Source organism: Triturus cristatus, chromosome 3_2 (assembly GCF_964204655.1).
Source record: "Triturus cristatus chromosome 3_2, aTriCri1.1, whole genome shotgun sequence".
NCBI classification, from domain to species: domain Eukaryota; kingdom Metazoa; phylum Chordata; class Amphibia; order Caudata; family Salamandridae; genus Triturus; species Triturus cristatus.
The window spans coordinates 9,939,607-10,083,785 of NC_140584.1; the positions used below are offsets into that span (position 1 = coordinate 9,939,607).

A 144,179-nucleotide genomic window follows, 5' to 3' on the forward strand; every position below is an offset into this window, starting at 1 on the left:
CAGAGGCTTGGAAAATAGCCTCAGTTCGGCCTTTACTGAAAAAAACAAGCTCGACCCCACTGAACCGGGTAGTTACCGGCCGATTTCAGGGATCCCCTTTTATTCCAAGGTGTTGGAGAAATTACTTAATAGGCAGATTACAACCTTTATTTCGGATGAAGATCTTTTAGACCATTTGCAATATGGGTTTAGAGAAGGCCATGGAAAAGAGACAGCTCTGGTGATGGCAGTAGAGGAACTTAGAAGAACATTGAACGAGGGAAGGAAGGCCGCCTTGATTTTGTTAGATCTGTCGGCGGCCTTCCATACGGTTAACCATGGAATCCTAATTGGAAGACTAGAAGAGTTGGGATTCCAAGATACCGCCATCACTCTACTATCATCATACCGAACCAACAGAACGTTTGTTGTAGAAATGGATGGACTAGCTTCCGAATCCTTTAAACTGCCATGTGGCGTGCCTCAGGGTTCTTTCCTCAGCCCCACCCTTTTTTAATATTTATGTGGCTCCTTTAGCAGCAATTATCAGGCAATGTGGCTTCTCGGTTGTTTCCTACGCCGATGACACGCAGGTGGTGGTATCAGTGTCAAATAATATTGAGGAGACAGCAGACTGTTTTAATACCTGCATGGCTCTGATCAACATTTGGATGCAAAAAAACTGCCTTAAATTAAATGGCGAAAAAACAGAGGTGTTGATACTAGGGTCAAAGACCTCCTTTTGGTCCTCAAGATGGTGGCCGGCTGATCTAGGTGACTGCCCAGTTCCTGTCACGAAGGTGAGGAACCTAGGTGTAATATTTGACGAAAGATTGACGCTTGAATGTCAAATTAAAAAGCTGGCCTCCACTTTTTGGGGTATTTTAAAAATGATTAGGAAGATCCGTCCTTTCATCCCATTGGACGCATTAAAAACAGTGGTCACAGCCCTAGCTTTATCACGATTGGACTGTGGCAAATCTTTATATGTGGGACTTCAAACACAGCTTTTACTTAGACTTCAACGAATGCAGAATGCAGCGGCAAGAATGATTTTGGATCCCCAAACACAAATCTGTTTCCCATCGACTGAAAGACCTCCACTGGCTTCCAGTGGGTAAAATAATTATATTCAAGTCTCAATGCCTGGCATATAAGGCGCTACAGAGGAAAGGGCCACTGTACTTGAGAATACATCTTAAGAAATACATGCCAGTTAGAAATTTAAGGTCAGCACAGGCACAACTGTCAATCCCCAGATATAGGCAAGCTCGCTGGGGGGGGGGGGGGGGGGGGCAGGAGTTTTTTGTTGTGAATAGCAAAGACTTGGAATTGCCTACCTATGTCAATAAAAAACAGCAAGTTACTAATGTCATTCAGAGGGCTGCTGAAAACATGGTTATTTAAGAAATGAAGGTCAGAAGCATAGTTAATTTGCAAAGGCAGCATATACGTTGGTTATAGCGCCAAGACCCCCTTGGGCATACGTGCGCTCTATCAGTCTGTAAATCAAATCAAATCAAATCAAATCTGCCTCCCAGCAGAGGCAGAATAATGGTGCCAAATTTTTTGGGGGGATGGGGGCATTGGCATGCTCATTCTGGGCAGCCCCCACCCCTTTTTATGATAAAAAACATAATCCTTGGGGGCAGATTTACAAGCCCCTTGCGTCATTTTTGCGCCGCTGTTGCGTCACTTTTCGTGACGCAGCAGCAGCGTATAAATGCGGCCCATTTACAACGTGATGCATCTAGGGAGATGCGTCACGTTGTAAAGCCCTGCGTCACATTATACCTGCGTCAGGTATAATGTATGCAGGGTGGGCGTTCCAACGCAAAAAAGCCTCGTAGAAATGACGCAGTGAAATCTACAAGATTTCACTGCGCCACTTCTAGGACGCCACTGCGTCAAATTCTTACACCTGCTTGAAGCAGGCGTAAGGAGTGACGCAGCACAGTGATGATAGGCCTCCCCCTGCATCGCTGGAGCTGCGTCGTGCTTGCGACACCACTCCAGCAATGCGTGACTTTTGCGTCAACAGATGCGTCAGAAATTCTGACGCATCTGTCAATCCTTGCGCCATGGTGCGCCGTATTGTAAATACGGCGCATCCATAGTGGCGCAAGGGTTTCTAATGGTGGGGCAGGGAAAGTGACGCATCTTTATAGATGCGTCACTTTCTTGTAAATCTGCCCCTTGGTGCCTAGTGGGCTTTCTGCTACCCCAAGGCGGCAGAAAAGGGACTATTGCCCCCATCTGCCTCTGATGGGGGGGTTGTAAGACTTTGGAATTTATTTTGGGGGGTGAGGGCATTGGCATGCCCATTTTGGGCAGCCCCCACACCTAAATATGCTATAAAATAAATCCCTGTTCCCTAGTGTGCTTTCTGACCCCCCCCCCCCCCCGGGGGCAGATTGGGGGCTTTTGCCCCTATCGGGCAGAAACACTGAATATGCCCCAAATGGATTGGGGAAGCAAAGGCCCTTGCCCAAGGGGCCTCTCCCACCTCCCTGGTGTTCAGTGGGTGGATCTCTGCTTGGGGATCATCCTCCTGCGGCGATCCCCAAGCAGGTATCCACTAGGGAGATTCTCCCCTTTCCAACAATACCTCTCCCATTTGCTTGCATGCTCGGGGACTAAGATAGCCCCCTGAGCATGTAGGCAGTGAAACTTAAATGAGTCTATTGACTCATTTCAGTATCGGTTTCAGTGAAATGGTGTCAGTGCGATGTGCACAACAGCCCTTCCCCAGCTCCCGAGGCTGTTTTGGACTGAATGAAATCCCTCTGGTGCCTGCACCAAAGGGATTTCAAGTGCCATGTGTGCGAACAGCTGGGAGCCGTCCGATGAATATGAATCGTTACAATGCGAGTCATCACAATGCGTGCCATTACAACGCGGTTGTTACACCGATGGCATTGTTACCACGCAAAGCCATTACTACTCAAGTCATTACATCAACTTGCAGTAGATGGCGTGCTTACAATAGAAATGTATAATTTACTATTCCAACTCCAGCCTACGCAACAGTAGGGAAAGTGTTGGAATAATAATCTATACTATTTCTAATGTTAGCACGCCATCTACTGCAAGTCGTTGTAACGACCGAGTTGTAATGGCATCACAATGTGATGCCTGCGTTGTAGTAGCTGTTTCCTAGCGTCCGACGCATACGAGCACTGTGGCGTCAGACGGCTCCCGGCCGTCCAACGCATGAAAGGGTTTAAGACTCAAATTAATTGAAACAAGGGCGTTTATTTAGAAGTCCCTTGCTCCGCCGGTACACCACTTTTTCCTATATTAAAAGTGACGCACCAGTGGCACAAGGGGCTTGTAAATAAGCCCCAACATGTGTGCCCCTGTAGAGGCAGGAAGACTGCAAAGTAATTGAGATTGTAAATGCAGCTGAATTCACGTTTTTAGAGGGTAGCACACTAAAAAATATTTTATCGGACACGAGAGCCCAGTCTGTAAAGACCAGGATACTAAAGAGGCCTGTACACACAATTATAGGTATTTATTTGTAACATGCATTTTCTGTCTTTTTGTACTTGAGGTATTAGTGATGAGTCATAACACAGCTCTAGAATTCATTAAACGTGTTTTCCATTTGCAGTAGCCTTTTCGTGTAAACCACAAATAAAGCTACTTCTTCAATCTTTTCTGATCATTATGGTCGGTGAAAGCCATCCTAAGTTTCTTGCAAATTACTGTGTCTGGGTCCTCCAGCTGCCACACCTCAGGGACATTTAAAGGATGTCCAAGGTTAACTGTGGTGCTTATGAATGTTTTTGTGATCACCTGTATGCCCCATGAAGCTGATTTTGGGTCTTTTTGGGGGTGCAAGTTCTTTTGGTTATACAAGGCCCGCATTACCGCCACAGGACCACAGTCTCTTCAAGTTTCTCAGCAGTAATGGTCAACAGCTATTCCATCAGTCATCATTAGAAGTTCTGCACCATTCTACTTCAGAGTAGCTGTCATCTTACAGTACTAATTTAACATATCAGTGTGGGATTTGTTGTAATTAGAGACATTCCAGGGGACTCCAACTTCAGGTTCTCATAATGAAAAATAAATAATTAATCAAGCATAATTTAAAGTGTTGGAATAACAAGCTTGGTCTCCTGTCCCAGGCAGTTTACTGTTGCACTGAGAGTTTGAAACCACATTAAGTAGGCAACTTCCTTGCAGCACCCCTGGAATTTACAACCCTTCCATTTAGGTCTCACAGACTCAGTTCTGCCAGATTCTGCCTTTTCTCACCTGAGTGGAACTTTTGTCATGGGGCAGATGCATTCGAGATAGTAGGACGCATTCACTTGGGTACTAGCTATTCACTCCCCCATCCCCCTCAGTCTAGACGATGAGAGTCATATTGGGATTATCAAGGTCTTGGAGTGCTGACGTTTCACAGAGAACATACCTAACCTTTGTTGTGGGGTTGGCCCGCCAGGTTGGTATGTACCAGCTGAAAAATATACAGTTCTTGCCATCAGTTTTATCATGGTTGGGCTATAGGCTACATTAAATAAAGTCATGTATTTACAAACTAACTCACATGAAAACATTTAAAGGAGGTCATATGAAAATTAATTGACAAAGGGCACTCACTTTTCTTCACTCCACATGGTAGGTATACAAAGCAAGCAACTACAAAGACAGGAGGAAGGGAAATCACCTCTTGTATTGTAACTCTACATAGGCAGATGGGATAAGACCAGTGCCTAACCATCACAGTCCTACAAATGGAACAACTCAAACTTGTTCAGGTCCCCAGAGCTATAACAATGGCCTGGTGGTAGGTATTAGACATTTTACATATATTAAATTAATAAAGAACTGATGCTGTCCCTAGTTAAATGAAACACAAGGTACTACCATGTGGCAGGCTGTCATAAGCGCCAGTTGTGACAATCAAGTGCCAGTGATGAGCACTGGAAAACCATGGGCTCAAAGTAAGCACTGGTTAAGGTCAAACCAGTTCTCGTCTTTACCAGGGTTAGGATGCACAAGATTACACCTTGACAGCCACAATGGCAGAGAAACATAAGGATAGCAATAGACAATACCAAACATGAAATTAAGTACTGGGGAAAGGAATATACAACCTTGCAGTACAGTTAAGCCCACGTTACAGGCCCAGACTTACTGATGCACATCACTTTTTGTAGGCACTGATGCTTCCATTCTCATTTACGGAAAATCAGCATGTTGGCAATTTTACTTATGAAATAAACCTGCAGCAAACTATTTTCCGCCAAACAATGTGTTGTCTGATTTATTTCATTTCTAGTGTGTGAAGCAGCTATTTACCATATTTGCGGGGTAGGGTTGCCTATATCAGCCCTATGTGGTTGCACACATTGCTTCCTCCTAAAAGGGCAGCCCCTTAGAGCAGCATTCCAGCAATTCACTCGTGCTTCGGTCATTGGGACCCCCGTGGGAGTTCCCCCTCTTCTGGCATTCTCCAACATTATTCCCATGCCTGGAGGGCTGGGGCCAGGTACATAAGCCTGCCTAATCCAAGTGCTGGCCTTTTTGTTCCTCACTGGACACACTGTCACCCACCCTATCCCGTACCCAGTGTGCTGGCAGGGTCGTTTTTGCTTCTTGTGCTGAACTTGTTAATAGTTTTTTTGTGTTGCAAGTGGAGTTGCAGGGTGATGTGGAGGCAGTTTGGTACCATTGGAGGGAGCAGAGCAGGGGTGCTCGATGCAAACCCCAGGAGTCTTTACAACAGGACCCTGGGATGTAAGCGCCTGTGCCCTGTTAGTCCTTTGGGCGGTTTGCAAGCCGGAGCACCTGGTTGCATGCCTTTGTCCACGCCACCCCTAAATGGTGTGAGTAAAAATTAGGGACTGGTGGTCATGGATTTAAGGGAGAAAATTCCACAAATACAAAATGGTAGCACCAAATCGGCTGGCCCACGATGCTGTTTGGTTCATCAGGCAGGTGGGCAGCTTAGGTCACTGACCACTTCCTTCTCTTGGATCCCCTGTAAATGAACCCACCGTCTTGGCATATTTCACTTATGAGATAACCCTTCAGCAAACATTTTTCCACCAAACCATGTGTTGTCCTTTTTATTTCATTTCTTGTGTGTGAAGCAGCTATTTGCCATGTTTGTGGGGTAGAGTTGCCGATATTGGCACTATGGCCTAAAAGGGCAGCCCCTTAGTGATGCATTCCGGCTCTTTACCTGCACTCCAGTCATTGGGACCCAGGTGGGAGCCCCCCCCATTTCTGGAGCTCTCCCTCATCATTTCCAGTGCCTGTGGGGCTGGGGCCAGGTACATAAACCTGCCCAACCAAGGTGCCGACCTCTTTGTTCCTCCACTGGACATGCTGTCACCCACTCTATCCCATACCCAGTGTGCAGACTGTGGCGATTTTGCTTCTGGTGCTGAACTTACTTTTTTATTTGTGTTGCGGGCGGAGTTATAGGGTGATCCGGGGGCAGTTTGGTACATAGGGGTACCATCTAAGGGAGCACAGCAGGCATGCTTGATGCCATACCCCAGGAGTCTTTACGGCAGGACCCTAGGATGTAAGCAACGCGTCCCGTTAGCCTTTTGGGTGGTTGCAAACCTGAGCAACCGGGGGCTTGCTTTTCTCTGCTCCATCCCTAAAAAGGTGTGAGTAATAATCCGGGACTGGTGGTCTTGGATTTAAGGGAGAAAACTTCCCAAATAAAAATGGTAGCACTGAATGAGTTACTGCACAGTGCTGTTTGGCTCATCAGGCATGTGGGCAGCTTGGGTCACTCACCGCTGCCTGTACTTGGATCACCCGTAAGTTAATCCACCACGTTGGCATATGTCACTCATGGAACAAACCTGCAGCAAACTGATCTGAAAGAAACACGTTAGTTATATTCCTCACCTTAGAATATCCCCAGGCGTCAGGCTGGATCCGGAAAGATTTTTTGTCAGCAATACCCTTGCGCATCACTAGGCGTCGTCTGTGGCTCCGCGTCCATCGTCGGCGTCGTAATCGCCGGGATGACATCGTCGGAGTACTTAGACGCCGCCCACGCGCGCTGACGTCAGTTCTTTTTTCCGCGCCAGTAAGCGTCGATCCGGGAAGAGCATACCCTTTTAGTCACTTTTTGACTAAACGTTTTTGAACTTTTTGGTTCCATTTTCAGTCGACCTCGACTCTGGTGCTGGTAGGGATACCTGGCTTCAAACCTTGTGACGCCTGTCACCGACTAATGTCGGTCACGGATCACCTCCACCTGTGTCTCTATTGCCTTGGGGCCGACCACGATGCCGAGTCGTGCCTCGACTGCCAGGCCTTGACCACGAAGGCTAGGTGGGAGTGGTCCCGCAAGCTGCTCGAGATCCGGCAGTCGGCTTCGCGCTGCTCAAGGTCCCGGTCGATGAGGAGGTTGAGGCACCGGTCGCGGAGCCGCAGTCATCACCGCTCATCGGGGTCAAAGTCTTCGCACTCCGGTAAGTCGAAGCACAGCAAGAAGTCGAAGAGGCGACATCGCTCTTCTGGCTCCCCTCGCCGGTCGAGCGACTCGGCTGAGGGTTCGGGTGGCACCACCCGCGCGGCTCTGTCGGAGCCGCAGGGGTCCCATCCGACCTCATACCCTCCGGTCCCTGGGTCTGACACGACTCCGGCGGAGATCAGGGACTTCCTCCCTTTCGTGGCCAAGGAAGGGGCACCCCCTCACGTCCGTCTAGCCATAGGCCGCAGAACCAGCTTCAACGTCGTCGCGGACGTGGATTCCGCTGAGGCGGAGCAGGGGGACAACGAGCCGGTCCGTCCACATCTACCCCAGCAGCATCCGCCTCAAAGCCCTCCTATTCCGTGCTTTCAGGCCCATTCCACACCAGTGGGAGGCAGAGTTCGCCATCACCTGCTCCACTGGCGTACCATCACATCAGACAGGTGGGTGCTGCAAATCGTCCGAAGGGGCTACTCCCTCCCCTTCGAGGCGACCCCTCCAGCCATGCCACCGCAGGCTCGACTGGGAGGCCTAGCGAGCTGGCGGCTCCGGCCCCGGCGCCGTCATCGACTCCGGTCCCGACGCCACAGGCCCCCGTGGAATCCAGGCCTGGATCCCGGTCGGCGCCAGTCGACCTTACGACCCCTCCGCCAGCGCCGACCCCTCCGGTGCCGCCCCCCGGCACCGCCTTCGGACAACGCCATTCCCGGGTTTAGTCCCGGGCCGGGCCCAGCATCAGAGCGGCGCCGCCCGACGCCGTATCCGATGCCGATGGGTGACAGGCTCATCTTCCACCCGGCTCCAATCCTTCCCCTTGTGTACCAGGATTCGAATGACGGAGATGACTGGGAGGGGTCTGAGGGTCTCCCCTCTGTCCGTGGCTTCGGAGGAAGGTGCTACATTTTCTGTGGTGCTGCGCAAGGCGGCCAAAGCCCTTGGGCTGGAGCTGCCTGCTTTGGCCGTGAGGACTATGCTCCTCACTGAAGTGCATCAACCGCCAGCAAGCTCCTCTGAGCCTCTGCTGCAGTTCAATGAGGCACTGACTGATGTTCTGAAGGGCACCTGGTCCAAGCCCTCCACAGTTCCTCCTGTGGACCGGAACGTGGCCCGGCGCCACCGCCCTGCACCGGGCGACCCCAGTTTTCTGTCGATGCACCCCACGCCCGAGAGCCTGGTTATCCAGGCCTCTACCTCCCAGACCTCCTTCCCATCCGCTCCCCCGGATCGGGAATCCAAAAGGTTGGAACAGTTTGGGAAGAAACTGTTCTCCCTTAGTTTGGGGTTGCGGTCTATCAACTCTGCGTGCCTTTTGGACCGTTACTCCCACTCCCTGTGGGATACGGTGGAGGACGTGCTGCCCCAGTGTCCGGAGGAGGCCCAGACATGGCTCGCGCAGGCTCTTGCCGAGGGGCGGGATGCGGCACAGCATGCAATCCGATGTGGACTGCACACAACGGACTCGCTAGGCAGGGCAATGGCGACCACGGTGGTGATTCGTCACCACGCCTGGCTGAGGTCCACAAGTTTCTCCAGGGATGTCCAGAGCACCCTCATGGACATGCCCTTCGATGGCCCCGCGCCCACAATCTTCCGCTTTTTGTCCCTTTCGTGGCCAAGGAAGGGGCACCCCCTCGCGTCCGTCTAGCCACAGGCCGCAGAACCAGCTTCAACGTCGTCGCGGACGTGGATTCCGCTGAGGCGGAGCAGGGGGACAATGAGCCGGTCCGTCCACATCTACCCCAGCAGTATCCGCCTCAAAGCCCTCCTAGTCCGTGCTTTCAGGCCCATTCCACACCAGTGGGAGGCAGAGTTCGCCATCACCTGCTCCACTGGCGTACCATCACATCAGACAGGTGGGTGCTGCAAATCGTCCGAAGGGGCTACTCCCTCCCCTTCGAGGTGACCCCTCCAGCCATGCCACCGCAGTACCACCGCATGTCGGGGAATCACTTGCAACTTCTGCAGGAGGAAGTTACGGCCCTCTTGGCCAAGGGGGCCATCGAGCGCGTTCCTGGCACAGAAGTAGGTCGGAGTTGTTACTCCCACTACTATCTGGTCCCCAGGAAGGGCAAACGGGGCCTACGCCCTATCTTGGACCTCAGGAGCTTCAACGCCTTCCTCCGGAAGGACAAGTTCAAGATGCTCACCTTAGCTCAGGTTCTGGCTGCCCTAGACCCTGGAGACTGGATGGTAGCGTTGGACTTGCAGGACGCTTTTTTCCACATCCCTGTCCTGCCGGCCCACCGGCGTTACCTGCGGTTCACGGTAGGCCACGATCATTTTCAGTTTACCGTGCTCCCCTTCGGCCTCACCAGTGCCCCTCGGGTGTTCACGAAAGTGATGGCGGTGGTCGCATCTCACCTGCGCAGATTAGGGATTCCAACCTGTCTGACCATGTCTTGATCTCGGAGGGCACTGAAAGACAGTTGCAGTGGTGGCTCACGAACCACGATTGGGTCAGTGGCAGATCCCTCTCCCTACCCCAACCGGAGCACATAGTAGTGACGGATGCGTCCCTCCTAGATGGGGGGGCCACTTGGGAGAGGCGGAGATCAGAGGCCTCTGGTCTCCGGCGCAGTCCCGGCTCCATATCAACCTTCTGAAGCTGAGGGCGATCCGGCTTGCACTGAAGGAATTCCGGGGAAGTGAAGTGCAGGTGTTCACGGACAACACCACCGTCATGTGGTATTGCAACAAACAGGGCGGGATGGGGTTGTGGACCCTTTGTCAGGAGGCTCTGCGCCTCTGGACATGGCTGGAACTTCAGGGCATCACCCTGGTGGTTCAACATCTGGCGGGCTCTCTGAACGCCAGAGCAGACGAACTCAGCCGCCGGTGCATGATAGATCACGAATGGCGTCTAAACTCGGACGTGGCGCAAGACCTCTTTCGGCAGTGGGGAGAGCCTTGGTTAGATCTATTCGCCACCGAAGAGAACGCGCAATGTCAGCAGTTCTGCATGTTGGAGTTTCCAAGGTGGCACTCGCTCGGAGACGCTTTTCGTCGCGAGTGGAGTTGCGGTCTGTTGTACGCCTTTCCGCCTATACCCCTTTTGCCCAGAGTGCTGAAGAAGATCAGGCGCGACCGGGCCCAAGTCATCCTGGTGGCTCCGGATTGGGCACGAAGATACTGGTATCCTGAGCTACTCAGTGTATCGCTCGATCCCCCGATCCGACTGCCTCTTCAGGAGGACCTTCTGTCGCAGCAGCAGGGGACGGTCCTCCACCCGAACCTGTCCAGCCTCCACCTCCATGCGTGAAGATTTAGCGGCGGCAGTTGATGCCATTTGACTTGCCTCCTGCAGTCTGTAATGTTATTCTGGCAGCCAGGCGTCCCCCCACAAAATCGGTATACGCCTGCAGGTGGAACACATTTGTGGCATGGTGCACAGCAAAGGCTGTGGATCCCCTTTCCGCCCCTCTTTCTGAGGTGCTCCTCTTTCTTCTTTCCCTGGCCCAGCAGGGCTCTGCTCTGGGCACCCTCAAGGGATATCTTTCAGCTATTTCTGCTTTCTTACGGCTTCCTCATCAGCCTTCTCTTTGCAAATCCCCTGTTGTTTCTCGATTCTTTAAGGGCATTACTCACATGTTTCCTCCTGTCCCTTTCGTAATGCCTCAGTGGGATTTGAATCTAGTATTGACCTATCTGATGTGCGCTCCCTTTGAGCCACTTCATAATTGTCCCCTTCGTCTTCTGACTCTTAAGACTGCTTTCCTGGTTGCCATCACCTCTGCTAGAAGGGTGAGTGAGCTCCAGGCTCTCTCTTCTAAGCCTCCTTTCCTTTCTGTCCATCCGGACAAAGTTGTTCTCAGGACTCGTCCTTCCTTTCTCCCTAAGGTGGTAACTGCCTTTCACATCGGACAGTCTGTTACACTGCCCACCTTCTTTCTGCCTCCGCATCCCTCGAAAGAGGAAGAGAGGCTCCACCGTCTGGACCCAAAACTGGCGCTGTCCTTTTATCTGGACCGCACTAAACAGTTCCGGGTGGCTGACCAACTCTTTGTTGGCTACGTGGGCGCTAAGAAGGGGCGGGCGGTGCACAAGCGAACCATCTCTCGGTGGGTCGTTTTGTGTATCAAGGCCTGTTATTCCTTAGCTAAAAAGGAACCTCCTGTAGGGCTGAGGGCCCATTCCACTCGGGCCACAGCGGCGACCACTGCCCTGGGCCGGGGAGTCCCCTTGCAGGACATTTGTCAGGCAGCAACGTGGTCCTCGCTGTACACGTTTGCCAAACATTATTGCCTGGACAGCCAAGTCCAGAGAGACGGCTTCTTTGGCCGGTCTGTTCTCCAGGACTTTCTGGTGTGATCTTGGTTCGCAGACCCACCACCGGGGTTGGTATTGCTGGGGTGTCTATTCTAAGGTGAGGAATTTAACTGACGTGTTTCTTTCAGATGAACAAGTTACTTACCTTCGGTAACGATATATCTGTAAGAAACATTAGTTAGTTAGATTCCTCACCGCCCCACCCATCCTCCCCGTTCTGCGAACCGATATCTAGGGTTGAGGTCATCCCTTTAAGGGCCCTATAATTTTATGGCACCAGTGTCGGTCTCTTGCATGGCTCTGTGTTCCTGGCACGGAAAGCTATGTACAAGAACTGACATCAGCGCGCGAGGGCGGAGTCTAAGTACTCAGACGACATCATCCCGGCGATCACAACACCGACGACAGACTCTGGGCCGCAGACGACGCCTGGCGACGTGCAAGGGTATTGCTGATGAAAAATCTTTCCGGATCCAGCCTGATGCCTGGGGATATTCTAAGGTGAGGAATCTAACTAACTAATGTTTCTTACAGATATATCGTTACCGAAGGTAAGTAACTTGTTCTTTACCACCAAACCATGTGCTGTATGATTTATTTCATTTCTTGTGTGTGAAGCAGCTATTTGCCATGTTTGTGGGGAGGGCTGCCAAAATCCCACTATGCATTACTCTCTGTGTAGAGGGTATTCCATGCGTGGTACATGGGTGTTCCTGTGTACCCACCCATGTGTTTTGACACAAACCCCTATTTATTAACAATGGCTAACAGGGTTTTGCACCAAAAAATAACGACACTTGAAAGCAGGCATTAAAAAGGAGAAGTGCTTTTATTTCGCCTAACCTTTCCCACTTCGCTTGTGTGCTGCACTGTTGAGCACACATACAAAGTAGATACAGTTTAATGATAGTCTATCATAGTATTTTGTACTGGAAGAATACCCTTCCAGTACAAAAACTATGCTAGACTCATGCAGACACCATTGATGGTGTAAAGGTGTGTTAATGAAACTCAGATGCCTGATTGTGCACCAGGGCTAGGGAGAAGCAAGGAGACTGCCATATCTTGGTAGATATGGCTTTTTTCTGCTCTCTCCTTGGCATGCAACCCAGAACAGCAACTATTGGTGCTGCTCTGCGTTGTGTGAACAGGGTTGTAAATCTGGTCTCTGGTATCTGCATTCAGTATTATTTCAACAATCATCAACCGTACTGATCTGGTAAGGTGGCTATTTCACTTTTGTTCAAATTGTACTGCTTTTTACTGTAAATAATTGTTTTCCCACCGCGTACCTAATTTTGCATCTATTCTTGTAAATGGTGACAGAGAAAACCTAACCCATTTGTAATCATCCACCAGTGGACCTTCTCCCCCGTATTCAGGTAGGGTAACAGGAGAGTTCTATTGGTTATAATAATCTCTTATGCCCAGCGTTTGTATGTAGTCTTAGATAAGCGGCTTCAAGACAAGTGATCGTGATGTTGGACAAAAGGAGATGGTATATCCTTCCTGTGTCAGCATCATGGTTATTCTTCCTGCACTGGGGAGTGGGCATAATCTGTCCATGTCAAGGTGATACCTATTCCTCCTGCACTGGGGTATGGCTGTAGCTAATATTTTGTCCGACTGTGAGGAGGCAACATCTACCTGACATTTATTGGAAATGGGCGGAGATTCAGAGGGCATGATCCATCTTGTTCCAAGTGAAAGGTTGGGTGGTGAGCTGATTGTAGATCATACATCAGGAATGACGCCCTATCACAGTGGTATGTATGTCAGAATATCCTTTACTGAAATACAATCTGACACAAGCCAGGTACCCTAAACAGTATGTATTAAAACATTGTCCCATTGGAAGTAGATTTATTATTATTAATTCTAATGAGGCGATATTTTTATAATCAATATTTAGGACATATGATTTATATCAGAGGATATTCTGACAGCAGTATTCTGGCATCACACCTTATCAGCAATTAAAAAAGAAACATCACCTAGGCCTTTAAAAGTGATAATCCCTGTAGGGAAATTGAACAATTATTATTCCAGATGTAAGTTAATTGAGTTAGGTTATGCTTAATAATCCGGCGGTCTCCACTTTATCCCCTTTTCTACAAGCTTACTCTATACCAACTAACCCTGTTATTGGGAGGGGAAATGACTGTGGCAAAGAACAGGAGGTGCCACTTCCTGTTCTGGAACGTTGCTGGCTTAAAATCTAAGGTGGAATATCCTATGGACTGAGTTTGTGAGAAACTTTAATGTCCTTAACCTGCAAGAAACTTGGGCGGTAGACTCAATCCATATACATGGTTATAAAACCTTCCACACTCAAGCTATTACATCATTGCATGGTAGAGCTAGGGGGGCTCTGTACGTATATCTCAAACATTTGAATATAGTGAAAGTTGAACTAAAAGTTACTGAACGTTACTATCAAATTATTAGTCTTCACATAGATCATACTTTTTGCATGGTTCTGTTGAACTTCTATAATAATGCTACACCCGAGTCGATTAAAGAAATACTGAAATCTATGAGCCTCCACCTACATAACTTACAGACTCACTCTACTAAGGAGGTATTTGTTGTATTGGGTGGGGACTTTAATTCTTCCCTATGCAAATATGCTGATAAAGAAGTCTGTGGCTTAACATATGAGAAAGGTTCTAGTTTCCCACACTTTACACATACTTTGTATGGTGACTTCCTGAATGACATTGTGTTTATGTTTGACTTGGGTTTTGTTAATAATCTGTGTTCGCCTATGGTTCCTTTTAGCCCTACCTTTAATGGCCGAGATACATTCTCTACAATAGACTTTATATTAACATCGAGTAGATATTTTTCACGTGTTAAAAATTTTAAGACACATGAGATTGCTTTAAGTGACCATTTCCCTCTAAGTGTAGACGTGATGGTGCATAGTCAGGGTATTAATGCCAGAGCTAATTCCTCTGATACTGTTGACAATATTGCTCTGAGCAAGCAAAATGTATATGCACTTAGATGGGCTACTGTGGATACTGAGGAATGTATTACAAAAGTTGTGTCGAACTGCAAAAGTATGTTCTTATCTTGCCTGGATGAAGGGTCATCCAAGCAAGATATTATGGAAAACTTTTTGGCTATTTCTAACTTTATTAAAAAGACACTCTTTGTTGGAGCAAATAAGAAATGCATTGAATAAGCAAGGGTGGTTTGACACTGAATTTACTGGCTTATACTAAACTCAAACACTCCGTTCATGCTACAGTGAAAAATAAGGAGCACATCAGAGAGGCAAGAAGAGATTATAAATTGGCACTAAAAGCAAGAAAGACTGCTTTAAAAGAGGAAGCCAGGCGTGCTTTGCATGACGCTTCAGAAAATCGCTATTCTCCTGCCTTCTAGAAGGCGGTGAATGTGCCCTTTTTGGCTGATATGGATATAGCAACCATAGAGACTGCTATTACCGAATCAGAATGGATATTACATTATTCAAAACTGTATAACAACCCAGTGATAGATGATCAGGGCTTTATGCCAAATATGGACGTTATTGCGCATCTTCCCGAACCTGTAGAACTGTTATTAGATTTTACCCTTAGTGAAGTCATCGCGGCAATCAATTCAAGCCTGGGTGGCAAGGCCCCAGGGCCCGATGGTATTCCTGTTGACCTCTTTAAACCAAACTTACCATTATGGGGACCACTTTTAACACAGGTTTTTAATGCATGTAGCTCATGTGGCTTCCTACCAAACTGGTATGAATCTATTATTGTGCCGTTTTTTAAAAAGGGTGACAGGATGAATCCAGCCTGTTACCGCCCAATCTCACTGCTGGACTCAACAGTTAAGATTATTGGGCAGGTTTGATTAGATAGATTGCAGATATGGGTGGAGGAACAGGCCGTTATAAGTGATGTACAATATGGATTCCGTAAGGGTCTGGGTACAGTCGAACAGGGCCTTAAGTTACACATTTAAATGGATAAATATACAAGGGCAAAGAAGAGAAGATTATTTTTGACTTTTGTTGATTTAACGGCAGCATTCGACTGTGTTATTCATGATAAGCTGTGGTCAATTTTAGAGGGCTTGGGTGTGGATGTTTTAATAATCGCAGTTTTAAGGCAGCTTTATTCAGGGGCAAAGGCAAAGGTCCGATATGGGTTGGGCGGAGAATGCACTAGTCACTTCAGAGTGATGAGAGGCGTGAGGCAAAGCTGTGTCCTTGCCCCATTTCTTTTTACACTATATATAAACAATTTAAAAAATATTTTAGTCAAGGAGTGTATGGATCTACCGACAGCAGCAACGCGCCCCATCCCTGCACTCCTGTATGCAGACAATGCGGTTTTAATGGCCTGTACGCCGCTCAGTCTCCAAAGGGTCGTTAACTCTTTTTCTAATTTTATTTAGAATTTGGGGCTTACGATCAATTGTTCTAAAATGTTTACATTGAACTGAGGGGTTGGGTCAAATTAGAGGACTAAATCTCTCTTTATAGACTCGAGGAAAAAACGTTTTCATACTTAGGGATATTATTTGATAGGTCAGGAACATGGTTGGAGGCAGTTAAAGCCAGACTTTTGTTGTTTGTTAAGTAACTAATGGCACGATCAAATTTCGGCCGTAAACTAGGCAGACGCCAACCGGCGGAACTGCTACACATTTATAGGGCTAAATGTGTGGCAATAGCTACCTTCGGAGCGGGCATTTGGGGTTATGCGGATGTAAATGCACTACAGATTGCGGAAAATACGTTTTTTAAGTTTCTCCTGGCTTTACTAGATAGTACATCAAACTATATCTGTCACTTGGAAATGGGTATGCCATATTTAGAGGGCACGATTAAGATTCAGCCCGTCCTCTTGTAGCATAGAATCTGGACGGCAGACGAAACTGGTTTTAATCGTCATATACTGACAGAAGCGCTGGGGTCTGATGGTGTCAAACAAGTAAGATGGCTGGAATATGTGAAAATGTTTCTTTTAAAATTAGGACGTTTGGAATATTTCACTGAGCCTCTTTCTATGTGTAATGTGCCCAGAAAAAATCTTAAAGCCAGCTGTATTTGTCTCTTGGGCTAAATTAGAGCCACCACCGAAATGAGAAAATCTATGGCTCAAGCTCATCATTTAACTCTGCTGACTCCAACTATAAAAACATATAGTCTTCGAATCAATGGCGATTAAGACCATTTCCTGTTGACAGGTTTTAGACTGAATATTTTATATAGATCCCTAAGTTTTCCCGTATGAAACGACTGGTCAAGAGTTCTGTATAAATGTCCGTGCGATGATGTTTCCGTACAGTCAACTATACTTATCATGTTCTTTTGTAAATTTTATGTTACATCAAGAAGGAGATGGATTATCACTGTTTTAAAGAACTTTGGACTGAGACAATGTCGACCCGCATTTTTAGCATTGCAATTCTTAGATAATGAAATTGGTATTGCATCTGTTATTGCTTTTTTTTAAAGTGTTTTTAATTATTGGAAATCCATTATAATGTGATTCTTAATTATGAACTTAATTGGCACTGAAATCATTTTATTAATTGCAAAATGTACTGTGCTTTTATGGTTATCTTTTATTTTAACCAAACAAAGATCTTTGAATTGAGTTAGGTTATGTTTTCCTCAGCGTTTGTGAAATAAGACAACCTTTGGGTAAGTGGTTTTTGTAAGCTTGGCACAAGGGTTGCATGTGATGCTATGTGGAGTTTATCCAGGATGTGTGTAGCATCCATTGTGGTTCGCTATGCATTATATGTTTTAAAATACACTGCTGACACAACCCTCTTTTCGAATCCATTCATGAAGTTGCATTGTGAACAACTTGCATGCTCACCTGTCCTCTATGATGAAGCTGGTAAGGTTATTTTATTAATAATCTCAATAACACTGAGCGCCGTATTCAAGAGTGTCGCTCATGCAAGGGATTGGATACAAAATTCCTTGAATAACTAAATGAGTAACCTTTGTAAACCTCTCATGTGAAATACAGCATTTTTCCATCTATAATTAAAATTACAAGAACATGTGATTGGCATCCACTTTATTTCCAAATCAGACGTACACTTGAAATAGCGACAAGTCAAAAATATTTGTTAAAGGTGTGGGGTGATGCTGATTTAACAGAAAGAAGAAAGATGAAATGCAGTATTTTAAAATGTCTTGAAGAACAATGTAGAAACTTGTTGTTTTTCCCACCGAAAATCAGCTCATCAATCCTATTGAACAGGTCAGTCAGAAAATAGATGCATTAGGCAAGGAGAGAGTCGCTTATCGATAAGGCTGCTTCGGGCTGATAGCAACCCGGCGTCTCTATCCACCTGCACCTCAGTAACTTCAAAAATGTGTCAATCTTATGGGTGTCCTTCCGAAAACAGTCCAAGACCATGTAGTTTTGGAGAGCAGAGTTGACTGTCCTTAGACCAAAACTTAGATGGGTTGAAGGTTGTTCGTATTCAGCTGTGAAGGGAGCACCGTCCGCCATCTGCAAGAACAAACATCACGCCAAACAAAGTCATTAACTGTTGACTTGTAAAATAATGCGTTTATTTAATTAAGATACATAACGGACTAATACATAAAAGCGAACTGATAGAGAACACCGCCTTATGATTGATGATAGCAGTATAAATGAGAGAGAGATGCATGAGAGAAAACAAATGCTGTTTGAGACACATGGTGAACATGTGAATATTTCGTGAACTTTTAATGCCATAGGAAATAGGTTTTCAAAGTATGGGGACCTATGTGAAAGCATGACGGGGTAAAAAGAGATAAATGGAGGTCAAGTGAATTTGAAAAGATTAGTAAAAGCACAGTGAAGCTGGCAAATAAGTGATTGAAAAGTCAGGGGAGGTCATAAATGGGGCTTCAAGTTTTTAATGGCATTGTTTTTAGGTCCAGCGTAAGCCTACGACCTCTTGTATACGTTAGTATACATATGTCTCTGTGGGCCAAATGCCATACGTTGCTTCTCATTTGTTTGTTTCAATGTCCTTTAAAAATACTTGCTTACTAGTGGCCAGTCCTGCCTCTTTCCCCCTCCTTTTTCCTCCAAGGTACAGGGACTTAGTACAATATAATTACACTTTGTACTGTTGACCTGCTTGGGGGGGGGTGGTTTATTATGTTTTCAACCTCTTGTTACACTGTAGGTGCTCAGATATAACTGCTTACATTTTATTGCAGCATTCATGTCTTGTCCTTCCTGTCTGAATCCAGCAGTAACTAGCCATGCTTTCTAGCTACTGCAGCTCTAAATCATGTAAAAAGTTAAACCAAAACTTAAAGACAGCTTGAAATGATATTTTAATATGCATGCTGCTGGTGTTTTTTTTTTTACCCCTTCAGGACTTGTGCTTGGCTGCTAGCTGAGGAGTTGGAAGTTCTCCTCATCAGTTTTGTGCCGAGGCCAAAATGTTTTGTTTTGGAAAAATCTCCCCTTTAAATCTTGCATTTGAGGGGAGGCGTGGCTTGACGCCAGAAGGAGATGGCTGCTCTCCACTGACGGTCTGCAGCAACTCGGGAGGGTTTTTGACCTCCGCTCCAGTCACCTTCATGTTTGGCTGCTAATTCTATCTGTCAACCCATGAATACTGCCTGACCGCAATGGTCTGACTTTCGCCAACCAGTGAGCAGTTCCTGACTCCCTTTTCTTCTTTCCTTATGCACGGCATGTTTTCTTCATGGGACTCACGTCCGCCATTTTGAATTGCGTGACGGAGTCTTGGCTCTCACCACAACGTTGTTTTTTTCTTTTTGTTTCATGCTCCCTCAATGTTTTTCACAAGAAATTCGAATAGACTTTGGTTACCAATGACAATATTCTTACTATTTGGGAAGATTACACCTCAAAATATACCTGGTAGTACTTGAATATTGCTTTAATTAAAAGGGACAGTTTATCTTCATGGAGTTTTGATTTTTTTGAGAACGTTTACACGCACTTTAACAACGACAGTATTTTGAAGAGACCAAAGAATTATTTTGGGAACTGGAAATAATCACAAATATTTAAATACATTTTCGAAGTTAATACAATTATCTTGATATCTTGCTCCACCGTTTTTATCAAGAATTACCAATTGTAACCGTAAGTGACTCAACAAAGTATCTTTTTGACTATGAATATTATCTGTTGAGAGGTGGTTTGTCTCCAGAAGTGGTTGGTTGATTTCTTCTTGCAAATTTATGGTTTGTCGGACAATTCTTCGTCCTCCTTTCCAATTGTATGCATATTTCTTCGCTGACCTGGGCTTTATTAATTCATAAACTCCATTTTATGCTATAAACTTATACCGTACAAAATAATTTTCTAGCACAAAACTACTAATCTCTTCCAACAACTCTACCCATCCGTATTTTGGGAAAGTGCTCCATGTTTTATCGGGATAAAACCAGTGAGGTGTTCCACACAAGTGTCTGCTTTGTCATAGCCTCTTGAAGACTATAATCCTTTTAATATTCTTCAATCCACCATGGAAGAAAGTTCTAGCAATACTGTATCCCTCCCAGCGGGTACTTCTTTGACCTCTTCTAATATTCCTCTCACAACTACAAAACCTTTGCTCAAATCATCTCTTTCATCTGGTAAATGTGTCAAAAAATACCCACCACTCCTACCACTTCTCCTCCACCTACATCTTTAGACTTACTTTTGGAAGAAATTTGTGCTCTTCGCCCACATATGGAAGAAACTAATAATCACTTACAAGCTTTGGAGGATAAATGGTTGGACATGAAAAACAAAGTTGTATAAAAAGACCAACGCGTTGTTTCTCTTCAGGTTGTGACAGACCGGATCCCCATGATGCAAACGGAAATTACATGTCTTAAAAAACAAATTGAAAATCTTGAAAATCGCAATAGATGCAACAATCTAGGTCTCTATGGTCTGTTGGAGGGACAGGAAGGTTCTGACCGTATAGCATTTTTCAAATCCTTTCACCCACAAATTCTGGGTGTCCCTGAGTCTCCAAGTCTCAATATCCAGAGAGCGCATCACCTGGGACACAACTCACGTTCTCCTCCTTATGCAAAGCCAAGAGGTGTTATTATGTATTTTTGGGAATAAACAGACTTGTTGAGAGTATTACAAGCAGCCAAGATTAAAGGTTGAATACCCTGGCAAGTATCAAATCTTTTCTTTTGCCAGGACTCTACACAGGAAACAGCAGACAAATGAAAGAAACTTTTAGACATGAGACCTGCATTGCGAAATCTTAATGCGAGATTTGGCCTATTTCATCCTTGTTTATTTAAAGCAACTTACAAAAACAAGACAACGAACTTTGAAGATCCGGCTTTGCTGCAACGTTTCATCGATAAGTGTAGAGTAGAGGACACAGAAGTTTCCAGAGTTTCCAGCAATTGACGCTATCATTACATATTTTCCTTCCTTTACAATGTTGTCCATTGCTTTTCCTCTGAATTTGATGTTTGCCTATACAAGTATTAAATAGTTTTTTCATAGTTCTTTGTTCTCTTGTTCTTCTATCAACTATCTAGGTGTGGTATCCTGTTTTATTTGACCTTGCGATTACCTAGTTCATTTGGATGGAGTGTCTTTCCCTCCCGACCTTGCCCTGAGATGTCTGGTCCGTTGTGTCATCTTCCTTATGTGGTTTCACCACCCTCGTCTTTTTTTTATGTTTTGGTCTGGTTGTATGTATATTTAGTGTTTGTTTCCTCTTTTCTCCCTTTCTCATTATCTTTCTCTCTTTCTCTCTCTTTTACTTTTACTTTCGACAATCCTTTCTTCTTTTATATCATAGATCTTACTTCTTTCTCTCTTCTTTGCATCTCATTTTACTAATGTTCTCCTTTACAATCACATCTTATCCTTTATTTTATATATATTTCAGCTTTTATTCTACTTTTTCAACCTTTATAATGTGTATCTATCTTTTTCTATCATTATTCTTATTTAATTTCTTTCTATTACTCCTATTTATTTAATTTAATATGTTTATTCTAATGTAGATGACTTTGTGAATGATATCATGGAATGTTAAAGGTTTAGGCTCTCCTATAAAACGTCAGAGAGTTTTAACTTATCTTTCCAATTCAAAATGTGATATTGCTTTGCTTCAAGAAACGCATATTGTGGATAAAGAGGTTGCCAACCTTAAACGACAATGGGTATGTCATGTTTTTGCTTTCCACGGTAATGATAAAAATAATGGTGTAGCTATTTTATGTCACAAACGCTTAGATGTTCAAGTGCTCTCGCATTCTGATGATCTAGGAAGATGGGTATCTGTTTCCCTTTTAGTTAACAAAATTCCTATTACTCTTTTCAATCGTTATGCCCCTTCCTCTCCCAATAATGCCTTCTGGCCCAAAATATTGTCTAAATTGATGACTTATAAGGATGATTATCTATTGGTGGGTGGGGATTGTAACATGGTTATTGATCCTATACTGGACCATAATTAGGCCTGGGCGAAGCACTACGCTACGCTCGCGTAGTTTGCGAAGTTCGCGCTACTTCGCGCTACGCGAACTGCACGTAGCACAGTGCGAACACGCGTAGCGTAGTGTTGCGTAGTGCTGCGGTCATTTTTTGCTTGCTCGCGGTCCTCAACGTCAAGTTGGCGACCGCGAGCAAGCAAAATGACATCCTGGCGAGACTTTTTCCTTGTTCGCGATCGCGAGTATGGAAAATAAACCTCCCGGCGAGATTCCCAACGCGAGAAGGTCAGGTTTCTCATTGCGAGGGGTCGCGTATGCTCGCGACCGCTCGCGATGAGAAACTACCAGTTCGCGTTGAGAAAGCTGCAGCTCGAGTAAAAATCTACTCGAGCAGCAGAAAACTACAGCTCGCACTGTGCAAGATGCCATTTTCAATGATTGCACAGTGCCGGTTGCTTGTCCGCACTGTGCAATCATTGAAAACAACATCTTGCACAGTGCGAACATGTTACTTCGCAGTTCGCGAAGTGCTACGCGTAGCTCGCGTAGTGCGAACTTCACTTTGCGTAGCTTCGCGAAGTGCTACTTCGCGAACTACGCCCACCCTTAACCATAATTCTAAAACCAAATTTATCCCCTCTCTTATACACACCCAATTTACTTCTACCGTTACACAATGATCTTTAGTAGATGCATAGAGACTTTGCAACCCCACCCTTTTAGAATGTACTTTCTTTTCCCCAGTACACTGTTCTCAATCCAGATTAGACTATCTCTTCCTTGCCCACTCCCTTGCACAACACATTACTCAATCAGAGATTGGTCCTACACTTATTTTGGATCATGCTCCAGTATTTCTGAATATAGACCTCCTTCCTCCATCTCATGGTACTAGACGATCGAGATTTAATAATTCCCTTTTATTAGATCATATTTTACCAACATTTTTTAATATTTTGCTAATACCTTTTTTCTTGAAAATGAAATTTCAAATATTTCTCCACAAATTATATGGGATACTTTTAAAGCTGCTTCAAGAGATTTTATTAGTTGTGATGTATCCCACAAAAAGAATTCCTTTCTAGATACTTTGAAATCTCTCACTACTCGTATTAAATAATTAGAGCATTCCTATTAACGTACACATTTTAAATCCTCCCTGTTTTCAGACGAACCTCGCGTGGAGCACAGAGCAGAGCGGGCCGCGGCTCGTCGCGGGTACTGTCGCTGACAGTGATTGCCGATTTCCCGATTTGCCGCTTGTGCCGCTTGTGCTGTTTGGGAACCTGCTGGTGACCTGACACCCCTGCTGAGCTGAGTAGAGAGTTGCTGGCACCCACTCCTGCTCCGGCTCCAGCTTCCCGGTCACCCGTTGACTAGAGAGGAGGAGGAGGGTGGAGCAGAGAAGAACTCTCAGCGCGAGTTGGTATCAGCCCTATTGCAGGCAAGCGAGGTGTGGTGTCCAGACAGGAGCGGAGCAGCGCGGAGCAACGACGAGGTACCCCGCCTAGGGCAGATTGGAGATAATTTTTCGGGCTGATTGAGTGCTGACTTGGTGCTTGGAACTGGAGCTTTGAGAGCGGGGAGCAGTGCTGGTGCTCGGTGTTACCTGGTGCTGCCTGTCTAAAACTCTCCCTGCTCATTACCCATGGTCCATAGCCCATCACCCCTTAAAAACTCCCTCTTCCCCCGCTCTCACAGCCTTCACAGAATAGGAACGGAGACCAGAGAACAGGGTAGAGACCAACAAACCAAACAACCCAAAACCAGCCGAGCTACTGGTGGAGCACCGTCTCTAAATGTGGCCACGCCCAGCTTTGCCTTGCCTGATTGGAGTCACCGGAGTCGCCGGAGCCGAAAGCCGAGAACGGACCAAACTGAAGCTGAACGAGAGTGGGAAGAATTGGAGAACCACCGAGAGAGGCGAGAGAGACGAAACCTCGTAGGCGCGCAGGCGCATCGCGTGTGAACAGCTCAGGCAGGCCCTCAATCAAGAGCGGAGGAGCGCAGAGGAACGAGCGCCAAGTAACCCCGAGGAGCGGATGAGCCGAGAGACGCGAGTCGCGAGTGAAAGAGGGAGCCGCGACACGGGAGCGGTAAAAGCGGCACTAAAGAGCGGAGAGCGGAGGAGTAGCTCTATCTTTGGATCCCCATACCTGCAGACTTTGAAGAGACCCCAACGCGCATAGGATAGGATAGGAACCCAGTGGGGCCCCACGCCGCGAAGCCCCAACTGGGCAAAGCGCGGCCAGAGGGCCAACGGAACAGACTTCAGGAGGGTCTAGATAGATAATAAGGGGCAGAAAAGAACAAGTAAATCTAGCGACGCATCACCAAGGGGCAGGAGCCGGGAAAAGAGGCCGCCCTAGAAAGTTCCTACAACAAAAGGGAATAGTGGAATAGTGACCTGAAGGAGAAGACCCAGATCCACGGCGAGGCAGGCAGACGGGCATTGGCACAACAGAGGTAAGTGAGTATGAGAGCCTGAGTAAGTGCAAAAGATATCATATATCATATACCAACGGTGGTACCCTAACATTTAACTGAGAAAGTTCGGCCACACACCAGAGCCAGGAGCGAGACTTAGTGAGATTTGAACTAACTCCACAGCTTGTCAAGAAGTATAAGAAATGCGCCCAAAACTTAAATTAAAACAATGTAAGGAGTCAGAGAAGATAACCTGGAGACGGGTGAGATACTGGCGGGATCAAGGTCATGGGAAGAGAGTCAGGAAAACCAGACATCCCCCGAGGATACCAACAAGGGACGACTCAGGAAGAGGAAAGTCAAAAGAGTGACCAAGCAAGCCCCGCAAGCCAAAAAGGGGTGTACTTTAATATCCATCACGAAAAAGAACATGGTAACTACTAACCCCATTATGGACTTTGTGGCCAAACATTATAAAGTATCAAAATTACCGGTAATAAATCTGGAAACTGAAGAGCAGTCTCGATCCAAGAACGGAAAAAATGTAGAAATGGAGGAAATAACTCAGGTGGAAAGAAGCAAGGGAGGTGCTCCAGAAGAAGTAGCGGAAGAAGAGATAGAGGACCCCCTGTTAATAAATCTATCACTCCTGAGCCAAAATCCTATAATGGCGGCACCGCGGCTATCATCATCCCCAAATTTATTCTCCCAGCGAACAGCAAGGAACGATGGGCCAATAGGAAGGGAAAGCTACGAGTCCAGCCCTATCTGGGGGGCTACAGTTAACCAACTCCTACAACAGTGTGGGGAGAAAAGTAACCAGCAGGACATAGAGAGAAACAGTCACCAGGACTCAGATTTATCGGTTCCAGCCACAACATCGATATTGGACTTATTACTAATGCTACAAAAAACCCTTCAGTGAATCTTAAAAGTATCAATGCTGAACAATGGTGTACTAAATTCCCAAAAGACAACCCTAAAAAAGATTGAAGAAGAACTAACAGGAATAAAAGGGCAAATGCCTCGTATGATAAGCCCAGTAGTGACCTCACAGATAACAGATCAAAGCGTAGGGTGTGCGTTGGAAGAACCACAAGAGACAACAGACAATGTGTATATATCCAAGAGACCAATGCTGGTAAAAAGGATATGGGAACATGCAAGGGCCTGCACTCAAAACAGGCCAAGTAATAAGAAGGTCCCGCAGATAGCGGTAAAGGGAAACAAAAAGAAAAAGGCAGCTAAGGAAAAATTAAATATTTCGGCTCAGACCTTCGTACCATTAGGACCCCCAGTGTCAGATGCTAGAAGGAATACACCAACTATACAAAAGCAGGATTGTGGCAATAAGGTCCCAAAAGAGATGGCTCGAAAAATAAACCCTGTAAATCAGAAAATAACAACATGTGTAAGGGGCCAAATACAGAATATACAGAGTTATAGTAATCAGGCTGGATCAGTACAACCATATGAGCAAGTAGCAGGGCCCCCAGGGAGGGAAGGGAGTAGGCAGCGAAACATAGCGTCCCCTGAGAAAGGAGGGGGGACGGGAAAGAATAAATGGATATATCTGGAACCGGTGCACACAGGCCAAAGGGGTAAGAATCAGAGGAAAATTAATCCCCTAAATAGAACCCAAGTTCTGTCAATCTTCTCCAAATGTATAAGTCTGAGTGGGATTGGCTCAAAAGATCTGAGACAGGTGGGCTTTTTAGAAAGCACAAAGTGCAGGGAAATAACAAAAGTATTACTATATTCGAACTTAGTAAAAAGGGCAATTGTGGAAGCAGCCAGAGAGATATTCCAAGGGGGAGTAAGGGTGATATCAGAAAAGGACTTGAGTGAAGAAATACAACCGGGAAGGAACTTCCTAAAATACCACGCAGGCCTAGGGAGGCGTCAGGTGTGGCTGTAAAAGGGCAACGAAGAAGAAGGTAGCCGCCTGAATGTAATGATAAACAATACAGTAAAGGAGGACCTGTGGTGGAATTGGCCTTCCAATTAAAGATTGATTTAGAAAATCCTGGGAGAGTAAACTTGGAATGGTATGAGGAGAAGATAGCTCAAGTAGTCCAGTGTCTTAGGGTAGAATTAAAAAAGAATAAAAGGAAAGGCACTATAAACCGGGCAAGTCGAGTAAAATTGTTTTCAATGGACTGTCAAATTAAAAAAAGAGAGATAATGGCAGAAGCCAGAAGGCTAAGGAAAGAGTTCAATCTAGAGAGGCAAAATCACCTCACTAAATTAAAATCTGAATTTAAAAGGATGGTCTCCGATGCAAAAAGGGCACATAAAGAGAAATGCTGGGGGGATCTACTAGAGGCCATAGAGACTAAAAATTTGCGACAATTCTGGAAATTGGTAAAACTAGCATCGGCCCCCCAAGATGGGGAAATGAAGTGTGCCGTAAGTGAGGCAGCCTGGGATAAATACCTAAGGGAGCTGTATGGAGCACTTATGCCTACTGGGGATCTAGAGCCCCAAAGTTGGCATGAACCCGCAGAAGATTTTAAAGCAGACTTTTCGGAAGAGCGAGTAGAAGCAACAATTAAAAAACTGAATTTAACTCGGGCCGCAGGGCCGGACAATCTCCCAGCGTTAATATTAAAGTCTCATACAAAATGGTATGCAAGGTTCCTATCCCAGCTATTCCAAGCAGTATTAATAGAAGGTAAAATGCCATCAAATTGGAAGGGTGCAATAATTAGGCCAATTCATAAAAAAGGCAGTATGGGTGAACCCCAAAACTATAGACTGATAAACCTCCTGATATAGGAGAAAAGGTATTTGCGAAACTTGTCTTAAATAGACTAAATACCTGGGTCAATGAGTGTGCAATAATACCTGTAGAACAGGGAGGGTTCAGAGAAGGACACTCTACAATTGACCATTGTTTCTCCTTATGGGCATTGGCAAGGAAGTCAACAGAACAGAACGGAAAGCTCTGTTGCTGCTTCGTTGACTTCTGTGCCGCCTTTGATTCAGTGGACAGGGAATGTCTCTGGGAACTATTAATCAATAAAAATATCCCAAAAGAACTGCTGATCATATTAAAAGAACTACACAGAGGCACCTGGGCCCAAGTAATTAGGTACACGGAGGGGTCACTAACACCAAAAATACCTATTGAAAATGGCCTAAGACAGGGCTGTGTACTGGCCCCCCAGCTATTCTCTATATTTCTATCCGACCTACCTGAGGGTTTAGAAGTGGAGGGCAGTGCCAGCCCTAGGATGAATGGCAAAAAGGTACCGTGCCTCTTATATGCGGATGACCTGGTAATAGTAGACCAGACGGAAATAGGCCTTCAAAGGAAGCTGAAATTTCTTAAGGAATATTGTGAAAAGAAATTTGTAACGGTAAATCTAGATAAGACGAAAATGTTATGCTTTGGGAAAAAAGCGATTAAGTTTAATTGGTTTTTAGGTGATCTTAAATTAGAACCTGTTAATGAATACCGCTACCTAGGTGTGTGGTTCGATAAAACATTAAACTGGCACACACACCTAGAAGCCCAAAAAGCGAAGGCACATACAACAATTGCCGGGCTAAAAATGTTTAACCGTGACTATGGGGATATGTCCCATCGTCCTTTATTAAAGGCTTTCAATGCAATGATACCATCGCAAGTACTCTATGGAGCAGAAATCATTTATTTGAGCGGTAAAGATGTCTGGGACCTGGAGGAAGGAAAATGCCTGAAAAACCTCTTATCATTGCCCCCATCAGCAATGATCCAAGCATTAAGATTAGAAATAGGAACAATGACGTGGGGAGTACAAGTACAAGTAGCAGCGATTAGATTTTGGAAACGCCTGGAGAATGACAATGGACAAAAAGTTGCATATTGGTGTCGTAATGAGATTCAACAAAGTAATTTAAGTTGGGCAAAAAGGTGTAGTAAGAAAGTGGTACAGGCCGCTGAGAATACAAAAGTGGTCTTATGCCGAGAGTCACTTAAGATAGAATGCACAAAAAAAGAGCTAAAGTATAATGGTCAAGAAGCATCAAAAAGAGCAGACAAGGAATACCTTAGCAAGAAAAAATCAGTAAAGTTTATGATGAACTCCTGGGCAAAGGAAAACTGGTTCCCCTATCTGGATATCTTACCATATCCATGGTGTAGACAGGAGATTTTAAGGTTCCGCATTGGGATTAACCCATGGCTAATAAATAAAGGAATCAAAAATAAAATGCTTGATCCCAAAGGGTGTTGTAATTGTAACCTGGGAACCAAAGCAGACTCAGTGCATATTCTGCTGGACTGTCTAACTATCTTAGAGCAACGCAAACTCTGGCTACGTCCAATATTTGTAAAATATGGCATAAGAAACCGGGCACAAGCGATCGATGTTATCACAGAAATGCCCAGCATAGAAATTGCAATCGCCTTGGGGAAGTTCATAAAGGCAGTACAGAGTTTTATAATAAATTAGAACTGATATTTTAGAATTTTATAACGAAATATTTTTATATCTTGTCTAGAACCGGTTTTATAATTTCGTAGGGAGTAGACCCACCAACAAAGAAGTGAGTTTAATTTATTAACTGATATGCATATAGGTCGTGAGGATTTTAATCTGGTTTTAATTTGGTCTGAATATTTAATCGGTAAAATTGCCTGTGCGATTGATGTGAATTAATTTTAAATTACACTAATTGTTTTGTATTGTTTAAAGATTATGATCTAAATAAACATATCTTTGACTTGACTTGAAAATCCTCTCTGGAAGTTCTCATCAAACTGAAATTCACTTTTAATAAATTGTCCACAGACAATGTAAATTCATTTTTACTTAAAGCATCTGTGAAATATTATGGTGGTCAAAATAAATCGGGAAAACTTATGGCTAATTATCTTAAAATAAAAAAAGAACACTCCAAAATCAATTTGATTCTTACTTCATCTAACCATATGCTTCATAAGAATGAAGATATTCTAGCTGAGTTTACCAATTTTTATCAAGAACTTTATACACCTGATTTTTCTACCTCTCAAGATAATATACATCAATATTTGTCTTCCATTGATCCTCCTTCTCATCTTAATATAGACTTTTCTTCATTAGATAAAGAAATTCAAACACAAGATATCTTTAATGCAATTGGTAATATTAAACATGGTAAGGTGCCCGGCCCAGATGGGTTTACCATTGAATTTTATTCTCATTTTTCTCAATTACTAATTCCTAAATTACATCAACTCTTTCTTTTCTTCATATCCTCTAACTTTTCCGGTGGTTCTTTCCAGGATGCCTTAATTTGTCTTCTTCCCAAAGAAAATAAAGATCCCTCATTGTGTAAAAATTATAGAAGGCAACAAAAAGAGATGACTGGGCTGTTCCTTAGGACAGGAAAGAGGAAAAGATCACTAGGGAAAAAGGGTTAGTGCTCAATGGAGGACAACCCCTGGGTATCCAATTAGTTGGATATAATGGCCTCACACACCCTTGCGAGTGTCATGCTTCATCATCGGCAATGCTCCTCGTCGGGCAGGCGGTGCAATGCCCAACGGGCTCACCTCTAAGAGGGGCTCTTTATCGGAGATCTTTTATCCAACTGCCTATGAGTGAAGTGGGGGTGAGGGGCCAGGACAGAGTAGATAGTGTGGGTGAGGATAAAATGTGGCCTAAGGTACCGGAAAGCAATTTTTATTCTGGTGGTCCTCTGCCACAAATAAAATCAAGGATAGCCGGTACTCAGGGGGACTATGGTTTCCCGGAATGGACCAGGGCTAGAGTGCAAATGGTGTGGTCAACATGTTTCTCGCTTCTAGTACAATGACTGCGATTCTTCAGGACCTAGTAAAAAACTACAATCTACAAAACATGACCTAATGATTAGTATCAGTTTAAATACAGCACATAAGTTGTACTACCTGTATGACACTGCTCCTACCTAAAAAGTGAAGATAAAGGAGAACATTACCACAGGTAAGTAACAACTTGTGACCCTGTAGTGACCGTGAACACACTGTGAAGAAGTGACATACTAGTGCAAATAGTGACTAGTATGTGATTAAAACCAAGTTAAAAAGCTGGTAGCATCAGTATCCATTAGAACTACTACACGCACCTATGGAAACGGTGATACTGTTACTCACCTAAGGGTTAGAGTTATAGGGTGTCAACAGTACCCGGTGGAACTGACATCAAGGGAGAAGCCATAACCTTTCAGGCTGGGAAGAAAAGGACAAAAGTGGGATGGTATTGAGAGGTAAACTCAAATGTAGGGCGCATATGTATCCTGCTGCCTCGGTGCAGGCGTTCTGTCTAGGGGTAGAAAGCCAAATGGTGGAAAATTGGCCAAGTAGTATGTGTTTGAGGCACTACACAGCACTACGTGAGAGTAATCTAAATATCCTCTATCCAGCCAGTGGTAACCAGTTGGTAGATAGTGGACTGGGCTGGGTTAGTATCTAACAATGGGGAGACGCTCCCATTGTAGTTGTATTATAAAGATATTGCAAAGATAGCGTCACAGTGAGTACTGGTCAAAAACGGATATTAATTCCTGGTAGCTGTAAAAGCGCACAATGCAAAACTGCTGTTTATTCCTCCCAGGGCCGCTATTAGAATAACAGGAAAATAGTTAGAAATTAGTCAGGCAATAGGACCCTGCAGTGCGGTAAAGAGGTTTTAGTCATAAGGGTTGGAAATCTCTGTTGGTTTAGAAGGCGGTACACTTACTTTCTACTGCTCGTGTCAGGGCCAGTCAAGCCTACCCATCTCACCGGGTCCGGATAGTGGAAAGCCGGTCGTGTTCCTCCTCATTAAATAGCACCCAGGGTGTGTTCCACAGGATCCCAAACAGGAAGTAGAACCTGCCCGTAGATCATGTGGTTTCCCTCGCGAATCGGGCGGCCATGATGGAGTGGAGGGTAGTGTATAAAAATTAGTGAACACATTAAGGGTAAAGTCACTAAAATGGCGGTGTCGCTCAGTGATAGGTGGGTAGTGATTAGCCTTATAAAGTGTGGTACGCCAAGGTAAGTGTAATGGCCATGATAACTGTTGTACGACCAAGACAGCAGGTATACACTGATCCCAAACAGGAAGTAGGATCCGCCCGTAGATCATGTGGTTTCCCTCGCGAATCGGGCGGCCATGATGGAGTGGAGGGTAGTGTATAAAAATTAGTGAACACATTCAGGGTAATGTCACTAAAATGGCGGTGTCGCTCAGTGATAGGTGGGTAGTGATTAGCCTTATAAAGTGTGGTACGCCAAGGTATGTGTAATGGCCATGATAACTGTTGTACGACCAAGACAGCGGGTATACACTGAACTTAGCATAGTTCGCTGGGTGGATCAGGGATGTTTTGGAAGAGATGTGTTCACAGAGCACTCCACGGTATATCCTCATTCAATCCCTGGCTGTCGGTGGATAAGCGATGTATCCACCTCTGTTCCTTAAGAAAAAGACTGTGCTTGGATTTGTCTTGGGAGGATTCAAGAACTAACCAGGACAATGAGTCAGCCGTGTGGTTCTGTTCTAGGTAGTGCCTGCACATCTTGGTGTTTGTTTTCTTACAACGGAAGTTGCTTCTATGTTCAGAGATGCGGATTTTCACAGGGCGGGAGGTCATGCCTACGTACTGCAGACCGCATGGGCATCTCAACAAGTAGATACAGTTAGAAGTGTTGCAATTGGTATGGCCACGCAGTTCCCAGCGGAAAGTGTCCGTCAGGGGGATATCCAGATCGATTTTCTCATCACCCTAGACGTGGAGGCCCTCTATACTAACATCCCCCAGAGGGCCACACTAGGAGTGATCGAGAGAATCCTCAGTGCAGAAGAATGGAGCTCCCCCAGGCCGCCTTCCTTTATTATGGAATGTGCTACCCTTGCCCTTACGGAGAACTACTTTGAGTTTAAAGGGCAATACTACCACCAGACCCAGGGCACTTCTATGGGCAGTACTTTTGCCCCTTCGGTAGCTTGCCTCTACATGTCAGACTTCGAAGAAAGACACATCAATGGACCAGAGAACCCCTACCATCTGAACATCAAACTATGGAGGAGGTTCATTGATGATATCCTGGTACTCTGGACAGGCACTGAAACCCTATACAAGGAGTTCTTCAGCTGGCTAAACACGCTGAACGAATACCTCCACTTCACCATAACGGCGTCTCCATCCAAAATTGCCTTCTTGGATCTCACCGTTAGACTGGAGGGGGGAAAAAATTGATACAACTCTGTATCGCAAACCAACAGACCTCAACAGTTTGCTCTACTTTACCAGCCACCACCCTAAGGCCTTGAGACTGAACCTGCCTTTCGGACAATTTCTGCGGGTCAGGCGCAATTGCTCCCACCTGTCGGATTACAAAACCGAGTCTTCCTTACTATCCAGAAACCTGAGGGATAGAGGGTACCCCACTAGAGAGATTTCTAGGGCACGCAAACGTGCAGAAAATAACCATAGGGGGGCCCTACTTGAATACAAGACCCGGACGACACAGGAGTCAGATCTTCTTACTTGTGTCACCACCTTTTCGCCAGTTTCCAACGAAATCAAAAAGATAATCAAACGACACTGGCAAATTCTGAACACGGGCAATCTCAGTTTTACACCGCCCAGATTTGCCTTCAAAAGGTCAAGGAATATTAAGGATATTCTGGTGCATACCAGACCGAGGAAGGCAGAGCCACCTAAACAAACCACCCTGTGGCAATTACCGCCTGTACGTGGGCATTATCAGTGCGGCTCCTGCAGTGTGTGCCCCTTCACCAGCACATCCAAAACTATCCCCCTGACGGACACTTTCCGCTGGGAACTGCGTGGCCATACCAATTGCAACACTTCTAACTGTATCTACTTGTTGAGATGCCCATGCGGTGTGCAGTACGTAGGCATGACCTCCCGCCCTGTGAAAATCCGCATCTCTGAACATAGAAGCAACTTCCGTTGTAAGAAAACAAACACCAAGATGTGCAGGCACTACCTAGAACAGAACCACACGGCTGACTCATTGTCCTGGTTAGTTCTTGAATCCTCCCAAGACAAATCCAAGCACAGTCTTTTTCTTAAGGAACAGAGGTGGATACATAGCTTATCCACCGACAGCCAGGGATTGAATGAGGATATACCGTGGAGTGCTCTGTGAACACATCTCTTCCAAAACATCCCTGATCCACCCAGCGAACTATGCTAAGTTCAGTGTATACCCGCTGTCTTGGTCGTACAACAGTTATCATGGCCATTACACATACCTTGGCGTACCACACTTTATAAGGCTAATCACTACCCACCTATCACTGACCGACACCGCCATTTTAGTGACATTACCCTGAATGTGTTCACTAATTTTTATACACTACCCTCCACTCCATCATGGCCGCCCGATTCGCGAGGGAAACCACATGATCTACGGGCGGATCCTACTTCCTGTTTGGGATCAGTGTATACCTGCTGTCTTGGTCGTACAACAGTTATCATGGCCATTACACTTACCTTGGCGTACCACACTTTATAAGGCTAATCACTACCCACCTATCACTGAGCGACACCGCCATTTTAGTGACATTACCCTGAATGTGTTTACTAATTTTTATACACTACCCTCCACTCCATCATGGCCGCCCGATTCGCGAGGGAAACCACATGATCTACGGGCAGGTTCTACTTCCTGTTTGGGATCCTGTGGAACACACCCTGGGTGCTATTTAATGAGGAGGAACACGACCGGCTTTCCACTATCCGGACCCGGTGAGATGGGTAGGCTTGACTGGCCCTGACACGAGCAGTAGAAAGTAAGTGTACCGCCTTCTAAACCAACAGAGATTTCCAACCCTTATGACTAAAACCTCTTTACCGCACTGCAGGGTCCTATTGCCTGACTAATTTCTAACTATTTTCCTGTTATTCTAATAGCGGCCCTGGGAGGAATAAACAGCAGTTTTGCATTGTGCGCTTTTACAGCTACCAGGAATTAATATCCGTTTTTGACCAGTACTCACTGTGACGCTATCTTTGCAATATCTTTATAATACAACTACAATGGGAGCGTCTCCCCATTGTTAGATACCAACCCAGCCCAGTCCACTATCTACCAACTGGTTACCACTGGCTGGATAGAGGATATTTAGATTACTCTCACGTAGTGCCGTGTAGTGCCTCAAACACATACTACTTGGCCAATTTTCCACCATTTGGCTTTCTACCCCTAGACAGAACGCCTGCACCGAGGCAGCAGGATACATATGCGCCCTACATTTGAGTTTACCTCTCAATACCATCCCACTTTTGTCCTTTTCTTCCCAGCCTGAAAGGTTATGGCTACTCCCTTGATGTCAGTTCCACCGGGTACTGTTGACACCCTATAACTCTAACCCTTAGGTGAGTAACAGTATCACCGTTTCCATAGGTGCGTGTAGTAGTTCTAATGGATACTGATGCTACCAGCTTTTTAACTTGGTTTTAATCACATACTAGTCACTATTTGCACTAGTATGTCACTTCTTCACAGTGTGTTCACGGTCACTACAGGGTCACATGTTGTTACTTACCTGTGGTAATGTTCTCCTTTATCTTCACTTTTTAGGTAGGAGCAGTGTCATACAGGTAGTACAACTTATGTGCTGTATTTAAACTGATACTAATCATTAGGTCATGTTTTGTAGATTGTAGTTTTTTACTAGGTCCTGAAGAATCGCAGTCATTGTACTAGAAGCGAGAAACATGTTGACCACACCATTTGCACTCTAGCCCTGGTCCATTCCGGGAAACCATAGTCCCCCTGAGTACCGGCTATCCTTGATTTTATTTGTGGCAGAGTACCACCAGAATAAAAATTGCTTTCCGATACCTTAGGCCACATTTTATCCTCACCCACACTATCTACTCTGTCCTGGCCCCTCACCCCCACTTCACTCATAGGCAGTTGGATAAAAGATCTCCGATAAAGAGCCCCTCTTAGAGGTGAACCCGTTGGGCATTGCACCGCCTGCCCGACGAGGAGCATTGCCGATGATGAAGCATGACACTCGCAAGGGTGTGTGAGGCCATTATATCCAACTAATTGGATACCCAGGGGTTGTCCTCCATTGAGCACTAACCCTTTTTCCCTAGTGATCTTTTCCTCTTTCCTGTCCTAAGGAACAGCCCAGTCATCTCTTTTTGTTGCTTTCATATCTGGGGCTACGACTGTGGCCGGACCTTCCATTCTTTTGTGAATGGTAATTAATGCCCTACTGGATCACAATTGATCCTTGTCTTCCCCTACCTTTTGTCATATGTAAAAATTATAGACCCATTTCTTTAATCAATTTAGATTATTAAATTTTCGCAAAAATATCAGCCCTCTGTTTGGGATCCTTATTTCCTCAATTGATTGGAGGGGAACAATGTGGGTTTATTAAAGGTCGTCATAATGCAGATAATATTAGATTGTTTTTCAATGTTCTTAGTAAATCCCAATCAGATAAACATTCTTGGCGTCTATTTTCCTAGATGATGAGAAAGCTTTTGACCGTGTGAGTTGGTCTTTTCTTTTCTCTACTCTTTCCTGGTTTGGTTTTGGTAAAACCTTTATTGATTGTATTTCTCTTTTATATTTATCTCCCACATGATCTATTTTAGTCAATGGTCTTCTCTCTCCCTCATTTCCCTTATATCGGGGTGTTAGACAAGGGTGCCCCCTTTCTCCTCTTCTGTTTATTCTTGCTTTTGAACCATTCCTGATAAAGATTCGTAATAATTCCCAAATTTCTGGTGAGAACCATCTAAAAGCCTCCGTCTATGCTGACGATATTTTACTTTTTCTTTCGCATCCACAGGCCTCTCTTCCTGCGTTCCTAGTGGAGGTGCAAAGTTTTGCTTCAGTTTCAGGGTATAAAGTAAATTTTGATAAATGTGAAATTCTTCCCCTAAAACAAGTATGTTTTCACGCTGATTATATCTCTTCGAATTTTCGTTGGAAACTGGACAAAATTAAATATATTGGTTTATGGTTCATGCCTACTATTAAAGAAACTGTATCCTTGAATCTAAAAGAATTGTAACTAACCTTGAAAAAATTTACTTCCAGGTGGAATCCTTTGTTCCTGCCCTGGTGGGGCCGTTTGGATGTGATAAAAATGATGCTAGTCCCTGTAATTCTTTTTATATATCCAATCTTCCTATAAGTATTTCTCATTCCCAATATAAATGAATGTATTCCATCCTATCAAAATTTCTATGGAATAATAAAAAACCATGCATGTCTCTTCAGAAACTTAAAAAACCCAAATGTATGGGGGTGTTAACTTTCCAGACTTTCACTCTTATCATATGGCATTTTTCCTCAAACAATCTGCTTTCCTTCTTCAGAAGCACGATACCTCCGATTTAACTCTGTGTCAATATTGAAAAGACCTTTTTACATCCGTTTTCCTTTAAACAATTCTTGTCTTTTACATGCAGACCTTCATCTTTATCTATTCAATATTTTAAATAATATCTCAAAAATCTTTCAACCTATTTTTATTTGTCACAAATCCCCCAAGGATCAATTCTTACATTCCTCCATTTGGTATAACTGTCACGTTCGAATTATTAATAAAGTTATCTTTTGGAGGATTTGGCTGCTAAGGGTTTTCTTTGGGTTTCTCAAATTTTTCAGAATACTCTTTGCATCTTGTTTGCCAATGCTCAAGTGCAATTTTCGCTACCTTCGTCCTGGGAAACTAAATTCTATTCTTTAATTAGAAAAGTTAAAGATACTTATAATACTTTTATGCCTTCCCAAACATCTTCTACTCCCCCATCTAATTTAATTGCACTTTTGGAATCTACTCATTCTGCTTCTTTATTATATAAACATCTTCTTCCTCACCCTTCCATTAGGGAGAAAACTGAAGTAGAATCACTCTGGGAAACAGATCTCCAAATTACTTTCCGTATGCACATTTAGAACAAGATATGGTTAAAAATAAGACGATCTTCTAGACCAGCCAATACCACCCAAACGCTTTTTGACATATATAATAGACTCATGTTCACTCCTGTTTCATTACACAAGATAAATCAATCTCTTCCCCCTTCCTGTTGGTCTTGCTCTTCTAATACAGCAGGTTTAAAACACATGGTATTTGAATGCCAATATGTTTATACCTTTTGTACACAGGTTTGGCAACAAAGAAATGTTATTTTTCATACACAAGTCCTCCTTACATTTATTAACATTTTCTTAGGGAGTGTCTCTGATGATTGGGATTCCCAGTTAACCGATTTTTTCATAATAGACCTTCTCCTTGCCGTTGCTTTTCAACAAATCACAAAGGAATGGAGGAATTCTGCAAACATATCTTATCATTCCTGGTGGTTTGTGGTCTGTTACAACTACAGATTGGATAGGGCATATCTCTCTCCCATTTCACTTCCGATTAAGCGTGACTCCCTCTGGCAACCTAAAACTACTTTTTTAAATACTTCTGCCATAAATACTTGTTCTCATAATCCCCGAATTGAGGCAGTTCCCAAACCTCCATGTGTGCTTTTCATGTATTATATTTTACAGTGATGTATTAATTAATTATTTCTTTGATCCTTTTATTCTCGACTTTGATGTGATTCCTGGAAATGTGATTATAAGTATTATTAGAACTTGATGATTGTCTTTCTCTCCTCTCCACTCCCCCTCTCTTGCATTTTTTCTTAATTTGTTAATTTATATGTAAGGTTTTATCTTGTTCTTTTTATATTGTATTTAATTATTTGCAAATAAAATGTCTTTTCAACTTAAAGAAATGTGCATTTGAATGTATTACATTAAACAAAAGCAGAACAAGAACATAGGGCCAGCACAAGAGCTGTGCAATCCAGCCCACTGGATACTGACTTCAGAAGGGCAATGTTTCCAAGTTTATTTTACTTTTAAAAAGTACTCCAAACATTCCTTGCCTCCTGCAATCTCCAGACAATAAAAATGTCACACTAACTCTGGTGATTGATGTTCTTACAGGAGAGATCGGAGTTGTCTAGTGGGATACGTTTTAGCTCATTGCAAGGTAGCCAGAGGGTTAATATGCCAGCTGCGAAGAAAGTGTACCATGCAGATTAAAAAGTGCATAAAATGTAAATAGGTCAATGGGTTACTGCTCTTCTGTTACTCACAGCTTATAAGTTAAAATCCTAACAGTAACAATGAATTTATAACTGTCATCACAGAACTGCATGCACTGCAAAGTAAAGATTAGAGACGATATTAAAGCTGCAAAAAGGGTTAATCGGTTGGAAATTGATTCTTTTTTTTAAGAGAACCACCAACTATGGTGTTCTGAATTCTGAGTTTGTACTTCTGGGGCCCAAGCACTCTGTAGCAATGAAAAATACCACAATGACGGGAGCGCCATATTCAGTAATCAGTATTTGCAAATGCAAATTTGTTCCCAACTGATTCAATCAAAAAGACAGATTTCCTTGAATCCACAGATCCCAATTGATTGCACGTCACTTTAGGATAGTGTTTCCACAACGATTATGACAGTTCATCAATATTAATTGACAAGCTTGTAGCAGTTCATCAAACAGAAGTTCCTAATAAATTCAGCCAACGTAGGACGGCATCAGGGCTGAAAAGAAAAACAAAACACCGTTCATATTTCCCATACCACATAATTAAAATCATCTTGATTGATGACACAATTTCCTAAGCATTAAGTTCTTCACATTATCATCAACATCCCCAATATATCATTGTCATCAGCATTAACAATGTCCCTCTATAAGGAAGCCTGCCTATATAACAATCTCAACAAAAGTCGATCATATAAAGCAAATTGCAAACAATTCTTAGAAACAACTAAACACTGGGAGAAAAACATATTCATCCTATATGTAGAAAAACTGGACCCTCCAAAACATAATCTCATGGTTATTGAATCATAATCGTACATTGACCAGTTCATTCATGTCACCTAATTGTCTTTCCTGACATTGGTCATTCACTTATTATTTAGCTCAACCTGAGATATTATTATGTTACAGAATTCTATCTCTAGCCTAAAATCCTCTTTACAGTATTAGGACAGAAAAGTAAAACACCTACCTATAGTTCAGTGTTCTTTCTGTGTAACTTCTACCTATCACGCAAAAGGTTCTGATTTTTATTTTGATTTATTCTGAAGATAAAAGGAGATACATAAATATGGTTATTACATCCACCCCAATCCTCTTATCTCTTGCCATCCGTTCCTAATTTGATAACCTCATGGCCCATTAAACGTACCTTCTAAAATAATGGTTTCCGAAATGTCCTGAGCACCGTATTTCATTAGGCCATCCGTGCCTACTAAATTCCCAATCAGCAGTTCTGCACGAAAAGAAAATTGAACCCATTACACCAAAGTCCACTAAAGTCTTCATCATAGAAAAGTTTCAACATTGAACCCACCCACCATATTTATTATAAGCTCACCTTACATATATCCGCATTCAAATTCAACAATGATTTCCCTGTAAACAGCTATTGCAGTGGTCTTGTGAAAGCATCTTACTTATTTGCAGTCCAAACCCTACAATTGAAACAACAATAGAAACATCTATTACTTAAAGGTCCAAGGCGCAAGCCTAAGATTATATAACGCCTCCAATCCATGCCAAAACCTACTCACCTTCAATTAAAGCCCCATTCTGCTAAGAAGACCTCATTCCTCGCAGCCGGTCCGATAAATCCCACTGTCAGAGCACTTCCCGCGTCCATCTCCTTAAAAGTTTAATCACAACCAATCATGAGCGAGTCCCTTAAGCTCATTCATTAGCATAAAACTAGTACTGTTTCCACTGTGGTCCTCGCCACCCTTCAACCAATGAAAGCCCTTCTTTATATATTTTCTGTGTCCGAAAACGAGCCTATCAGAATCCTACTTTTGCGCAAATTAGTTCTGTTTCCACTGTGGTCCTTCTCACCTTTCAACCAATGAAAGCCATTCTTGATATATTTCCTGTGCCCGAAAACCAGCTGAGGTGGACCACAGTGGAAACAGTACTGGTTTGCGCAAAAGCAGGATTCTGATAGGCTGGTTTTCGGGCACAGGAAATATATAAAGAAGGGCTTTCATTGGTTGAAAGGTGACGAGGACCACAGTGGAAATAGTACTGGTTTTATGCTAATGAATGAGCTAAAGGGACTCGCTCATGATTGGTTGTGATTAGACTTTTAAGGAGATGGACGCGGGAAGTGCTCTGACAGCGGGATTTATCGGACCAGCTGCAAGGAATGAGGTCTTCTTAGCTGAATGGGGCTTTAATTGAAGGTGAGCAGGTTTTGGCGTGGATTTATAATCTTGGGCTTGCGTCTTGGACCTTTGAGTAATAGATTTTTCTATTGTTGTTTCATTTGTAGGGATTGGACTGCAAATAAGTAAGATGCCTTTACAAGACCACTGTAATAGCTGTTTACAGGGAAATCGTTGTTGAATTTGGGTGCGGACATATGTAAGGTGAGCTCATAATAAATATGGTGGGTGGGTTCAATGTTGAAACTTTTGTATGATGAAGACTTTAGTGGACCTTGGTGTAATAGGTTCACATTTTTTTTCGTGCAGAACTGCTGATTGGGAATTTAGTAGGCACGGATGACCTAATGAAATACAGTGCTCATGACATTTTGGAAACCATTATTTTAGAAGGTACGTTTAATGGGCCATGAGGTTATCAGATTTGGAACGGATGGCAAGAGATAAGAGGATTGGGGCAGATGTAATAATCATATTTTATGTATCTCCTTTTATCTTCAGAATAAATCCAAATAAAAATTAGAACCTTTTGCATGATAGGTAGAAGTTACCAAAAAAAACACTGAACTATAGGTAGGTGTTTTACTTTTCTATCCTAATACTGTAAAGAGGATTTTAGGATAGATTGAATTCTGGCACGTAATAATGTCTCAGGTTGAGCTAAATAATAAGTGAATGATCAATGTCAGGAAAGACAATTAGGTGACATAAATGAACTGGTCAATGTACGGTTATGATTCAATAACCATGAGATTATGTTTTGAAGGGTCCAATTTTTCTACATATAGGATGAATACGTTTTTCTCCCAGTGTTTAGTTGTTTCTAAGAATTGTTTGCAATTTGCTTTATAAGATCGACTTTTGTGAGATTGTTATATAGGCAGGCTTCCTTATAGAGGGACATTGTTAATGCTGATGACAATGATATATTGGGGATGTTGATAATGTGAAGAATTTAATGCTTAGGAAATTGTGTCATCAATCAAGATGATTTTAATTATGTGGTATGGGAAATATGAACGGTGTTTTGTTTTTCTTTTCAGCCCTGATGACGTCCTACGTTGGACGAAACGCGTTGGCTGAATTTATTAGGAAATTCAGTTGATGAACTGCTACAAGCTTGTCAGTTAATATTGATGAACTGTCATAATCTTTGTGGAAACACTATCCTAAAGTGACGTGCAATAAATTGTGGATCTATGGATTCAAGGAAATCTGTCTTTTTGATTGAATCACTTTGGGAACAAATTTGCATTTGCTAATACTGATTACTGAAAACGGCGCTCCCTTCATTGTGGTATTTTTCATTGGAGGAGGTTGAGCGTGATTGATTGGATTAATAACACTGAATTGATATAGCAATAATCCAACACAACACCTCCTCATTAGTGCACCACCAGTTCAGCACCAACTCAGTATCAGCGCAGCACCACCTCAGCACAGCACCAACTCAAAATCACTCAGCACCACCTGATCACCAGCTCAGCACCACCTCAGAAACAGTGCAGCACCACCACTTCAGAATCACTCAGCACCACTTCAGCAGCACAGCACATCAGCATCTACGCAGCACCACCTCCTTATCAGTGAGCCACCACCAGTGCAGCACCAACTCAGCATCAGTGCAGCACCAGCGCAGCACCATCTCCTCATTAGCTCAGCACCACCTGAACACCACCACTGCAGCATCAGCACAGCCCCATCTCAGCATCAGCATAGCACTACCTCCTCATCAGCGCAGCACCATCTCAGCATCAACACAGCACTACCTCCTCAGTGCACCACCAACTCAGTGCCAGCGCAGCACCACATCAACATCAGCACAGCACCATCTCAGCATTAGCACAGCACAATCTCTGCATCAGTGCACCACTACAAGTGCAGCACCACCTCAGCGGCAACTCAGGACCCATGCAGCACCACTTCAGCATCAGCGCAGCACCAACTCAGCATCAATCGGCACCTCCTCAGTACCAGCGCAGTACCACCATCTTAGCATAACTCAACACCACTCATCATCACTCAGCACCACCACAGCATCACTCAGCACTACCTCAATATTACTCAGAACCACCTCAAAATATCATTCAGCACCACCGCCTCATCAGAGCACCACCAACTCAGCATTAGCAAAGCACCAACTCTGCATTTGTATAGCACTATATCCACATCAGTGCACCACCACTTCAGCACAACACTTCATCCATATCACTTAGCAGCAACTGAGCCCCAGCTCAGCACCATTCAAGCACCAGTGTAGCAGCACCACCTCAGCATGACTCAGCACCAGAGCAGCATCACCACTCATTAGCACAGCACTATCTCCGCATCAGTGCATCACCACCTGCTCAGCACCAAAGCAGTCCCACCTTAGCAGCAAGTCGGCACCAATGCAGCACCACTTCAACATCAGTGCAGCATTACCTCAGCACAGCACCAACTTATCACCCAGCACCACCTGAGACCCAGCTCAGCATCACCTCAGACCAAGCGAAGCACCACCACCTCAGCCTCACTCAGCACCACCTCAGCCCTACTCAGCACCACCTCAGCATCATTCAGCACCACCTCATCATCACCTCCTCATCAGTTCAACACCAACTCAGCATCAGCGCAGCACCAGCACAGCACACCATAAACAGCACAGCACCATTTCTGCATCAGTGCACCACCACCACCTCAGCAGCAACTCAGCACCCATGCAGCGCCACCTCAGCATCAGCAGATCACCTCAACACAGCACCACCTCAGCACCAGCGCTTCACCACAACCTCACAATTACTCCGTGCCACAGCATCACTCAGCACCACCTCAGCTTCACTCAGCACCACCTCAGTAACATTCAGTACCATCTCCACACCAGTTTAATTCAGCATCACTTGAGCATCACATCTGTACGAGCACACCACCACCTCAGCACCACTTCAGCATTATTCAGCACCACCTCAGTGTGCCCTCAGAATCTGGCATCTGTTGATTCTCTCCTAGTGTTCGTCCCCTGCTTGTGTTGTAATTCAGATACTATTTCTCAATCTCCACCTCCTATTGTTTATGTCCCTGCATAACAAAAAAAAGCTATAACAAACAAGCATTACAACAGGCCAGAGGAGGTTGCCAGCATTGCAAGGACAAAAAAAAATATACATTTTTTGATAATTTTTTTTTTAAAAGAGTCATTCAATTGTACACAATGTCATCTTTAAACTCCACTACATAACGCTTCACAACTCAAAATACCATTCCACATACTTACACTCCATTACACACAGTCTCACACAACATAATTCCAATACACTCAAAAATACATCATTACCATCCACATAATACATCTGCACACAATACCACATAATTCCGCAACACAAATCCACACCACAGTTTCACACCACACATTCTCACAACTAACAAGTCCAATCCAACCCACATAATTGGTACACACCACATACATCCACTCCAATCAATAACACATAGGTAAGAGATATTTACATTTACAATGCCAATAGCTCAAACTCTCCTTTAAAAAAAAAAAAACAACTCATAGATCTGATGCTTAGCTCCTACCTATTTGTTCTTTTCCGTCACCACAAACGCACAGCTATACACAAAGTTCCATGCCACAGAATTGAGCTCCACACATTTCCAACCTACACCACATAATTTTACACCAAACCACATAATACAACTCAGCAACACAATGACAAAACACCGCATACATCCAATCCACACCAAACAATCTAACATTGTGCCGCAAAATTCAACTGCACACCACATAATTAAACTGTACAAGTTACCACTCCACACAATCCCACTACACATAATGTCACTACACTGAATGCCACAAAATTTCTAACCATATATTTCCTCAGCACACCATGCCACATAATGCCACTACACAAATCCACTCCACACCACACAACTCCACTCCACACAATTACACAACTAACTAATCCAATCCAAAACACATAGTTCCACTACAGACCACAAACATACACTCCATAACACCTAGGTAAAATACATTGCCATTTAACAATGCCAATAGCTTCAACACAAACAAATGCAAGACCGATTGCATTTCCAATTATCCAACTATCAAATTGCACAGATATCGATCTGACAGTTCCGATTGGCATCCTTGAAGATCTTTTTGTATTATTCCTTTTTTTTTTTTTAAATAAGTAAAGATTGAAACATTTATGTTGAAAATGAGTGAAAATAGAAACTTGAGGCCTCATTGGAAAATTGGAAACTAGGCATAATTTAAGCAGAAAGGGGTAGATAGCCACTAAAGAAAGTATGCTGCAAAGGAGGCCTGTACAGCTTAGAGAAGCATAAAGAGAACATTAACAATGACAGACTTAATAGAAATCCCATTTTCTGTTGAAACCCAAAAAGTAACCTAACTAATCACACTTTCGATCTCAATTAGTCTAGATAGATAGATAGATAGATAGATAGATAGATAGATAGATAGATAGATAGAACCAAAAGTGTGGATAGGTTACTTTTCATTTTTTCGTCATTTTGGGGTTTCAACAGAAAAGGGGATTTTTATTAAGCCTATTACTGCAATTATTAACTCCCCTTTTTTACTGGGACCTTCCAAATCGTGTTTGCCCTTAAATTAGGGCAGGCTACAACTGCTTTTGAAATCGATTGGAACGCAGCATTTTTATTAGAATGCCCAACTCGAACAATATCTTTAAAATGCTCCTACTAAGGACCGCAGTTGTTAAGTAGCCCAGTTTCACGAATGACATCTTCAACCAGACCTTGGTTTTTAGCAAATAGCACTTTAAATGCTGGGATTTATCCTCATTTGGTATACTTAAAGTTCGTTCCATAGTCACAATCACTACTAGCTTAATATTTGCAGCACCTGCCCATTATTTATCAGTGTACGCAGTCACTCACTCATTCATTCTTCCATGCAGCCAGTCATCTATGCAGCCATCGACTCGCTCACCCAACAACACAACCATTCAGAAACTCGCCAGTCAATGAAGAAGCGTTTCCACCAGGAAAATAGCCAGACCTATTGGGTTTGAATGCATGTAAGGCCCTAACCACGAACAGTGACAGGTGAAGATGCCGTATGGCCCAAGATTCTCTTCCTACTACTGCCTCAATTAGCATACTAGATGGCAGCTTCCACTGGGCAGTGGCTAAGCGTGACCCTGTTGCTCTGCCTTGTAAAAGCAGGTGTTAAGACCTGAAATATTTTGACTAATAGAAGGAAATGGAACTTCGAAATGCTTAAATGAGTTTTTCAACGCAACGTGGTACGTGTAACTGTAAATATCAACAGATCTGGTGGCTCAATTCAAAGATCGTCATATTTGAAATATTTCAGTCTTGTAAGCTCAAAAGCCAAATATAATTTAATTTGAAAAGAGAGCTCTTAAATATACATGGAAAAAGGCGTTACTTTTTTTATCAGAACTCCAACACCTTGCTCAAAGGAGGGAAGTTTTTCGGACAGCGACTTGATCTTGTCCAATAGGTCTCTAGGGATGTCCTCATAGTGACTCAAGGAGGTCTGGAGATACAAGAAGGGCTCAATCCAAGACTGGACCATCAATAGGACTGCATGCAGCAACCACTTATCCTGATAGGTAAAAGGAGGAAAATAAAGCATCAGTTCACTTTCTTAGAGTCTTAGCTCAATGATCATCCTCCTGAAGTACCTTGTACAGTAGACTTACCATGAAGTTGTAGCATGTTTAAGTTGAGAATATTACAAAATCTGATTTTAATGACACTTAATGATCAATGCAATGAAGCTCGTGAGATTTCTTATGCCCATAAATTGACTGCAGTGGAGGGCCTAGAGGAGAAGGGTTTTGGAAGCAGGGACCAGGAAGAAGGGTGGTTTTTGCCGGTTATGCATCAAACACTTCTGCTTATTGGTGCAGCTATGTGAGATGAAGAAATGCTGAGTAAGAAGCAGCGAGGCACAGATGCATGAGTCGTCTTGACTAAATATGACTCCAGTGGGCTGCATGAGGGCAAGAATTCTCATCCAGCTTGGAATCACCCAGAGCGGGCCTAGGTGCCTGATGGTACCCATGGACAACGGTCCTTACCCAGCACTATCTCCACCTGATGTGGGTTGATAGATGAACTATCATGTTAGATGAGGACTGGAAAAGGTTGATGTAATACAATGATGGGCCTTGATGGATTGGGAGATGTGGTTGCCCAGCTCTTGGAAATTTTCCTGTGCACAAGCTGCACTTCTACAAAGTCGAGGTTCTTGGTAATGTGTTTGTAAATTCAAGAAAACATTAGAAATAGGAAGGGAATACAGTACTCACAAAAATAGCACATGATTGTTCGGACATTTTGTAGAGGAGGTCCGGGTGCTGGATTACTCTGTCCAGAAGTTTATTGAGTGGAATGGCAGAACAGTAAATGTATGTCCTTGTTCATTATATTATGGCCACCTTACTGAGAACATATCCCTTCTGCCCACAGACTAAATCAGACTTCTGCTCACGAACCTTAACAGTCTGACAAAAGCTGGAAACCCAAAACATTTACTGCCTCGTACCTATTAATGCAGAACTCACCCTCCTGGCACTGTGCTTGTACATGCACTATGATCGCTTGTATCATCACCTTCTTTTAACAATTATTCTTGGTACTTTGTTTATTTTGCTGAAGTCTATTAGGGCTTAGCAAGAATCCTTACACAATCCTTGTGAATGTTTTATATCTCAAACATACTTGGGATTTAATGACTCAAGGTTAAAGACCCCCATCAAAATTCTAGATGGTGGCAGAGTATGTGTGAATGGCAACAGAGATGTGGCTTACATACTTAGCTGGTGCAGTGTTGCAGCTACTCAAAATGTTGATTTCCCATTTCCATCTTGCCCGTGACTGGAGACTCCTCCACAACTTGTGAAATGGCGGAAAGATCACCACCATTCCAGGATACTGAAACTAAGGTAAGCTTCTGATGGATACATCTGCCAGTGGATTTCTCACCTTGTGAATATCCCCTGCGCCAGCATTCCACGGAAACTTTTTTCCCCAGCTCTCTACGCCGACGTGGACAACGTCATAATGCATCGGCTCCGCTCGCGACTCCGTATGACGTCACCGGAGCCATAAGAGAGCCACGTCGGCGTGATGACGTCAGTTCCCTTTTTTCCGCGCCGTCGACGCGCAACGGTTTTTTTCCAGTACTCTCCTGCTACTTTGTAGTTGTAAGGTGTTACTGTAAAGAAATTCGGTATGTCGGGGTTTAAGCCCTGTAGAAAATGTGGGGGCCGCATGTCTATGACAGACCCCCATGAGGACTATTTGTGGTGTCTCTCGTCTGACCACGACGTCGAAGATTGTTCGAGTTGTAGAAGGATGAACCCGAAGGCATTAAAGGAAAGGGAGGCGAAGCTGTTTATGGCCAAGGCCAAAAAAGAGAAGAGAGGTAGGAAGAAGGAGAGGTCGAGACCGGAGTCGTCGACTTCGCGATCATCGAAGTCAAGAAAACATCACAAGAAAAGGAAACATTCCTCTCGGCGCCGGTCGTCGAAGACAAGGGCGTCGAGGTCGGCTTCGCCTCGGCGCCTAAGTAAGGATCTGTCTCCTCCTTCTCCTTCTAAGTCTCTGGAAGGATCTCCTTCGCCGAAGCGGACTCCAGCGCGGTCACCGGCGCAGTCCCCGGCGCAGTCACCGGCGCCTTCACCGGCGTCGTCTCCGGTTCCAGTGGAGTCGTCTGCTTCAGATGGTGAGCAGGAACATGGAAAGGAGCCTTCTCCAGGGCCCGAGGATCCTTCGGCTCCGGTGGAGGTCACTGCGGCGCCGTTGCCAGGTAATCCGCAGATGGATACAGGATCGGTTCCTTATCCGCAGTTTCCGGCTCCAGGTACTGATCCTACGCATTTTTTGAATGCCATGTATGAGTTTTCAATCGGGCTGCCTTCCCATCCGGTGCACCGACTGGTCCCATGGGTCCATTGGCATATGCTCTAGGGGTGCCACATCAGTATGCACAGGCCCCGTTTATGCCCTTTCTGCTGATGGCGCCTTCGTGGCAGTTTCCGGCGCCGGCTGATCCATCACGACTCCGGCTGGATCATCATGCATCGGAGCCTTCCTCAACGCCGTTGCCGACTCCTTCGGCGCCGCGTCCGGCGCCGACGACTCCGTCTTTGGCGCCACCGACTCCTACTCCTCTGGTTCCTCCGACGCCGCGTACAGCGTCGACGACGCCGGCTCCTCGGATTCGGTCGAGAAGGGAGGCCCAGAGAACCTTGGAAGAGGAAAGATATAGAGTGGAGGTGGAGGAAGGTGAAGTGGGAACGTCCTCTGATGAGTATGAAGGGATACAAGATGCTAGTGGTCTGGATACGACCCCTGAGTGGGAGCATACATCTTCTAGGTCTTCTCCGCCTCAGAAATTGGTTCCTGACCATCTGGTCATTAAAAAGGCGGTGGAGTTGTTGGATTTGCAGCTGCCCACTGCGGAGTATAAATCTAACCTGCTTACTGAGGTGTTGCATTCTCCTACTACAACATCGGAACCTTTACTGCCTTTTAATGAGGCAATTTTGGAGCCTGTTTTGGAGGTATAGTGTAAACCTCTTTCTTCTCCAGCGGTTTCCAGGCAGGTGGCGAGGAGATACAGGGTGGCACCTGGTGATCTAGATTTTCTGTCTACGCACCCTTCTCCAGAGAGCCTGGTTGTGCAGGCGTCCTGCTCGAAACATGCTTCTGGGGCCTTCCCTCAGGCTCCTGTGGACAGGGAGTCCAAAAAGGTGGACCAGGCGGCAAAGAAGACTTTTTCTTCCAGTAGTATGGCACTAAAATCTACTAATGCCACGTGCTTGCTGGATCGTTATGTGCATGCCCTAATGGACTCGATGAAATCTTTGGCCCCTAAGCTGCCTGAGGGTGATAAGGCGTCCTTCATGGAGGTGGTCGCAGATACACAGGCTGCTGCAAGACAAGTTATCCAGTCTGGGCTTGATACAGCAGATTCAGTGGCGAGGATAATGGGCTCGTCTATAGCCACAAGAAGGCAGGCATGGCTCCGTTCATCTGGCTTCTCCGCGGACGTTCAGGCCACGTTGGTGGATTTGCCATTTGATGGGCAGAAATTATTTGGAGAGAAGGCTGACTCCGCACTACAAAGATTTAAGGACAGCAGGATAACAGCTAAATCTTTGGGTCTGCAAACTCCTGCTAAGGGGTTTGGTGTTAAAAAGTTTAGGGGGTTCAGAAGATCTTCATTTTGCTCCTACCGTCAGCCCCAGCAGCAGCAGCAACAGCAGCAGAATCCTCTCTATAGGTCCTATAGAGGGAGGCAAAGGGGTCGGAGAGGTTCTGGTCACAACCCCTCGTCTTCTTCCTCCTCCTCTGCTCCAAATGAGGCTTCAGGGAAGCAGCCCTAGATCCCCCATCCCGGATCATGTAAGACCTGTGGGGGGTCGGGTGTCCTACTTTCTGCGGGGTTGGAAATCCATTACAACCGACCTTTGGGTTTTGAACCTCGTGGAGAATGGGTACGCCCTTCCCTTTCGGGAGTTTCCTCCCCCTTACCCTCCTTGCCAAGGTTACTGCTCGGAAGACCATCTGCTTCTTCTGCAGAAGGAGGTGCTAGCTTTGTTTCAAAAAGGTGCGATAGAGGTGGTTCCAGAGCAGGAAAGGGGTCAGTGATGCTACTCCCGGTATTTCCTGATTCCCAAAAAGGATGGCAGATTGCGTCCTATCCTGGACCTCAGAATCTTGAATTTTTACCTGAAGCAGGAGAAATTCAAGATGCTGACCCTTGCACAGGTTTTTCAAGCGTTGCAGCAAGGAGACTGGATGGTGTCGCTCGACTTGTAAGACGCGTACTTCCATGTCCCAATCCTGAAGTCGCACAGGAAGTAGCTCCGTTTTACGGTTGGGGTGCAACATTACCAGTTTGCGGTCCTTCCGTTTGGTCTTACTACCGCACCTCGAGTCTTCACGAAGGTGATGGCAGTGGTGGCTGCTCATCTCAGGAGGTCGGGGATTCCAGTATTTCCCTACCTGGACGATTGGCTTCTGAAGGCAGAGTCCCCAGAGACGGTGCAGCGTCATCTGCAGGTAACATCTCATCTGTTATTCGACTTGGGTTTTTCGATCAATGTGCCCAAATCTCACCTGGTGCCCTCTTAATGCAACTGTTCATAGGGGCGGTAGTGGACACTACTGTGTGTCGAGCATTCCCTCCTCCTCAAAGGATTCTCGACATACAGGAAATGGTCCCTTTATTTCACAATGGAGCGGTTGTTCCAGTTCTGAAGGTCCTTCGTCTGCTCGGTCTGTTCGCCTCCTGCATTCTGTTGGTCAACCATGCACGCTGGCACATGAGGGCGCTCCAGTGGTGCCTCCGCAGGCAGTGGTATCAGCACAACGGAGATCTCGGGGAGTCGATCAGGATCTCCAGAGAAGCTGCGGCGGATCTGTCTTGGTGGAGCGTGGAGGGCAATCTGTCTCAAGGAAAGCCCTTCCATCTGCCTCCATCGGTGGCCACAGTGATAACGGATGCCTCCACCCTGAGGTGGGGTGCTCATCTGGGGGATCTGGAGATCAAGGGTCTTTGGTCTCCAGAGGAGAGGTTGCTTCACATCAACCTTCTGGAATTACGGGCGATTCGTTTAGCACTCAAGGCCTTCCTCCCTTCCCTTCGCAGTCAGTCTGTTCAAGTCCTGACGGACAACACTACCGCGATGTGGTATGTCAACAAACAGGGAGGAGTGGGGTCGCTTTGTCTCTGCAGAGAGGCTCTGCGTCTATGGTCCTGGGCTCAGGACCATCGGATTTGTCTGATGGCAAATCATCAATCAATCAATAAATCAATCAAGAAATTTGTATAGCGCGCTACTCACCCGGAGGGTCTCAAGGCGCTAGGGGGAGGGGGGTCCGTTACTGCTCGAACAGCCAGGTCTTGAGTTGCATCCTGAAGGAGAGGTGGTCTTGGGTCAGACGGAGTTGGATGGGGAGGGAGTTCCAAGTCTTGGCTGCCAGGTAGGAGAAGGATCTTCCTCCCGTGGTGGCTCTTCGGATGCGTGGAACGGCAGCGAGGGCGTGGCTGGTCGATCGTAGCTGGTGGGTGGGAGTGTAGAAGGCCAGGCGGTCGTTGAGGTACCTGGGGCCCAGGTCGTGGAGGGCCTTGTGTGCGTGGGTGAGGAGTCGGAAAGTGATTCTCTTGCTGACGGGGAGCCAGTGCAGGTCTCTCAGGTGTCTGGAGATGTGGCTGTGTCTGGGGATGTCCAGGATGAGTCGTGCGGAGGCGTTCTGGATGCGTTGGAGTTTTTTCTGTAGTTTGGCTGTGGTTCTGGTGTAGAGGGTGTTTCCGTAGTCCAGTCGGCTGGTGACGAGTGCCTGGGTGACCGTCTTCCTGGTTTCGGTGGGGATCCATCGGAAGATCTTTTGGAGCATGCATAGGATGTTGAAACATGACGATGAGACGGCGTTGACTTGTCTGGTCATCGAGAGGGAGGAGTCCAGGATGAAGCCCAGGTTGCGTGCGTGGTCCGTTGGTTTGGGTGCGCTGCCCAGGGCAGGGGGCCACCAGGAGTCGTCCCGGGCAGAGGGTGATGATCCAAGGATGAGGACTTCCGTCTTGTCTGAATTCAGTTTCAGGCGGCTGTTCATCATCTGGATGGAGTTCTGAACGTGCGTGCGGAGTCTCAGTCGGCAGTTCTCCGCCGATCACGAGTGGAGGCTCCATCCGGAGATGGTTTGTCACGTTTTTCGGACGTGGGGAACTCCTCGGGTGGACCTGTTTGCCACTCACGAGAACGCTCACTGCCCGTCACTCTGCAGTCTCCAGTATCCGATGCAGGGAGCGTTGGGGGACGCGTTTCAGTTGAGTTGGGGCTCGCAACTCCTTTACGCGTTTCCTCCCATACCCTTGATTCCTCGGGTTCTGAGGAAGATTCGCCAAGACCGGGCCCAAGTCATATTGATCGCCCCGGATTGGCCAAGAAGGGTGTGGTACACAGATCTTCTCCACCTCTCCTCGTGCCCTCCGCTCCGTCTCCCTCTGAGGGCAGACCTCCTCTCGCAATCGGAGGGGCAGGTTCTACACCCCCACCTCCAGAGCTTACACCTTCATGCCTGGAGATTGAACGGGGCAACCGGAGTTCTTTCTCTCTCCCGCCTGATGTGGTGGATGTTATTTTATCGGCCAGGCGACACTCCACCAAGTCCATTTACTCCTACAGATGGTCCAAGTTTGTAAAGTGGTGTGGAGAGAGATCCATTGACCCTTTAAATGCACATCTTTCTGAGGTGCTCCAGTTTGCCCTTTCCTTGGCTCAGCAGGGTTGTGCTGTGGCCACGGTTAAGGGTTATCTGTCGGCCTTATCGGCTTTTCTATGTCTACCTGATCAACCGTCATTGTTTAACCCCTTCAGTGCCCATGACGAGCTGGACTCGTCATGGGCCGCGTTTGCGCTGTGCCCATGACGAGTCCAGCTCGTCATAGACCCCGCCCGCTAATGCAACGGCCGGCACAGGGCGGGGAAAGGGGCGGGCACTGAAGGGGTTAAATCCCCGGTTGTACTGAGGTTTATCAAGGGCCTTACAAATATGTTTCCACCCACTCCCTTTGTAATGCCTCAGTGGGACCTTAATTTGGTTTTAACTTTTCTGATGGGGTCTCCGTTTGAGCCCCTTCATAGCTGTCCCTTGAGGCTGTTGTCCTTCAAGGTGGTCTTTCTTGTGGCCATAACCTCGGCAAGGAGGGTGAGTGAGCTTCAAGCTCTTAGTTCTAAACCCCCTTTTTTAACATTGGATGGTACTCAGGACCAGGGCTGCTTTCCTGCTTAAAGTAGTTACTCCTTTTCATTTGGGGCAGTCTGTTACTCTTCCTGTCTTTTATCCACCTCCTCATCCCTCCAAGGAGGAGGAGAGACTCCATCGCCTGGATCCAAAGAGGGCTGTGAGTTTTTATCTGGACAGAACAAAGGACTTTCGTCTGGATGATCAGCTCTTCGTGGGCTATGTGGGTCCTTCGAAAGGAAAGGCGGTGCACAAGCGCACCTTGTCGAGATGGATTGTACTTGCCATTAAGATCTGCTACGCACTTGCTGGTAAGACTCCTCCTGAAGGTATTAGGGCTCATTCAACTAGAGCTAAATCTACTACATCTGCTCTGGCCCGGGGTGTTCCTGTGGCAGATATTTGTAAAGCTGCGACTTGGGCCTCCCTCCATACTTTCGCAAAGCATTATTGCTTGGACTCTGAGATGAAGAGGGAGGGCCACTTTGCGCGCTCTGTTTTGCAAGACTTTCTGGTATAGGAAGGTGGACACCGTCCTCGGGGAGTGGGGACTGCTGTGGGAATCTATTCACAAGGTGAGGAATCCACTGGCAGATGTATCCATCAGAAGAACAAGTTACTTACCTTCGGTAACGCTTTTTCTGGTGGATACAGTATCTGCCTGTGGATTCCTCACTGGCCCACCCGCCTCCCCGTTGTCCATCTTTCTATACCTAATATGCTTGAGATGTTATTATACTTTCTTGTATATTGGTAGGAAATGCTTGTTTTGTTTAGCTTTCCTTTTCCTTGTATACTTTGTGTATATGATTGTTTCTTGGTATACTGTGTATACTTTGTATTTGTCGTTGGTCCACCTGTGCGCCTTGGAGGCACGGAAAAAATGGGTGGAACTGACGTCATCACGCCGACGTGGCTCTCTTATGGCTCCGGTGACGTCATACGGAGTCGCGAGCGGAGCCGATGCATTATGACGTCGTCCACGTCGGCGTAGAGAGCTGGGGAAAAAAGTTTCCGTGGAATGCTGGCGCAGGGGATATTCACAAGGTGAGGAATCCACAGGCAGATACTGTATCCACCAGAAAAAGCGTTACCGAAGGTAAGTAACTTGTTCATCTCACTCCAGGTCTGTTAAAACATCAACTTGGTAATACACAGCTTGAAACAGAAACATGCAAGTTTCGAATTTAACACTCCAGTGATCCACAAGCTTCTTGAAGTCCACATTAGACCAGTGGATGTTCTGCAAACCTTGATACTTACTGATAGTTTCTGGACCTCATGCTTTGAACTTGGAATGGACATGCTCAAACCCTTGTTGTAGCAGGATGTGTGATACTTTTGTACCCGGAGACCTGGTGGCACAATCCTTTCTTCCTGCATAGGAATAAAACAAAACCCATTAATAATCCTGAGGGTTCCAAGTGTTGAATCTGTAATTTGTGAAAATCGACATCATTCAAACACTCATGAAGCACAATTTTAGTCAACGTTCCAATGGCTGTAGTGGACACATTTTTTATGCTGTTATTTGTGTAAATTGATTAATATTTCTGAAAGCGCATACCAGAACCAGGGTGGTTGCCCCAAACTATTTTGCAGTACCAGCAAAGCCAATCAACTATCCCTCCAGGACAGAGTCCATGCGTGGTTCCGTCATACACCTTTACTAAATAGCTTGATTTAAAACTCATTGATTGGAGAAGACAGGGCCCCTTATCGTGCTCCTATAACCGTGCATGGGCAACGAGTATTTGTCCTAAGACTCATCAATTTGCAGCGAGAACTTTTTTTAAACTATACCTTGGAAGAAACTCACTTCAGTCCTAAAATGAAATGGGGTCTGACTACATTCTTAGACATGGAAATCAGGACAGCAGGGCAGTGCCCTGTGTTGCACGAGGAGAGGATGGAGAGGGGGAAGTGGGGGAGGGAGACAACCCTGACTTTTTTTAACCTTGCATGTGACTGATGTGTTATCACAGACTATAAAGCACCAAGTTGAAGACATTTGGGCAGAGGATTGAGTTTTAGACAAAGCAACCTGCATTATCAAAAACCTGGATTTGTAAGGTACAGTTGTGTATACAAATGGATACAGATTGCTTGTGGAAAATTTGAAACGTGTAGATAAAATTGTTCTCGGGGTTCTTGGTAATGTGTTGGTAAATTCAAGAAAACATTTTAGAAATAGGAAGGAAATACAGTACTCACAAAAATAGCACATGATTGTTCGGACATTTTGTAGAGGAGGTCCGCATGCTGGATTACTCTGTCCAGAAGTTTATCAAGTGGAATGGCAGAACAGTAAATGTATGTTCCGGGTTCGTTTTTACAATCCGTCGGGTATGCGAGGCCACCGGGGAGCCAGCAGAGGGATAGCAACAGCAAGGCGCCCTGTAAAACTTATTGCGGCAAATAAATCAATATAGTGCTAGCTGTGCAATCTCTTATATTAGAAGCTTGTTACTGTGCTTTAATGCTCTGTAATATTGGTCAAGGGACACAACTTCAAACAGTAGATTCCAACACATTCTGCCAATAATTATTGCGAAGAGTAACAACCAGTGAAGTGACTACAAATTATTTGACTATCTGCTTCTTCAGTAAGGCGGCCTGTGTGTACTACAATTATGGAGTCATATGAGGTGAAACTTGATATCATAATTATCCTGCCAGACCATGAGTGTATGCAAAAGCACATAAAACCATGATATTGTAGGTTATAAGGGGAAGCTACTGCGAGAAGATTTAGTCGGACGGTGGTAGAGTGACACATTTTGGAGAACTTGACTGCACTTTTTAAAAAGTTCAAACATATCAATGAAAGGCATTGGGGGTTAATGTGTGTATACATCTTTTCCAGAAGTGTTGCCCTGGTGAAGAGCTAAAGACTAAGACATGTCGCTGTTTAGGTCTCCCGGGGGACAGCACATGCACTGTCAATTTCAAAACATTTTGTTCACTCACAGTGGGCTTAGAGCTCTCTTGTTGCTTACCATTGGTTGGCTTAATCCTCACGCTCATTTGCTTGCTTGTCTTTGGGCAGAGCATACCATATTTACGTCCTCTTTAAGTCTTTCCTCTAGCCCTGGAGCATGGCCCAACTACTTGTCTCCTTCCACTGCTCACCCTTTCAGGGATACGTTTTTCTTTTTGTTGAAGCACTCCATAAGCGTGCATGTTTTTCTCTTCTGGAGTACTTAAACAAAAGAAAACAAGTAGGTCAGAAGGGAGAGAAGCACCTGAGGGAGATGTCCCACGCTCATTTGCCTCTCTCTAACATAAACTTCTGTACTCACCCTTGTGTTGCTGCCCTCCCCACTTCCAAGTTGGGCACCCCTTTCTGGTGTTACTTATTCTGCATGAAACAGTTCTTTTAGCAGCCTGGCCTGACTGTCTCCTTTGAAAGTGTCTGTAGGAAAGTAGGATCTGCTTCTTATGGTTACCCCCACTTTTTGCACCCACTGTTTTGAATAGTCCGGTTGGGATCCTGCTATTCAGGACCCCAGCCTATATGCTTTCTCCCGTAAATTGATATTATGTACTTTGGTACAACTCCAGATTGGATACTGAGGTACCCTTATCAGTCCCCAGTATATGGTACCCATGTACCCAGGGCATAGGTTCCCCAGGGGCCTCCCATCAGCTGAAGCATGTATTATGCCACCCATGAGAGGCTATAAAAAATGAAACCTCAGGTCTGCTACTGCAGCCTGTGTAAGCTGGTGCTTGCACTACTTACGAGAGATATAGGTTCACTATATCTATATATATATTTTAAATAAGTAAAATTCTTATTTATGGCAGCATGTTGCACATTTATAATGCGAAATTGCACTCAAAGTGTGTTGTTTATGTCTATGATAATATGATATCATGTGTGGTTACACTGTCACTTTAAAACAATAGGGTAACTCCATAGCGCGTTATGTGAACAAGGCAGAGAGGCCGAAACACGTCATGATTGACAAGGTGGCTGAATAAAATTTCAAAATTGCAGCACGAAGTTGTGGTCTCGTCGTTCGTTTTTCCCGGAGGAAGGGAAGCGCAAGAAGTGGCGCTGTGCGATATTCATACAGAGAAGGCTTCATTGGTATTGGTGAGACCCCCTCCCCGCTACGGGCTCAGCGGCAAGAAGCTACACCCGGCGTATGCTGGGAATTGGTGTTCGTCTCTGGAACGAGTAAGTCGCAGACAGCCCCTGGATATCCGTGACGAGGCTCAGCATCCAGCGAAATAACGGCAGATGAGTCAGAGGACGCGACACCGGCTACGGAGCAGGAGGTAGGAGCAATTGGAATTAATCCGGTAGGGGAGGTGTGCTAGTTCGAATCAGTGATATTTATCGAATGATTCAGCTTTAAAGTAAAGTTCAGTGAAATTCAGCCGCCATGACCACCAGCACACTACGGAGCCCCCACAACTACTATTCAAGGGCCATTACAAAGTGGCATAAACAATGGGGGCAATTCCAATATACAGGATAAATTTAAAAAACTGGAGAAATTAATGAGAAGTGAACAGTCAAAGTGGTGGGAGCACAAATCTCTTGACAGATATCTACAAGTAGGGCGCATTACTCGGGGCTTGCGCATAATGATAGCCCCAAGTTATGAAAGCCCTGACCCACAAATGTTAAGTGAGTGGGCCGTATGAAACTTGGATTCCACAAGAAAACGGGTGGAAATTCTAGTCAGATACGCAGAAAGCGACAGAGTGAAATATCAGCAACAAATTGATGAATTGGAAATTGAGATTAATAAACTGGAAATAACACTGATGATAACCACATATAGGGAAGACATGCTGAATAGATTATCGAAAGAGGAAGAAATAATAAAAAAACTGAAAATATATAAATTCCAAAGGGATAAACAAGATTACAAATTGGGACAGATATTTACGTTTGCTAAAAAATTTGAACCATTTAAAAAGCTTAAAAAAACCTCTACTCCCAGCAATGCCCAAATGAACAAAGGAGAGCAACCAACATCATCGACATCAGTGTCTGAGGTGAGCTCTGCACCCGAAAGTGGATCAGAAACAGACCAAATAGAATTGTCAGCAAGATTGGGGTTTCACAAATTAACTATGGCGGAGGAGGTAGATTACCTGAGAAAAGATCTGAAGCAAACATTGCGCCCACGAAAACAAAACCAACAAGCAGACAAAGGCGCAACATCAAGCGAAGGGAGAGACGGAAATCCAGCAGAAGGAGGGAAAACAACCTAAAAACCTTATTTCAAAAAAAGATGGGACAAGAAGCAAACATAGTGAATACGACTGTTACCAATACAGTCGTAAACTTGTCACCCATGGTTTTAAAAAAAGCTGAAATTCAATTGTTGGAACTGGGTCTATCTTATTGTCCAGAGAAGAGCTTCAGTTATGCACAAACTCGTATGGATATATTTAGATTTATTTGCAAATTAAAACTAAAAAAGTATCATGAACCCAATTGCAAAGCGAATAATGCAACCAAGGAGCCAGTGGTAGAGCCACAATTAGGCAATTATAATCTCACTGCAGGGGATGCTGAATTACTGGCAGATCTACAAGGACTAAGACAAGAAAGCAGTAGCAAAAATGTTATGCCGATTAGTCCAATCATTACATCCTACGCAACAGTAGCTACGAAATTCAAATTAAAATCCAAGTTCCAACCCTTAACAACACAAGACTCTTTAGACGTTTCTAATGAATCAGTAACCAGTGAAATTAAAAATCTCAAAATACAATCTGAAAGAAGTCGCAAAAAGTACAACTTTCAACAACATGCGTATCATAGACATGAAAAAACTTCAATCTAATGACCAGATAATCCTTAGAAACTCAGACAAAGGAGGTAATCTGGTAATATGGCCAAGGAATATGTATATGGCAGAGGCTGATTTACAACTGGGTGACAAAAACTGCTATAAATGAAGCAATGTTCAAATAGTACGGGCATCGTGGAATGAATATTACTCTAAGCTGAATGGGTGGCGAAGTGCGGGCTTGCTCAGCAGAGATGAGTTAAAAAAAAATTTAAATGAACATCCTGTGATGCCCGTTATATATTTTATACCAAAGCTGCATAAAAATGTTACAACACCTCCAGGTCGGCCAATTATATCAGCTAAGGGCAGCCTATTGGAAAATTCATCAAAATATATAGACTTCTTTTTACAGAAATATGTTAAAAACTTGCCATCGTTTGTACAGGACACCAGTGACTTTTTAAGACATATTAATGATTATGTTTGGCAATCAGAGGATTTACTAATGTGTTTAGATGTAACATCGCTATACACAAGTATACATCATAAAGATGGGATACGGGCAGTAGAGCACTACCTGAATTCAAGACCAATACAGCTTGCTCAACATAACAAAATGCTAATAACAATGATTAGGTATTGTCTGAACAATAACTATTTTCTCTTTCAGAACCAAATCCTACAACAAACTAGATGAGTAGCTATGGGGGCATGTTTTTCCCCTAGCTACTCCTGCCTCCACATGGGGTGGTGGGAGGAGTTAGTGCTGAATAAACAGCACAAACAAATTGTAGATAAACATATAAGATTATGGCTACGCTACATAGATAATTTGTTTGTTATATGGCATGGAACAAAAGAAACAGCAGAAGAGTTTGTCCAAAATATCAATCAGAACTAATTAAATCTACACTTTACAGCGACTATTAGTGATCGCTCAGTATACTTCCTAGATCTAGAAGTGTACGTAGAAAAATAGAGAATTGAAACCCGCCTTATCGTAAACCGACAGCGGGCAATAGTCTTCTACATGCCACTAGTCATCACCCTCAGCATTTAATACATAGTATACCATATGGAGAAATGCTGAGGATCAGAAGAGCATGTAGTAATGACAAAGATCTAAGGGAAGCCCAACAACAAAGTAAACAACGGTTTATAGAGAGGGGTTACAAAGCCAATATTATTGATATAGCGAGAGACAAAGCAAATCTATTGAACAGACAAGTGATATTAGCAAAAAATGTCAAAGAAACTAAGGATCAGGATAAGGAGAAAAAGGATGATACTAGACTCATATTAACAGATAGCCAACAGCACAACGCTCTGCGCAAGATTGTGAAGAAAAATTGGTCAATAGTGCGCAGTGACCCGATAATTGGTAGGATGATGCCAAAACATCCTAGCATCACCTTCAGAAAATCACAATCCATGAAAGATTCTATAGTAAGTAGTAGTCCTGAAATCAAATCATCTACAAATTGGCTTACTGCGCGCAAGTGGTTCGTGAAATGCAACAATTGTCATGCATGTAAATGTGGGATCAATAAGACTGTGCATATTACACCTTTTTCACAGCATCCTGTTAAGATATCTAAATTGATGACATGTCGTACGGAGTATGCGGTGTATGTGTTGGGTTGCCCTTGTGGACTGCAATATGTGGGCAGTACCAAGTTACAGGCCCACAAACGTATACTGCAGCACATGAGGGCAATTACCAACAATGACCCCGCATATGAGTGGGACGGGTATGCTCAGACGTGAGTCCCGTGCTCTCCATGCCACTGGAATCAACTATCCTGGCTGAAGAGGGGTGAAACCAGAGTGGAACGGGTATGCTCAGACGTGAGTCCCGTGCTCTCCATGCCACTGGAATCAAGCTATCCTGGCTGAAGAGGGGTGAAACCCCCAAACCGGTCCTAGGTTGTTTGGTTCCAGTCCAGGGAGGACCTGGCTTGGCAGTTCGGGCTGGACTGTTCCCATGAGGCACTGGGTCAAGACTGATTTGCATATGGCTGGGTTCAAACTGGAATGGCATGGTGAGCAAAAAAACGATGGATTTAGGCCCAGATCTCTGTACTGGGGTGAATGTATGACATTGTTCTGCATTCTGTCCATCAACTGTTGTTTTTGCATCCCGCATACCCGGTGGCACGACATTTTAAAGAGAAACATGACAATCAATTGGACTTATTAACATACTTTTTAATTGACTGTATTCCAGTGTCCAGACGAGGAGGTAACCGAGAGGCTAAAGTCCGTCTCTTGGAAACTAAATATATATTAGAGTTAGACACAAAGACTCCAAATGGACACAACTCCAGTGAAGATTTTCATTCATGCTTATAAATAAATCCAAGTGAGCAGTGTGATGAATATAAAAAGATAAAAAAATAACAAAATAAATATATATGATAAGGAATATATATAAAATATTCTTCAAGCCGTTTTTTCGCTGCCATGACATTAGGTCATAATGACAGTAAAGCATATATTTTAACAACACACGATTTTTTATAAATATTATAATTTATTGGTAGCACTATTTATTTATTTTTAGCACTTGCACTTTATTGTAGGACGTTCAGCATATAGAGAAATGCAAATACGCGGTGAAAATAGTAATTAGAATCACTGTGCACATCCTTAATAAGAATGTTAAAGAAATTTACAAAGCAATGTTCAACACAATAGATTTGATATGCTGGTTTATTTGAGTGCAATAAATGAGGGATGGTTAGTTAAACATTCCAAAGTTGATGGTTGGATAAATACAAGAGTCCCAACAGAGCAATAAAAGGCAAAGAAACAATAATAAAACCTGTGTAAAAACCTTAAAAATCTTAAAAATAGGACATCTAACAGGTTAAGAAATGATATGCCAGGTTTGCACATAAAAAATATATATACATATACAGTCAATGGAGGCCAACAGTCGTGAAGATTGCTTATTATGTTGTATATATGAAATAGAATTGCTTTTAGAAAAGGATTTTTTTTTTAGTATAATGAAGTTGGTATTTTACCTAAATTATTCTATTAAATCAAGTTTGTTATTTAAATCTGTTTTTAAATAAGTTAAATTCTTATTTATGGCAGCATGTTGCAAATTGATAATGCGAAATTGCACTCAAAGTATGTTGTTTATGTCTATGATAATATGACATCACGTATGGTTACACTGTCACTTTAAAAACAATATGGTAACTCCATAGAGCGTTATGTGAACAAGGCCGAGAGGCCGAAACGCGTCATGATGGACAAGTTGGCTGAATAATATTTAAAAATTGCAGCACGAAGTTGTGGTGTTGCCGTCTGTTTTTCCCGGAGGAAGGGAAGTGCAAGAAGCGGCACTGTGCGTTATATATATATATATATATATATATTACCTACTGGCGGTCGCCAGTAGGTAGTTATAGTTAGGACCGAGTTTCCATAGGAAATCTCAAAATTCTATTTTAAATAACTTTGGCGCCGGTTGGCGAATCCTCGCGAAATTTTCAAAACTAATGGGGCGCTCCGTTCAGCTCCTACCCTGAAAGTCTCGGGGTGATTCGTCAAGCGGGGGCTGAGAAAAAGGGGGGGTCCCAAAACACGTTTTCCCCATGGATTTTTCCATAGGGACTTTAGTCGCAGCTACAGCCCGAACGGCTGAACAGAATTATGTGAAATTTGGCAGAGAGGTAGCCATAAGGTCCATGAAGTGCCTTTTGTAGGTCTGGTGTAAATCTGTTCAGTATTTCCAGAGAAAATAGCATTTAAATCAATATATATATCTATACGCGCGCAGCGTGCGCGCACTGAGCAAGCCCTGTGCGCGCACCGTGCCGTGCGCGAGCGCACTTCTGATTGGTTGTTAGATGTCAGTAAACATTCGAATCGGTGGAAATCAGGAAGCGGCGGCCGCCATTTTGTCTCTCGCAGTCTGAGGCAGTAAAAAACAAAGGGGAAGAATGTGTAAAGGGGGCAGAGTGGGGAGATATTGACCCACTAGACATTGTCAGGGGGTCAAAGTAGGACCTTGTAGGGCAAAAAAAAAGAATTATATATTTTTTTAAAATATCGCCGAGTGCGCGCACCCAGCGCGCACCCGAAAAAAAACTTTAACAAAAAAAAGAAAAAAAAATCACAGTAAAGTTTTTAGATATTAGGTGGCTCTAAAAAGAGCCCTTGTGTTCATAGAGTGTTTTTTTTTGTAGTACCTACAAGTAAGTACCGATGCAGAGTCTTAAGTTCAAGAGGAAGACTCTGTTGCCTTCATCAGTGAAGTGTACACCATCTCCTCTATAAATGCCTTGCATGTTGTAACGCAAGTTGTTGTGGTATATAGAACCCATACCATAGTCTCTGAGGAAAGCAGAAATAGATTTGTTGACGTGCTTCCTTGCTTTGTCAATCTGTGGACAAAATTGGTTGGACCAGTTCAACTTTTGCCTTTGGCATATATTAGAATAAACAAAGGCAGTTTGTGGAAAAAGCGCCATCAATTGCACAAAGGTGTCCTTAACAAGCATTTCCAGACCTACCCCAGTTAAAGTGCCTAGGTCATTTCCACCACAGTGCACAATAATAAGGTTAGGCTGTTGGAGATGAAGAAAAGGTTTCACCAATGGCATTAATTGGTGCCACTTTAACCCTCTCTGACCAATCCATTTAATGTCTACATTTGGCAAAGCAAGGTCTCTCACCATACCTCTTTTTTCTGCATACTTTTCACTCCAGAAGACATAGCTGTGACCTACAATCCACACTGTGAACATCTTCCAAGGAGATGTGGATGCACTCAGGAGGTGTCTTTCAGCAGAATGGCAATATGAAATGAAAGACAGTTGAAAAATGGAGGCATATATATTTTTTTTAACAAAAAGAACTGATTGGCTGATTCAAACTATTTTAAAGTTAAAACTAGGCTGTCTGTATACATTTTTAGAAGCATGTTTTGTATTGGTTATGAAAAATGTGTTGACACTGAACATTACTTTGGATTTGCTGTGAGGTTTGACAGGTCAAGCACTCTTGCTCTTTGGGTTTGAAACATTGTGTGCTGAACTTCTGACCTCTCTGCACACACCAGTGTTCCATGACCTGTTGCTATGGCAGCAGGTAGAAGTCATGTTGGGGGAAGGGTTCAGTTGGAAAAGGGTTGAAAATGACAACCAATAAAAATGTGTGATTCCATTTGAAAAAATGTGGGAAGGACTGTGATTTGGAGTTAACATGTATATGTGTGAAAAAAGAGAGGGAAACTGTGCCATTAACTGGTTCTGCTGAGAGGAGAGAGGTGTTCAGCTCAGAGATTCTGGTCTGATAAACTGCTGTGTGACTGCCACATTTCTTTCACAACTAACTAAATTTAAAGGTGAGTTAGGAGTTTGAGAGGGGGTGTATGTGGTCAATTTTGATATAAATAAAAGAATTGTGATTATTTGTTTAAAGTTGTGATTTACATTTTGTGTTTTGGGAGATATTTAACTGTCTTGAATATGTAAAATATTATGGAGTATGTTTTCACTATAAGTTAAGGTGTACTGGTAACAATGAGGAATAAAGTTTTGTGCCTACTATCAAACCATGAGTCTGTATGCAGAGAGGAATTGTTGACAGATTTAATTTGTGTTGCTGTTGAAAAGTAAGACTTGCACGTGAAAGAAAAGGACAGCTTCTTTTTAACTGTGATGGTTAGGATTTAGCAGAAATCACTTTGAAAGAAATGAGAGGCAAATGCCAACACATTTGAAATTAGTATGGTAGATTTTCGTTCTACATTAAAAGTTGTGAATTACATTTTATGTTGTGAAAGATATGTATCTGTCTTGAACATGTTAGATATTTTGGAGTATGTGTTCCCCAGAATTTAAGGTGTGCTGGTACTATCCAGGAACACTGTTTTGTGTCTCAAATCACGGCATGAGTCTGTGTGCGCAGAGGAATTGTGGGCAGAGATTTAATTTGTGAAGTTGTTGTTCTGTAAGAATTGCAATCCCAGGAAAGGGGCAGCCTGTGTTTTGTGCCAAAAAAACACAGCATGAGTCTGTGTGCATACAGGAATTGTGGGCAGAGATTTAATTTGTGAAGTTGTTGTTCAGAAAGAATTGCAGTCCCAGGAAAGGGGCAGCCTGTGTTATGTGACTCAAAACACGGCATGAGTCTGTGTGCGCACAGGAATTGTTGTCTGAGATTTAATTTGTGAAGTTGTTGCTCAGAAAGAATTGCAGTCCCAGGAAAGGGGCAGCCTGTTTTCTAAACTCAAATTATCCCTTACCACACATGCACTGTTACATACATCCCTGCAGTCTTCATGCAGTTCTGGAAGTCTCCTTGCTCATCTCTCTTGCACCAGAGAATACACAGTCTCCAGAAACACACTCTTGGCACACACGCAGCAGCTTCTCCAACACTCCCATGCGTAGTACTCAGCTCTGTGTGATGTTTCAGATAGCAGTGTGTAACGCAAACACATAAAAACATCATCAAGGCTCATTTTCTTTGCTCTAGTCTAATCACTCACCCTGTAACACATGGTCATGGTCTCAAAGAGCTGTTAGGACATGTGCTGTTTTCTGCCTCTCTAAATGATAAGGAAAATGTGTCAGGCTGTAAAAGTAATTTGGTACTATCCAGGAAAACAGTTTTGTGCCTAAAATCACAGCATGAGTTTATGTGCGCAGAGGAATTGTGGGCAGAGATTTAATTTGTGAAGTTGTTGTTCTGTAAGAATTGCAGTCCCAGGAAAGGGGCAGCCTGTGTTTTGTGCCAAAAAATCACAGCATGAGTCTGTGTGCATACAGGAATTGTGGGCAGAGATTTAATTTGTGAAGTTGTTGTTCAGAAAGAATTGCAGTCCCAGGAAAGGGGCAGCCTGTGTTATGTGACTCAAAACACGGCATGAGTCTGTGTGCGCACAGGAATTGTTGTCTGAGATTTAATTTGTGAAGTTGTTGCTCAGAAAGAATTGCAGTCCCAGGAAAGGGGCAGCCTGTTTTCTAAACTCAAATTATCCCTTACCACACATGCACTGTTACATACATCCCTGCAGTCTTCATGCAGTTCTGGAAGTTTCCTTGCTCATCTCTCTTGCACCAGAGAATACACAGTCTCCAGAAACACACTCTTGGCACACACGCAGCAGCTTCTCCAACACTTCCATGCGTAGTACTCAGCTCTGTGTGGTGTTTCAGATAGCAGTGTGTAACGCAAACACATTCAACGTCACCAAGGCTCATTTCCTTTGCTCTAGTGTAGTCACTCACCCAGGTAACACATGCTCATGGTATGAAGTAGCTGTTAGGACATGTGCTCTTTTCTACCTCTCTAAACTATAAGGAAAATGTGTCAGGCTGTAACAGCAATTATCACTTGCTCTACCACAGTAGCAAATGTGCTTTTAAATTGCCAATCAAATATTGTTTTCTGCCTAGAATCACAGCATGAGTCTGTGTGCGCACAGGAATTGTGGGCAGAGATTTAATTTGTGTTGCAGTTGTTCTGTTAGACTTGCAATTGCAGGAAAGGGGCAGCTTCTTTTTTTCAACTGTGGTGGTTAGCACTCTGCACAAATCAGTAAATCACAAATGAGAGGCAAATGCTAAAACATTTGAAATTATTGAAAAGCTTAAATATTTTTTAAATGAATTATAATTACAAAAAGGTATTTTTTTTCAGTTTCTTGCAGGTATTACTGAGCAACAGTGAAAAAATAAAAAAATGCCTTTAAGGACAAGAAAGAGGAAAGAAAAGCAACAACAATTATATCTGGACAAAACTGGGAAAAAAAATAGGAGGAAAAGCTTGTGATGGAAAAAAGAAAAACTCTACTGGTAAGCAAACTAAAGTTTTCTTTAAAAATATCTTCAAAAAAACAAAAAATGGAAAAAATAAATTAAAAACAAACAGTGTTTTATGTACAAAGCAACAACAGAGTCAACAACAAAAAACAAAAGTTAATGTACAATCAGAAGTAAGTAAAAATGATTTTACACGAAAATTAGATTTTAAAAACATTAGTCGAAAAATGTTTGAGAGAAGAGTGATGTTAAATTTGCTAAAGGATGTGAAAAAATATAAGAAAAAAGCTAAATTTATTAAGAATTTTTTTTTATAGAAAATATTGTAAGTAAGGCTTTGGAAATAAAAAGAGAACTTTTTATTTTAATTTTGAATAGGAGGCGTAGATTAGATAAATTAGTCAATGCAATGAAGTCACAAAGCAAAAGGAAAAGAGAAGTGAAAAAAAGTAACTTTTGTAAAGTGTGCTTGGGAGAATGGAAGCACAGTTCAAGTACTGAACCATTTTTTAATGAAGAGTTATCTTCAAAGTAATAGTTTGTTGCATGCAGTTGACACCAATGGTAGAGCATATGAAGATAGAGATGGTTGTGTGATGGAAAAGGAGAAAATGGTTCCAAGAAATGAGGAAGAAGTAATGGCTGCTGAGGCTATGGGGAGACGTCCAAAAGCCCCAGTGTACACTTGGAACTGTAGTAGTATTTGTACTGTGCGTCAGGAATCTATTGATAAATTACGTGACTTTCTAAGAGAATATAGTAAAAAGAGTGTAAAACAGAAGATTAAGGTGCTTCAAAGACTAGATCCATGCAGAGTGAGAGAGAATACTGGTTTGCAAGGACATTCTCTGGCTTGTCTTTCTAGGAAAGTTTGTCTAAGTGTTTTCCACCATTTTAGGATGCTGGCAGTACATCATACTGAAATGAGAAAGTTTGTGAGAACATTGTATTTTGCTAAAAGTCCAGCAGTAAAGTTAAATGAGTTAAATAATGCTCTGTTCCGTGGATCTGTATCAGATGTAGTGAAGGTTACCGTTGAGATTCAGTTTTGCTACTTCGGTCCAGAACAAGAAAGTGCAGAAAAGGACACAGTTAATGAGGAAAATGAGGAACAGAATGTAGAACTCATTATTACTAAAAATTTTGAAGATGAAATGACAAAATTTACTATCATCTCTAATGAAAGACCAAATATTACTTGTATTTGTTGCCGCAGAAGCCATTACAAAAATCAAACAAGGAATGTTGATCTGTATAAAAAAAGTGAAAATGAAGATAATTATAAGTGGAAGGATTTTGCAACATATATATTTTTGGAAAATTGTTTTGATTTGGGTGAAGATCACCGTATTTGTAAATACTGTTATAATAAGTTAGAAGAAAATAGAATGCCGACCAGAGCTGTACATAATAATTTAGAATTGGATGCTATTCCTGCCAAACTTTCTGATTTAAATACATATGAGTCTATACTCATTCAATGTGTTCATCCGTTCCAGACCATAGTACGTATGGAGCCCAAAACTGGTAAATTACCTCCTTCAGATTTACTGAGAGGTTTAAAAGGAAGAGTGGTGTATTTGCCATTGGATGTGAAAAAAAATATGGAAACTATTGATGCAGATACTTTGGAAACTGAACCATTAGTTATTCTGGTTAATGGTGTACCTACAAAGAATAAGAAGATTTGGCAGGAGCTGGTAGATGTACGGAAAGTACAAAGAGCACATTTATATTTGAAAAGGAATAATAAATGGTATGAATCAATTTATATAGATGAAGATGAAGAAGATTTACAAGAAGACATAGAAACACCAACTGGACAAATTGAAAAAGTGGACAAGTCAAAAGAAGAAGAAATTTATGAACATTTTAGCATACATCCACTTCATTCAAAAGAAGTTATGGGAGACACTATTGATCTGTTTCAGATGAAGAAAGCAAAAGGAACTCCAGTGAGTGTATGGGAGAAGAGCTTGGAAGCTCGATGTTTTCCTCAGCTGTTTCCTACAGGAAAAGGTGGACGATACGATGAACGCCCAGAACAGATTCCAGCTTCTGAGTATCGGACTACAAGACTATATGCTGAAGATTCAAGATTTCGTCAAAGTATTCCTTATTTGTTTCATCTTTTATTTGAAAGCGACTTGTCTGCACTATCTTATGCAGTAAATCACATTTTAAAAAGTGGAGTACATCTACATAATGTGTCTGCTAAGGATTTTATGGACAAAGTGCAGCACCGAGATGATCATTTGGAAACACAATTGATCAATCTGATGGCTTGTCAGCGTGGGACAAATGAATATTGGTACCGACGCCATGGAGAATTGAAATGTATGTTACGGAATTTAGGAACTCCTACATGGTTCCTAACCCTAAGCTGTGCCGAGTACGCTTGGGATGATTTATTGGATTTTCTACGAGAGGCAAATTCAAACATTAAAAACATCCTATACAAGACAGCAGGAGAACTGTGCTCATTGGATCCGGTTAATGTTTGCAGATATTTCAATCATAGATTTGAGGCTATGATGTCCTTCATCTGCAATAAAAAAAATCCACCTCTTGGAGAAGTTGTGGATTTCTTTTGGAGAAAAGAGTACCAAGCAAGAGGTGCTCCTCATATTCATATGCTGTTGTGGATCAAGGATGCTCCAAAATTTAGAACAGATGCTGATGAAGCAGTGTTATCTTTCATTGAAGAATATGCAACATGTGCTATACCTAAAAGCACAGAAGAGAAAAAGTTAAAAGAGCAAGTTTTACGTTTCCAAAGTCATCGGTGTGGAAAATACTGTCGACGGAAGTACAAGACCAAAGATAAATTCTACACAAAATGTCGATTTGGATTTCCACGACCTGTTCTTTCAAAAGGAAGAGTGAACAGTTTTATGTCAGCTGTGCGACATACTATTACAAGAAAATCTCCCAAAAATACGTACAACCTAAGAAGAAAATAAGAGTCGAAATACATAAATGACTACAACCCAGTCATTTTATCCATGTGGAATGCTAACATGGATATTCAGTATGTGGCAGACAATTCTATTGCTGTTGCTCGGTATGTCACATCATACATCACTTAATCTGAGAAAACGGAATTGAAAGGAATGTGGGAAGAGATTTCTCACGAGAAGACTGTCAGTAAGAAGCTATACAGTTTCAGTTTAAAGATGTTATCGCATCGAGAAATTGGATCCTACGAATGTTCAGATAGGTTATCATCTGCAAGTCTGTACTCGAAATCAAGAAGAATAATTTGGGTCAGTTTAGGCCTTGCAGGAATGAGAAATCGGGTACTGAAATCTGTTGGAGAAATTGAATATTTGGCCGAGAACGACCCAGAAAGTACATATATTTTGAAAACAAACATGTTGGACACATATTACCCAAAAAGAAGTCATCATCTTGAGAACATGTGTCTCTATGAAGTGCTGCAGAACTACATTTTTTCACGGAAAGCCACAGAAGACATCAACAATGGAAAATATAAAGTCATTGGTGAAGAAGGATGTTTGGTGAAGCAAACAAAAGGAAGTTTGATAAATCACAGGAAGCTGAGTTGCGACACTACTGACAAAAAGGAATTTTACTACTTGGCACTTTTACAGCTGTTTAAACCATGGCGTTCAGAGGACGAACTACTAGGAGAATTTCAAAGCTTTGAAGATTCATTTAATGCTAGCAAAGACAGCATAGAATGCAGTACTTTCACAACTAATGTCCAAATGTTAAATGAAGAAATTGAACAGGAAGCAACAATTGCAGCTGAAGTAGCTAGAGACAGTTCTCAAGACAGTCAAAGTTCTGGAACACTCAGTCAAGATCCCCTAGGACAACCTGTTGTAGAAAATGAAGCTGCAATAGCCATGACTGAAGTGGAAACGGCTATGAATCAAGCACAGGAAGATTCAATAGACTTTAAATCTGGCAACAATAACTGAATGAAGAACAAAAACAAATTTATGAAGAAGTCACCAAAAAAATTGATCATGGATTATTACATGAAAAAAAACAGTGCTCATGCACATCATTTGAACCAATCAGGATGTATGTGAGTGGACAAGCTGGAACTGGTAAAAGTTTCTTAATAAAAGTCATCAGAAGCTACCTACAGCAAAAAACAGCTTCAACTTTGTCTTGTGTGGTAACTGCTCCAACTGGGTTAGCGGCCTATAACATAAAAGGAATTACCTTACATCGCTTGCTAATGTTACCAGTGGAGCATGAGAACAAAATAGAATACCACAAGCTAACTGGAGAAGCATGCTTCGAAGTTTCAAGAGTGTTGAAGAAGATGCAAGTTCTCATTATTGATGAGGTGAGCATGGTATCAAACTTAATGCTTGCCTTTGTGCATTTAAGAATGCAACAAATTCTAAAGAGAGAGTATGACGTGTTATTTGGAGGAAAACACGTCATCGTTTTTGGGGATCTTTTACAGCTCACTCCAGTTAAAGGACAACCCGTGTTTAATACTGTGACACATGAAGACACGAAGAAGTCATTAGGAAGCATTGGTAATGCAAATATTTGGTCGTTCTTTGAGTACAAAGAACTCACTACCAATATGAGGCAAGCAAACGATGAAGATTATGCAAGTATTCTGAATGATATTAGAATTGGACTACTCACAGAAGTTGGCAAAAAAGCATTACAGAGTCGGTTGCTACATAATTTATTTCCAAATGAAACAATAGTTGCAGAGAAAATATACAAGAACATTGCTGAAAAAAATACTGTAATCTGCTTAATGCCAACACTACGTGAGTGCTCAATATTCAATGAGGAACTTTTGAAATTGGAAAAAGAAGAGATTCACAAAATGGAAGCAGTGGACAAAATTCAGCATGAAAGAATTACTATTACATTAACAGGCAAACTGAAAAATAAATTGGAATCACTAGAGAACAACATTTCCAAAACAGCTGGATTAGAAAAAAATCTATATGTTTGCATGAATTGTCGAGTAATTTTAAGGAGAAATTTGGATGTTGAAAAAGGTTTAGTGAATGGAGCTATGGGTAAAGTTGTGGGTTTTGTAAAGTACCAGAAAAAAGATGGAATTGAATGCTTACAAATAAAATTTGATCAGATTGAAGAGGTTAAAGTCATTTGTCGTTGTTCAGTTCGTTTTTTACTAGTGAAAGACTTGTATCTGCGTAGGAAGCAGTTTCCATTTTCTCTAGCATATGCTGTAACTATTCACAAGTCTCAAGGATTGACTGTAGATAGTGCTTTTGTAAACATTGGTTCTACTGTGTTCAAAGAAGGTATGGCATATGTTGCTCTGTCACGAGTAAAAACATTATCTGGTTTATTTATGATAGACTTTGATGACACAAAAGTTAGTGCTGATGCGAACTGTGTAAAGGAGTATAATAGATTAAGAAGAACGTATGCTCCTCATTTAGGTCAGTATCCTGTAATTGAAAAACATTTTGTTTCTCGGAAAAGGAGAATTGAAAATATCTGTAATGTGGAGGAACAGAATAAAAAAAAAAGGACAGTGATGTGATAGCAAGGAAAAAGAAAAAGGACAGTGTTGAAGAGGTTGTTGGTTGCCATTTTGAAAATAGCTCTTGTGTCAACTGCTATGCAAATGTAGTGCTGAATGTTGTATTTTATCTTGAAAAGTTGCAAGAACAGATAATAGTAAATCATGGAAAAAGATTCTGTTCTCTGCTGAGTCTCCTTTATGAGAAGCTAAGTAGTGATAAAACTAAAATAGAAAGGGCTTCTGATGTTAGAAATCTTTTAGATGTATGTTCTGGATCTACACAGTTTAAAGAAAATGTCCAGCAAGATGCACAGGAATTCTTAATATATATACTGAACGTACTTGAAGATGGAGTAGAAGTAGAAAACTTATTTGGTGTCTCTTACAAATGGGAACATTGCTGTGAAAACTGTATGAACATATGCAGTAGTAATGTTGATTCTGAAAGGTTCATATTTTTACCATTACCACAAAGTAAATCAGTGACTTTTAGTAAATTAGTTAAAGATGCCAATCACAACATGGAATGTTCTGAATGTAAATCTGACATGTTTTCCACGATATTTTTACAGAAATAAGGTCAGTATGTAATTTTAATGATGCAACGTTGTAGAGCTGATGGTTCAAAATTGGATACTTTAATAAAGAAGTTTATAGGACAACAATTATCAATTTCTGGAAAAACTTTTGTTACAGTTGCAATAATTTTTCATGAAGGACCTACTGTAACTTCTGGACATTACACAGTTTATCTTAAATGTGAAAAAGGCTGGACACTGTGTAATGATTCCCAATTGATTTTCAAGCAACGTTTGCCTTATGATTTACCCAATTCTTACTTAATTTTTCTGAAACCTAAATTTTGAAAACTAAAAACTGCATCTGAAGAATGCATTTTTTGTAATTTTAAAGGATTATAATTGAAGATATCACTTAAAAAGGATTTTGAAATTACTATTTGGCCTAAAGGAAAAGTAATAAAAACAATTGTGGACTCCTTTGACAGATATTATTTTGGCGAAAGTGCTTTTGCAACAAGGTTTAAAGATGGTTTATCTAGAAAATTTTTATTCATCTTGAAATGTATTTGTAATATATATATATATATATATTTTTTTTTTTTTTCAAAAACCTTTATTGTCACTTCAAAATGTACACCGCTATTTAGCCAACAACCCGGAGGCAGGCAGCATAGTGTCGTGGCGGCACACCGCCAAAGCTTATCCACCGTGTACATCTGAGCAATATATCCAAAATAAGAATATACATAGTTTATGGCAACACACAACCAAAAAGCGACAGACGAAGAACAGTAGCACACGCTAATCATCAGTACTTCTGCAGTCTCTGACGCGTTACCCACGCAGTGCCGCAGCCGCGGGAACACCAGGCGTCCCATCCAGCCATATCACAGCCCAGCCACCGGAGCAGCAGCGGCCAGGGCAGCACACCCCCAACGCCAGTCAGCCTCCACATGCAGACCCGAAGCGCACCCATATCAAACCACCAGTCAACTCTCTCACGGCCTCAATCCCCGCCAGTCGCATCCCTCCTCGCCAGCCAGTCCACTAACGGCTGCCATATATCTACCGGTCGTGAACGCTGCGGTAACTGATCCCAATAGGCAGTGAGTTGGTCCTTGCAGTATATCGCGGATCTAACCCATCCCGCAACAGCCGGCGGAGCCTGCTTCTTCCAGTGTACTGCCAGTTGGCGCTTAGCGAGCAACAGGAGAAGGGCCACAAGACGACGCGACGCCGGGGGTATATTCTTGACAAAGCCCAGGAGGGCCACCAATGGGTCCGGAACAATGCGCATACCCACAATTTCACCGACAACTTTAAAAATGGCATCCCAGAAACCGTCAATGGGACCACATGTCCACACAAGATGGAAGAACGTAGCGTCCCCCATACCACATCTCCAACACTTCGTATCAGCCTGCAGGCCCATCTTAAAGAGTTGCATAGGTGTACGGTACGTCCTGTGTAAGTAGTTGAAATGTACCAGCCGCAGCCTATAATTGGGCGACAATTGCTCAAGCTGGGCGCAGCAGAATTCCCACTGTTGTTCCGTGATGCGCACGCCCGTTTCCTCCTCCCACAATGTCCTGGAGTCCATATGCGCAACAGGCGTCGCACGCTGTGTGGACCTGTATATGCGTGTTATTAATTTCCGCGAGGAGGAGTTGGACAGCACGTCCTCTAAGGCCGCCAGTGATGGCGGGGCCTCCGGGAACGTAGGATACCTCTTCCGACAGGCCGACCGTAATTGATAGTAGAGCAGCAGCTCCGATGCCGTCGGTTCAGAGGTCGCAGCCATGTCAGGCAGTGTGATGAAGGTATCGTCCGGATACAGGTCACCTGCCACCGTCAGCCCACACGCACCGGCCCGGCGCGCCACCGCCGCGTCCGTCAACGGACCCAACAGGGGATTACCCTCCAGAGGCATGCTCGGGGCGCAATGCCCGCCCAGGCCCAACGCACCATTTCCACGGTGTCAATATCTTCCCTGGGTCGTTTATATTTCTGGTACACCGCTGTCCGTATCGGACAGGGCGCCGCCACGTCCATCTCTATCGCAACGTGTGGCTGGTAAGGAATTGGGTGATGCCAATAGTGTAGGTATTGTGCCTGCGCGCTGTACGCATACAGCTCAAAGTCCGGGGCTGCCAGGCCCCCTTGACGGAAGGGAAGTGTGAGGAGATTCCAAGCCACTCGTGGCTGCCTGCCCGCCCAGACCAGTTCGATCACGGCTGAGCGGAGGCGACGGAAGAATGCCCTTGTTAGCGGTATAGGGATGTTTACAAATAGATAAAGAAACTTGGGCACAACGACCATTTTCGCGATGGCGATGCGGCCCAGCATGGAAAGCGGCAGCGTCTTCCATCTCTTCACCTTAGTCTCCAGCCACTCCATGGCCACCCCGAAGTTAGACAGCCACACTTCCTGAATTGAGCGACTGATCTGAATGCCCAAATACTTGACCTCGTCTGTGGCCCACTCAATCGGGAATTCCGTGTGACATACAGACGTGCCGTCCGTCAGCGGCAACATCACTGACTTCGACCAGTTGATATCTATGCCGGTTAGGCCACTATAGCGTATCACCTCCCTCATCAACGGATCAAAGTTCTCTGCCGGGTTCATCATATATATGGTAAGATCATCAGCGTACAGCGATATCAATAGGCCACGTGACGTGAAGCCTATGCTGCGCTGGGTGTGGTGCTGCCTCAACCGAGCCGCCAGGGGCTCCGTGGCGATGGCAAAAAGCAACGGCGAAAGCGGGCAGCTCTGCCGAGTCCCTCTGGTTATGCGTATGGGCGCAGACGTTTGACCATTCACCCGCACTCTTGCCGTCGGGCCATTATACAGAACACCGATACGCCTAGCAAAGGGCAGGCTAAAGCCCATTCGAGTAAACAGTGTCCGCAAAAATTTCCACTCCAAGGAGTCAAACGCTTTGGTCGCGTCCAGCAACGCCGCCGTCGCCTGCGCCCTGGGGTCCAGGTAGTGTAGGAGCCCAAAAAGCACCCTCAGGTTCTGGGAGGTGGATCTCCCCATGATAAAGCCCGACTGATCAGACAGCGCTATCTGTGGCAGCATGAATTTGAGGCGGTCAGAGAGCAGTTTCGCATATATTTTAGCGTCAAGGTTTATCAGGGAAAGTGGGCGGTAGGAATCCGGGCTAGTGGGGTCCTTTCCCGGCTTCAGCAGCGTGATGATCAATGCTTCGCGCATGGACTGGGGGAGGATACCCGTTTCCACCGCCTCCTCAAACACTCTGTGCAAGCGCGGGACCAGGATGTCAGCATATTCCTTGTAGAAGGCCGCCGTAAGCCCATCAGGGCCTGGTGCCTTGCATGGGGGTAAGCCAGCGATCACTGCCCTTATGTCATCCGGCGCAAACGGGAGGTCCATGTATTGCCTGGCTCTATCATTGAACCACGCCAGCGCTATAGTATCTAAGTACTCACGGAGAACAGTGTCGTCCGGATCTACCTTGGAAGTATATAGTTCTCTATAAAAGTCTGTCATAGTGGCGAGTATATCCGGCGGCTCCCGCACCACCCCGCCGTCTTCCCTCCGTAATTCCAGGATATGATCCGCCCCACGCGGTGCCCGCAACAGGTTCGCCAGTGTGCGGCCCGCGCGGTCCCCCTCTCCATACCGTCTGGCCTGACAGTCTTTAGATAAGTACGCGACCTCACGGTCCGCTTCCTCCTGATATTTAGTCAGTGTCGATCGGAGCGTAGCCCTCACGCCATCAGAGGGTGCCGCGAGTAACGTGGACTCAAGCCGCGCAAGTTCCGCCTCCAAGGAGCTAAGCGTGCGCCGTATGGTTCTCAGAACTCCCGATTTTAGGGACATGCAGTACCCCCTGGTGACTACTTTGCAGGCCTCCCACAGTATACCCAGGGACTCTACGGACCCCTCATTAAGCTCAAAGTACTCCTCGAGCTTTTCGCGGAGACCTTGCTGGAATACCTGGTCGCGCAGTGCCCGGGAGGGGAACCGCCAGCTAAAGGGCGTAGCATATTTGGGGGGGGTAGCCAGTGACAGTAACACCGGAGCATGATCAGAGAGTGACCTCGGCAGATGCTCCACCTCCAATACCGAGGTGTGCAGGTCCCTGGACAACAGCCAGTAGTCCAGCCGGGACCAAGCAGCCCTATGCGCAGTTATGCACGTACCCGCACGATCCCCGGGGTGCAGCACCCTCCAGGAATCCACCAGCCCCGCATCTTGTATAATATCTCCGAGCGTCTCCGCCGCTCTAGGATGATGGTCCCTGGCTGCGCCCTGCCTATCCATCGTGTCAGAGAGCACCACGTTGTAGTCACCCCCCACAACACTGCCGCCGGCCCCCGGGTCTGTATCTTATGCCATAGCTCTTCATAAAAGTCGGGATTGTCGTCATTGGGGCCGTATACATTCACCAGCACCACCCTCATACCATGCAGCGCCCCCACCAATATGATATATCTGCCATTCGCATCCCTAATCGTCTCATGGGTGGTCCATGGAAGCCCTCTCCTTATTAAGATCGCCACCCCTCTGGAGTAATTGGAGTATGCCGCATGTACTGGTTCTGCCCAGCGATGTCGCCGGAGTAGCTGTGTCGCAGTAGCAGTTAGATGGGTTTCCTGCAGGAGGCAGATGTCTATGTCTTTCCTAAGTAGGTAGGCCTGCACCAGCCTGGCCTTGCGGCCGTCATTCATACCACGCACATTCCAAGTCAGGCACCTCACTCTCTGCACGGCGACAGGTACCTCAAAAGACCATAAGCTAGCTGCAGGCCATGACCGCTCAGCTCGCCACACTCGCCCCACCCGCAGACACAAGGGTCAAACACCTGCCGCACGGCGAGCAGCCTGTTACAGGAGTGAGCGCAGCACCCCGTGCACCATGATGGAGAACATTGCAGTGTGTACTGTACAGTAAACGATAAATCACAGCGATGTGCTTCTTCTCGGTCGTCGCCACAAACCCCACAACTAACCTTAACATCCTCCCAACTCCCAATATCAGAAACCCCGCCCGCGCCAACCCCCCAATCAGGTTGTGCAACTACCCCCCCAATTACCCACCCCACCCCACAAACAGTCGCTAAGGCCATCGATAACAGCCCGTAAATGGGAATCATCCCCTGAGGCGCGCAGGTTGGCCACCTACTAACCCCGTACTTTTGACAGGGCGATCGAGCGCCAGTGGGTTGTGCCAGCTCGAGGACCCCCCACCCCCAAGATCAAGAGGTCTTATTAATAGCAGCCCAGCCATCTGGAGGAACTTCCCAATGTCCCCAGCAGACACCAGTCACCGGTCTAGCCCATACAGGCAGGTCACAGTGAAACACCAGAGAACCCCATCGGATACAATCATTCCACATCACTTAGCCTGTCCTGAAGATCTGGTCCCTCCGTAGGCGTGTGGTTCTTCTGGTCTCTGGCCAATTGCTTCGCGTACTGCAAGGCTGCCTTCGCATCCACGAAGAAAGAAGGTTTCCCGGGGCCATGCACCCGGAGCTTGGCAGGGTAGATCAATGAGTACTTCGTGCCCGTTTGTTGAAAGATTTTCTTCGCCGGCATGAATTCCCTGCGGGCCATCTGGACCTGTAGCGTGAAGTCTGGGTACAGCACGATGTTGTTGCCCTTGTATTGTACGTCCTTCATGTCGCGTGCCATGCGCAGTATCGTGTCCCGGTCCCTGTAATTCAGGATGCGCGCAATAATGGGTCTGGACGGTGCTCCCGGCTTAGGTCTAGGTCCCAGTGACCTATGTGCCCTTTCAACAAGGAACATCTGCGAAAGGCCAGACCCAAACAAGTCTTTCAACATCTGCTTGACATATTGCTCCATGTTGGTGATGTCCGTCGATTCTGCCACCCCTGTGACGCGGATGTTGTTACGCCTTGAGCGAGCCTCCAAATCCTCGTTCTTTTGCTGTATGAGTGCCAGGACTTTTTCCATACCCTTCATTTGCGTGGCCAGCGCCGTCTGGCTCTCCTCCGTCTCCGCAACACGTGCCTCCAGCCCTTCCACTCTGCCCTCCTGCTTGTCCATTCGCGTCGTAATGCCATCCATGCGTGCCGCTAGCGCGTCCATCTTGCCATCTATACCCTGCAGGCTCGTCTTTAGGTCTAGAAACATTGATTTAATGTCCATGTCTTGAGAGCCGCCCTGGGCATCCTGCGCCGCGTCGGGGTCTCGAGTGTTCGGATCCGGCGTTTTTTGCTTAGATTTGTCAAATGTCAGGCGCGGTTGGCGGGTATCAGGCTTGCCCATTGTTGTCTCGCAACGCCAACTATGGAATGGGGCCGCCGCTGTCCCCAAATCGCAATCCGACTGGTGGTCGCCAGCAGCCGCAGACTCGCGTCGTAGAGTACGCCCTTCCACGGAGCAGCACGCTTCGCCCGACCAGTTGCGGCACCGATCACCAACCGCAGGCCGCCCCCAGCGCGACCACTGCACTGTTGAGCTCCTAGGTCAGGGCTTCGCAGCAGCACCGCACAGCGTCAGCAGCGCTCCAGCCCGGCAAAATGGCGTCGCAGTCCGTGTCTCCAAGGCACAAATGCCGCCCGCCACCACATGCACCTGCACCGGACCTCGGGGGGCGTCGGCCCACTATATCTTGTTCTCAGGGCCCCGGCAGCAGGCAATTCTCACCATTTCACAGCCGCAGGGAGACCTCCGCCACCGGGTGTTCCCTCGCAGGCAGCCGTGTCTTCGCTGATCCAGGCGCGGCGGTCGACCTCCGTCCCCGGTCCCAAGGCACAGCGTCGAACCCAGTATTCAACGGGGAGCAGGAGCGCCCCACGAGCACAGCACGGGTTACCCTGTCGGGCGGATTGGCAGTTCGCGCCCAGCTCGCGGTCTCCCACAGGGCCTCTCTCCGGTCGACAGCCCAGGCTCACGCGCCACGACCTCCGTAATGGCCTCCAAGCGCGGGGACCCAGAGCGCCCCGATCTCCAGCTCCAGTTTCGCCAGCAGCGAGCCTCAGCCCAGGGCGAACCGCCCCCGAATCCCAGCGTCCCCCGAGGGGGCAAAGTCAGCGATCAGGCCTGGGGAGAGCGGCCTCACACCTACGAGCAGCACCGCGCCGCTCCGGGCATCAGTCCCACGCCAGTCCCCAGCTTCCAGGAGGGTCGTAGGCCCCGCCTCCGGCGCCCCGCTCGGCAGGCCGATAGTCGCTGCAGCCGCACTCGCCGCGGCAGGGATCTCCTCCGGCCGGGCCCCCACAGCAGGTGTTCAAGCGGGGGCGAGAGGACCGAGACTGGGCACAGTTTCGTCGGATAATCACCGGATTAATTTGCTCGATCGGCGGAGCTGCGGTTTCAGGCAGCCATTCCGCCTCGCAGCCAAGCCACGCCCCAGCTTTGTAATATATATTTAATATTTGTATCAAGGTATATTTTAGTGTGGATAGTTTTGGGGCTTTTTTTAAACAATCTTTCAGATTGTTTTTTTTTTGCCCGCTGTTAAATGATGAATACAATTGTTTTCACTATTTTAAGTGAAAATTAAAAAATTCTGAAAACAGCAAAAAAAAGGGCTCCTTTACACAGTTCGCATCAGCACTAACTTTTGTGTCATCAAAGTCTATCATAAATAAACCAGATAATGTTTTTACTCGTGACAGAGCAACATATGCCATACCTTCTTTGAACACAGTAGAACCAATGTTTACAAAAGCACTATCTACAGTCAATCCTTGAGACTTGTGAATAGTTACAGCATATGCTAGAGAAAATGTTCAACTTTATCCTAATTGAAAGTTAAAAATAAAAGGATACAGATAATATATAAATGAATATATAGTACATTTTTTTATAAAAAAAATTAAAAAATATAATTTAATAATTCAAAAATTAGCATTTAAAAAACCGTACAAATTCACTGAAAAAACCATAGGTTTCACACACGTTATAGTTAGGAATTAGCATTTAAAAAACCTTGCAAATTCACTTAAAAAACCATAGGTTTCACACACGTTATAGTTAGCTGGACATTTCTCTCGTAAAAAACCATTGAAATTCCCCCGTTATAGTTAGTTCAGCTAACTATAACTCGCGCGCCCGCAATCCACTGCTGATGACGTCACATATTACATCACTCATGACATGGTCAGTGACATCACTCATGACATCACTGATGACATCTTAAATGACATCACTGATGACATCACTGATGACGTCATCCATGTGATAATTTACCACATCTTCTCACACCCTAATATAACCTTTGATACACAGAATCAAAATTTAAGAGTTCAATTCTCAAAACCATACATACTGCAATACCAATAACTACATACCCACTTATTAACTCTTAGGTCTACATACACCTCCACTCATTCACCTGTACATTCACTCATACTTACAGTCACTCCATACAAAACTATCATATGCATTTATACACCTATATAGACACTCACACACTACCAATCACCCATAGAGGTACTCTCACACCTACTCAGTCATGCAAATAATCACACTCCCATTTACTCACCTATGCGGTTATACACACTCAAGTTCAATTACTCATAAAAATAGTATCCAATTCTTACGCTCTTATAGAATCATTGATACAAGCACACACTCATCCATACAGTCACTCTCACAATCACACACTCTCACAGCTACCCACTAATATACTCTTACATGCATATATACTGCCTTTCACATATGTAGTTAGTCACAAATGTACCACTGAGATATACATTCAATCCCTAACACACCCATACCTACACTCACTCAACCATACAGTCCATCACAGATGCACTCTTAAAACCATGCACCCATAGAATCACCCACTCACACATCTATGCATAGAGTCACACACACCCTACCCACACAAACACTCAGGAACCCATACAGATACTTATATAGGTATTCACAAAACCATGCCACCACTTATACACCAACATACAGACACATACAAACATTTACACAGTTTAGTCACTAGTCTGCAGTAAGATACATTTAATTACTCACTTATAGAGTCAGTTACGCACCACAGAAAATCATCCATTTACACACTTGTACACCCACTCATTCTTCAACAGGCCTTTCCCTATATATATTAAACATATTAAAATTGTTCAGAAACACATACTCAATGGATGATGTCATCAGTGATGTCATGAGTGATGTCACTGACCATGTCATGAGTGATGTAATATGTGACAAATGCAAAAACAACAATTGATGGACAGAATGCAGAACAATGTCATACATTCACCCCAGTACAGAACGATGGATTTAACCCAGATCTCTTGACTGGGGGAGAATGTATGCATTGTCAGCATTCCGTCCATCATTTGTTTGTTGTAACGCTTTTCGCCCTAAGTAGGATGGGTATTCCCAGACGTGGGACCCGTGCTCACTACGCTACTGGAGTCAAGCTATCCTGGCTGATGACGGCTGATAGCCAGAAACCGGTCCTAGGATGCTTGATTCCGGTCCAGGGAAGACATGACTTGGCAGTTCGGGCTGGACTGTTCCCATGAGGCACAGGGTCAAGACTGATTTGCATATGGCCATGTCTAAACTGGGGTGGCGTAGTGGGCAAAAGAACGATGGATTTAACCCAGATCTCTTGACTGGGGGAGAATGTATGCATTGTCAGCATTCCGTCCATCATTTGTTTGTTGTAACGCTTTTCGCCCTAAGTGGGATGGGTATTCCCAGACGTGGGACCCGTGCTCACTACGCTACTGGAGTCAAGCTATCCTGGCTGATGACGGCTGATAGCCAGAAACCGGTCCTAGGATGCTTGATTCCGGTCCAGGGAAGACATGACTTGGCAGTTCGGGCTGGACTGTTCCCATGAGGCACAGGGTCAAGACTGATTTGCATATGGCCATGTCTAAACTGGGGTGGCGTAGTGGGCAAAAGAACGATGGATTTAACCCAGATCTCTTGACTGGGGGAGAATGTATGCATTGTCAGCATTCCGTCCATCATTTGTTTGTTGTAACGCTTTTCGCCCTAAGTGGGATGGGTATTCCCAGACGTGGGACCCGTGCTCACTACGCTACTGGAGTCAAGCTATCCTGGCTGATGACGGCTGATAGCCAGAAACCGGTCCTAGGATGCTTGATTCCGGTCCAGGGAAGACATGACTTGGCAGTTCGGGCTGGACTGTTCCCATGAGGCACAGGGTCAAGACTGATTTGCATATGGCCATGTCTAAACTGGGGTGGCGTAGTGGGCAAAAGAACGATGGATTTAACCCAGATCTCTTGACTGGGGGAGAATGTATGCATTGTCAGCATTCCGTCCATCATTTGTTTGTTGTAACGCTTTTCGCCCTAAGTGGGATGGGTATTCCCAGACGTGGGACCCGTGCTCACTACGCTACTGGAGTCAAGCTATCCTGGCTGATGACGGCTGATAGCCAGAAACCGGTCCTAGGATGCTTGATTCCGGTCCAGGGAAGACATGACTTGGCAGTTCGGGCTGGACTGTTCCCATGAGGCACAGGGTCAAGACTGATTTGCATATGGCCATGTCTAAACTGGGGTGGCGTAGTGGGCAAAAGAACGATGGATTTAACCCAGATCTCTTGACTGGGGGAGAATGTATGCATTGTCAGCATTCCGTCCATCATTTGTTTGTTGTAACGCTTTTCGCCCTAAGTGGGATGGGTATTCCCAGACGTGGGACCCGTGCTCACTACGCTACTGGAGTCAAGCTATCCTGGCTGATGACGGCTGATAGCCAGAAACCGGTCCTAGGATGCTTGATTCCGGTCCAGGGAAGACATGACTTGGCAGTTCGGGCTGGACTGTTCCCATGAGGCACAGGGTCAAGACTGATTTGCATATGGCCATGTCTAAACTGGGGTGGCGTAGTGGGCAAAAGAACGATGGATTTAACCCAGATCTCTTGACTGGGGGAGAATGTATGCATTGTCAGCATTCCGTCCATCATTTGTTTGTTGTAACGCTTTTCGCCCTAAGTGGGATGGGTATTCCCAGACGTGGGACCCGTGCTCACTACGCTACTGGAGTCAAGCTATCCTGGCTGATGACGGCTGATAGCCAGAAACCGGTCCTAGGATGCTTGATTCCGGTCCAGGGAAGACATGACTTGGCAGTTCGGGCTGGACTGTTCCCATGAGGCACAGGGTCAAGACTGATTTGCATATGGCCATGTCTAAACTGGGGTGGCGTAGTGGGCAAAAGAACGATGGATTTAACCCAGATCTCTTGACTGGGGGAGAATGTATGCATTGTCAGCATTCCGTCCATCATTTGTTTGTTGTAACGCTTTTCGCCCTAAGTGGGATGGGTATTCCCAGACGTGGGACCCGTGCTCACTACGCTACTGGAGTCAAGCTATCCTGGCTGATGACGGCTGATAGCCAGAAACCGGTCCTAGGATGCTTGATTCCGGTCCAGGGAAGACATGACTTGGCAGTTCGGGCTGGACTGTTCCCATGAGGCACAGGGTCAAGACTGATTTGCATATGGCCATGTCTAAACTGGGGTGGCGTAGTGGGCAAAAGAACGATGGATTTAAACCAGATCTCTTGACTGGGGGAGAATGTATGCATTGTCAGCATTCCGTGCATCATTTGTTTGTTGTAACGCTTTTCGCCCTAAGTGGGATGGGTATTCCCAGACGTGGGACCCGTGCTCACTACGCTACTGGAGTCAAGCTATCCTGGCTGATGACGGCTGATAGCCAGAAACCGGTCCTAGGATGCTTGATTCCGGTCCAGGGAAGACATGACTTGGCAGTTCGGGCTGGACTGTTCCCATGAGGCACAGGGTCAAGACTGATTTGCATATGGCCATGTCTAAACTGGGGTGGCGTAGTGGGCAAAAGAACGATGGATTTAACCCAGATCTCTTGACTGGGGGAGAATGTATGCATTGTCAGCATTCCGTCCATCATTTGTTTGTTGTAATATGTGAGGTCATCAGCAGTGGATTGCGGGCGACACTCAAAGTTGTTTTACAGTGTTTAATGCCAACCACGGCATGTGTTTCTAGACTGAAACACATTCCGTGATATATCAAACACCCAACAAACGATGGGAGGCTAATTGCAATAAGTCTAATCACTGGCAATAGATTGGGGTAACTTTCTCTCCCATCATTCTTTCGCCCATTATGCCACATCAGTTTGAAAGAAAGCGCCCCTTGATCAATTCACACATTTAGAACCGTCACTTACGAGAAAAGGGTGTCATTTCTAAAAATGATCTCGACATGGATGAAACGGTCTTATTTCACTCACAATAATGTGTCACTCATATGGCTTGAAATGTCACAAAATGCACTACACACATGGGAATGCCACTCTTAAGCAAAATGAAACCTTGGCAGCTATGGTACCCATGCTCTTGCTCAAACGTTCTTAGAAGAAATCATGTGATTTACAAATGAATTCTCGAGTTTTTATTTCACATTTCGAGGTGCGATTTATATTGATTTGTTGTTTATTCTGGACGTGAAGTGATCATGAAGTTAGAAAGTTACTGCTGAACATAAACAGACATGAGGATTTATCTTCATGTATCAGTAAGTGTATAAGCTGAATCACTCAACAATAAAAAAATCTTGGTCACAATTCAAAGAATAACATGTCACTTGTTTATTGTATCACAAGTAATTGTGTTTCACTGCATATGTCATACAACAAATCAAATGTTAGGAGCCCCTCGCGCCTAGAGGAGGGGCGCCCTTAGTAGCGCCACGGGACTGGACCTTCCCCCAGGGCCGAAAAGGGGGGCTGAATGAGGTGACGTCATCGGGGCGCGCGGGAAGGTTATTTAAGTCCGCGCCCGGCGATCGTCAGCCTCTTTGTCCCCTTGAACCTCCGGCAAGCTGCAGGGGCACATCGTCGACCAATCGAGGTTACCCGTCGGCGGTGGAGCAGAGCATGGCACGGGAGGTTTGAGGGGGCCCAGGCGTAGCGTGTCGCCCGCATTAGGGGGCGTTTTTTGGGCTTTATATTAGAACGTTTTGAATAAACTCGCTTCGTGCCGAGAATAGCTGGAAGGTCGGCGGGGAGGCGTGGTGATATATGGGTTAGTCAAGGAACAGCTGCGATATACGGGAGGGGTGTTCTCATTTTCAGAGCGGTGGCGATACTCTCAGAGCGGTTGGTTCTTAACAAAATAAATAAATAAAACTCGTTTTCGCGCCATGAATAGGTGGTGGCGGACTGTGGGTGGCGCGGTGGTATATGGTGATAATTTGCCTGAAATGCAGCCCCACATGTAACTTTGGGATGGCTGTGCAGCGTCAAGCGGTAGGTGAGATTAGAAGCCGCGGGTATGAGCTCGAGCCTGTATGAGTATGTGGTTCATTATCAGAGCAGTCGCCTTTGGTCCGGGAGACCCAGGTTCGAGCGGCAGCGTGGGCGGGAACAACATCAATTAACAAGCCAGTATTTAACAATGTATTTAATTTATTTAATAGTGCCATCGGTATTTATCAAAAGGTAATGCAGCCTTGTTTCTATTATCGAGATCGGTGTTATTTGGTGCAGCTGCCTTGCGGGTGAGAGGCTGTGCCAGTATTTGCAGGGGTGGGGCTCCATTGATAGGGCGGTCGATTTCAACCCGGAGGAGCCCGGGTTCGTCCCGCAATATGGGGTGGTATATGGGGTTTATTTACCTGAGAGTACAGCCGCACATGTAGAGTTGGGATGGCAGTGTGGCGCGGGTGGTTAATAAAGGTTGTTGGGCATTATTTATCGCAAGCTGGGGCTGTGTCTCTGGTCAAGCGGTAGGTGAGATTAGAAGCCGCGGGTATGAGGTTGAACCTGTATTAGAGTGTGCTTCAATTATCAGAGTGCTCGCCTGTGGTCCAGGAGACCCAGGTCGAGCGGCAGCGTGGGCGAGAATAAGATCAATTAATAAGCCAGTATTGAACAATGTATTTAATAGTGCCGTCGGTATTTATCAAAAGTTAATGCATCTTTGATACTATCGGGATCGGTGTTATTTGGTGCAGCTGCCTTGCGAGTGAGAGGCTGTGCCCGTATTTGCAGGGGGTGGGGCTCCATTGATAGGGCGGTCGATTTTAACCCGGAGGAGCCCAGTTTAGTCCAGCAATATGGGGCGCACTTGAAGGAGCGGTCGACGGATCAATGTGATCAGTTTAACAGAGACAAGGTCAGACAGATGCCCTTGTTCCCCAGGCATCGGCCTTAGAGGCACACATTTAAATCATATGTAAGGTATCGTGGGCCAATACAACAACATGTGCTATTACGGATTAGGTATTTCGAACTCGAAGACCCGACTCAAAGCGTATAATTAGCATGGCAGTCGCAGTTGTTAAATACCTTCTGTTTTGCCATTTTTCAGTTACTGAACATTTTGCTTTGGAAGAAGGTGTCAAGGAGTTATGGTATTGCTTGTAACTTCAGCTACTGTCGCTGGGGAACGTATTTCATTTACTGATGAAATTACGGTATAACCTCGAGGGCATAGGTGCAAACGCAGTTGAAATTATCGCTGAGGTAATAAAAGAGCAATTTGTTAGACTTGCGTCATAAGAGCACTATTTTAGCTCAATGTGTTGTCTCTACTACACTGTTTGACATGCATGTTATGGGAAGAGCTGCGGTCTTGCACATCCGAATTATGGAGTAATCTTTGCCCTCCAGGCCACAGTTACGAATATTATTTAATTTTCTTGAATAAGAATGCTCGTTGTAAATGTATATGGGGTCGTTGCCCTGGTTGCCCCAGTTACGATGTTGGTGGGATTGTCCTTAACTACCACGTCGGTTGTAAGTGGGACTTGACTTGCATTCCTACCAGAGGCCAGGGGGTGATTATAGTGCCTCACTGGATTCCAGGTTTACCGGTCGGGACGACGAAATGGAACAGGGTAGCAAAGCAATTCACTTTGGGAATTGTTTTCTTTCAGCTTTTGCGCTAATTTGAAGCAAACGTTTATGGGAGTCATTCCAGACTTGGTTTTTGGGAAGGGGGCAGTAGGGTTAGGTAGTTGCTTACCTACCATGCTCATGGAGATAATTAGAGCGCATCATTGGAGTCTAGGTTTCCCTGGCTGGGACGAGGAAGTTGACCTAGGTTGGAATCCAGGTGGAAAAAGGGTGGCAAGGAGAATTGCTAAGAAATTGTTTCTTTCAGCTTTTGCGCTATTGTTAAACAAAGTGCATGGGAGTCATTCCGGACTTGGCTTCGGAAAGGGAGCAGTAACGTTGTTCCTTCACAGCTAACCTAGTGGGCCACGTGAAAATGTAAGAAATACAAGCTAGAATAGAGGAGAAAATAATCAATTATTAGAGGACATGTTAGTGGCCGACCTAATGGTGAACAACCAGACGTTCAGGCATAGGTAGTACTGATGCATGTTTGTGGGATTAAAAGGAGTTTTATTTGAGGCTCCGGGGTTATGCGGACTCAACGGACCACAGTTATCTCGGGATGCCGGGTACTCTAAGTATGCGTAATTGCACTGAAATCAGCGGAGTCTGGGAACCAAAATCTGCGGTAGCAATCGGTTAAATTACGAGCAGGTGGAGTGACTTGGAGCAGATACCCTCATGAGCAGTGGGGGCTTTCGGTTTTTACTCAATGAAACTGAGCATCCACTTTTCATTACGGAAAGCACTCTGTCAACATATGTGCTAACATATATTTATGTATGTTTCTGACGGGGACACATACAATGTTCCAAATATGGTACTCTGTGGTAATCGTAGTGACCCACCCGACCATCTGGGGAGACAGTGCATAAGGTTGGGTAAGAAGTTACAGAAGCAGGGCGGTGTCTTGGCGGTGAGTGCCGTTTGATTATTTAGTACACGCCTGATTGAGCTGTTTTCCAGCTACTCAACTCGTTACTGCAATGGGGTGGGGGTTTTCCATGCCCTGCGGAGGTGGTTATGGTTTTGGGGACAGTTTCGAAAAAGGAAGCAGGCGTTCACAGGTTCAGGGTTATAAATAGGTGGAATAGGCGTGTTTATCAATAGTTGGTGGAGGTAGTTTCTCATTATGTTTTCACGGTGATGCTAATAAGTATGAGGAGACAGAGCAAAATCATTCTCAAGGCATTTGTTGCAGAAGGACCCCTTCCAAACCCAAGTTTACAATCACCAGTTTGTGCCCATATGGAACAGTATTTATTCCTTTCAAATAGAGGGTTTTTACGGGGGACATAATAAACGTCAGGGTATTAATCCGTTTGGGGCTGAGCGGTGAGTATTGTTGCGTGGGTTACCGGGTCTGGCTAGTTACCAGGCAAATATTAAATCATCCAGCCTCTGCTTCCCTCGACAAGGGCAACGCCATCTTCACATAGTGTTGGCCATGCGCGGGTGGGAGGAGTAATAAGATTAAGAGACACATAGCAGAGGATACGGTAGCTGGAGGCTCCCTGGTAAAGGTGGTGATGGAGTACAATCAACAAACTTCACCTCGAGGACAGGGTAATTACGAGACGTGTTATATTACCATGGCAAAACCAGCCATGTATACCCCTGTGGCACCCTATAACCAAAGGTCTTAACAGTAAGGGGCAAGGCAAAACCAGCCTTTTATACCCCTGTGGCGGCCTATAACCACAGGTCTTAACAGTAAGGGCCTTAGCAACACCTCTCACAGAGTGAGCAGCCTTTGTCAGTGGGCGGAGCAATAGCTCAGATGGCGGTTGTGCAGGAGTCCAGGCCAGTAAAAGTCCTGCACAAGAGGCTCTTTTGATGGACATAAAATAGATAGCATAGCTGAGTGGTTTCTAGGCACAAGGAGGTGCCTAGTTGGTAAGTTGACTATGACTGATGCCAGCAGGTAAGGGTATTGGGCGGCAGTTCTTCTTTGGGAATGGAGCTGCTGGGAGATGGGTCACAACACAGGCATCCACACATGCTGTGTGTCATGGGGATTCCCAGAGGTTCTAGTGAAGTTGCCTATGGCTGTCATCAGCCTGGACTTAGCATCTGGGGCATCTGGCTGGCGACAGAAGGGACTGACCTGCTGGTGGTCCCCGACGTCACCTGGCTGGTGACAGAGAGGTCGGACCTGCTGGTGGTTCCGGACTTCCTGGACATACCGAAGAGGCTCGGGAGAGGATATTTGGGGCTGCGCTAAGGTTTCGGGCACCCTGGTGGGCAGAATTGCTATTGGAGGCCCTAGGGGACTAGTTTCCTTGGGGATGGAGGTGGATGTCTTAAGTGAAAACGGGAGATAGTGTAATGGGGCATTCCCAACTCGGTGGGCATTAAGAGAGGCTTCTGGACAACGTGCCAGTTCCTGAAGGTAGTTGCCAAGACGTAATTACATAAAGCATTCTTGGGCCCGGTAAATTATCACAAGGCTGTAAGAGGGTGCTTTATTACGCCACCGCTCAATGACCAATGGTCTGAAGGGAACCTTCTATATGTGGTCGGTGGCAATAACGCAGTCAGTATAAGTTAAGGGGGCTCTGGTTAAGGGAAGGGCAGCGGGTCCAACACTTCCTCCCTGCCCCAGTAGCCCAGGGGAGTCTAATCGGGTTGCGCTAGCATGCAGGCGCCCTTACGGGTGGAATATTAATGGGGGGCCTGGGGGTAGTTCCCCTTTTTGGGATACAGGTGGTGGGTATACAGCTGGTCACGGGTTCCTGGCAGGGGGACGTGGATTAATTCAGGGAAAACAGGAGATAGTGTAAACTAGGGCCTTCACAACTCGATGGCCACTGAGGGGGGGGCAGGTAATTTATCACAGGACTGCCCTGGATGAAAAAATGGAGCAGTGGCAGCAGGATAGAGGGCATATTTTGGTAGACGGGCAGTGGCTCATTACACTCATGATACTAGGGGCCATTGGGGAGCACAGTTAGCGCCGGGGGGAAGGCGAGCGCGCCAGGGAGCTTCTCGCCCCGTGGCGGGTCAGCAACTGGATGGCCTCCAGGAAGGGGTAGGAGCCACGTGTGCAGAGGGTAGGCGGAAGGGGGGACTGACCTGCTGGTGGTCCTGGACTCTTCTGCCCTAACCCCACAATGTATGGACTGAGGTGAACCTTGGGGAGGCTGCCTGAGTGCAGGTACCCCGGTGGGCATGCCAGCGTGCCATGCGGGGCCCTGGTTTTCAAGTAGTGCAACTGTTCGCTGTAGCGCGTTGGGGCCTGCTGACACAATGTGCACAGCAGAGGGGGGGCTGGGTGGGCCGAGTCGGCCAAGTTCAAGCATATGGCCAAGTTCAAGAGTTCCAATGTAATGTGGTGCATATCTTCTTTACTGCCTTTGACAGGCCAAGGCCACTAAAGTGTACGGTCCAGCTCAAGTTCAAGTGTAATGTCGTGCCCAATTGCCTTGCAGCCTTCGACATGTTAATACCGCTAAAGAATGATGCTTTGATAATTTTATATCCAAAGGGATACTGTTACTCTTGTGTTGGTGAATGGTGAAATACCTGTTTCGTGAATAAAGAGGCCACGCCATGAACAACACGCTATGTTTCTGAGAGTTCTTGGGCAAATGGGAAGAGTGAATGTCACGTTGTGCACCTACTATAGCTAAGAGACGAGGAATGCAGTGCTTCTGTTAAATAAAATTCGCTCTCAAGTCTACTGAAAGTCGGAACATATTTATTAGGCAAGAATAAGTAAAGTACAAAATCACTACCAAAGTGCCAAAAACTTCCTCTCACAGCAGCTGAGCAATTAATGCTGCTCAAACACCTTTAACCTGGCCAGCTTAGACATCTCGCACTAAAACATCAAAAGAAAATACATGTCACTCTAACCAAAACTTAGATAGCACCACATTTACTCAGTTTTTTCATGTGAAGAAAGTAGAAGGCCTAGCAAAGAGAAACATGCACAATAACTTCAGACAATGAGAACTTTTAGGCACGGAAATGCAAAATCCTTGCTTACAGTTGTCAACTATGAGAGTGGGGCTTAGTACATCAGAGATGAGGCAGCCTGGGCGGCGGTGTTCAATATCGGCATACAAAATAGCAGCTGTTAAATCAACATGGTGGCAACTATTACTGTGTTTTTAAAGCAAATTTACATATTTTCTCGCTTCTTAAACCAGATATGCTTTTTTTTTAAATTTAGAATTGACTATAGCAGGTGTTGTCACAAGGGAATTATTTAATGCCACGTGAATAGTTAAAAGTGTATAAATGCATCTCTAAGCTATTTATGCAAAAGTAAATTAATACCAGGCTTTTCTGCCTAGAGCATCTGTGAATTGCAGTCACAAATGGTACAGACATGTATGTCAGATTCATAGAGGAATATATTTATTCTATATCAGGCATCACGATATTTTAACTTTCTCCCACTGGAAACTTACTTTGCCCAATAAAAGTTAATGTTAACATGTATTCCCCATGTTCCATTAAATATCTCCCACATTGTTGTGCCAAAATACATGTATGACTTCTACATGTACGAGGGCATACACTGTTCATGTGCGAGTTTATATCATGTGAATCTCGATTCGTTCCCATTAAAGAGAGGCAGAAACCGCATAATAGACTTGCAAGGTCTCTCTCTATGACACGACTCAACACTGCCTATGATAATTAGCAACCCCCCACCCACCCCACAAACTATTTTATTTTTTGTATAGGGCGTGTGCCCCCTGTGCTCTGCATTCTAGTGCCTGCTGTTTTTAGTGCATGTATGGACTTAAATATTGCACAGCGCTGTTGCTAAAAGCCTTAAAATAGTGAATAAGTCACAGATTGTGGTTTAGGTGAGAACGGAGGGGCAGATGACTGACTAGTAAAGTGGTCAGGCAATATGCCAGTCCCATTGCACTCACACTTCATCGAAAGCTTGGTCAGGGTCCAGCACAGTCATCACACGCTCAATCGCTGAAGGGAAACCAACCGTGGCAGGTTTGGGAGCCTAGAATTGGCATCCGACCCTGACTCCTCGGTGAGCATTTCAAACAACGACGCCACTGGCTTTAGCAAACACCAGTGGCGTGCTCCGATGGGATGGCCTCAGTTCCCCATTGTCTCCAACAGAGAGGGCAAGCAAATGAAACAGCCCCATTACTTCGATCATGGCACACTAGAACTAGAAGAAACACTATGTCAGAAAAAGCATTTTTAGGACTTTTTGTGCCGAATGAAAACTGAGCCACTCACACCAGTTAGCCTGAGTCATTCTAGTTGAATTTTTCGTTGTGTTCACATGTCTCTTAAAAAGGTGGCAATAGCGACCAGTGAAGTATTACCCTGAGAGGGGCTGAAGAGATTGGAACTCTATTGCAAAGTCGTCATATTATATTAACTCAACATCAGACAAGGTTGAAGGAAACTTTAAATGGATCCGATGATTTCGGGTCCGTTACTTGAAACAACCCTGCTTGCACCTCATTGCTAGTCCGGCGGGGCAGCTGCCCTCCAAAGCCAGGTTCCCCTCACCCTCTCTGTACCATACTGCTTGAAAACACGCGCTGAATGTAAGCAGTGCACGTTGTGCCTGCAATTAGAGAAAGTCAATAAAGAAAATAGTGCTTACATGACTAAATAACACCTACCGTGTTACGACCATAGAAATGGGGCCAGTAGCCATGGGAGGTTACAAATGAAGACAAGGCGGTACTGAGGAGGGACGAACATGCCTATTAAGGAATCAGAAGCCAGCATTTACGAAGGACAAAGATACAAGCCAATGAAAAATATGGGCAGGAGTGGGCGGAGCTTCTCTTCCATACTTTTCTCCAACAGATTGCCAGAGCAGCACATGCATGCTGGCTCAGGCTCGACCTAATGAAACCGGAATGTTTCATTTTTCTTTTTTAAATGCATCCCGTTTTCCTTTAGGAAAAGCGGGCTGCATTTTTTTTTTAAACTGCTTCATTCAAAAAGCAGTCACAGCCATGGTGGTCTGCTGACAACAGCTGGCCACCATCCCTGTGAGTACTGGTGATTCCCAATGGGTCGCTAATTATGACCTGCCTCATGAATGTTAATGAGGCAGGTCATTTGAAACCCATTTGGGAATCGCAAACAGTGTCTCAGACACTGCTATACATTCCATTTTGCGAGTCGCAATTTGCGACTTAATTCAATTTAATTCAACAATCTTTATTTCGGTTTAACTTTAACCATAAAAGATCCATAACCATTCATACACATTGATTAATAAAACACAATTTAGAAAGCACAAGGCATTCCACAGGTACCGCTTTAGACAAATGCAAATGCTAAAAGGATCACAATTTAAATACAAAATGTTTAAAAGAGAAAAACCGGCGATCAATTGGACAAGTTAAAAGTGATAAAACTGCTAAGCTTACAGTTTAATATATCTAAAGCGTTAAGGAGAATATAAAATCCAGTTTGGGTTGAGAAGAACCGAGGGCTAGGATGGTATATATATAAATAAACATATATCATCCAATTCTGCTTCCCAGACGCGGCTGCCTCCTCGTGGCACCTGCCCCAGATAGTACAGACACGGACCGTATTCTTTGTGCAAAAATGTATTAGCTTGTTCGCATATTAGTCGCCATAACGTTTCGGCTCCACCTGAGCCTTGTTCACATGACAACATGAAACTTCAAAACACTTCCTTAAATAGGAACAAAGATACTCTGCACCTGATACCAGAGATATCGGCATAGACATAGAAGGCAGACTTAAGCAGATGGATACCCATATGCAAAACATCGTATTTTATATATATGCTTTGTAAATTGCTATGTTAAAATCATAATACAATTCAAAAAATGGGAAATATTAACATAGAATATATACAGGGGTTTGTACAATAAAAGCAAACATTGTTAATACTAATGTAAGCACTCTAAATATCCATGGCCATCTAAAGTTACTGCATCCTACAAATGGTGCATTGTAAACATTAGAATATTCAAGTTCCTATTAGAATGTCGTTTGGATACTTATATGGCCAAATATTTCCTGTATATATATATAGATCCATCTAATGTCTGTCCTGCTTTAAACTAACGGGATGAATCCCAATACAGTCCATGTCTAGCCACTTATAACCTATTGTTGGCTGCAGATCCCTGCAGCTGTGCAAAAATGCGAGGAAGTATACTAAAGTGCAAAAAGTGCCAATAAATAGTCATATCACCCAATAATTCAGTAATCATTCAATTCGCATAAATAACAATTCAGTTAAAAAATAAATATGTAAACAGCATTGATAATTTTTAAAGTGCGAAAGTGCAAGAAATGTGCAAAGTGAGTAGAGATCAACTGACTGAGCCCAGTCAAAAATATCAGTTAAGTTTCCATAGAACATCCTAACATAAATAATTATGCTTGATGTTAATACAACTGATGAAAGGACATAGTAAAAGCATGTATGAACACTGATTTCTGAAAAAGTATGAAATCTTTCAAGATGGGTTTTAGCTAAATATAGTGCAGATATTCATGGGGTATCATTATATTCAAGGCTTTTCTATATCGCCGCTCAGTACTGATATAATTTTAATGTATGATATCTAGCAAAGCTTAAAAATCATCCAAATAACAATTCACATAGTATATCTGATAAAATCTATCGATAGTAAAACAATAAATAGAATACAAATTGGTTAAAATTATTATCCCACAATAATAAAAACCATCAGTAAAATCCATTGTATAATAGGCTAGATTGATAAATATACCCATAATTGATATATTTAGCTTTTTTTTATCAAGTACCGACCTCCATAGGATATACAGAAAATGAGGAATGTGCTCCTTAACATAATATAGTGTGTAAATCTTCAGTGACGTTAAGCCCACCCGGGGATTTGGAATCAAGACGGAGTATGTATTTTGTTTCCAACTGTCTGAACATAGCTTCCCTATTACCTCCACGTCTACTAGCCGGTACTGCATCAATGACAAAGAAAGTCAATTCCTTGCTGTTGCTACGATGTATATCCTTAAAATGGCGATAAATGCAACTTTCCCACTTAGGTCTGAACTAAAACAAAAGTGTAAGTACTTTAAAGTGCTGATGGGGTACTTTATACAAGACATAGCATACCCAACAATTTATTCTACCTAATCTTTCAACAGTTACTAAAGTGCAAATGCACTAAAAATCCTCATCAAAATTTTAAGATTACACATGAGATTCAAACTACTAAAATTTCAAACCCTTTTTTCCTCTTATAATGCCCACAGCAAACAAATATCTGCTGACACTAAAAACAACTTTCTGGGAAGTGTCAGTTTTCAATAATCTTTCTGCCTCAAAACAAGACCTAATACAGATGTTTTGACAGATTGATTTATCCATTTTTCCTGGGCATGGCATAGGCAGGGCAAAATAATAGTAAGTGAAGGTCGTTTTCTTGTGTATCCAGTTGTCATAATGCACAGCAATCCGTATTACTCTCTTCTGCATTTTCGTCCCCATTTTGAAGTGTTCAAGTTGGTTTGCAGAACACCATAACAAAATTTCATATATAAGGATTTTGTACTTCCCAACCTCCTTTTTCAGCACTTCCTTTTAGCCTAAATGTAAAATTACTCAGGAGCCTATGTTTCAAAATGGCAGAACCATCTTGCTACCAGGCAGGTCTGTCTTAAGCTCTTTTGCCACTCCCCTCTTCAAATGACAGGTGCCAAACTGGTTCTCTCCCCTACTGTGACTGGACCCTGTCTAGGGTATGTCTAGGGCTGTCCTGAGAATGAAAAGGAGATGCCCTTTCTCACATCACCAAGTCAAAAGAGGCTGTCCTTTGGTCTGCCAACTGTTTGCGTCCATTCCTGGATAGCCCATCCTGCTAAGTGAACAGGAGTCAATACTATAGCGGGCTCAGAGGCAGCCCATTTATTCTGAGTCAGGGTCATTGTAGGAGAGTAGGGTCTGCTATCCTATGGTCACCCCAAATTTTTGCTTTTTGCTTCACTGGTTTTTGACATATTGAGGCTGTGGGCCTGCCAATCAGACCCCCAGCCTGCTGTTCTCTCTACTAAATTAAATCTATGCACCCTAGGTGCATAACCAATTGGAAGTGGATCACCCTGTCAGCCCCTGTACCAGTGTACACTAGGTACCCAGGGCATTGGTGTACCCAAGGCCTGCCCGGGGCTGAAGCACGTATTATGCCACCCCAGGCTTGGCCTAACAAATCTGACACAACTGGCTGATCACTCAGCTGGGGTAAGTTGGTGTAACCACCTCTTACTTAGGTGTAGTATACCTATACCTAACCTTAAATGGGACACCTGGTAACCTATAAGTCACTCCTATGGCAGGCCTTAACAATCCTGAGGGCAGAGTGCTTGGTTCCATGTGAGATGGTGCTCTGGCATGAGCTGAGCCTGTCTGCAGTGGTCGGAACAACTTCCTTCTACTGTTTCCAGATATCGTCATACCATATACTCTTAAGTGCATTATGAACCTCGCGGTTAAATGCTAACTTTGGTTTGGCTTTATCAAAACATGTCGAGTAAGGTGTCATACGAATTGGAATACTAACCCCTCGCCAATTCTGGCGACGGGGTTAGCATTCCACCCTTCTAGAGGGACACGACATGTACAGTACCTGAAACCCGGGTAAAATCAGACATAGCCTCAGCTCCACAAAATGGATGCTGCCACCACAGACACAAGTCTGCCCTCCTGCTGCTGGGAGTCCTTCAAGCTTGGGAGGTGTGGACAAAGGGTTTCCTGCCAGGGGAGGTGCGTGCACCACCCCAGACAGGATTTTGTGTATTGGTCAGGTAGGGCTTGAAAGAAACCAGACATGCCTGTGGCTCACAAGGAGCCTCGGGGCATATGCCAGTTCAAACCGGTCCTGGGGCACACCAGTCCCGGGCCTGGGGCGAGCTGGACACAGGATTGGGGGTGTAACCACCCCCCTTCCTGGTCCCACCCTTAGGGAGGGACCTAGCAGGTAGTCCGGCCCCTAGAATCCGCTTAAAGGTAGGAGCTGTGTCCTAAGACTTCAGACATCCTGGAATCAACTTAAAACTAAGAAGAAGACGGGAACTTCGACGCTCTGCCGCACAGAGGACTGAAGCCAATCTCCCCTGTGGTCAGGGAGTGACCACCTTGCTAACGCAAGCACCATCCAGCGAATCAACGTCTGCTTTGCCGCCGCCTCCCGCCGGAGCCCGAGCCCAGAGACTGACAAGACCTGGACCTCCAGACCTCTCACTGCCCGATCCACAGTCCCTGCAAAGAGGAGACCCGTGGAGGCACCGAGACACGTGGAGCCAGCCATCTTGAAACGACTACGACAAGCTGACCAGTGCAACAACCGAGGCTCCCTCCAAGTTGTGCTTTGGGTCCTGAGAAGCCCAACCCTCGAGCAGCATCTGCACCAAAGGTGAGCCCTCCAGCATCTCCACGATCTGCGTGGGGCCTTCTGCATTTTGCCACTCGACGCGCCTAACCGGTTGCTGGCCCGCTGGCTAGTGGCCATCTTGGCGACGAAATCTACGACAAACACCGCTGGTCTGGTTGCTCCAGACTGGCCCTTGCTCCCCTCCAAAGGAGCAGTTCCTCTGACCTTGCTGGTCAGAACCATCAGCTTATCTCCTTGCCTACAACAATTGCTTTTGCCAAGGCTTGTTTGCTTCGATCAAGTCGCCGACACCGCCGACAGCGAGAGCCTGCGTGGGACAGCTCGTGACTCGACTCCTGGACGTCGTCGACCTTCAGGGACCACGTGGCTGCAGAGTCAAGCTACACCTTTCACCTGTTTGCACCCGACATCGTCTGGTACCCACCTGGTGCCACGCTGGTCACTGGCTGGTGACTGTGAACACTGTCCCCTCTGCTTACAGGTCTTCAACATCTCCGATCCACTCTTGGATCCACTGCATCTCTTCCCGACCGACCGCCTGCAGCACTTTTGTCTACAGGCCCCACGGAACAGATAGAAGAAACCCGACGCACTTCGAGGCCTATGCACCCGCTTCCTGTGGGTGAGGTAAAGCTGGCACTCCTGTGCCCAAGTGTAGTATTACATCTCTAGTGCCTGTGTTCCAAATCTTAAGTTCCTAGGTCATCCGGAAGATTCCTTTTGCAGTAACTTTGTACTTTTTACGCACCCATTGAACCCTATGGGAGCACGCGTGTGACTATTTGCTCTGCACACGCGACCCGTGGACCTCCTGGTCACTAACTGAAGTTAGCTCCTTGTAGGCCCAGCGATTCTAGAGGCCCTAGGCCTTTTCCCTTTTCTGTTCGTGGTACTTATACCACTATTTTAGTATATGGTTCGAGTGGCCACCAGGGCCTATCCATATAAAGTGCAACTTCTGTGTATTCTGTGATAATCTTGTTTGACGATTTGTGCTCCTGTGCTCATAAAGAGACTAGGGGTTACTTTGAGAAATAAATACATATATATTTTGAATATATATCTGTGTGGTGTCCTTTCATTGGTATAAAAGGGGGTTACTATTGGTAAAACAGCTTGCTTAACACGCATCACGAGTTTAGCCTCAAAGACTGCTTAGCCTACGCTACCACTAGGGCAGCTAGTCCGAAAAGGTTGACTTACAACCACACCATAAGGGTTGCTTGGCATGGTACAAGGTGGTCACTAGAACTAGTGAACAGCATATACCAGGCCAACTTCTCACAGTCATTAACTCTGGCAATGAAGGATGTGTATTACCACTCTGGAGGTGTGATGAGTAGCAGAACTGATTTTAAGCTACCTCCAGCTCAGGTAACCTAAAGTACATTTTTAAACTTGCTTTTCCACTCACGTTATCAAAATATTGATTTCACCAACAGGATTTTGAAAGCCCTTAACATACTGAAATGAACAGACTCCATGATACACTAGGCTGAGAGAGAACCATAGACACTCCTCAAAGATAATTAAAGAGAACTGGGTAGGTGGGAACACATCTGGGAGAGGCATTTTAAGACACTCCGTGAGTTGGCCCAAACCATAATTGCATGAGAAACCATAAGGTCGACTAGATGCCCCACTGGGGATAAGGAAACATTATAATTAAATAGCCTGCTAGTAGTACCATAAACAGGGCTGTGCTTTTTGTTCATACCTTGAAGTATTCAAACAAAATGGTTTGTGGATTACTTGCCAAGTTTAAAAAGATTTCATATTCAATGTAAAGTTCGCAACCCACAGGTCAGGTTTTTTTTCTTGTTTTTGATTGTTTAGAAGTACAAAGAGGTAGTGTATTACAATATTTTCTCATTTGGATAATAATATCACTCATGTCAGTACGATGAATATGCTTTAAATTAAACTACAAAAAGCTAATAAAAAATGTTTCAGATGAAACATAAAATAAGATATTGTAAATTAGAAAGAAATACAATTGAAAGACTTTGCTGGCATTGTTGTTAGACCTACATAGTAGAAAAGTGTTTAGACCTTAAATCACAGGGGGGGGTCACTTTTGAAATATATAGTTTGCCACATATATATAGTATGTCACATATATATACATAACATACACACATGCACACGCACACGCACACACACACACACACACACACACACCAACACACACCAAATGTACTAATATACTGAAAATTTGTATAAGGGCAGGGGAAAACAGACGGGCAGTCTGTTTTCCATACATAATAGCACTTGGCACTTTAAATTTGAGGGAGGAAACGGTAGCACGACGTGTGATCAAGGCATCTAGGGGCCGAAACGCGTCATGGCGGCACAGCACGACAAAAATTACCTGCACAAAATAAGAGGTGTCCGTTCCCTTTCTGGTTCCAGGGGCAAGGGATCGTTGGAGAAAAGGCAGCTTCCTTGGACGAAAACGAACCCCCTCTCGTTCAGGGCTAAGCAGCAGGAAGCCGAATCCAGTGGTAAACCGGAACAGGAAGGTCTCCTGGAGGAGAAGACTGCATTTCCCCCGGATGGTGGAAAACACCTACTGACTGTGGCGAAGCAGTGGGACCTGGGAAGGAGGACGGCAGAGAACCAAGGCTGGAGCTCAGGAGGTAGGATCATGAAGCAGTGGGACCTGGGAAGGAGGACACCGAGAACCAAGGCTGGAGCTCAGGAGGTAGGATCATCCATCAGTGTCCGGTGAGCGGTGTGCATGGCAAGTGCCGCCGAAGTTGTGGCCAATTCTCGCTTATAAGATTTAATGTGTGAAACAATGTCTGCCGACGTGTTACGTGATAGAAAGGAGGCAGCGGAGGAGATGTTTACCGAGGTTGCCAGTGTTCAGACACTCATGCAAAGCAACAACGATGGTAGAACCGTCTCCAATATAAAGGAATTGTACAAAAGACTGGAGAAGCTTATGAGGTCAGAGCAGGCCAAGTAGTGGGAGCACCGGCTCCTCTCTAAATATTTGGAGGTGGGCCGGGTTACTCGGGGACTGTGATGGAGCGGGTAATTTGTTTTCTTTTCATATACCCAATCCATTTTCGTATGTTTATATTAAAACGACTAACGAATAATTATAATGATTAATGGTTTGATGGTTTGAGATTAACCAACCTTATTAACAGAAAGAATACACGTGGGAATGCATTTTGCATGGCTAAAATAATAAGTGTACTAAGTCTGTACGCATATTAATATGATAAACGTTGCTTAAAGTGATGTTATTTGTGATTTGTGCCTAAATAATCAAGTATTAATGGCTTTGGATGTTGCATATGGCTAGATAAATACACATACATATGGGTTTTAACAAGGGAATAACACTGTTATAATCATTTCAATGTTTTAATTAAGTTTTTGTGTTTTCTTTGCTTAAGTTCACCATTTGGGCCTGCCATAAAATGGCTGCCGACTGAAGCCAGACTAGATTTATGACGACACTACTTGAACAATGGAGAAAGGCGCCTGTACTGACTTCAGCAACCGTGTCCCCTGTGTGACCGGAGAGTCTGTGCCCATGAAGGCCACCTGGGCGAGCCGCCAATGCCCCTGAATGCGGAAGAAAAGATACTTTTGAAACTAATGAATCCAAACTGATCATGAATGGACGATACTTTTCCTATATGGGAAAATATTCCGATGTTGCTTGATGAACTAAGATGTATTTGGAAGAGCCAATCAGAACACCGTGAAATGTAAAATGTAACATTGTGTATGTAAATTTTAGTATAAATAATGGTAGACTAGAGAGGTAATTTAGAGAGTTCGAGAGCGGGAATTCGAGGGTTCGTCGTGACGTCGTTGTTTCCAGTATCCTGATGTTATGCTGACGGAGAGGACGGTGACTTTAATGAATTAACTGAGGACCAGTCTCTGACTTAGAAAACGACAAATAGCCAGAATAGGTAAATATGACAAAAGATGATTTTTGACTTATTAGGATTTAACCTGCTTTTGATTTAGATAAAAAGAAAAAACATTAATTGAATTCATGTGTCGGGTTTGTTATTTCATTGAAATGTATTTTTGAATATTTTAGAGTGTTAAGGTTTCACTAAACTCAAATCAACAAAAATGATTCATTGACCTTTATAGATAGAAGTGAAATTAGGGTGATTTGGGGAAAGTGGTACTTCCATCTGAAGGGAACAGTCCGGATCGGAGTAAATTGGGGAAAATCTCCCTCTGGTTAGGTGCAGATAGTTTGATAGAATGAATGTTGGTGTTATGGGCCCCACCAGCGTGTGATGTGTGTGTGTGTGCGTGTGACTTGGAAATCATCCTATTCGTGGAAGCATAGGGAGATTGAGTGAGCCGATCTGGATCAGTTTTTCTGGTAGCAGAATGATGGTTATTTATTGTTTGGTTTAGTGATTTTGCTTGTATATAGCTTATTGATTATTGATTGGTATTGATATGTGTACTAACACTATATGTTGACGTTGTGTTGAGTTTTATGTAGTCTGTACGGCTTCTGGGAGGTAGGAAGCCGGTAAACAGTTCCGTAGTGGGCAGAGGTAAGCGCTGCTCTCGGAAAGACGGAATTGTTGTTGCCCTGTAGGTACACAGGGAAAACGTGTAACAGTTGATGTTGCGCATCACATTGTCTGTGTTCGATTCGGTGACATCGCTGTGTGTTGCCATTAGAGACATTTTCTGTGCGAGAGAAGTGTGTATGATAGCGAAAGGTTACCTGTGAAGTTCTGGTCTTAGGTACCAGGGATCCTATTGGCATTCCGATAACGCTTATCACTAGAAAGGTAATAGGTATACTCTGAGCTTGTTAGAAGGACAGGGCAGAGGTAAGCGCTGCTTTGTTAACGTATGTTATAATTCTGTAGTAGGACAGACTGTTCGCTGTTCTCGGGAAAGACAGGATTCTGTGTGAATGTGCTACGTTTTCTTGTGTGAAAGTGCGTGAATGAAAAAGGCATTCTGGTTAATTGCGAAACTCTGGTTTTATTTCTCAGGAGCATTACGTTTCCAACCATGTGTCTTAATTCTGGAGAAACAGTTAATTGATGTTTGATAGAAGGGTGAAGTAGAGGGATGTGCTACTTTATCAACGGAAGTAACGATTCCGTAGTAGGGCAGAGGTAAGCGCTGCTCTCGGGAAAGACGGAATTCTCGTGAGAAAGGTCTATTGCTATTCTTTGGTTAGCGAAGCGGACAATGGAGATGTTTATATGTTGTAACTAACAGGATTGTGGAAATTGAAACAAAGTCTACCGAGTAGTTTTGTAAAGGAGGGGTAGACAGAAGACAGAAGTCAGGAGCAGGAGCTGCGTCAGCGGCTGCTGACTTCAGGAAGACCGCGCTGGGATTGGACAGTGGGTTAGAACAGCAGAGACGCCCTGATTGGTACGTTAGCGTGTGCCGCGCAAGGATTGGAAGAAGTACAGGGTGACGTAGATGCTCCAGGATTGGTGCGTTAGTGTGAGTCGCGCTGGATTGGAGATTGTTACAGTGACGTAGACGCTCCAGGATTGGTGCGTTAGTGTGAGTCGCGCTGCTATTGGACTAAAGATCGTACAGTTGAAGAAAAGACTAGGGACTCACGGAAGATAGAAAAATGTATTATCATTCAACCGAAAAGAAGAAAAGATCCTTATTTAGTAAAATTAAAGGATGGTTTGTGCAAGACAAAGGGATTGTGACAAGGGAAGGACAGTTACTTCCTCCGGCGAAATCACCCGCATCCTTCATGGTTGCAAAATATGGATATCATACTTGCATTTGGTTAGACAATTGAGTAAAGTACACAAGGGAAGACGGAGTTCTAGCTTTTCCAGCACATGGCTCATTTAATCTGGCTATATTAGGAAAACTGCGTGAGCGGATGATGAGCCTAGAGCCCAGACCTAGACCTACACAGTTTGAGGCGTTGACTGAGCGGGAAGATGAGATGCATGAGCGAGAAAAACAGAGAAGTGGTAATAGGTACAGATATATGTTTGGACGACAGTATGATCGTGAAACTCATAGTGACCGAATGAGAAGATGGCGAGACGCAAGTATGTCTGAAGGACTGTTTCCTGTAAGAACTGCAGGGGAGACTGAAGGGAGAAAGTGTGAAGAGAAAAGACATAATGTAGAATCTAGAAGATATGGAGCACATGAAGTTGAGGATGATGTCCTAGATGACATGTTTTACGAAAATCCACCGCCATACAGACAGGAACCAGATTCATCAACCCAAAGTACCCCAATGAGAGATACCTTGCGAATCATTAAAATAGAAATCCCGACCCCAGAAGTGAAAAGAAGTATTTCCCGTAGGAAAAAAGAGAAAGAAATGGAAGATAGGGCTGATAGTGAAAAATCAATGGAATTAGCAAAAACCACACTGGAATTAACAGAGAAGATCAGAGAATTGACCAAAAACCTAGAAGCAGTCACAGTTCCTGTAACAATAGGTCCCGTTATGCCCATTTTTGAGAAGCAGAAAGAAAGCGAACATGGTCTAACAGTTCCATATGTGAGCAGTAGACAGGTTGATCAAACCCCAATGAGAGCAAGGGAGAACCTTTGGAGACATACAATGAGTGAAGGGGAAATGAATGTGTCAAATAATCCGTTTTTAAATCCTGATTCCATAGAAAGGAGCAAAACGGCAGGAGAATCAATATTAGAACCACAAAGAGTAACAGAACACGGAAGTGTAGAAAAATCTACAGTAATCACTGCCGATGAATTGAGTGAATGGTTGAAAGGCTTACAGGGAAAGGAAAGAGAATCGCAAACAATTGATGTGGCGAAATTACGCATGGTACTAGAAGAATTAATAGTAGGAACAATACCCACAGAAAAGCTGAAAAATTACCAGGATGAGGAGTTGCTATTCTTGTGCAAGAGTGTCACTTGGAGAGCAAAGAACCTACATGACAGGTTAGAAGAAATAGCAAGTGAAATGGGAATTGACATGGACAGGGTAAAAGCTTTACAAAAGCCTTACCGAGTGGACTTCACGGATAAAGATATTGAAAACATGAACACTACAGGACGAATAGGACAGATTAAGGACATAGTCACGTTATTGAGAAAATGGGGGAATGTGGATAAATGGAAAAGTAGGTGGTATAGAAAGCGAGATGATGCCTCGGACAGAACTTTTCCAGCATTTCCTGTGAGAGAAAAAGAGAAGGTAGTGACGGAGTTTCCCATGAGAGAGATTCCAGGAGGAGGATATGTGCGTGTCCCATGGACAAGACAGGACATTTTGTCATTTACCAATGACTTCCCTCGTTTACGAGAGAAACCAGTTGAGTGGTACAGACAGGTAGACAGATTTGTGAAGCTATCAAAAGTACTGTGGATTGACCTGAATAGCCTATTTGATATAATAGTGCCAGCAGACTTATGGGCAGAATGCAAAATAGTCATAGATTGGCCAACTAAAGAATACCCGAGAGATCCTAAAACAGGAGCACCAGACCCCGAGGTAATGAAGAAATATGAACAAGTTATGGTATTTTTGAAAAACAAAGTACCTCCCAAAGAAACAGACTGGGTAAAAATAGATCAAACACATCAGGAAGCGAAAGAATCAGTCCATGCCTACTATGAAAGACTAATATTAGCTTTCAAGCAGTTTAGTGGAGATGAGAATCTTGGTGAAAAGGACCTGAGTCATTTTGTATATAGATTTGTATATGGTTTACGTCCTGAAATCAGTGAGATGATTAAGCAGCACACAGTTGACTGGCAGAGCAAGAAAATTGATGAAATCCTGAGACATGCTAAATATTTTAGTGATGAAATTGAGGCAAAGCAACGAAAGCTGAAGGAAAAAGCAATGTGGGCACAGGTGAAAGTTGCAGAAAGACAGGAAGCTCAGTTAGTCGAACAAGCAAATAACCCAGGAAACAAGCAGAGATTTGGCCCAGGAAAGGGGAAAGGTAATATAGAAGAAGCTAAAAGAAGTTTCCATGCCACAATTGCGGTAGGTTAGGGCATTGGAAATCCGAGTGTAAGTATCCTCCAAGTACTGATAATGAAAATCCATCATTGAATCCACAGGTGCAGTGTGAGGGGAGTGGCCAACAGCAGCAACAGCAGAAGGCTGTTAAACCACAGAATCAGGTGCCAAAACCACCATTACCACAAAGTAGAAGCAAGCAGAAATATAGTACTGAAGCGGGATTCTACGATGAAGAGCAGGTAAACAAACCACATTGCGCAAGCGCTGTTTCACAATATTGGCTGAGAAATGACGAGAGTGATTCAGAAGAGAATTTCTGACGGTGCCGAAGGGAGGAAGAAGAGTGCGTGCTTGGCGCATCTCTAGAAATAGACCAGACAGGACCATTTGTGGATGGGAAGGTTAATGATGAAAGCATTACTTTTCTAGTCGACACTGGGGCTACGCGATCAACTGTCAGGTCAGCTGATGTAAAGAATCTTCCTCTTTCGGATGAAACAATCCAAGTAGTTGGTGTGTCAAACACACAGATTAGAACATATCTTCCAGAACCAGTAAATGTCAAAATAGGTAAATTTTCAGAAATGCACCGCTTTGTTGTGTGCGATACCAGTCCTGTGAATTTGTTAGGTAGGGACCTGTTGTGCAAGATGAATTGCACTATATTCTGTACTCCAGATGGAATAGCGTTTGAGACACCAGATGAGGATGTCCTGTATAAAATGACCATAGCTAACAAAGAGAATGATGTTTCTTAAACATATGCCATATTCAATCCTGATGAATTACCACCAGAATTAAAACAGACAGTGAAGGCAGAAGTCTGGGAATTTACCGGAGAAGATGTAGGCCTTATGAGAAATGTAGATCCAGTAAAAATTACAGTGAAAGAAGGAGTAGTTTATCCAAACATTCCACAATACAGGTTGACACCTGAAATAATTGAAGGAGTTACTCCGATAATTGAGAAAATGATCCAGCAAGGAGTTTTGAGGGAAATCATGAGTAGTCCATGTAACTCACCTATAATGGGACTGAAGAAGCCTAATGGAAAGTTCAGAATAGTACAGGATTTGAGATAGAATTAACAAAATTGTTGTGTCATGGTGTCCCATTGTACCAAATCCATCAGTAATTTTGTATCAGATTCCCCATGATGCAGAATGGTAAACAGTAATCGATTTGTGCCATGCTTTCTTTTCAATTCCGTTACATCATGACAGCCAGCAAATTTTTGCATTTCGGTTTGGAAAGCGTATTTTGGCATGGTGCCGAATCCGACAGGGTACACAGAGAGCCCCTCAATATTTAATCAGTTGTTGAAGAAATCTCTGGAGAGTCTAGCAATGCCTGAAAATTCAGTCTTGGTCCAGTATATCGATGACCTGCTTGTGGCATCGAAAACGCGTGAAGCTTGTGAAACAGACACAATAGCTTTACTGAATCATTTGGCAGATAGAGGACTGAAAGTGTCCCCAGCAAAATTACAATTCTGCAAGAAGGAAGTACAATACCTAGGACACAATATTGAGAAAGGGCTGAGAAAAATAACAATAGACAGAATCAGAATAATCAAAGGAATGAGAGCCCCTATGACACAAAGAGAAGTGAGAATGTTCCTAGGGATGGTTGGCTACTGTCGTCAGTGGATACCTAACTTTTCCCTGATTGCCAAACCGTTGGTAAAATTGAAAAAAAGTGAGGTTAAAGACCCTCTTGAATTAAACAAGGAAGAATTGGCAGCATTTAAACAATTGAAAGACAGTCTTTGTGAAGCACCTGCTCTGGGTATGCCAGACTATGAGAAGGAGTTCGAGTTGTACTGCAGTGAGAGAAACGGATGTGCACTCTCAGTGTTAATACAGAAACATGAAAGATTGAGAAACCAGTTGCATATTTCTCGTCAATGCTAGACCCAGTGGCTGTAGGGTTGCCAGGATGTCTGAAAGCAGTAGCTGCCACATGTCGCAGTCTAGAGCAAAGTGAAGGGATCGTGATGGGATATCCAGTAAAAGTATTTGTACCCCATGATGTGGCGATCCTTTTAACAAGGAGTCGAACACAGTTCATGTCACATAGTCGGCTGACTAAGTATGAAAAAGTCATTCTAGGTGCAACAAATGTGAGTCTTGAGAGATGTGTGAATGTGAATCCAGTCACACTACTGCCAGATGCTGAAAGAGTGGAGGTAAGAGATGATGTTGATCATGATTGTTTGGATGTGCTTGATTTTTGTACAAAACCCAGACCTGACATAAAAGATCTGCCTTTGCCAGAAAGTGTTGTTTGTGGATGGATCATGTCTAAGAACAGATGAAGGATTGTTGAGTGCAGCATATGCAATTTGTACGGTTTCAGAAGTCATGGAGGCATCACACTTGAAAGGAGTTAAATCCGCTCAAGTAGCAGAACTAGTGGCATTGACAAAGGCATGCAAAATTGGGAAGAATGTGAGAGTGACTGGGGTGACCAATAGCCAGTATGGCTTCGGAGTTGTCCACGACTTCAGCCAACTTTGGCTGCAGAGAGGTTTCCTGACTTCTAGTGGAACTCCAATAAAGAATGCAGAAGTGGTAGGAAAATTGCTTGAAGCGATACAATTGCCGAAAGAACTAGCTGTTGTAAAATGTGCTGCTCATGGTCAAGGTAGTGATTACATCACTACGGGAAACCGTTACGCCAATGACATGGCCCAGTATTGTGCACGAAATCGGTATTCAATCAATCGGGCAAAGGAAAAAGAAATGTCTTCTTGCTCCTTAATGTTTACTAATGTTGTAGGAACATGGGAAGAGGTGAGGCAGTTGCAGGATGAAGCAGGAGATGAAGAAATGAAACAGTGGGTAAAAGCAGGTTGTGCACCGAGAGAGAAAGACCATGTGTGGGTTTACAGGGATGGAAGGCCAGTAATGCCTGATAGCATGATGTCAACCATGGCAAGGATGTATCATGGCCAAGGACACATAGGGAGAGATGCCATGATAAGGGCCTTTAAGCAGACCTGGTAAAATGCAAAATTCAGGTTGATAGCAGAGAGTCTCTGTCAAAGATGCCTGATATGTCAGCAATACAATCATGGAAGGAAAACAGTGGTGAGCCTAGGCACAATAGGCCGAGAGGGAGGACCTTTCACCAGAATGCAGATAGATTTAATTGAAATGCCCCCTTGTAATAGGTTGAGGTATGTCTTGGTGATAGTCTGTCTGTTCTCCAGGTGGGTGGAAGCATTTCCAACAAGAAGAAATGATGGATTAACAGCGGCTAAGCTATTGTTAAGAGAATTCATCCCAAGGTTCGGGTTCCCAGTAACCATTGAATCAGACAGAGGAAGACACTTTCATAATGAACTAATGGGATTGATCTGTGAAGCACTGAGTGTACAGCAAAAACTACATTGTGCCTACCGACCAGAGGCTTCTGGTGTGGTTGAACAGATGAATGGTACGATCAAAAACAGAATAGGGAAAATGTGTTTAGCCACAGGAATGAAATGGCCTGATGTCTTGCCTCTAGTCTTGATGACGATTAGGTCTACTCCAGACAGGACAACAGGTTTGAGTCCTCATGAAATCATCATGGGTCACGCCATGAGAAACGTGTCTGTTCCGGTCAACAAGTTGATGACTATAACTGATGACATGGTTTTGGATTACTGTAAAGGCCTGGCTGACGCAGTCCATTCTGTGTTTCACCAGGTTGGAGCGGATGCCACCACACTTGAAAGGAAACCAGCCCATGATCTGAGCCCAGGGGACTGGGTGAGAATAAAAGTCCACAGAAGAAGAAATTGCTTGGTTCCAAGGTGGGGAAGGCCAAGGCAAGTTGTCCTGATCACAACAACTGCCGTGAAGTGCGCTGGACTAAAGAATTGGATACATGCAAGTCACACCTTGAGAGTTCCAAGTCCAGGTGACAGCATTGGCAAAGAATATTTTGATTCAGAATCGAGTGCTGATTCAGATGATGAGAAAATAAGTACAAAAGAAAATCCTGAAAGGGGGGAGAAAAGGCCAAAACCAGTTCAAACTCCACGAGAAGAAATCTTGAGGAAAAGACTGCAGATTTCAGATATAAGTTCAGATTCTGGAGACGAGCAGGAAATACCAAGTACCAGTAACGAACACAAAAAGAAGAAAAGAAAAGAAAGGAACACTTCAACAGAAGTGACTTCCACACCAGATGAGGGAGTAGGAGAAGTTCCACCTGAAGTAATTCTTGAAGAAGAACAAGGGACAGGTACAGAGAGAGAGGGACAGATTGCGGAAAACCCTCGAGGAGGTGTAGGGGCAACCAACACCGAGTTAGGTGAAGGGACAAGTAGCCAGCAGGAAGATTGCGTGTCGGAGACCCGAGGAGGGACAGAAGTAGGGCAGTTACAAGAGGAGGAAAAAGAAACTGCTGGAGGTGAAAAGCCAATTGAGACAGAATCTGAAGACAGTGAAAGTGGAATACCTGAAGGTCGAGTTCTGAGAAAGAGAACTTGGATCGAGGAGAGAAATAACAAAGAAGGAAAATCAAGAAGAAATGCTAAAGGAGCGCTTTGGCCCAATAAGATAAAAAGACTGAGATATCGATTGACACGAGTTAATCCCTCAAAGGCTGAACAAGTGAATGAAGTGACAAGTCAGAACCAAGCAAAAGAGGGAGAGACAGAGGTGTCTGGAGAAAACAAATGAACAAGAAAACCAAACCAGAAGTATAAGTCACCTGAATGGATGTATGTGGCACTACCTGAACAAGAAGAAGAGGTAGATAGTCAAGGAAATCCAGAGGAGGCTTTACTGAAAGTGGTTGAAGAAGAAGAAACTGCAGGAATCCTGAGAGTTATCTTATCCGATATTGGAGAAGAAACGGAAACTCAGGAATTTCTGTTTTTGCCTGACGAGAAGGACGTGAAAAACGATGAAATGCCAAGCTGAGTAATTCCGAGAAAGCAGTTGAGGAAGAAAAATAAAGAGATTAAAACTAGAAATTGGAGGACTGGAATAACCTGCTAGGTGCTTAGTGCCTTAAGGTAGAAAACTCAGTAGTGGAGTAGAAGAGGCTAAGTCAAAAGACACAGTCTATTTAACAAGATGGCTAACATAGATGATAACAAGAGCAGATGCATCTTTTTGAAAAGATGGTGTAAAATGTGTTGTTGCTGTACAGGATTATTAATGCTTCTTTGGAGTGTACTTGCTCTACTGATCTCTTTCAAAGTAACTTTAGATACATTAGAAGGGCATACTGAGAATATGACTAACATAGGGAAAAGTTCTCAAAAGATAGTTCCGGTTAAAACAAGTACTGAACATATACATAAGGATAGGTCTATAACTGATTTTTCTAGTAATGTGTTTTCAAAATTGTTGTATGAATATGTAAAAACAATGGATGTTACGGATTGCTACGTATGTATGCAGTTACCTGCCTCTGTTTCAGAAGGAGTGACTTACCATCACCTCCCAGCAACTTATGGAATAACATGTAGTGTACTAACAAGCATATTTTATCAAGTAGGGAAATTAGAATATAATTTGTCGAACATAGATAACATTCTTGGGCAATTACCTATGAATAATGAGTTAAATCCGGCAAAAGCTGATAATGTGTTGGGTGAAATTGTTATAGAAACTAAAGAACTAACACTAGAATACATTTTTAGAAACAATTTAACTTGCAGTTTGAAGAAAGAAGAGAGAACATTTTTGGATATGGTTGAGGAAAGAAGATTAAAAATGCACAGGAAAGCAGAAGGAAGTAAAGTGAGTGAAACTGTGTGGGACATAGGCGAAGGAAAAGAGTTGAAAAATGAAGCCAGTCCAACAATGGCTATAGATACACCACAGAAAGGCAAATTATGTATTATGAGGGAAAGATCCCAATATGATTATTATTATATAGGGACTAGTAAGTGCCATGATACATACTTTATCGCATCTGGATGGGGATTCAGAGGTGGAAATGATCCAGTCTTTCCTGGATTATACTACATTTGTGGGAACAAGGCTTATTACAGGTTGCCTGACCATTGGTATGGCACATGTTATGTTGGCCTGGTCTTTCCGAAAATCTTTCATATGGATAGAGTAGAAAGTAGTGGACAAAATAATCTACTAAGGCGCAGTAGAAGAGAAACCTGGTTAGAAATAGTAGGTGATATTTTTGGAGCGTTGATACCAGCAGTGGGAATATCTTTGAATGTAAATAATATTCGGAAGTTGTCAACAATAGTGGATCGCTTGTCAACAAGCACCGCTGGAGGATTTCTTTTGGTAAACACTGAAATGGTTGCTATGCGTGCTATGATTATGCAAAATCGACTTGCCCTTGATATCTTATTGGCAAAAGAGGGTGGAGTCTGTGAAATGCTGAAAGTTCAACATTGTTGTACTTACATTCCTGACGAAAGCAAAGATCTAAAAGTTTATATCAAAAACATTACAGAATTGCATGATGAAATAGTACCACTGGAGGTTGAACGTATCTGGACTAAAATGAGTAATAAAATGGCAGCTATTAAGAATTTCTTAGCTAGAGTAGGTAGTACTATATTGGGGAAAATATTATTTCCACAAACGTGTGTGATTTTCATATTATTAATATTTAGACTAGGATGTATGTGTTGTAGACATAGAAGAAATAAAAAGAAAATTAAACGAGAAGTGATAAAAAAGAAAGAAAAGAAACAAGAAAGAGAATTTGAAGAAATAGAATTGGAGGAGTGGAAGGAGAGTATGTATGACAAAGCAAAAAGAGAAGATGAAGGGGAAACATTTTTTTTGAATTTCTGTAAAAGGGGAAACACAAATTGAATTTGTGGGTTTTATTTTGTGGTGATAAAATCACCAAAGGGGTGATTGATGGAGCGGGTAATTTGTTTTCTTTTTATATACCCAATACATTTTTGTATGTTTATATTAAAACGACTAACGAATAATTATAATGATTAATGGTTTGATGGTTTGAGATTAACCAACCTTATTAACAGAAAGAATACACGTGGGAATGCATTTTGCATGGCTAAAATAATAAGTGTACTAAGTCTGTACGCATATTAATATGATAAACGTTGCTTAAAGTGATGTTATTTGTGATTTGTGCCTAAATAATCAAGTATTAATGGCTTTGGATGTTGCATATGGCTAGATAAATACACATACATATGGGTTTTAAAAAGGGAATAACACTGTTATAATCATTTCAATGTTTTAATTACGTTTTTGTGTTTTCTTTGCTTAAGTTGACCATTTGGGCCTGCCATAAAATGGCTGCCGACTGAAGCCAGACTAGATTTATGACGACACTACTGGAACAATGGAGAAAGGCGCCTGTACTGACTTCAGTAACCGTGCCCCCTGTGTGACCGGAGAGTCTGTGCCCATGAAGACCACCTGGGCGAGGCGCCAATGCCCCTGAATGCGGAAGAAAAGATACTTTTGAAACTAATGAATCCAAACTGATCATGAATGGACGATACTTTTCCTATATGGGAAAATATTCCGATGTTGCTTGATGAACTAAGATGTATTTGGAAGAGCCAATCAGAACACCGTGAAATGTCAAATGTAACATTGTGTATGTAAATTTTAGTATAAATAACGGTTGACTAGAGAGGTAATTTAGAGAGTTCGAGAGCGGGAATTCGAGGGTTCGTCGTGACGTCGTTGTTTCCAGTATCCTGATGTTATGCTGACGGAGAAGACGGTGACTTTAATGAATTAACTGAGGACCAGTCTCTGACTTAGAAAACGACAAATAGCCAGAATAGGTAAATATGACAAAAGATGATTTTTGACTTATTAGGATTTAACCTGCTTTTGATTTAGATAAAAAGAAAAAACATTAATTGAATTCATGTGTCGGGTTTGTTATTTCATTGAAATGTATTTTTGAATATTTTAGAGTGTTAAGGTTTCACTAAACTCAAATCAACTAAAATGATTCATTGACCTTTATAGATTGAAGTGAAATTAGGGTGATTTAGGGAAAGTGGTACTTCCATCTGAAGGGAACAGTCCGGATCCGAGTAAATTGGGGAAAATCTCCCTCTGGTTAGGTGCGGATAGTTTGATAGAATGAATGTTGGTGTTATGGGCCCCACCAGCGTGTGATGTGTGTGTGTGCGTGTGACTGGGAAATCATCCTATTCGTGGAAGCATAGGGAGATTGAGTGACCCGATCTGGATCAACTGCGTATTATGCTCGCTCCGAGCTACGACAACCCCAATCCCAATATGCTAAGGGATTGGGGAGAATGCAATCTAGAATCTTCAAGAAAACTGATATAAATACTAATTAAATATGCAGAAATAGACAGAATTGATTTGCAGAAACAAATAGATCAATTAAACCTACAGATTGAGACCAGCGAAGGCAATACTAAACTCAGGGAAGAAATGATCACACGCCTTAAGAAAGAGGAGGACATTATAAAGAAATGTAAAACATTTAAGTTCCAACGGGATAAAAACGATTACGATCAAGGCCAGATATTCACCTTCTCTTGTAAGTATGATGCAGCAAGAGCACCACATAAAGGAATTAAAAACAGGACTGACAAGGGGGCTGTAGCTGGTCCCAGCAGAGAATTATAAACTGCATCATCAATGTTGGACCTAAGCTCGTCTGGTGCAACAGGAGGAAGCCAATCCCAGTCACAAAAACATTACATTGGCTGAGGAGCTCAATTTATTAAGGGTGGGTAGGTGCCAGACCCTACGCCCGAGGAACCCAAATCCCTAAGCAAACAGAGGAGAAATAAAAGGCGACGCGAAAGAAGGCACAGAAGGTGCCAAAACAAAGGCAAACAAGAAACCGAACAACAAGGGGTGGCATCGTAAGTAAGGAACCAAATCCAAGGCGCCAACACGATCATTAATCTATCGGACATTAATCTCGACCAAGCTGAGCAACAACTACTAGCACTGGGACTTAGATATTGCCCTGAGAGCAATTTCGGCTACCCCCAGACGAGAGATGACATACATAAATTCATTAGGAAGCTAAAATTACAAAAATGTCATCATCAGAGACTGAACAAAACACCGGTGCAGAGACCAGATATAGCTTCCCCTAGTAACAGCAGATTATTAGTAGCATCGGATGTCAGCATATTACGGGATCTTTAGGCCATACAAAACAACAATCTTAACCAGGCTGAGGAGGAATCCACTCAATCCTCTATAAAACAACATCACATAAACATTAGCGCCACCCGATAGACAGGATTCAAACCTAAATTCCACGTTTTATGACCGTAATGCCCAGAGAATCAATTGATACCTTCCATGAAATAATAACAGCGGAAGTCAAAAAATTGAATTACAAAATTCAAAGGGTGCTTAGGAACCTGTTCTGCTTAACAACATAAGTACCAACAATTATTTCAAAAATTACGGAACAATGAACCCGTAGTGGTGCAAAATTCGGATAAAGGTGGCAACGTGGTCATCTGGCCATTAAACAATACATGGAGGAAGCGATGCGACAATTATCTGACAGCAATTGCTTAGATTGAGTGACAGACAAGTGATCAGGGCTGTACAAAATGAATTATATTCTAAACTTTTAGCCTGGAAGAGTGCGGGGCTTATAAATCAGGATGAGTTTAGATTTCCCAAAAATGACTACCCCGTCATGCCCATCATGTACTTCATACCAAAAGTGCACAAAAACACTTCCCAACCACCAGGAAGGCCAATAATATACGCTAACCAGAGTCTTTTGGAAAATGTTTCTATTTAAATTGATTCCTTCCTCCAAGAACATGTAAAGGCCCTTCCATCATTTATACATGATACCACTGATTTTTAAAAACAAATTCAGGACTTTGAATGGCATAATGAATATCTGCTAATAGCATTGGATGTTTCCAATTTGTATACTTCCATTCATCATAATGATGGTATAAGGGCACTTGAATATTATTTAGGCTCTAGACCAATTGAATTTTATTCCCACAACAAAATGCTTATTAGTTTAACCAGGTTTTGTTTAGAGAATAACTATTTCTTGTTTCAACAACAGGTCTATCACCAAGTAAGGGGCGTAGCTATGGGAGCAAGTTTTTCCCCTAGCTACGCCTGCCTACATATGGGGTGGTGGGAGATAATGATTTTAACTACTGTGTATGCTGAGACCATGGCACGAAATGTGGTCAAATTGGTCCTCTACATTGATGACATGTTCGTGGTATGGTGTGGGGACAGAGTCAGTGCAGAGGAGTTCATCACAAAGTTAAATTGCAATGACATAAACCTGCACTTTACGTACAACATAAGTAACAGTTCCATCAGCTTTTTAGATGTTGAAGTATATGTGGCCAATGGGAAATTAGAAACAAAATTACATCGTAAATCCAGGGCAGGAAACACGGTACTTCATTCCACTAGCTTTCACCCCAGACATACCATCTGCAGCATCCCCTACGGGAAACTGTTGAGAATACACAGGATTTGCAGCAGGGAACAAGATCTAGTAGCAGCACAAGAGGAATGCAAATCAAGATTTTTGAAGAAGAAGAGGTAGATAGTCAAGGAAATCCAGAGGAGGCTTTACTGAAAGTGGTTGAAGAAGAAGAAACTGCAGGAATCCTGAGAGTTATCTTATCCGATATTGGAGAAGAAACGGAAACTCAGGAATTTCTGTTTTTGCCTGACGAGAAGGACGTGAAAAACGATGAAATGCCAAGCTGAGTAATTCCGAGAAAGCACTTGAGGAAGAAAAATAAAGAGATTAAAACTAGAAATTGGAGGACTGGAATAACCTGCTAGGTGCTTAGTGCCTTAAGGTAGAAAACTCAGTAGTGGAGTAGAAGAGGCTAAGTCAAAAGACACAGTCTATTTAACAAGATGGCTAACATAGATGATAACAAGAGCAGATGCATCTTTTTGAAAAGATGGTGTAAAATGTGTTGTTGCTGTACAGGATTATTAATGCTTCTTTGGAGTGTACTTGCTCTACTGATCTCTTTCAAAGTAACTTTAGATACATTAGAAGGGCATACTGAGAATATGACTAACATAGGGAAAAGTTCTCAAAAGATAGTTCCGGTTAAAACAAGTACTGAACATATACATAAGGATAGGTCTATAACTGATTTTTCTAGTAATGTGTTTTCAAAATTGTTGTATGAATATGTAAAAACAATGGATGTAAGGGATTGCTACGTATGTATGCAGTTACCTGCCTCTGTTTCAGAAGGAGTGACTTACCATCACCTCCCAGCAACTTATGGAATAACATGTAGTGTACTAACAAGCATATTTTATCAAGTAGGGAAATTAGAATATAATTTGTCGAACATAGATAACATTCTTGGGCAATTACCTATGAATAATGAGTTAAATCCGGCAAAAGCTGATAATGTGTTGGGTGAAATTGTTATAGAAACTAAAGAACTAACACTAGAATACATTTTTAGAAACAATTTAACTTGCAGTTTGAAGAAAGAAGAGAGAACATTTTTGGATATGGTTGAGGAAAGAAGATTAAAAATGCACAGGAAAGCAGAAGGAAGTAAATTGAGTGAAACTGTGTGGGACATAGGCGAAGGAAAAGAGTTGAAAAATGAAGCCAGTCCAACAATGGCTATAGATACACCACAGAAAGGCAAATTATGTATTATGAGGGAAAGATCCCAATATGATTATTATTATATAGGGACTAGTAAGTGCCATGATACATACTTTATCGCATCTGGATGGGGATTCAGAGGTGGAAATGATCCAGTCTTTCCTGGATTATACTACAGTTGTGGGAACAAGGCTTATTACAGGTTGCCTGACCATTGGTATGGCACATGTTATGTTGGCCTGGTCTTTCCGAAAATCTTTCATATTGATAGAGTAGAAAGTAGTGGACAAAATAATCTACTAAGGCGCAGTAGAAGAGAAACCTGGTTAGAAATAGTAGGTGATATTTTTGGAGCGTTGATACCAGCAGTGGGAATATCTTTGAATGTAAATAATATTCGGAAGTTGTCAGCAATAGTGGATCGCTTGTCAACAAGCACCGCTGGAGGATTTCTTTTGGTAAACACTGAAATGGTTGCTATGCGTGCTATGATTATGCAAAATCGACTTGCCCTTGATATCTTATTGGCAAAAGAGGGTGGAGTCTGTGAAATGCTGAAAGTTCAACATTGTTGTACTTACATTCCTGACGAAAGCAAAGATCTAAAAGTTTATATCAAAAACATTACAGAATTGCATGATGAAATAGTACCACTGGAGGTTGAACGTATCTGGACTAAAATGAGTAATAAAATGGCAGCTATTAAGAATTTCTTAGCTAGAGTAGGTAGTACTATATTGGGGAAAATATTATTTCCACAAACGTGTGTGATTTTCATATTATTAATATTTAGACTAGGATGTATGTGTTGTAGACATAGAAGAAATAAAAAGAAAATTAAACGAGAAGTGATAAAAAAGAAAGAAAAGAAACAAGAAAGAGAATTTGAAGAAATAGAATTGGAGGAGTGGAAGGAGAGTATGTATGACAAAGCAAAAAGAGAAGATGAAGGGGAAACATTTTTTTTGAATTTCTGTAAAAGGGGAAACACAAATTGAATTTGTGGGTTTTATTTTGTGGTGATAAAATCACCAAAGGGGTGATTGATGGAGCGGGTAATTTGTTTTCTTTTTATATACCCAATCCATTTTTGTATGTTTATATTAAAACGACTAACGAATAATTATAATGATTAATGGTTTGATGGTTTGAGATTAACCAACCTTATAAACAGAAAGAATACACGTGGGAATGCATTTTGCATGGCTAAAATAATAAGTGTACTAAGTCTGTACGCATATTAATATGATAAACGTTGCTTAAAGTGATGTTATTTGTGATTTGTGCCTAAATAATCAAGTATTAATGGCTTTGGATGTTGCATATGGCTAGATAAATGCACATACATATGGGTTTTAACAAGGGAATAACACTGTTATAATCATTTCAATGTTTTAATTACGTTTTTGTGTTTTCTTTGCTTAAGTTGACCATTTGGGCCTGCCATAAAATGGCTGCCGACTGAAGCCAGACTAGATTTATGACGACACTACTGGAACAATGGAGAAAGGCGCCTGTACTGACTTCAGTAACTGTGCCCCCTGTGTGACCGGAGAGTCTGTGCCCATGAAGGCCACCTGGGCGAGCCGCCAATGCCCCTGAATGCGGAAGAAAAGATACTTTTGAAACTAATGAATCCAAACTGATCATGAATGGACAATACTTTTCCTATATGGGAAAATATTCCGATGTTGCTTGATGAACTAAGATGTATTTGGAAGAGCCAATCAGAACACCGTGAAATGTCAAATGTAACATTGTGTATGTAAATTTTAGTATAAATAACGGTTGACTAGAGAGGTAATTTAGAGAGTTCGAGAGCGGGAATTCGAGGGTTCGTCGTGACGTCGTTGTTTCCAGTATCCTGATGTTATGCTGACGGAGAAGACGGTGACTTTAATGAATTAACTGAGGACCAGTCTCTGACTTAGAAAACGACAAATAGCCAGAATAGGTAAATATGACAAAAGATGATTTTTGACTTATTAGGATTTAACCTGCTTTTGATTTAGATAAAAAGAAAAAACATTAATTGAATTCATGTGTCGGGTTTGTTATTTCATTGAAATGTATTTTTGAATATTTTAGAGTGTTAAGGTTTCACTAAACTCAAATCAACTAAAATGATTCATTGACCTTTATAGATTGAAGTGAAATTAGGGTGATTTAGGGAAAGTGGTACTTCCATCTGAAGGGAACAGTCCGGATCGGAGTAAATTGGGGAAAATCTCCCTCTGGTTAGGTGCGGATAGTTTGATAGAATGAATGTTGGTGTTATGGGCCCCACCAGCGTGTGATGTGTGTGTGTGCCTGTGACTGGGAAATCATCCTATTCGTGGAAGCATAGGGAGATTGAGTGACCCGATCTGGATCAACTGCGTATTATGCTCGCTCCGAGCTACGACAACCCCAATCCCAATATGCTAAGGGATTGGGGAGAATGCAATCTAGAATCTTCAAGAAAACTGATATAAATACTAATTAAATATGCAGAAATAGACAGAATTGATTTGCAGAAACAAATAGATCAATTAAACCTACAGATTGAGACCAGCGAAGGCAATACTAAACTCAGGGAAGAAATGATCACACGCCTTAAGAAAGAGGAGGACATTATAAAGAAATGTAAAACATTTAAGTTCCAACGGGATAAAAACGATTACGATCAAGGCCAGATATTCACCTTCTCTTGTAAGTATGATGCAGCAAGAGCACCACATAAAGGAATTAAAAACAGGACTGACAAGGGGGCTGTAGCTGGTCCCAGCAGAGAATTATAAACTGCATCATCAATGTTGGACCTAAGCTCGTCTGGTGCAACAGGAGGAAGCCAATCCCAGTCACAAAAACATTACATTGGCTGAGGAGCTCAATTTATTAAGGGTGGGTAGGTGCCAGACCCTGCGCCCGAGGAACCCAAATCCCAAAGCAAACAGAGGAGAAATAAAAGGCGACGCGAAAGAAGGCACAGAAGGTGCCAAAACAAAGGCAAACAAGAAACCGAACAACAAGGGGTGGCATCGCAAGTAAGGAACCAAATCCAAGGCGCCAACACAATCATTAATCTATCGGACATTAATCTCGACCAAGCTGAGCAACAACTACTAGCACTGGGACTTAGATATTGCCCTGAGAGCAATTTCGGCTACCCCCAGACGAGAGATGACATACATAAATTCATTAGGAAGCTAAAATTACAAAAATGTCATCATCAGAGACTGAACAAAACACCGGTGCAGAGACCAGATATAGCTTCCCCTAGTAACAGCAGATTATTAGTAGCATCGGATGTCAGCATATTACGGGATCTTTAGGCCATACAAAACAACAATCTTAACCAGGCTGAGGAGGAATCCACTCAATCCTCTATAAAACAACATCCCATAAACATTAGCGCCACCCGATAGACAGGATTCAAACCTAAATTCCACGTTTTATGACCGTAATACCCAGAGAATCAATCGATACCTTCCATGAAATAATAACAGCGGAAGTCAAAAAATTGAATTACAAAATTCAAAGGGTGCTTAGGAACCTGTTCTGCTTAACAACATAAGTACCAACAATTATTTCAAAAATTACGGAACAATGAACCCGTAGTGGTGCAAAATTCGGATAAAGGTGGCAACGTGGTCATCTGGCCATTAAACAATACATGGAGGAAGCGATGCGACAATTATCTGACAGCAATTGCTTAGATTGAGTGACAGACAAGTGATCAGGGCTGTACAAAATGAATTATATTCTAAACTTTTAGCCTGGAAGAGTGCGGGGCTTATAAATCAGGATGAGTTTAGATTTCCCAAAAATGACTACCCCGTCATGCCCATCATGTACTTCATACCAAAAGTGCACAAAGACACTTCCCAACCACCAGGAAGGCCAATAATATACGCTAACCAGAGTCTTTTGGAAAATGTTTCTATTTAAATTGATTCCTTCCTCCAAGAACATGTAAAGGCCCTTCCATCATTTATACATGATACCACTGATTTTTAAAAACAAATTCAGGACTTTGAATGGCATAATGAATATCTGCTAATAGCATTGGATGTTTCCAATTTGTATACTTCCATTCATCATAATGATGGTATAAGGGCACTTGAATATTATTTAGGCTCTAGACCAATTGAATTTTATTCCCACAACAAAATGCTTATTAGTTTAACCAGGTTTTGTTTAGAGAATAACTATTTCTTGTTTCAACAACAGGTCTATCACCAAGTAAGGGGCGTAGCTATGGGAGCAAGTTTTTCCCCTAGCTACGCCTGCCTACATATGGGGTGGTGGGAGATAATGATTTTAACTACTGTGTATGCTGAGACCATGGCACGAAATGTGGTCAAATTGGTCCTCTACATTGATGACATGTCCGTGGTATGGTGTGGGGACAGAGTCAGTGCAGAGGAGTTCATCACAAAGTTAAATTGCAATGACATAAACCTGCACTTTACGTACAACATAAGTAACAGTTCCATCAGCTTTTTAGATGTTGAAGTATATGTGGCCAATGGGAAATTAGAAACAAAATTACATCGTAAACCCAGGGCAGGAAACACGGTACTTCATTCCACTAGCTTTCACCCCAGACATACCATCTGCAGCATCCCCTACGGGAAACTGTTGAGAATACACAGGATTTGCAGCAGGGAACAAGATCTAGTAGCAGCACAAGAGGAATGCAAATCAAGATTTTTGGATAGGGGTTATTCCAAACATATAGTTGATGATGCCATTTGGCGCACCAGGGCACTGTCTCGCAAGGACTTGCTCCTTAAACCATCACGAAGCAAAAAGAAACTAATGCTCAACACAGGCCCAAATACTAACAACCCCAGACTTATTCTTACGTATAATAAGCAGAAGGACAGTCTAAACAAAATCTTTGAAAACAACTGGCATCTAGTGTTAAGTGATCTGTATTGGGGGAGAAACTTCCACACACCCCCAATATAACATATAGAAGGGCCCCTAGCACTAGTGATTTTGTGGTCAGTAGTAGTACCGAGATCAAGACAGGCTCAGGTTGGCTGACAGAACGCAAAGGTTGCGTCAGATGCTCCAATTGCAGGGCTTGCAAATATGGGGTTAGCGAGACTACTTACTGATCACCTTTTAAGAGCCAGCCCTGTAAACTTGACACATTTTTGATTTACAAATCGGAATTTGCTGTCTATGTGCTGAAGTGCTCCTGTGGACTGCAGTACATGGGGAGCACGAAACTGCAAGTCCACAAGAGAGTGCTCCAGCACTTGAGAGCCATCGCCAACTCTGATGTGACCTACCCTGTGGCGCGCCACTTTAAAGAGAGCCATGGCAATGACCTGGATAAATTAAAGTACTATGTGATAGATGCCTTCCAGCCATTAAGAGGGGGTGGCAATAGGGAGGCCATTCTCAGACGTTTGGAGACTAGGTACATTCTAGAATTAGATTGCAAAAGCCGACAAGGATTAAATACCACTGAGGATCTGCATACATGGTTATAGACGTACTCACCATGCCTCAAGCAATCTCCAAGTTTTAATCCCAGGTCCACCTACTACATGGAAAGTAGCAGGACAAATGCACCTATCCTTAAAATAATGCTTTCTCAGTTCTCTTTCTTTTAGTCCTTTCTTTTTCATGCTACTAAGGACGCTTCCATCTGACCGTCCTTAGCAAGCTAATACTTTTAAAACAGGACATTGGCACTTTATATGTAGGGATCTGTGAGTTCTACAAACAGACCTCGCATAAGAGTAACTATTTCATTTTTAATTTTCGCACGATTTTACACAATTACTCAGCACTTTACAATCAGCAGGATACATTCCCTAATGGGTATTATGTCCATTTGCACATCAACTTATAGTAATATGTGGCATAGGTATGAAACATTCCTTCAATGCACGCATTGTACATAGACCAATTTTAACTATGTGTATCTTTACCAAACTGTATTTAGACAGGAATATTGCGTATTTTGCACATGGTTTTAAATTAAGTTTTAGTTATCATGGATTATACTTGGAACTAGAATTTAGGTTATGTACATATTATTGTTTACATATGCCACATATGAAAGGACAATTGAGTTTCAAGCATTAGTCTTTTTATAATGTTTTTTACCATGTATATTACTCAAATGTATTTAAATAGTCATTTTGCGATTTTTGCACAGGTATTGGTTACCATAATCAAATGTACCAATATGCTGAAAGTTTGTATAAGGGCAGGGGAAAACAGACGGGCAGTCGGTTTTCCATACCTAATAGCACTTGGCACTTTCAGTTTGAGGGAGGAAACGGTAGCACGACATGTGATCAAAGCCTCTAGGGGCCAAAACGTGTCATGGTGGCACAGCAGGACAAAAAATAAAGAAATTACCTCCACAAAATTAGAGTGGTCTGTTCCCTTTCTGGTTCCAGGGGCAAGGGATCGTTGGAGAAAAGGAGTGTTGAATATATAAATATAGACTTAAGGGGTAACCTAATACATAAAAATACATGTCCCTGCTTGGTAAAGCCACTTATTCTTGCCATGCGTTACTGAAGTGCCTTTAAACTGCAGTCCATCCAGAGCACGGTGGTGCCGCTAGCAGCTATATTTGTTTCCATATTTGTGTGTGGGGTAAATACACACTGCATCCCACATAGAACATTTCACTCCCATGCCTTTGTTCATTTTATGTGCTAGCTACTATGGACCTAGGGAAAAGCTAATTAGATCAGTTGGGTGAAACCAATTCAATTTAATGGCCAGAGCACCTACACTGTTGCACTGAATGTAGGTATGACAGTGGAGTCGTAATATAAGCAAAACTAGGGTCCAGAAAAAGGTGAAACATCTGGAGTAACCATGCAGAAAAGGTGAATTTGTTACAATATGTATCACAGCTATGCATGTGTAAGGAGATGCAGCGCTAGAGAGCACACACGCATCACCTTCATAAGAGATACAGTAGAAGACGTGTTAAGTATAAAGAGGTGGGCAAATCCACATTACTCCAGTCCAGAGGATGCCACACCTTGAGCCTGCAACTCCAGACGGATGTCCGCAATATTTGTCTTGTACAAGAAAAAAAGTTGAGGCCTGTGATCAATTTGACACATTTAAATCTGTTTATGGTTTATCGTAATTTTAAGATGGGAACAATGGTCTGTTTGAGAGACCTGCTGTTTAGCGACTAGATGGTTAGTCTAGGCCTAAAGAATGCTTATTTGACAGCCCCTAAAATTTAGGGTCACAAGAATTATTTGGAATTCTTTTGGCAAGGAAGTCTTTACCATTCAGATTACCCTAAGCTTCTCTGTGTTTTACCAAGCTGCTAAAACCAGTGTTGGCATTCCTCAGGTCTCAAGCCCTCAGAATTATTGTGCATCTAGATGATATGATTGTCTTCAGTCAGGAGAGAACTCTCTTGGTACAGCAGGTACAGATGGCCTTGGATCATTTGCAGAGTCTAAAGTTCATTGTGTATGTAGAAAAAAGTCAGATCTTATTTCCTCTCAACGGATGGACTTGTTGAGATTCCTCGTGGATGAAGACAAGGGCTTGTTGATGTTGCCACGCGAGAAATTGAAGGGCATCTGAAAAGAGTAGAGATCACTCTTGGGTCAGACCTATATTTCATTAGGGCATCTGGCATGGATAGTGAGGTTGTCAGCATCATCATTTTAGGCAATATTTCCAGGGCCCTTTATTATCGGGCTTGTCAGAGGTTAAAATTAATGCATTTTCAAAGAGGACTGCAATATTCTCAGTTGGTCCTGTTAGATGAAGAGTCGTTTCTTGGTGGATCACCCATATGAACACCTGGAACAGCAGAATGATTTTTCCCTCTTCGCCAGATCTTGTTTTAGAATCCAATGCAAGTCTATGGGGATAGGGCGCAAGGTGAGGCACCTACTGGACTAGACGAAGATGGTTTAGGAGAAAGTTATCATGGCACATACATTGTTTCGAATTTCTTGCAAGCTACTGTTTAATTCAAAGCTGGATAAAATACATACTACAATGTACGGTCGTCCTTCACATGGACAATCGGACAGCTGGGACTCTATCGAACCTGTTGGCGGAATTGGCAAAGGTAGTGTAGGAGTTCTGTCTCTGGCAGGAAATATTGCCTGTAGCGGAATACATGATGGGGGACGGGTAATCTGGTTGCAGATTGGTATTCACAGAATGTGTCAGGCAGAAGCGAATGGAAGTTAGATTCCAATCTGTTCAAGGAGCTGGAAAGACTTTCGGATCTATTCTGCATATATCTAGTTGCCTCCAGATTTACTGCTAAGCTGCGGATATTCTTCCTTTGGAGACCAGATACAGGGCTGTTGCCCAAGGATGCATTCCTACAAAACTGGGGGGAAGGTATAATGAACCCCTCCCAACCAATTGTCATGGTAGCGCAGACATTGGCTCAGACTCGCAGACACAAGGAGAGGGCTGTGTCAATCTTGGTTTCCCACTCTGCTGGAACTCATGACAAGACTGCACTGTGCAGTTGCCTGTTTTCCCTCAGATGTTGAGGAACCCCCTACGGCCAGTGTCATATGTTAGTTCATCATAACAAACTGGTCTTGGCAGATTGTAATCTTTCAGGTGTTTACAGATGTGCCAGGACTTTTGCATGCAACTTCAGTTTACATCCAAGCCTCACAGGTCGCCGGCACTGTCAAGGCTTACAAGTCAGGATGGGGCTTCTGGTGTGGCTGGTATCTGGAAAGCCATTTGGATACCATTTCAGCAGGTGCTGTAGGGTTATCCAACTTCTTGGCATGTCTAGCATCAGGGTGAAAGTCCTATCAGACCATTAATAATTATAGGTTGGCATTTAAGTGGACCATAGAAAGTGGATGGTAAGCCAACTAGTGAGTATCATTTGATCTTTAGGTTGTTGAAGGATATTAGGTATTTCAACCATTCTAAACCAAGGTGCACAGCGATGTTTGTGGGAATCTGGTAATGCACTTGGGGTGATAATGATTCTTTGTTAATTAAGTGGTTGTCGGCTAAGTTGGTAATGCTTTTATATTTAGTCTCTTTTAAAAGGATTTCAGACGTAGGAGCATTGGACATCATGGTTATGCAGTTCACACCTACAGGGGTTCATTTTCGCATTTCCGGATGGAAAAAATGTGTCCTCCATTGTGGAATTTTCTTATTTTGCTATGGACCCCAAATTCTGTGTGGCATAATGCCTCCACCGATATATTGAGTTACTGAAGGGTTGCAAACTCCTGTGCCTCAGTTACTCATAGCTTTGTGGAAGACTTTTCCTCTTGTTATTCGTACAACTTTAATTACATGGGTTAAGCTTGTGATGGTGAGAGCAGGGGTAGACACTTCCACTTACGGTGCATAAGAGTGCCATGGCACCCAAGGCATTTTGGGCAGTGCAATATTGGAGGGTATCTTGAAGGTCCAAGATTGGTCAAGGGTTTCTACTTTTCGAGCCCTTTATTGTAAACCTGCTGGTCATGTGGCAATGTCTGTAATTAATTCACTTTGAACATGCACAATAGAGCCTCCCCACCCGATAACTGATGGGTCTTTGTAGTTTCCTGTACCTTTGGAGCACCAAATCCGGCATTGGTCTGACAAGTGGATGTGGCCTCCATCAAAGCCTTGGACTACAGTGGATGTAGACCTCTGGACTACGGATGACATCTGGAACGTACGAGAGGATGTAATGTGGCTCCTGGTAGGTTTTTGGTCGTCTGTTTCACCCATGGACACTCTACCTCTGGACGCATCAAGAAAATGTAACCCTTTATCTGTGTTATGTCATTTCCTGTGGGGACTACAGGATATTGAGAGTTACAGTTTTTGTTGTTGTTGGGCTGTGATTAATAAACAGTAAGAGAAGAGAGAATGACTAATATTCTTCTCCGCTGTCTTTTGTAAAAGCAGAACTCTCATTCACAACTGGCTTGGAGAATCTGCAATTCAACTTAGGTTCAGAACTACAACAAAAAATCTACATGCATACACAATAAATGCGTAGCATTAGCTAAAATGGCAAGTACCCATTCTACACAAATAGCATACTTTGTGTGCACCCATTTTATTAAATGCACAATTTATCTGAAATGAGTGAAAATGTACGACACTTAGGGAAAAAAAAGTTTAAGCACATGCAGAACCATATGCCGCCCTAGAAACATCCCCGCCGCCCTAGAAACATCCCCACCACCCTGGACCTAAAAATTTTCAAAAACATTTTTGTATTGGCCAAACTGTGCAGTCTGCTTAGAATTAGCACTTTCTTTTTTTGTTTTCTTGGCGGCCAGAAAAAAACAGCAATACTAGTAATGAGGAACCCTTCTTTCCTTGGGGAGTTGGACTGTGACCCCCACCTCAGTCGTCAGGTGGTGATGACCAGGTGGTGATGACGCAAGGGCCTCACTTACCAGGCCAGCGTACTCCTCCAGTGCACACTAATGTTTTCTGAGGCCGGGACTAAATGTGTGTCTGCATCGCTTCCCCGCAAGAACAACACCCTGGCCAGACGCTCGATCCGGGAGCAGACACACGCACATATTCCAAAGGATTGGCATCGTAATACAATTGTGAACCAATGTATGTTCTTTTTACTGCCTTTTTGGTAAACAGCCAACAAAGTTTCAACATTACATGAAGCATGTTTAGCGAACAGCAGCAAGACTTATGAACCCATTAATGACCGTAAAAACACATCTACCCCAATAGCGGCACAGCCAAGCGGTCGCGGAATTTAAATGCCACTCGTTCGTCTGCCTACTTTAGGACTCCCTTGTTTTAATGACCAATTCTGGTCATAAACGCCACAGTACTAGGTCCTGATGCGACACCCGCCATTGGCAAAAGATAACAATAAACTTCTATGTCAGGATGCGTTTGTCAACTTGTCATGAGGCATTTGGCTTTTGCATCCCAATGCATCTACAAAAACAAGCATTTGCAATGCAATAGTGAGAGAAGTTGGCCTGATATATACAGTCCACTAGTTATAGTGTGCACCCTGTATCAGTCCAAACAACCCCTTATGGTGATAGGTTAAAGACAACCTTTATTGAAAGCTATCCTAGTGGTCTTGAAGGAATGTAAAGCAGCTTGTTTTACCAGTCTATAATCTCTTGAATGACCAAATGAAAAGACAACCACTCCAGGTATATATTTAAAATATATGTATTTAAGATAAAACACACCCCTCTAGTCTCTTTATGAGGCTGGAGTTCGAAGTACGTAAGTTACAAGTCAGTATTCAACAGTAAAAGCACAAACATAAATAGGGGCGTACCAAACCATACCATATACCAATAAAGTGGTATAAGAACCATGACTGAACTATACACAAGGCCTAGAGCCTGTAGAAGTGCTTGGACCACAAGGAACCACCCAAGGTAGTGACACAGAGGACCCACGGGGGACGCGTGCAGTGTGAGAAAAGAGCCGCGAATCGCGGTTAACTGCTATGGGGAAAGTCGCGGTTGGAAATTAAGAGTTTAAGGACACTTAGAGGATGGCTACGAGCAAACCCTTTTGGACTTAGAGGTGTCTAGGGCCAACACCCACGGGAGCACCAGAGTACTCGAGTTACCTCACCCAGGGAAGCCGGGTGCATAGGTGTCTTTTGGTGTCGGGTCGCGTCGCTATTTTCAATGGAAGCTGGCTAAGGAGTGCTGCTGCCGTGAAGAGGAGAAGTGTCCGGAGAGATCCAAGCCTGGATTGAGGATGGAAGGAACCTGAAAGCAGAGGGGACAGAGTCTGGGTCACTTTCCAGTGACCAGGGGCACGATAGTCTAATACCCACAGATGTTGGGTGCTTCAGGTGAGTTGACAGGTGTCTTGATTCTTCAGCCACGAGGTCCAGGAGGCGTCGCCGATGATCAGGAGCTGGTTTCGAGCTATCCCACGAAGTCTGTCGAGTGATGCGGTGTCGGCGACCAAATTGAACCCAACCAGCCTTGGCAACGGCAAGTCACGTGAAAATAGAAAAAGGACGTCGGTGCAGACCAGCAAGGTCTGGGGGACTCACCCAGCGAAGGTAAGTCGGGGCACATCTGGAGCAACCAGGAAAGCCCAATCAGAAGAGGAGTTGCCTTCGTGGGGACCCACTAGCCAACGGGCTAGCGATCGTGAAGGAGCCTCGAGCGGTCGCACTTGAAACTGTCCCACGGGTCACTCGTGGAGTGGAGGCCAAGATCTTCGGTGCAGGAGGTGCTCAAGGCTGGGGCTACTCGGAGCCCAGAGCACAACTTTGAGGAAGACCAGGAAGATGATGGATCGGCAAAAGATTACGGTGTCCAGGGGTCACGGTTCCACGTCACCCACGATAGCCTCAGGCCTCAGCTTTGCTGTGGACTCAGGGTAGCCTCGGGGAAGTCTGGAAATCCACCTCTGGTGATGCAAAGACTTCGGTGTCTGGCGGGAGCTTCAGAGTAGCAGACCGGACAGTTGCTTCTTTGGTGCCTGCCAAGCAGAGGAGTCACTCCTTGACCCCAAGGGAGATTTCTTCAGTCTTCTTCTTTATTTATTTTTTTATTTTTTTATCACTCAATACAAAAAAAACCCGATATCAGCAGGTATACATATATATATCCACGGGCAGCATTAGGCATGAAAAAGCAAACAATACTTCAGAACCCGGTAACTAAGCTAAAGTAATATTCAACTTAACATTAACCCTATTTAAATCACGTTTAGGGGTAGTTTATAGCATTAAAACACCTTAAAACTCATTTATCCATGCAGTTAATAATCCCCAGATCATCCTTCCTTTTCGTTTATCCTGAATACCCTTACGTTTATATAGGGCCATTTCAAATTGATATACATGCAGGAAACGGCCTTTCCTTTGCTGGAATGTCGGAGGAAGTCTATCCAGCCATGCAGCAGAAATACACAATCTATACACTGACATAGCTATAAAAATCAATTCCAGCCCAGGTCCTGAGTAGGTTTTGTCTACTCCCAAAAGCATAAGCTGTGGGGACGGAGTGATGACGCTTTTTAAAATCTCCCCTAAAAAGCCCACAATCTGTAACTCTATTTGATTTAAACTGGGACAGGAGTAGAATATATGAACCAGGTCTGCCCCTGGAGCATGAAATCTGGGGCAGTTTATCCCAACCGTACCGCCCCATTTTGCAATCTTAGCTGGGGTCATATATAAGTCATAAACCGTTTTATAGTGTTGCGATTGCAAATTCGAGGCATACATCACTGTCCCCCCTAGCTCCAGTGATTCCAAAAACCCTGAGTCGACCAAGTCAAGTTTCTCCTTCCATTTCGTATCCTGTTTCTCGAGGTCGTCAGGAACCAATTCCAATAAGCAGCAATATACCTGAGAGATGGAGGGGATAGCTTTTTTTATGATAACCTCCAATACCGGTATTTGATCAAATCCAGCAGACCCCCCTACTTTCTTAGAAAAGAAATCCCTGATCTGTAAATATTTAAAAAAATCTCGCGATGGGATATTAAATTTGCCACAGATCAGTTCAAAAGGAGCAAATGAACTATCTACCAAAAAGTCTCCCAGTCTGCTAACCCCGTTACACCCCCATCTTTTAAAACAGCTGTCCTGAAATATACAGAGCAGTTGCTCATTTCGTATCAGAGGAGTGTATCGGTTATACCTGCCCACCCCTGCTTTTTTCCTAACCAATACCCAATTCCTATAAGCTGCATACAGAGTCTTAAAGCGGGTTCGTTTAAAGCAGCTTTGCTCAGAGAACATCATTAGACACCCCTGAGCAGATTTACCAAGCAATAGCTCATAAATGAAGGGTACCCTGATGCTGGGATCCTGTGCAGTAGTACGGCAGCTGAACAATATCTGATAACACTGCAAGACTGTAGAGAGATAATACAGCCTGAAGTTTGGTAATGCCCAGCCACCCCTACCTCTAGGTAGACACATAAAAGTATTCGCTCTTCTAGTCTTCCCGTATGCCCAGATAAAACTAGCTGTTATCCGGTCAATTTTTTTAAACCATAAATCATTAATTTCTAGTGGGAGAGATCTAAACACATATAATACTTTTGGAAGAAAAATCATTTTTATTAAATTACATCTTCCCATTATTGACAGTCTCATATTATCCCATCTTTTAAAATCAAGCTTGGCTTTTACCAAGATAGGGGACAAATTATTATCAACTATCAATTCTAACTTTGAAGTAATGCGAATACCAAGATACGTGGCCTCATTTGTAATCCTGATATCTGATGCTAACGTGTGCCTATTAATTAAAATTTGGGTTTTATTTTTGTTCAAGAGGAATCCTGACCCCTTTCCATATACTTCAGCCAATTCCTCCACAGCCCTTATAGCCCTATCTGGGTCACTTGTAATTATGGCAATGTCGTCGGCATAAGCAAGAGTCTTGGTATCCCACCCCTGTAATGTCACAGGCAGAACCTCTTGCGAAGCTTCCAACATTCTAATAAAGGGGTCAATAAATAGCGCAAAGAGTAAGGGAGACATAGGGCAACCCTGTCTTGTACCCCTCTCTATTACAAAAGATTCAGTTTGTTGTCCCATTATACTCAAATAGGCAGTAGGTCTTTTATATATTGCCTGGATTGCATTGATGAAATTTATCCCCAATCCAACACGCTCCATCATTTTCCAGAGAAAGGCCCACAACACACGGTCGAAGGCCTTTTCAGCATCCAAAAAACAGACCCCCATTGGTTTAGATAAAGCTTCAGTTGCGTCAAAAATCGTTATAACCCTTTGGATATGGTCTGTAGTTCCCCGTCCCGGGAAAAACCCATGCTGTTTATCCGAAACAATCTGGTGTATGACCCCAGCCAATCGGGTAGCGAAGATCTTAGAGTAAAGCTTTCCGTCACTATTTAGCAGTGTAATGGGTCTGTAGGAGCCAAGCGCGGTGGGATCTTTATCTTTCTTTAAGAATATAATTATATTGGCAACATCCCATGATCTAGGCGGTAAACTCCCCTTACTGACTCCATTTACGAGGTTCAAAAGAACCTGTTGAACTTCTGCAAAGAATATTTTATAAAACTCTAATGGTATAGAGTCTAAACCTGAAGCCTTACCTGAGGGCAGGGAAAACAAGGCCGATTGCAGCTCTTCTAATGAAATTTCTCCGCCTATCATCAACCTATGTTCATCTGTAAGTGTAACAGAGCACGGAGGGGAAGATGAGTGGTTATCTGGTGCTCTAGAGACGGGTTCTTTATACAGGTTTGCGTAAAACTCCCTAAAGGCCTCCCTAATTTCCCCAGGTTCTGTGACTATATTTCCGCTCATATTCTTAATTTTATCAATATTAAAATCCATGCTCTGGTGTTTGGCCCTGACTGCCAAGTACCTCCCAATACGCTCATTGTATTCATACCGATCCTGCTCGCTAGCAAGGAGTTTCCCAGCAATTTTCTCTGCATGATGTTCATTTAAGCGGGCCTTAAAGATGGCTATCTCGTTTAAATTTCTTCAGTCTTCTAGCGGAAATAGAAAGTCAAAGGCACAGGATATATGTTGCAGAGTTTCGTCCAGGGACTCAAGGACTGGGCTCCCATACTTATACAAAGTTTGGGGGTTGGACATACTCTAGGGACCCACCTATGGGAGGGTTTGGAAAGGTGGGTGGTTTATACCCATTTCCTTTGTCCAGCTTTGCGCCAGAGCAGGGGCAGGTAGCCCCTGCAACCCGTTTGAACTGGACTATGCACAGGGACACCAAGTGTGCCCCCAGTGCAGGACTTCAAAGCACTAAAGAGTGCTCCTGCCCAGCCCCAATACACATCTACCTGTCTACCTGTGGTTGCACCTCCCTGGGACAGGAAACCTACTGTCCAGGCCTCCCCTGCCGGAGTTTCGGTCAGCAGCAGGAGGCCAAATCCGTGTCTGTGGCAGTGGCATCCATTTTGTGATGCCAGGGCTTTAGAAAGTCTTTATCGGGTAGACCAGTGTGAACATGTCACTCCCTCTAGAAGGGTGGAATGCTACCCCTGCTGCCAGAGCTGGCGGGGGGGGGTAGTATTCCAAAGTGTTTGACACCAAACACGACATGTTTCTGTGCAGCCAGTCCAAACTTAGCATTTACCGCGAGGTTATAATGCACCTAAGAGTATATGATCAGGCTGCACCACAAACAGCATCAAAGGAGGTACTCTGAATGCTGCAGAGGGGCTCTGCTCGTGCAAGACACCCTCTCACATAAAAACCAAGCACTCTGCCTTCAGGATTGTTAAGGCCTGCCATAGGAGTGACTTATAGGTTTTATATGTGTGCGCAATGGTAGTGATATAGGTAGCCTATACCACTGTTAGGGGTGCAGGCACCACCTTACCCAGGCTGCAGGCACCACCTTACCCAGGCTGCAGTGGCAGACCTGTGGTGTCATTTTGGAGTGCTTACCAGGGGTGGCATAATACATGCTTCAGCCCCTAGTAGGCCTCTGAGGTACCTATGCCCTAGGTACATAGTATACCATATACTAGGGGCTTATAAGGCACTCCAGAATCCAATTAGAGATGTACCTAATGTACATGGAAACCATTTTAAAGAAAAAGCAGCTAGGCTGGGGTCCTGATTAGTAGGGCCACAGCCAGACTAAGGACGAAAAACAGTGAACCACCAGCAAAAAGTGGGGGTACCCATGTGAAGCAGATCCTACTCTCCTACAAATAGGACTCACATTTACGCAAGGCCTATAGCATTGCAAACGGGAGTGCGGGCGGGTGGGGGGAAGGGGGCGAGAAGGCATGAACAATGGCAGTGCAGGCATTGGGGTGCAAGAAGGCACAGACAGCGAGAGGGGGAAGAAGGCACGGGCAGTGTTAGACCTGGCACCATTGGCATGGGTCTCCCTTCCATTTTTTCACTGTTGTCTCCCATGTTTTTGCTATATTTTTGCTGGTCTAGATGCTTTGAGCACTGTGCCACTGCTATTGAGTGCCAAAGTGCAAGTGCTCCCTATTGTAAAGAGTTGTATTGGATTAGTGTCCCCATGATCGGCTTATTTGATTTACTTTTCAGACCCTAGTACAGTGCACCATGTGTGCCCAGGGCTTGTTAATCGAATGCTGCTGGTGGTCTTGCAGCACTGGTTGTGCCACCCACAGGAGCAGCTTGTAAACTATGGCTCAGGCTTGCCATTGCTGAGCCTGTGTGCAGTATGGGACTGCCAAGTTGACTTGGCAATATACACACACTTGCCAGTCCCTAAAACTTCCCTTTTCTACATATTAGTCACCCCTAAGGTGAGCCCAAGGGCAGGGTGCATTATATGTAAAATGTAGGACATGCCCTGATGTGTTTGGCATGTCCCGATAATGAATTACAGCCAATTTTTGTTTTTCACTATTGCAAGGCTATCTGTTTCCATAGGTCAGAATGGGCTGTTTGATTATAACATTTTATAATCCTAACTGGCCCTAGGAACAAGATAGAAAAAGAAAGTTTAGTATGCCTTAACTCAGAATGTTGAAATACATATTTTAGTGTGGGTGATTTTTATATTCTGTGTTTGAAAATACCACTTTTCGATAGTAGGTATTTTATTGCCTAACCATCCAGCATGTCTTTGCTAGGTTTGTGTATTCCATGTCTGGTTTGTGAGTAACAGGGGGCTGTAGAGGGGTTTGGCTCCAGCAGTCTGATGGGTCAGGGCTGGGCTGAATTGGTCCTGCATTGAATAGAGAGTAGGAGGTGGAGATTTCCTTTCACTGACCTGAGCCCTCATAGAATAGAGAGTAGGGGAGGAGCTTTTCTTTCAGCTACCTGGGCCAGGTCTGCTTTCAACAATGCTGTCTCCACCTCCTGCCAGGAAGCTGCACTAGGGAGGACAGAAGTTGTTTTGGCTGGGCACAGACACCCTCTGCCTTCAGAGGACAAAGGATTTTGCAGTATAAATATTGGGGCCCAGACCCCAGAACTTTGGACCAATTCTGGGAATCAAGACAAACCTTTACCAAGGAGAGAAACCAAGGAAGCTGAAGAAGGGAACTGCTCCTGTGCTGTCTGCTGTTTGGGGTTGGCCTGCAGTGGTTGCTCATTGCCAAGGAAAGTAGAAAAGGAACTTTGTGTGTACTTTTACTATCTTAAGGAAGATCTCCAAGGGCTTGAAGCTGAGCTTGCCTCCTGTTCTGAAGTCTCAGGGACACAAAGACTTCACTACAAGATCCCCCCTGAATTCCCTTGCTGGAATTCTACCTGCAGAGAGGTGCCTGCTGGTGTTTTGGGCCCTCTGGAGACTGCGTGTCGCTGGGAGCTGGAAGCGCTACGCAACGAGGAAGAAGCGTGTCGCCGCCGCAGCCGAAGAACAGTAGCGGCCCGTGGTGGGAGTGCTGCCGGGTGCTGACGTGGTGCGGGGGAGGGTCAGGGTGGGGGGTAGTAACTATGGCCAAATGCGATGCAGGGCACTCAACAAAATTTGTTTTATTTAATTACTTGTTTACTTACCTCTAACTGGCCATAATCCATAGTTTACTGCCCCCCGCAAAACATCAGTGCCCTGCAGCACTCCCACCACGGGACGCTACTGTTCTGTGGCTGCGGCGGCGACACGACAAGAAGCGTGTCGCACCACTGGAGAAGCGTGCCGCCGCCGCTGAGGTTGCCGTCGCATCACCGGAGAAGCGTGTTGCAGGGCCTGTCGTGGCTCTAAAGTTCATCGATTTCGCCGCACGGCTGTCGGAGGTGCACTCATCGCAACCACGATGTCGCATCGCATCAATGACACCATTTTGTCGCTTTGCACCGGATCGTCGCATCGCATCGAGGCACCATCTTGTCGCATCATAACCGAAACGCAGTTAGAAACCGACGCATCACCTCCTCTCCGGTGAGGAACCAACGCATCACCTCCTCTGCGCTGCAGTAAGGAACCAACTCATCACCTCCTCGAGGCAAGGAACCAACACATCACCTTCCCTGTGACCCTTTTGTTTGTATTGCATGACGCATCCAATGTACTTTGAGAATAAAGTGATGCATTTACCATCTACATTGAACTAAGCTATTTCTACCATCTGAAAGTCATATTTTTACTGTGTTGTGGATTTTTGTCGTTTGGTCTTGTGTTAAGTCTAGATAAAAATTACTTATTTTTCTAAACTGGTTTGGTGTCCATTTGTAGTGTTTTCACTGTATTAACGTATGTGTTCAAAAATGCTTTACACATTGCCTCTGAGATAAGCCTGCCTGCTAGTGCCAAGCTACCAAGGGGGTGAGCAGGGGTTACTTTAGGAGTGTAGCCCCCTTACCCTGACAAGAAGCAAGGGCCCCTACTTGGTCAAAGGTATCTACCTCTGCCAACTAGAGACCCCCATTTCTAACATTGGTCATCAGCGGTGAGGATTTGGACTCGCATTTGTGACTCATATACAGTGATTGGTGTACACTACTAGTGAGTGCAGACCATAACGCGACCACATATATTTGGTAAAAAATGTTCCTTGGAACTTCTGTTTTTGCTAAGAACTGCAAATTCTTGCCACCATGACCAAAGCAGCATCCAACGCATCTATGGATCTACAATTTGAAGAAGATAGGGTGGATACCTACTCTGTGCCACAGTTTAAAACCTTCTGTAAAAGATTTAAAATCTCTGCGAAAGGCATCACCAGTAAGGAAAGGTTCCAAAAGGTGCTGAGGGTCTGGTTGGAATCTAAAAATGCTACTGAGCATCCCGAGGAGCCTAGGGAAGAGGCAGAGGATACAGATGGGCAGCTGGATTGGGCCTGACCGGGGAGAAAGTACCTTCCAGGCTAGGCAGCAGTGTTTCTTCAAAGGGCCTGTCCCCAGAGGAGCTGGAAGACAGGGAGAGGGATAGAATGCATAAGTTGGAGCTAGCCAAGCTCAAGCTGGGTGGTCAGATGGAGTTAGAGAATAAGAAGTTAGCCTTGGAAGAATATAGAATGCATTTAGAGCATGAGAGGATGTTGAGGGAGTTGAAGTTGAAAGCCAAGAGGTTAGAAATTACTCCCTCTGGTGGCAGCACACCATCCGTGCCTGTAGAAACAAGAGTATTCATCCCCAAATATGTCATTAAGAAGTTCCACAAGAATGAAAATATTGGGCAATGGTTTAAGGCCTATGAGGTAGCTATGACCTCCCACCGGGTCCCTGAGAAGGATTGGGGAGCGGGGTTGTGGGGGCAGGATACCTTGGTAGATTTTCCCTCTGAGGATCAGAATTCCTATGTCCACATGAAGGAAGCCTTAATACCCAGTTCTGAGTTGAACCCAGAACTTTATAGACAAAGGTTTAGGAATTGTAAGAAACTGGAGTCAAGTACTTGGGTGGAATGTATCTTTTTTTTGCAGGTATTGACTGCACTCCTTAAGTCGTAAAGAATGTCTCCCTTTTGCACTCGTGAGAAATGTGATAACAAGTCAACAGTCTTTCTTTGTTATTTGATCCTTTATTTGATCATACGCTTAAATCCATTAATTCTTCATGGTTAAGTCGTTGAAAAAGAAAACTTTCATTATTTTCAAGTAAATACATTTAACTTGATGCGATTCATACTGCCCAATGCATTTTGGGCTTATGAGCCCTTCATCAGGGGCTGTCAAGCTGAAAATGAGGAAACAGGGTATCAGAAGGTCTGTGTCATGCTCGTGAATCACAAAGTCCTAGTAACGTTGTTATCAGGAGTGTATGTGAATAGGTGATGACCATAGTGAAAAAAAGAACACGAAAACAATGAAGGTTTGTGGGTGGTGGGTGATGCGAAACTAGATGGGGTAGTGACTAAAACTTTAAAAAGACAACCGAGTGAAGGACATGTGGTGCACATATCTCCTCATACTCAGGAGGATTCACCCAATTGCACCACCGACCCATTTACCAGTGAGACACTTATCTCATCCAGGAGTGCGATAATCTGTTTATTTACCACTTACATTTCCTACCTGAGCAAAACAGAGTACGCACCCACCATGTCACTAGAAGACATTGCGAAATCTACAGAAAATAGAGCTGACACTTTCGTGTATACCACGGATGACACTCAACGCATCTACAATTTATTTGAGGAAACAGAGGAAACCAGTACTAGCACAACTTCAATACAATCAACCATCAAACAACTATTATACGTTTCAAAGAAAGTTATCAACCAAAGATTACATGCAAGCACGCTCATCAAATACCACAAAGTGCAACGGATACCCAGGGGATTACGAATAGCGCTAAAATCTACACTCTGCAAAAACAACACGCGATTTACACAAAAATGGGAGGCCATTCTTAACAAATGCTCGTTGGATTTGATTTTATTGATAGTAGAGGAACTGTCTAAGTTAGTAGAAGATCTCAATCAAGAAATTATGGAACTCAAACAAGATTTGTCTACCAGATTAGAAGACACGGACTGGAACAAAACACTACAAGACATCAACAAACAACTTGATGATTACACTAAAGAGATTAATGAAAGGAAAACCAGAAAATTTAAAAGAGATACTGTCGACTACAAGTTAGGAGAAGTATATACCTGGGCTGAAGTGTATGCTAATAGACGACAACAGAGAACCAACACAGGTCGGTTTTCAGACACAGACGCCTCTTCTTCTGATGACGCCCTGCAAAAAAGACCACCACGCAAACAAGACAAGACTCAACCCCCAGATACAACTAGAACAACATACGACTCACTCCAGTCGGAAACAGCAGCTCCATCAACATCGCATACTACCGATCAGTCTTTTTTAGACCCAGGCCAAAGACCACCAGAAGAAGTAGGAAGAAAAAGCGTACCACCAAAACCCATCAACCAAAGTCATCAACATCTCTAAATATAAATTGACAGATTTTCAAATCAACACCTTACAAAAAGGATTATCTTTCGTACCTACCTACCATTCTAATCCTCTTGACATTGAAATAAGTTTTTTCAAATTCATGCGATCCCTTCGATTAAAACATTTCTTTAACAACATTGTAGAGCCTACCATAAGACCTAAAGAAAACACCCTTTTAGGATTACGCAATAAAAGCACATTCATGGCTCCTACCAGCCACAAAGTATTGGACGCATTTGAAACCATTACCCTCAAAGAGCTTAAAAAGATTTCAAGCTCCCACAAAACCAAAATCACCAATTTTACCCACAAGGAACAACAAGCGTGGAGACAAATCGCAGAAATAAGTGAAATCACGATTCGCCAAGCCGATAAGGGGGAGCAATGGTGATTATGGATTCTGACTTCTACGAAAAGAACGTTCAAAACCACATCAACGATTCCAACACATACATGATGACACCTTCCGATCCCACCCAGGAATTCATGAAGATCTTACAAACCATTTTAAACAAAGCATTAGACCTAGGTACCATCAGCAAAGAAGACGAGAAATATCTACATAAAATCAATCCAGCGGTGCCTTATATCTACATGATCCCTAAGATACACAAGGACGCCACAAATCCACCATTCAGACCTATAGTTTCAACCATCAACTCTATACATGAACCCGTCGGGAAATACCTGGACAAACACTCACAACCTTTGGTTCAATCCATGAGCACATATATAAAAGACACTACAGACTTCCTTAACATACTGGAAACAACCCGAGGCAAAACCAACTCAGACACAGTACTGTGTACCATAGATGTAAACGCCCTATATACATCCATACCACATGACAAAGGAATGGAGGCAGTTGAATCCTTTCTAATCCACAGTGATAAACCTACAGACCTGAAAGTTTTTCTGATGGAACTCATGCATTTTACATTATATCACAGTTATTTTCAATGGGACAACAAGTTTTATTTACAGTGCTCAGGTACATCTATGGGCAATTGTGCCGCACCAACATATGCGAATCTTTTTATGCACAGATTTGAGCTAGATTTCATTCTAAACAACAACATATGGTTACAGCATCTAATACTGTATAAAAGGTACATTGACGACATCTTTATACTCTGGCAAGGATCTATAACAACATTGCAAAACTTAATAGATGATCTGAATCAGGTGGACAATCACATTCAATTTACATACTCCATCAGTAAACAATGCATCTCATTTCTAGATGTTACCATCGAAAACATCAATGGAAGTCTAACCACACAAGTATACACAAAAGCCACCGACCGCAACAACTTACTCCATTATCACAGTTTTCACCAACCATCTCTAAAAGATCACCTACCATACTCCCAATTATTACGACTCAAAAGAATATCAAGTACCGACACATCATATACAGAAAGCAGTAAAATATGCATGGAGAAATTCAGGCAAAGAAAATATCCCGAGGTCATTCTCAATAAAGCACAAGAGAAAGCTAATAAAACCACCAGACACTCCTTGCTAACCAGCAAAACAAAAAAGCCAACAGAGAACAGAAGTGTTTTTGTATCTAAATATTCTGTACAAAGTTACACCTTCAAGAAAACGATTCTTCAATTTTGGCCCATGTTGGCAACTGAAGCAGACTTCAGAGAAACATTCAACGATCCTCCAATATTTGCATACCAAAGATCAAGGAATTTAAAAGAAATATTAACCTCTCCAAAAATCGCAATTGAATCTCAATACAGAGGAACTACCCCATGTCTCAACTGCGGCAACTGAAATTCAATAATCAAAGGCAACATCATTCAACATCCACATAAGGGAGTCAACATCAAACTCAAAGTATCCGCCACTTGCAACAGTCAAAACGTCATTTACATGTTGAAATGCCCGTGTGGACTGGTGTACATTGGAAAAACTGAACGCAAAATGCGTATCAGACTCAATGAGCACAAAAGCAACATTCGAACCAAAAACGCCAAATCATCCATCGCTCAACATTTTGAAATCGCAAAACACAACATCAGCCAATTGAGATTTCTAATCCTGGAGCAAGTCATCATACAAAAAGGACGAAACAACACTCAACACCTGCTTCAGAGGGAGGTATATTGGATAAATAAAATGGATTCCATCAGTCCCAAAGGACTGAATGAACGTTGTGACCTCAGTTGCTTTCTATGAAACACACCCCGTGCAGTTCCCATCGCACTTTGTACTGTATTTTGATGATTATTTCTAACGATTTACCAGACTATCATACGAGTATGTTGCATTTTAATGAACATGATCATTATGTTTTTTGCCTAAATATGCATGTACTATCTTGTGTCTATGCTTGTAGCATTATTTCAACAGCCATAGAAGTCATTAATTACACTTTTTTATTTGCCTCCCAGTATAAATTTCGTAGCACCTCCAACCCTTTACGCACCATTTCATACTCTTCTCGCACCTTTCCCGATCCGATTCCATGCTTTTTACTATCCCGAGTCTTTGTCCTACATTCAGAGCTTGACCTTTTGCAGTTCGCCCCATCAGGAATTAACACCTCTCGGGCAACCTTAGCGTTCATCGCTTTCACAGAACCTGATTCACTTCACCTCGTGTTTTCACCCCGGAGACATTGCTCATTCTACTCTGCATTTCAACTCCCGTAATGCGTCCTGCACCGCTTTGTTGCTCTCAGCTTAGAAATTACGCTTCCCCCAGTTGGGTCCAACCCATATACACATTCTTTCACACCTCGTCATCGTTTTTTACATTACGGATTTACACTTTACACCAGTTGTAGAGTACATTGCTATTCTTTAGATTCTTCCACCCGTTAACATCGGGACTACAAGTCTTTCTTTACTGTAGTTCTTCACACGCGCATTACCAATCAAACGCGCGTGTGAATATTTAAACCAATGAAGTTCCACTTCATTGATTCTCCGATTCAGAACCCGGAAATTCACCGTCCACACTCGTGAACGAGCACTTTGAAAACCTGTACACGCTTCTTTATCAAGTAAGTGGGTGCTCCATAGCATTTTAGGACTCCATATCCATCTTTCTATTACACGCTGCAATCTCCGGGATTAACACGGATGTTCTACTTTTTTTTAGGAGTAATCCCGAGTTCGTTCTCGGACCAAGACTCACACAAGCGCTCAGGACGTCTCTTTTAAGTGAGTTTGTTGACGCTAGTTTTTCAAACTTTATTTACACGTGTTGGGACACAGTTTGAGTAATTCCTTACGGTCTCATCACTCCTTCGGGTGTGTGCACCACATGTCCTTCACTCGGTTGTCTTTTTAAAGTTTTAGTCACTACCCCATCTAGTTTCGCATCACCCACCACCCACAAACCTTCATTTGTTTCGTGTTCTTTTTTTCACTATGGTCATCACCTAGTCACATACACTCCTGATAACAACGTTACTAGGACTTTGTGATTCACGAGCATGACACAGACCTTCTGATACCCTATTTCCTCATTTTCAGCTTGACAGCCCCTGATGAAGGGCTCATAAGCCCGAAATGCATTGGGCAGTATGAATCGCATCAAGTTAAATGTATTTACTTGGAAATAATGAAAGTTTTCTTTTTCAACGACTTAACCATGAAGAATTAATGGATTTAAGCGTATGATCAAATAAAGGATCAAATAACAAAGAAAGACTGTTGACTTGTTATCACATTTCTCACGAGTGCAAAAGGGAGACATTCTTTACGACTTAAGGAGTGCAGTCAATACCTTATCATATCCTCATAATCAGGAGGATTCACCCAATTGCACCACCGACCCATTTACCAGTGAGACACTTATCTCATCCAGGAGTGCGATAATCTGTTTATTTACCACTCTTTTTTTTGCAGAGCATTGGATGTTGGGTGAAGGGTAGCCAAGTTAATGATTTTGAAGCATTCTATGACTTGATTGCATGGGAGCACTTGTCTAGGAATTATTTTCCAGAGCTATGCCAGCACCTTATTTACAGCAAGGTGACTAACCCTAGGAAGCTTGCTGAGGAGGCGGACCGCTGGGTGAGTACCCGGGTCCACAAGGGTCATGTGGGAGACTTCACCAAAGGTGTGCAGTGTCCCCAGCAGAAGAGTGGGGGGACAAGGGTAAACAGAGGGAGTTCCACAAAGGGCCCCAAAGTAATCCCCAAGGGAACCAATGGAAGGGTTCCCAGCCTCCCCCTGAGAAGAAGTCAGGGGCCCAACAGATAAGCCTGTTCAGAGGGGTCCCAAGAGATGTTTTGGTTGTAGTCAGGTGGGCCACTTCTTCTGGGATCCTCAGTTTCCCAACAAAGGTAAAACAGTAACCACTGGTACACCACCCTGGCAGATGGCTAGTGTAGCCCTGGGAGAGGAGATGGGTGCCCAAGGTGGGTGGGGTCCCGCAGAGATGTCCCTAGTCTCTTTAGGAGACTGTGAGGTGATCCCCAGGACCCAGCTGCCTGATAACACTAAGAAATACCAGCAGTGGGTGACCATCAATGGCCATGGGGTGGAGGCTCTGAGAGACACCGGAGCCAGTGTGACAGCTGTCAGTTGTTGGCTGGTGTCTGAAGAGCAGGTGATCCACAATGCATTTT

The 144,179-nt window shown here is 43.8% G+C and overlaps 1 protein-coding gene and 1 long non-coding RNA gene across 2 annotated transcripts; both read right to left on the bottom strand.

Annotated features, from left to right (window-relative positions):
- Nucleotides 1–17,958: 17,958 nt before the first annotated feature.
- LOC146856675 (somatolactin-like) lies at nucleotides 17,959–73,984 on the bottom strand. The gene is made up of 6 exons (XM_085646761.1): nucleotides 73,945–73,984; nucleotides 56,565–56,624; nucleotides 55,748–55,938; nucleotides 54,797–54,910; nucleotides 46,197–46,376; nucleotides 17,959–18,192 (listed from the first exon to the last, which is right to left on the bottom strand). Exons 1-6 carry the CDS (start codon nucleotides 73,982–73,984, stop codon nucleotides 17,959–17,961), a joined length of 819 nt encoding a protein of 272 aa, XP_085502887.1.
- Nucleotides 38,491–40,206, bottom strand: LOC146856676 (uncharacterized). Its single transcript, XR_014979486.1, has 5 exons — nucleotides 40,151–40,206; nucleotides 39,955–40,051; nucleotides 39,766–39,849; nucleotides 39,586–39,658; nucleotides 38,491–39,109 (listed from the first exon to the last, which is right to left on the bottom strand). It is a non-coding gene; the product is annotated as an uncharacterized LOC146856676 (long non-coding RNA).
- Nucleotides 73,985–144,179: the final 70,195 nt, after the last annotated feature.

Excerpts from the sequence above, each read along its gene's own strand:
- LOC146856675 (XM_085646761.1), bottom strand. The coding sequence starts at position 73,984 with ATGGGACGCCTGGTGTTCCCGCGGCTGCGGCACTGCGTGG. Across the intron at positions 54,911-55,747 it reads AACAATCATGTGCTATTTTT|GAAGAAAGGATTGTGCCACC; the intron begins GTGAGTACTGTA and ends ATTCCTATGCAG. Across the intron at positions 46,377-54,796 it reads ATGAGGTCCAGAAACTATCA|GATAAGTGGTTGCTGCATGC; the intron begins GTAAGTATCAAG and ends TTTACCTATCAG.